Source organism: Ictidomys tridecemlineatus, chromosome 1, assembly GCF_052094955.1.
Source record: "Ictidomys tridecemlineatus isolate mIctTri1 chromosome 1, mIctTri1.hap1, whole genome shotgun sequence".
Classification (NCBI taxonomy): Eukaryota; Metazoa; Chordata; class Mammalia; order Rodentia; family Sciuridae; genus Ictidomys; species Ictidomys tridecemlineatus.
The window spans coordinates 125,589,426-125,727,861 of record NC_135477.1 but is presented as its reverse complement, the minus strand read 5'-3'; the positions used below and the strand labels follow the sequence as shown (position 1 = coordinate 125,727,861).

The following is a 138,436-nucleotide window of genomic DNA, read 5'->3' as shown; positions in this document are numbered from 1 at the left end:
AGGCTCATAGAAGGGGTAAAAGGGGTGGGTGCAAGTTCTACATTTTGGCCCAGGCATATATTTATTTTGTTTTGTTTTCATTATCTGAACTTTGTTTTTACAATAAAAATTTTTATTTTAAACATTGTCACTATTTACTCATTGTGGTGCAGGGGGGGGTTGCTCTCTTATCCTTTACATCCTTGCTTTTTGGCAACAGAAAGAGGGTGGAAAAATGTTCTGATTTTGTTTTCTGTCCTAAATCATGGAATTGGCTATTCTCCAAGGGATTCTGTTTCCTTCTAGTAAATAATAATAATAATTTTAAATCCCAGGAACGAAGCTCTGGGAATGTTCTAGAAGGTGCAGTGATCCAGAGTTCTATTGATGTTGCTGCTGGGTCACTCAGAGCTGAAAAAGTACTTTTAAAGGTCATTATTTCACACTGATATTTCCAATTTAACTTTAATATATTGCTATTCCATGCTTTTCTTATGCCATATAAGGTTTCATCAACTTAACAGAGTTTTCTCCTGAATTGATAGGCCTTTGCTATATCACCAAACTCCTTGGTGAAGCCAAGATATGCCTTCTGTTAATTTCCTCTTTGGTGAGGAATGTCCATACTTTTATCATTCACATAATTCATAATTTTTGACCGTATTTTCCAAATTCATATTATTGTTTTCTTAATATTTTGGCTTCATTGACACCAAGTTGACTTCCTTAAAATAATTAGCTTCATATTAAGCAGTAATATCTATCAAGTCATTGTGTGTGTGTGTGTGTGTGTGTGTGTGTGTGTGTGTGTGTGTGTGTGTGTTAGTGGGGATTAAACCCATGGGCAATGAGCTATGCCTCCTACCCCTTTTTATTTATTTATTTAATTTTCTTTTGGGACAGAGTTTTGCTATGTTGCCCAGGCTGGCCTCAAACTTGCCATCCTCCTGCCTCAGTCTCCCAAGTTGCTGGGATTACAAGTCTGTGCCACTATGCCTAGCAAGATAATTATGCTTAAGTAACTGGCCATGTCTTTCCAGTACACATTAAGAAGAATACATTAATGTTGGAATTTGAGGGTGCTCAAGAAATGTCACTTTGTTCATGGCTTTTTAAGTTTTAAGTTATTTGAGGGGACTCTAGAACTGTTACTTTATTTATGGTCTTTAACTATTCAAGTACATTAAGCTTGTACCATATGAAAGATAAAGAAGGATCAGGAAGATGAAGCTTAAAATATCATCTTTATTACTAATGAAAGCTACTTTGAGGGACGTAGCTTAGGTGCTGGACAATTACGGGCTTCCTAAGAGTGGACTGCAGGCTTTGGCAGACATTTTTACCTGCGGGCCATTCCTATAGTGAGGCCCCATTTGTCTCAGAGCCCAGAACACAGCAGACACCATCCTCCCTGAAAAAGATTCCAAAACCTCAGGAGGGAAAGAAACCATACCTAGTTTTCCCTTAATACTCATCAGTTAGGCAGGAGTGAGTAAGGGATCCCACAGGGGCCAGAAACATTCAGTTAAGTTACATTCCTGTAATTAAAACACAAAGCTAGGGGAATGACTACTACTAATACATGTTTTTCCATGTATCAAGTCAAAGCATCTCTTTCTCAAGGACACTTAGGGGGAAATTTTACTACAGTAAAGAGTTACAAAAACATGCCTGTGAGGTTCACCTCACCAGATCTTGCTTGGGCACCTCTTCAATTGCTATGTTTGCAAGAATAGGTTGATTGTAGAAGAGTGTCTGAATTGTAGAAGAGTGTCTGAATACAGGGCTGGGGTTGTGGCTCAGTGGTAGAATACTTGCCTACCATGTGTGAGACACTGGGTTTGATTCTCAGCACCACATAAAAATAAATAAAAATAAAGGTTCATCCACAATTAAAAACATGTAAATTGAAAAAGCAGCAGCAGCAGCAGCAGCAGCAGCAGAAGCAGCAGCTGGGCTCGGTGGCACAAGCCTGTAATCCCAGCTGCTCAGGAGGCTGAGGTAGGAGGACAGCAAGTTCAAAGCCAGCCTCAGCAATGGTGAGACACTAAGCAACTCAGTGAGATCCTGTCTCTAAATAAAATACAAAATAGGGCTAGGGATGTGGCTCAGTTGTGGAGTACCCCTGAGTTCAATCTCCAGTACTAAGGGGAAAAAAAGAGAGAGAGAGAGAGTGTCTGATGACAGCTCAGACTTCTGTCAATCAGACTATGGCAGCACATGCACCATCTTGGCCTGCTATGGCAATTGGTCTAGTGGAGGTCACGGGCTCATCCCCGGACTCCCTGAGTCATCACTGTGGCCAGAGAGGGAATCCATTCTCTAGCTTAGCCTAGGTCTCAGCTGCAGGGTGGCACATAGGTTAAGAATGTAAGTAGAGTATTTCTCCAGAAAGATTTGGGCTATACCTATGCTGGGTAGAAAAATCCAAGACACCTCTGACTCATCTCTTTCATGCCCATGTTTGATGTTACTTCTTCAGGAGAGTCTCCCTGGGCACACACAGAATTGGGTGCTCTCATCATTTCCTTTACTTTTTCTACAAGGCAAAATACATAATATGTATTTAGTTTTTTGGTGATTTGTTTAGCATCTGCTTCTGTCATAGAGAGTAAGCTCCTTGGATCTGTTTTGTCCATTATTTCTTCAGCATCTAGAAAAGCACCTTGTGTGTGTGGGAGCTTCCAAAAATTATTACTGAAAGAAGAAACAGTAATTACCACCTATTTATATATATTCACTGATTTTATTCTGTCTCTTTCTCTCTTGATTTTTACATTTTTATCTGTTTTCAGATAAAGATATGGAGCATGTCATGGCTGATTTTCTGCATCAACTGGGTAGGGGAATGTCTAGGTAACTGGTAAAAACATTTTTGGGTGTGTTCTTTAGGTTGTCTCTGGAAGCGATCAGCATTTGATTCAGGGGAATGGGTAGAGAAGACCTCTCACCAAAGCATCATCCAGTCTGTTGAGGATCAGACAAAACAAAACAGCAGAGGAATGGTGAATTTACTCTCTCTTCTGGGGCTGGACATCTATCTCCTCTGGCCTTTGCATATCAGAACTCCAGGTTCTCAGGCCTGCAGCCTCTGGGACTGACCCAGGGGCCCCCTGAACTCAGGCATTCTGCCCGACACTGGGAGATGTGCCACTATGCCTGGCTCCATTCCTTTGGATTAGGACAGAATCACACCATGAGCTCTCTTGGTTTTTCTGACTGGATGGCAGGTTATGGGATTTCTTGATCTCCATGAACACATGAGCCAACTCCCATGACAAATCCCTTCGTATGTCTGTACATATTCTATTGGTTCTTTTTTTCTGAAGAACCTTAATACAGATTCAAATATTGGAGGTTTTGGTCAAAGACATATGGCTTGTTATGTCTAGGTTAACAAGTAGATCCATTTTAGTAAAACGGTACAGGTTACAGATTGGACTAATAAAAGCATGGGTTTTTTAAACGCTTCTACAGTAAACTTTACACTGCAGCAAAATGTAAAAACAGGTTTCTAAGAATCTATAAATCAACATAATACATTAGAGTGTTACAAAAAACTAAGTAGAACTGTATTTTTCATCCTCTTATCCTGTCTGTAAGATGAAACACTCCTGTTACAAACTGGCTTAGATAAGTTCTATGGGTTGAAGCATGAGACTTAAAGATTTCATTTTTATTTGTCATTAGTTATTTGAGAATTTTCATGGTAAGCAAACTTTCTTATAAGTATCTGAGTAGCTGTGCTTTGCCTCAGCTTCTTCACCTATAAAACAGATAACAATAGCACGTGGCTACTGTGGTGAGGATTAAATTGATTACTCCATGCACATTACTCTAAGTCTTACACAAAGAACTGTGCCTGGCATGTATTAAGTGACCAATAAATGTTAGCTATTATTATTAAGAGCTAGTATTAGGGTCTTATTTTCTTTATTATTTTATTTGAATAGTGGTAGAACAGCTATTCAAATAAAATAATAAAGAAAATAAGACCCTAATACTAGCTCTTATGTGAAACACTGAAGAATTCAGCATTCAATGCTTATTGGATGCTAGAGATACAGAGAAATGTTAAGCCCTTCTTGTCTTAATTGCAATCTAGTTCCAACAGAGTATTTTATCCTCTGGCTTGATTGTAGAAAATGTCTTTCCAGGGAGCTAAGTCTAGACTGTTAGCTTTTCACTAATTAGGATTTTTTTTTTTTTTGTACTAGGGATGGAACCTAGGGGTGCTTTACCATTGAGCTAAGTCTCCAGCCTGTTTTATTTTGTATTTTGAAACAAGGTCTCTCTGAGGCTAGCCTCAAACTTATAATCCTTCTTCCTCAGCCTCTCAAGTCACTGAGATTATAGGAGTGCACCACCATGCCCAACTTACTAATTAGGATTTTTAAGGTTGCAAATAATATCCTAAATTACAAAGTGGTTTAAATTATAAAGTGGATTTATTAATATAGGGCAATAAAAATAGTGTGATATTTATCAGTGTTGAATCTGGGGCCCCTCCAGTGTTCACTGAAAGTCCCACCTTTTCCTAACTGTTGGCTCCTCTCATCACAGGGATGGTGTCTGTTATAGTTTCGATCTTAGCTGTTCTTTAGGAAGTGGGGATTAATAGAAGACAGTTAGGTCACTGGGGGGATGTTGGTACCCCACCCCTTCCTCTCTCTTTGCTCTCCTGCCATGAGGAGAGCAGCCTCCTCCACCACATATTCCTCTCCATGATGCTCTGCTTCATCACAGGTCCAAAGGCAAAGGAGCCAACCAACTATGGACTAAAATTTCTGAAATCATGAGCCAAAATAAACCTTTCTTCCTCTTAAGCTGATTATCTCAGGTATTTTGTCTTTGCAACAGAAGACCAGATAACAGGATGTTTGCTGTCCTCAGCTGGGGCGCTCCTTTTCCACATTCAGAATAGACAGAATTAGTTTCCAGAAGCCCCCTATTGCACTGCCAGTCCCTGGCAATGGAGGTCATCCCTAGACCAATCAGTTCCAACCCTGAGGTTTAGAGTGGGCCAATTCCTTCAGGTCCCTGAGCTAGTAATTATTAGGGGTGGGGTGAAAACCTGAATGAGAACAAGATTCTATTTTGAAGATGGGAAGGCAGGATGGATGCTGAGTAGACCACCACCAATTCCATCCCACCCTTTGAAGGGAGAACGTCTTTCTTTTCTTTTTATTCTAATCTGTGCCAAGTGCATGGGAAATGTTTAAAAAATGTTAGTGCAAGGGTGTGTAGAAAATAGACTAACCCAAGCATTATTTATTCACTTTACATGGGCCTTTGAATCCCAGATACGCATGTCCCAGGAACTAGTGCTAACAGTTTTTTTCTTGTTTAATCGCCCGCTCTCTTGGCAACTCCACCTAGTTCCATGATGGTTAGAGGGGAGGCCCTTTCTTGTGGAGTTCCCGAGGTCTAATCAAAAGCTGTGACATTCGTCATCCATTCCAAGGTTATGGGGCACTTTTGGTGCTTGGCATCCTACGTCATGGTAGATGAGTCAATTTTTTAAGATTTGTGCCCAGAAAATTTGCCATTTATACTTCCTCTGTATTCCAGCTCTGAGGTTAGGGAAGCAGCTGTTGATGGACTAATTAGCATCTTAGGGAGACTAAGAATTACCTCCTTATCCTTTGACAGTTGCTTAATCGGTTGTCCTAAGGAGATTGTGAGAGCATCACTACAATGTTACTTCATGTAGAAACTACAGGCTGCCTCGCCTCCTGGTCACCAGATGTAACAGGGTGGAAATAACTACAGTAAAGATTAGCAAATCTGTCCTGCCTGGTCACATGTCAGGATAATATTAGGGTGCATGTGACAGGAAAATTTGCTATGTTCCTGGAATTAGCCCTCCAACTTTCAGGCACAGCATCTGTTTTGTCTTACCTATAACCAAGGGAGGGTCCATATTAGGGATAGGTTCAGGGTAAGCAAGTTCCTACAATCAATGCATAATATCACATACAATAGTCACTCAAGCTACTGGGAAACTGAAGCAAAATCAGGAGCCGCTTTAGTCTGAGCCATCAGCACCATGTCAATTAGAAATGGACTTTGGCAGTTGGGTGTAGTGGTGCACATCTGTTATCCCAGTGACTCAGGAGGCTAAGGCAGGAGGATCACAAGTTTGAGGCCCACCTCAGAAACTTAGAGAGGCTCTAAGTAACTTAGAAAGACCCTGTCTCAAAATGAAAAGGGCTCAGGATTTAGCTCAGTGGTTAAGTGCACCTGGGTTCAAATCCCAGTTCCAAAACAAACAAGCAAACAAACTGTTCTTTTGATAAGATCATCCTGCTTGATGAACTGACCAAAATGGGAATAAGCAGTTGCCTGAAGTTAATTCCAATATGACCATTTTAGGAACAGAATTTTTATTTTCCACTGGGGAAAGAATTATTCATTCAGTCATGACATGAATCTTCTGTTTCTAGGGGTAATTTCTCCAATATCAATGTTTGTTATTTGAATTTTCTTTTCCCATGATTTCACAAGTCACCAACATTTCTTTTGAATGGCTTATCCTTTCTTTAGAAACATCAGTGCCTTTAACTTGTATGTCCTGATTTCCAATCATTCCAGTTTTCTTATATTCACTTTGCACCGATTCTATTTCATCTTTGCAGACAAAAATTTGGGGAAACAGATTCTGCTCCCTTTGCAGGAGTTCATTACCTTCTCCATACTTCAGGCCACTCATCTGTAAACTGTGGATAATAATGGTAAGAACGTGGTAGTGCTCTACCCATGTCTCCTCTTCAGGGCCTGAGATCCTCACCCACCTCAAAGCTGTGCTTCTTACTCAGACTTGTCCTCTAATGCAAAAAAAAAAAAAAAAAAATATGGGCTCGTCCACCCAGCCCCCATGCTGCAATAGTGGTCATTTAGCTCCAGAGCTTCCTATAAGATCAGCTGAGGCCTCAGATGGAACCAGATTTGGGGGCTGCCCAATTCTGCACTCTTCCTCATGAAGGAAGTGTTTTCCCAAGGCACCCCCCAGCATCCCTATATGTAAATCTTTGTCTCATAGTCTATTTCCATGTTACCCAATCTAAGATGCTCACCTCTTGAGATCATTGAGAAGATTGAACACGTGTGTAAAGCCCTTTAGAAAGCACCTAGATTTGGGAACAGATTTATTTCTCATAGTTGTCATTCTTGATTGGAACTTGATGGATGGGTAACATTTCTGTTCCAGTCAATCCCCTCCAACAGTCCTTTGGGTGGGAGTGGGGGGTGGGGAATAACTAACCAGAGTTATTGTTACAAAATACCTGAGTTTACGCTTCCTTTGCCCTGGGGTCCCTCATGGTTGCCTCCTTTGCCTCTTCTCCTCTGTCCTCTTCTCCTGCCCACCATTTCGCTTTCCAAGACCTTACTGTTCATAACTTTGATAGACCCAGCCTGATTTTCTCTTAAAATTGGGAGCCATCTCGCCCCAAAGCCATGAAAAGGTAATTTCGGCTTTACTATAAATTACTGCAAATTCTGAACCTGCTTGGAATGCCTGCCCGTGCCTTGAACTCACCCATGCCAGGCTCTCTGACCAGATAGCAGCCCTCTCTGAAACTTTAGTGAGGCCTCATAAATCTTGGCCTTCCCTGGCCAGATAACGGCCCTCTCTGAGGCTCTAATGACCTTCATAAATTCTGATGTTGGGGCCAGCAAACATGTAAACTAGCATTTGTGTTATGCTTGTCAGAGTTCTGTTATTTGTAACTCCCTTTGTGTAACCTTCTGGGCTATAAAGCTGGGCTGCAAGAAATCTGCAGGACTGTCTTGTTCCCGCAGTTTTTGGTGGGAGAGGCAGTCCAGCTGGTAGAAATAATAAGCTTGCTTTAATTTGATTTTAATTGGAGTTAGTGGTCTTTTCTTGTGCATCCTGGTCTAACACCTTCTCTCCTTAGGAAGATCTGTGGTCTGCTAGAGATATGGCTCAGGGGCAGAGCACTTGCCTAACATGTGTGAACATCCTGGGTTTGATCCCCAAGACCACAAAACAAAAAGCAAAAAAGAAGAAAGAAAGGACTTGTCAAAATTACCTTAAGAAGCCAGACCATATAAATTCACACCTCCAGTTTACAGGGAGGGCGTGAGGCAGGAGGATCATGAGTTCAAACCAGCTTCAGCAAAAATGAGCACTCAGCAACTCAGTGAGACCCTGTCTCTAAATAAAATACAAAATAGGACTGGAGATGTGGCTTATTGGTAGAGTGCCCATTCCCAATCTCCATTCCCCCCCCCACCACCAAAATAACATTAAGGGGCTGGGGATGTAGTTCATCAGCAGAGCATAGGCTTAGCATGTTCGAGGTCCTGAATTTAATCCCCAGTACAAGAAAAAGTTGTATTCATGTTAGTCTTCATATGTTGTCTCTCAGCTTTCTACGTTATACTTCCTTTGAAATTCTCTCTGTATGCTTTTGGTTTCATCATTATCATTATCTATAGTATGACCATAAGTGCTTTTCAGTCATTTCTGGTCTTGTCAGTCTGGTATGAGATCAGTCTTTTAAAATTGGTCTTCCCAGACAGGAGGCATCTTAAATAGATGCTTTTCAAAATGCATACCATTAATTGCTACTGCTATTTCAAAGAAAATTTCTCCTTTTGTACTTACAGTGTGAGGTGAATTGGCCTTAAAAAATGCAATTTTACCAAACAAACAAAAGGAATAAATTCCTCGTTGGATTTTTAAACAAGTAAGGTGAATGAAAACAAAGGAGTTGAACGTGAACATGTGAAAGGCAGCTGGATTTTCAAAGGTCTCAGGAGCTGGACTGATTTAAGAGATGGAAAAAGATTGGGCAATAAGAGGTCTTTTTCTTTTTCCATATAAATTCACAGCGTCTAAATTTTTTTCTTCTATATTTTATTAGGTAGGAGTCTCAGTTCAAAATGATAGAAAACTCATCTCAAATTAATTTAAGCACCAAAGGAGATTTCTAGGAAGGGTCTTGATGAAGCTCAGAGGATCCAAACAGGGGCAAGAAACTGGGGAAGTGAGGGAATTCATGGGATGAAACTGGAGATCCAGTGTCACCAGGGTTTCTCTTCATCTTTCACCTGTGCTTATTTAGGTCTGGTATTATGAGTTAAATTGTGTCCCCCTAAATGACGCTGGAATCCTAACGCATAGCCCATGAATGTAATCTCCTTGGAAAAGAAACTATTAGCAGATGGCTGAGTTAAGGGGATGTATTGGTTTGTTAGGGTTGTCATAACAAAGTACCATAGACTGGGCAGAGTGAACAACAGAAATTCACTTCCTCAAAGTTCCTGAGGCCCTGAGTCTAAGATATAGGTGTCAGCGGGGTTGACTTCTCTTTGGCTTGTAGATGTCTGAAGACCCTCTGTTTTCACAAAGGCCTTTCCTCTGTGCATGTCTCCATGTTCATCTCTTCTTCTAGTGGCTCCAATCCTACTGGATTAAGAACCACACTGACAACCTCATTTTACCTTAGTCACTTTTTCAAAGGTCCTGCCTCTGAATGTAGTTATGCCAGTGTGGGGGTATAGCTCAGTGGTAGGTGGTGTGTTTAGCATGTGTGTGAGTTACTAGGTTCAATCCCAGCACTAAAAGCAAATAGATAAAAAAGTTATATCCTGAGGCACTGGGGGTCCTCACCATGATTACTTTGGAGTGACACATTTAACTTATAACAGTTGAGGTCATTAGGATATCTCTTCATTTTTTCTCTTTGTAGTACTGGTGACTGAACCCAGGGTGCTCTATCATTGCGCTATACCCTCAGCCCTTTTGATTTTTAAATTTTGAGACAGGGTTTCACTAAGTTGCTGAGGCTGGCCTTGAACTTATGATGCCCCTGACTTAACCTCCTGGGTCACTGGGATTATAAGTATGCACCACCATGCTCGGTTCTTCAAGTTTTCAAACAGCAGGGGAATGTCTGTCTCAGGGCTTTTTAACTTGCCATTCTCTCTGCCCAGAGTGATCATTCTCAGGTATGAGCATGACTTGCTCTCTTTCTTCTTTCAAATTTTCAATTTCAGTGTCACCTGAGAGGGAGCTCTTTCTTGGCTCTTTTCTAAAATTTTAACACAATGCCTCTCCCCTGTCACTTATTCCTACTTTATTTTTCCTCCTCAGCACCCATACTTACTTACCATGTTTGGTATTTTACATATGTATTTTGCTAGGCATTGGACTTCAATGGACCTTCTTAGGTCTCTATGACTTGTTGGATGATCCAATAATCTGCTGGTTTCTTGTCATGAAATATTTCCTTTCTGCTCAAATGAAGCTCTTGAAATTCCTTTAAGTCTCTCTTACCAATTTCTTTGAAGATGTCATCAGAAGCCTACCAACAGGACCAGATGGATTCTCAGCCAAGTTCTATCAGAACTTCAAAGAAGAACTTACACCAACACTCCTCAAAGTATTCCATGAAATAGCAAAGGAGGGAATCCTTCCAAATGCATTTTATGAAACTAGTATCACCCTGATACCAAAACCAAAGACACATCAAGGAAAGAAACCTCAGACTAATATCCCTGATGATCATATGTGCAAAAATTCTCAATAAAATGCTGGTAAAAATGCATACAAAAACATATCAAATAGAGAGTACACCAATGGGGTTCATTCTAGAGATGCAAGTTTGGTTCAAAATATAGAAATTGATAAACGTCATTCATCACAACAATAGACTTAAAGAATCACATGATTATCTCAGTATGTTATCTCTAAAGAAAAAGCACTTGACAAAATTCAGCATCCATTCATGCTCAAAACACTAGAAAAACTAGTGATAGTAGTAACATACCTCAATACTATAAAAGCTATATACACTAAACCCAAGGCCAACACCATTCTAAATGGAGAAAAATTGAAAGAATTCCCTCTAAAAACTGAAACAAGAAAGGAATGGCCCCCTTTCACCTCTTCTAGTCAAAACAGTCCTTGAAATCGTAGCCAAAGCAATTAGACAGAAGAAAGAAATCAAAGGGATACAAATAAGAAGAGCTCAAACTATCTCTATTTGCAAACGACATGGTTCTATATTTAGAAGACTCAAAAAGTTCTACTAGAAAGGTTCTAAAGTCATAAATGAATTCAGCAAAGTAGCAAGGTATGAAATCAACACCAATAAATCAATCACATTCCTCTACACCAATAATGTATCAGGTGAAAGAGAAATCAGGAAAACTATCCTCTTTACAATAGCCTAAACAACAACAACAACAACAACAACAAAACCCTTGGGAATCAATCTAACAAAAGAGATGAAAACTATCTATAATGAAAACTTCAGAACACTGAAGAGAGAAATTGAAGAAGACCTCAGACAATGGAAAGATCTCCTATGTTCTTGGATAGGTAGAATGAATATTATCAAAATGGCCCATACTACCAAAAGCGTTGTACAGATTTAATGCAATTCTTATTAATGTTCCAATGACATTCTTCATAGAAATAGAAAGAGCAGTCATGAGATTCATTTGGAAAAACAAGAGGCCCAGGATAGCCAAAGTAATCTTCAGCAAGAAAAGAGAAGCAGGAGGCATCACCATACCAGATCTTAAATATACTGCAGAGCTACAGTAACAAAAACAGCATGATACTGGCACCCAAAACATACATGAAGACCAATGGTACAGAATAGAAGACACAGAGACAAACCCACATAAATATAGTAATCTCATATTAGACAAAGACGCCATGAAAATACATTGTAAAAAAGGTAGCCTCCTCAACAAATGGTGCTGGGCAAACTGGAATCCATATGTGAAAAAAATGAAATTAGACCACTCTCTCTCACCCTGCACAAAACTCAACTCAAAGCAGATCAAGGACCTAGGCATTAGACCAGAGACCCTGTGTCTACTAGAAGAAAAAGTAGTCCCAACGCTCCATCATGTTGGCTTAGGAACTAACTTCATCAACAAGACTCCTAAAGCACAAGAAGTAAAATCAAGAATAGATGGAATGGTATCAAACTGAGAAGCTTCTTCACAGCCAAGGAAACAATCAAGAACATGGAGAATGGGAACGTCACCTGCACCTCAGACAGAGCATTAATCTCCAGGACATTCAAAGAACTTAAAAAACTTAACACCAAAAAAACCCCAATAAACTCAATCAATAAATGAGCAAAGGAACTGAACGAGTACTTCATAGAAGAAATAGGAATGGTCAAAATATATATAAAAAAAATGTTCAACATCTAAAGCAATTAGGGAAGTGCAAATTGAAACTACACTGAGATTCCATCTCACTCCAGTCAGAATGGCAATTATAAAGAATACAAGTAATAATAAATGTTGGCGAGGAAGTGGGGAGAAAGGTACTCTCATATATTGTTGGTCGGATTCATAAATTGTTGCAACCACTATGGAAAGCAGTATGGAGATTCCTCAGAAAACTTGGAATGGAACCACCATTTGACCTAGTTATCCCACTCCTTGTTATATACCCAACAGACTTAGAAAGAGCATACTACAGTGATGCAGCCATATCCATGTTTATAGAAGCTCAACCCACAATAGCCAAGCTATGGAAACAACCTAGGTGTCTTTCAACAGATGAATGAATAAATAAAATGTGGTATATATACACAATAGAATATTACTCAACCATTAAGAAGAATGAAATAATGGCATTTGCCGGTAAGTTGATAGAACTGGAGGATATCAGGCTAAGTGAAATAAGCCAATCTGAAAAAACCAAAGGCCAAATGTTCTCTCTGATGTGGGATGCTAACCCAAAACAAGAGAGGGTAGGGAGGGGAAGAGTAGTCCACTGGATTAGACAAAGCAGGGTAGGGGGAAGGGAAGGAGGGTGGAGGGGAATAGGAAGAACAGCAGAATTAGCTGAACATAACTTTCCTACCCTTGTATTTGAATACATGACCAGAGAATCTCCACATCATGTACAACCATAAGAACAGATCCTCATTAGAATAAGTTATACTCTATATATGTATAATTTGCCAAAAATACATTCTACTATCATGTATAACTAAAAAGAACAAATTTTAAAAAATAAAAAATACAATGTTTACTTGAAGATGTAGAAAAAGCAGTCATGAAATTCATTTGGAAAAACAAGAGACCCAGGATAGCCAAAGTAATCCTCAGCAAGAAAAGAGAAGCAGGAGACATCACCATACCAGATCTTAGATATACTGCAGAGCTACAGTAACAAAAAATAAAATTTTATTATTTATGAAAAAATAATAAAATACACAAAAGTAAAAGAAAATCTAATATCAGTTTCTTCCTTTAGTGGGGGAAGAGAAGTCAGATTCAAGGACACCATGAGCCTTACTCATCTTCATTAAAATTTGCTGATTTTGCTTTGTTCTTCCTATAAATTCCTATGTTGTGCCCTGGTTCCAATAACTATATCCCTGTGACTTGCCCTGGCCTGAGTTTTAGCCAATGTCTGAGATCTCAAGTTTCTAGAAGGGAGTTTAGAGATGATCCTGGCCCAGTCAGTCATTTTGTTGATGGAGAAACTAGGGTGTGGGGGGCAGGAAGGGACTTGTTTGAGGTCATTCCCTATGTTAACTACACTCATAAGTGTATTTAGCTACATTCATAATGTGTACTATGTGCTAGGTATTATCCTAAGTACTGATTAGATTAGAGTGACTAACACCCAGGTCCTCCCAGTCTTGAGAATCTCACAGTCCAGTGGAGAGTTTATATATACCAACAGTTATAAGACTGGACAGAAAGAATCAATGATAGAGAGATGGTCAGGATGGTCAAAAGAGGGCAATCGACTCACCCAGAAAGGGAGAAAAGCACGCAGAGGAGAGAAAAAAGGACAGGGATTCATGTTCCCTGTCCACTTAAATCTCCCAGTACTTACAAGGATCAATCTTTCATTCATTGAACTAAAATGTACTGGATGTCCACTGTGTTGAAATCGTTGTACCTCACTTTGATGATACAAAAGATATTTGGTGACTTATGAAATTTCTTCCAAGATATCTCTTTCAAGATATTTTGTATCTTGAAGACCAAATACAGTCATGAGCTTCTAAAGTTGGCCAGCAAATTTCTAAATTCAAGTCTCTGACCGGTTAAACCACCCAATTGTGCGGTAAAGGCAACTGGTTCCATGGCCCTTTTTCTCTCCCTCAGGAGATATACACAGAGAGTAAGATTATCATTGTACAAACTGGCTATGATTCTGAGCCACAAGATCACTGGCCTTTGTTGTTAAGCCTGGCAAGTATTTATTTTTTCTTTAGAGTGCCTTGATGTCCTTGGAAAGGGCAGATGGCATCTGTTCTTAGACAAGTCACTCAACCAACCAGCTTCAAGTAGTGCCAACAAGTGTTGGGTCCCTTAACCTATCAGGACACAACCTTGGCCTTTTGTGGTGACTTAATCAGAAGGTGGTGAGCAGATGCCCCAAGGACACATTCTGGAAGAAATTGATGGTCAGAGTGGAGTGGAGACCCCATCCCTGGGCCTGACTTTCAGCTACTTTCTAGTAACAGGGGCAGTTGTAAGATTCTGTAGGCAAGAAAGAAAATTCCCCTCTGTCTTCTGAAGGTTTGCCAAAATGAGAGGACAATAGGAAGATTAAAGGGAGGAAAAGCATCCAGATTAATCATTGTGCAAAAGGGGAAATTGCAGGTGTGTGATTACCTGCTAGCCCAACATGTTTAAGAAACTTACATACCACTTTTCCATAGGGTACGGGGAGAATGGTAAAGCAGACAGTTTTTAGGAGAACAGTAAACGATTTTCAGGGGAATCAATGGGTTAGGAGAAACATATAGTGGCTTGAGTCAAGGTCCTGTGGGCCCACAGTACAGCTAATGGATTGTAAATAATTCTTTTGAATATTAAATGGGGCTAAAATAGAAGACATTGTGTGACAAATCTGTTCAACTCGGAACTACACAAAAGAAAAAACTGTCTACTCACGGGGGCTGACAGACTTACAGACTTCAGCCTTCCTTCTGCTATTGTGAGTGAAGATGATGAAATTTCACAGATCTTTTCTTCTTTGGTGGGCCCAAACTTGAGATAGATAAGGGAACTTTGCAGCAAACCTCTCCTTGCCCTGTGGGAAAAGAAGCAATACAAGATTGATTCTGAGCCTGCTCTTAGGCCTTTTAACTTTCTTTAGGTTAAATTGCTCAGGCCTGGTGTGGTGGCAAATGGCTGTAATCCCAGTGCCTCTGGACTGAGGCAGCAGGATTGCAAATTTGAGGCCATTCTCTGCAATTTAGTGAGACCCTAAGCAACCTAGAGAGACACTTCTCAAATAAAAAATACACAGGGCTGGGGATGTGGCTAAGTGATTAAGAATCCCTGGGTTCAATCTCTAGTACCTAAATAAATAAACCAATAAGTTGATCAGTATGGTTGGGCATGGTGGTGCACACCTATAATTCCAGTGACTTGAGAGACAGAGTCAGGAGAATCACAAGTTTGAGGTTAGCTTCAGCAAATTAATGAGATCCTGTCTCAAAAAGGACTGGGAATGTAGCTCAGTAGTGAAGTGCCTCTGGGTTAAATCCCCAGTATACACATACACACACACAAAACAAAAACAAAAACAAAAACAAAAAACCAAACCAACAACAACAACAACAACAACAAAACTAAGCAAAACAAAAACCAAAAAAACCCAGTATGTCAAAAAGGGCCATAAAGTTGAATTATTCTGAGCTCCAAGAATACTCTAAACTCCTGCAAGCAAATGATTTCTCCTTTGTGTCCTTGTGAGGTCTCCCAAGGAGACTGCTTTTTGTTTTCCTGTGAGGACGGGTTGGTGATATGGTGGAATTGCTTTATACATATATTCAGTACACACAGGAACTTTGGCACCTGACTCTCCACCACACTGTAGGTGAGGATTAAAAATTAACTATTGTATCTAGCAATTTGGTCATTGGTGACCTTGAGAACAGTAGTTTCAGTGGAGGGGGGGGGACCAAAACTGTTTGAAATGGGTTCAAGAGATGATAGGCCACTCTTGTGAGGAGCAAATGTGGAACAGAGACTTGGGATACAACTAGAGGAAGACGGGATGTTATTTTTGGGGGGGGCGGAGGATTGAACCCAGGGGTGCTTAACCACTGAGTCATGTGCCAGCCTTTTTTTATTTTTTATTTTGAGATAAGAGTCTAAGTTGTTTAGGCTTCACTAAGTTGCTGAGGATGGCTTTAAACTTGTGATTCTCCTGCCTCAGCCTCCTGAGTCACTGGGATTATAGGCATGCACCACCATGCCTAGCAATTTTTATTTTTTAAGATGGAAGAAATCACAGTTTACTTGTGTGCTGGTTGAAATGCTAGTAGCTGGAGGCAAATGCTAATGAGACAGGAAAAGGGGTATAATGCTAGGGAGATACCCATGAGCAAGAAAGGATGGGAACATTCAGTGATGTTTTAGAGCTGGTTAATCACAGCTATAATTAAACATTAAATTATATAAATTAAGAATTAATGATTGTATTTAAAAACTCATCCCTTCCTAATTATATTACTATATTTTCCCATTATCTACATTCTTGTGGTTCTTTATGTCTATCATATGTGGATGGTGGAAATACTATATAATGGAGTGCTTGTAACTGAAAGCTCAGTCCTTGTCCTTGACGTCAATCTAATAATGAAGACAAGATCTTGAGAAAAAGGAAAAAGAAAGTTTATTGCTTTGTTTTCAAAGGAGAAACACAGGGGACTCCTGTCCCAAAGTCTGTGATTCTGCCCATCCTCAGGAACAGGGGGATTTTATAGAGGTGATTCAGAGAAAATGAGATTAGGGAGGAGAGATCAGAAAGGAGAAGATCAGGGAGGAGAAGGTTAGGGAAAAGAAGATTAGGGAAAAGTTGAGGGAACAAAAGATTGGGAAAAAAGAAAAAAAATGTAAGTTTCAAAGCAACAAGGAATATAGTCAAAGCATCAAGTGAACCCTTGTTACATGCTCTGCACTTCTCTTTCCAACCCATAGTGACACTGTGTTGGTAACTTCAAACATGATAGGAGTGTTTATACCACAATAATTGGTAATCCTCAGAAATCAGCCTCCCCCACCCCCACCCCCATTACTGGGATTGAACCCAGGACCTAGTACATGCTAGGTCAGTGATCTCCCACCAAATTACCTTTATTTATTTGTTTAGACATAGGGTCCCAAGTTGTGCAGGGGCTGGCCTTGAACTTGAGATCCTCCTGCTTCAGCATCCTGAGTGGCCAGGATTCCAGGCATGTGCCACCACTCCTGGAATGGCTTGTCTTGATTTTTAAAGGAGAGCTTTTGGTGAAGCATTTGTCAGACTCCCCCTGGGTAAGGTGGACAAGTTGAGAGACTGTCCCTACTCTAAGTGCCTATAGATCACCTACAGGAATAAGAGAGAAGGCAGAGAATTTCCATGACAAGTTAGTGAGGGGGAGGTCTGAGGTGGGAGGAAGGTGGGGGAGTAAGCAGATTAGAGAAGTTTAGTATTTTAGTACAGCTTGGTTTAGTACCATTAAGAGGCCCCTTGAGGTTAGTTATTATGAATTTAACGAGGTCTGTGATTATGAATTTAAAGAGGTCTGTCCCATGGGGTGTGGGTGAGCTGCAGCTCTTTTGTTTTGCTTGGGTGAGCATTAGAAGGAAACTTACTCAAAGCTAGGGTTTCCTCAGACTAATATGAGTATCTATGGCAAGGGCAAATGTAGAAGTAAGCCTCCACCTCAGAGACTTTCCGTGTTCAACCACCACAAATCATGTCCTCTGCCCTATGACTCACCACCCTCTTTAGTTTTCTATCTCAACTGCGTGTTAAATCATCTTACATATTCCTTCTCCGCGGTAGCAGGGATTGTATTTAAGTCACTGCTGAATGTACAGTGTTGATCACAATGCCTGGTACATAGTAGGTGCTCAGAAATATGTTGAAGAACTTACTGAATTAATGGACCAACTTGCTCGTTCTAATAACAGATGTTCCTTGGAGTAAAGAATTCTCGAAATTCTTTTTATATCCCTTTATTTCTTGCTCCGGGGTATTTCACCTTTAGTGAGCAAAGGAACTTCCCTGCAGTGTTGCTTACACAAGCCAGGTTATTTCCTCGACACTCCTAGGAGATTTGGGCAATTTTATGGTACACGAAGCCAAACCTCGAGCCTTAGGCAACTGGCAGGTAGGTCGTGCGAGCAATGCAATTGCTGGTCTTGGCCCATCAGACTCAGCAACATCGAGGAAGGTTTTATGATCACCCTTAAAGTTTAAGGGAGGGTAGTTTATATATTTCTTCTTATTATTTTTTAAGTGTTGTCAACAGCAGTTTAGGTTTGTCCTGAGACTCCAGGCGGTGATAATATAAAAGCACAATCTTAAAGTCCAAGGCTTCCAGGGTGTGGTGTGGTGTGGTGGCTCGCGTGGCCCGGGTGGGGCCCGGTACTACCCTGGGCCGTAGGGGCTGAGATCATGCAGCCCTGTGTGCCTGGGCGCGCTCCCGTGGCTTTCGGTTCCTGGGCGCGCCCCCCGTCGCCAGCCACCTACTTAGGACGCTGGCGGAAGGGGACATGGGCGTGACCTACTGTCTGTTTCTCTGAATGGACAATAAAGTTTGCAAAGTTTGAAAAGGCAGAGGAAAGTCCACGCCCCTAGTCGCCTGGGCGTGGGTGCCTGTGGCCCAGGCAGAGCTCCGGCTCCTGTGCGCTGGCGGAGGTGTGGTCCGTGGCGGGGATGGGGATCACGGTGGACGTGCACCAGGTGTACAAGTACCCCTTCGAGCAGGTGGTCGCCAGCTTCCTCCGAAAGGTACCAGCCCCCTCTGTCCCGGCCCGGGGCTCGCGTTCTCCCGCCCGGTCCCTGCAGCTGGCGCTCTGGTGCGCCGCTGCCAGCTGCGCTCGCTCAGGGGTCCTCTGCCTCCGCGGGAATCCGATCCGCGACCGAACCACCTCTCCCTCCACCGCGAGTGTTGCTTGGGGGACGTGCGGGGATAGAGAGTGGGGCTGGTTTCCTCGAAGACTCCCGGGCTAGGATGAGAGCAGAGACACCGTGCAGGGCATCACGTCCACACCCCTCCCAGTTGAAGGGAGCAGCCTTGAGCAGAGCTTCACTTCATGGACTGACTTGTGGATCTTTCTAGTTCATCACTAACCCCTTAAAAGCTAACCCCTTAAAGGAGGCTGTTGAAGCCAATGTCCTTATTTACTTAGTATTCATTCTCCTACCTCAACACTTTCTCTTTTAACAGCTGTGGGACTTTGAGCTTATCCCTTACCCTCTCCCAGCCTTAGTTTTGTAATCAGTAAAATGGGGCAAATGTAAAATGGTTTTTACATTTGCACAGAGTGGTTGTGAGAATCCAGACAAGATATTTAATGTGAAATGATTATCACAGCGACTGATTATTAGTAAGGGCTCCAAAATAATACTGTTTTTTTTTTTTTTTTTGGAGGGGGTGGGAACCGGGGATTGAATTCAGGGACTCTCGACCACTGAGCCACATCCCCAGCCCTATTTTGTATTTTATTTAGAGTCAGGGTCTCACTGAGTTGCTTAGTGCTTCACTTCTGCTGAGGTTAGCTTTGAACTAGTGATCCTCCTGCCTCAGCCTCCTGAGCCGCTGGGATTACAGGTGTTGCGCCACTGCTCCTGGCCAAAATATTACTGTTGTTTATACTCTTGAAATTGAGAACCTTATCAAAATATATCAGGCCCTTTTGCATCCCAGCCTTGGAGTGGACTACAGTCTGGTTCTATCTTTAGTTAGTTTTCTGGTGACTTTGGCCAGGGGTCTTCTCCCCAGGACTTAGTATCTGCAAGATGAGGGTGTTTGTACCAGATGATCTTTTAAGTTCCCTTTCAGCTTTCAGAATCTTAAGCAAGATTTTAAAAAATTGTTGTTTGCCTTGGGCGGTAGCCCTGGATAGTGAAATCATGTACAACCTGGAAGCAAAGCTCAGGGCAATGCTGGGAGAGATGAAGGTCATTTCTTTAAGTGATAGGGCTTGGCCTCGTAACATAGTTGGGGACCCAGGTTACTGAGGGTTAGAATGCTGGTTAGCATGATGTTGCTTCTGAGGCCTTTTTTAGAGGGAATGTCTGCATGTTGGTATTGTTTATTGATTCCAGTATAGTGCCTAGCACCTATTAGGTATTCAGTAGAAATCTGATAAATGAATAAATGAATGAAAGAATAAATTATGTTCTTATGTAGACTTTGCTTTAGGCCAGGCATTTAGGCTTAAAAAAGGTGTAGCCAAAAAGCTCTCCCCTGTTTGTTAGGATGAGCACTTTAGAATATGGATTCTCTAAGGCCACTTGTGTTAGCCAGATTTTCATCAAAATAATGAAATACCTGAGAGAAATAACTTGCAATGAGAAAAGGTTTGTTGTAGCTCATGTGTTTGGAGGTTCCAGTTCATGCTCAATTAATTGATACTATTGCTTGGGCTTGTGATAAGACAGCACATCCTGGCAGGAGTACATGGTGGAGCAAAACTGTTCTGAGCCAGGGAGCAAAGAAGAGATTAAGGAGGGAACTGATGTCCCATAACCCCCTTCAAGGGCTTAGCCCCAATGACCTAAGGCACTTCCACAAGGCCTCACCTTTGAAAGCTCCACCATCTCCCAATAGCACTACCCTGGGAACCAAGTCTTTAACAAATGGGCCTCTGGGGAACATTTTGAGATCCAAACTGAAGCACCACCACTCCTTTGCAAAACTCTTCTGGGTTGTTGTCACAGAGAAGTTATCTCTGCCTCCTCAAGACTCAAGAGGTACTGACCATCTACCGGCTCGGATCCTGGTGGTGTCTTATTCTCCAATTAGACTAAGCTCTTTCTGGCCAGAACTCACTCCTGCAGAAGCGCATATTGCAGTGCCACACTCTCATTCATAGAGTACTAAGGAAAATGTTTTTCTTTCATTCAACAGGTATTTTAGATACTGTTGTGTGCCTGCTCTGCCAGGTCCTAGAACACCATAGGAGGACAACAGGCTGATGATCTGTAGTGGATGAGACCACCATTATTAAACCATGAAGTGAACTATAACTCCAGTTGATGATGACACAAGGAAAACACATGGTGTTGTGACTGAGTATGGCAGGAGGCCGGCTAAAGTCCCAGAAGGTGGTCTTTAGGGAGGCTTCTGTAGGGAAGTAGCATTTGTGAGATGATGGCTGAGGCCTAAATAGGAGTTTTCTAGGCAAGTTGTGTGTGTGTGTGTGTATACACATGTGTGTACCCTTTCCATATATTATCATCTTTACTCCTCCCACCAGCCTCAGGAAGTTGTTATAGCTGACTTCCATTTCACAGTATGGAGAAACTGTGGTTCAGAGAAGTTTAAGCAATTTTTTTCAAGTTCCTGCAGCCAGCAGGCAGGATGGCCAGGATTTCTAGCACATCTGCCTCCAAAGCCCATGCCCCTAACTGGCAGGCACTGCTGCCTTGTGCATTCTGAACACTCAGAAGAGTACTAAAGTAATAAAATATTTCTTTTCTTTTTTTAAATAGAGAGAGAGACTTTTTAATATTTATTTATTTATCTTTTTAGTTTTCGACAGACACAACATCTTTGTTTGTATGTGGTGCTGAGGATCGAACCCAGGCCGCATGCATTCCAGGCGAGCTTGCCACCGCTTGAGCCACATCCCCAGCCCTAATAAAATATTTCACAATCACCTTTGTGGTGTTCTTCATCTGATCTTGGTCTCCTTTTGTGCAGTCTGCTCAACTGGGTGGACCTGTTGTCCCTTACATAAAGGTACAGCTTTGATGTGTGTTAGGATGAGAACATGGAGTCTTCTAGTTATTCATTGCTCTGTAACAAATCACTCCAAAATTTAGTGACTTAAACCTATGATAGGTTTTTTTTTTTTTCTTTTTGATGCAAGGGATGGAACCCAGAGCCTTGCATGTGAGGTAAGCACTCTATCACTGAGCTACATCCCCAGTCTCTTTTATTTTGAGACAGGGTCTTGTTAAGTTATTGAGATTGGCCTGGAACTTGCGATCCTCCTGCCTCAACCTCCCGAGTTGCTGGGATTACAGGTGTGCACTACTATGCTTGGCTATGATAGGTTTTTAATCCTCTTGGTTCTGTGGGCTTTTTTATGTGTCACGTAGTATAGCTGATGTCACTGCTGTGATTACATTCAGTTAGAATCTGCTATGCTGCTTATATGATGCTCAGCAAAGTGGCAGCATGGTGAATAAGAACCACGGAGGACATTTGGGAAGGTACAGTCCTTCAGAGGTTGCCTGGGAGGAGCTATGTGACTTTCTATGGTGTCAGTAAATCAATTTGTGTTGAGAATGCTCACCTTATATTATTTGAAGCCATGAACTGGATGTCAGTAGACATTGTTTGTTCATTGGAGGGATGGATAGCTATGGGAAATAGTTTTCACAGTGCTTTCAAAGATTAGTGGCACTATACTATAAATTAAGAAAGGCATCATTTAGGGGTCTTCTCCATGAACTTCTAGAATAAGGGGCCAATGGAAAGTAAATAGAGCTGTTAATGCAAATTAGAAAAGCATCCTCCTTCCTCTAGGTGCTCAGTGGCTTGTGCTCAGTGACCTGCTTGACTGGAGACCTTGTTCATTAAACAACATACACACCTTGTATAAAACAGTCCTGCTTTCTCATCTGTAAAATGGTAATGCCTTCTACCCCATCTACCTCCCAGGATGGTTTTGAGGATGAAAAGTGTAACAGCTTGACACATATATGTTTTTTTTTTTTTTGACACATGAAAGTTTATTTGTCAGAGCTGACAAATAAAGGCCATCTGTGGGAGAGAGAGGCCCCACATATGCTTTTTATAAGCCCCAAATAGTAAGAATTGTCTTTCTTGAAAAATATGCTTTTTTCTTTTAGCGCGCACACACACGTGTGTGTGTGTGTGTGTGTGTGTGTGTGTGTGTGTGTGTGTATTTTTCTCCCATAGGAAACTACTTGATGGAAGCGACAGTTATATGATGTTCTCTGGGAAGCATTTAGTCTGATTTTGTACAATGGTATGTTTGAAGCCACTTTAGAACTGAGGAAGTTCTAGTTTAAATAGAATCTACTGATCTATGACTTTTGGTATGTTAGGACTTGCCTTCCAAGTTATAATACAGTACTATTTTAAGACCTGAAGAATGTTTGCTCTTCTTACACCTGCCTGTTGAATACCACAGGCAGAATTTTAGCTGCAGGATCTCAAAGATAAGAGATATTTTGAAAACAAACAATGCGATACTCTTTGTTGATGGAACATAGTGTTTCTCAATGAACTCTTCGTGGAGGAATGCTACGAAACCCACAATGGTTTATTCATCAGATGCTAAACTGTACTTTCCATGAACTGGGATGTCAGTGCTCTTGACAGTGTGTTTTGGTTTCTTTCTTTGAATGACTCCTAGACTTTCTAGCTCTCATCCCTCACAGCTGTTTCCTCCCTTTTACTTAAAATCATCTACAAATAGAACACGTTGTATAGATGGAGGTAGCAGTGTGCAAGATCTGACTGCTCTGGAAGCCCGGATAGGCCTTTTGAATGGGCTTGCCTTTTCTGAGCTGGAAGAAAGGGAACTTCTTATATTTCATTTACCTGGAATTTGAAGTCATTAAAAAGAACCTAGAAAGACGTTGTATTGACTGAATTTTCTTGTTTCTTGTTTATACCTACAGGAGGCCAGACAGGTCAACGATTTTCTTATTAGAGAGCCTTTCAGGTGGACTGTGTGCTGTAGGCAAAAGATTCATTGTAAGAGTGTAAGCTATCCTGGGCAGGGATTTTCGTCATTTGCTTTGCATATATACCAGGTACCCAAAGAAGGCTCAGAAGCATGTCTTTACCTTGAATACTGTAGTAAAACAGACAGAGGAAAATAATCTCTCTGCTTCAATACATGACCTTGGGTGTTATTAATTCCAGTTGGGAGCCTATGTGCTGAATGAAATGGCATGAGTGTTTACCCCCCTAAGCTCATAAAAGGGATTTATGATTGGCTATTTCCATTTAGAGTAGGAAGATGATTGGGTAATTAATAATGTTTCCATTTCTGATCTTATCTTTTCTCTCTTGCAAATCTGACACTTACATGTGTGGAAAATTTCTTCCTCAAGAGCGCCAGAAATATTTAGGGTGAGTGTACATTTCCAAAATAAATGATCTGATAAACCATAGGCTTAGCATAACATAATGGCTATTTATCTTTTTTTTTTTTTCACGTCTGACCTGGCCTTTCTTTACTTCTACTTCCTATTCTCAGTTCTCCTAGAAAAGAAAGCCTGACTTGAAAGAGAAGGGCACAGATGGGAGGGGAAAGGGATCTGACAGGTTGGAAAGCTGCCATGTGAGTATGGACAGGTCTGTTCATTTTTCTCTTCCTCAGTTTCCTCACCTTCAAAACAAGAGTAATGGGCTGGGTGCAATTGCATGCCCTTTTCATCCCAGCAACTGGGGAGGCTGAGGCAGGAGGATCACAAGTTTGAGGCCAACCTCAATTTTGTGCGACCCCTGTCTCAAAAAGGGCTGGGGATGTAGCTCAATGATTAAAGCACCCCTGGGCTCAATCCACAGTACTGCAAACAAGAATAAAACGAAATAGAAGTAATAGTAACTATCTTCTGGAGTTGTTGGGGAAATTAAATTGGACAATGCATATACTTACATACAATATGACTAACTTAATGTTGGCACACAGTAGGTACTTTTGTGTGTGTGGTGGGGATAAACCCAGGGCCTCGTGCACTACTAGCCCCACAGTAGTGCTTTTAATGTTCTTCATAAATGATGGGGATAATAATAATTTATTGAGCCCCTTCTACGAAGCTGAAAATGAAAAACTGAGAGAAGTAGTCTGTACAAATCTTTACTAACTTGGAGTAACAAAGGGGAGTAAGCATGAATAAAGATGCACACTTGAATGGTAAATTATTTTTTAAAATGCCATTTAAGTAATTTTTAAGTGTGCTTTGAAACTTACCTAGTAGAAACTGTGGCTTAGTGTATGAAAGGAGATTTTTAATTATCAAAGTATTAATAGTTATACATTCATTAGGCTTTTATTTGGCATTCTAAGTCTGCACTGTTTTGACCCTGGGAGACGTGAAGATAAATAAAACATGGTCTTGTCCTCAAGGAGCTCATTGTCAAAGGAGATGGAGAGGAATATACTCAGTTTTGTGATAAATGCTTTCTCAGGGACCATATTGCAGATCTGTAGTGTAGGGGCAAGATTCATATTTGAATTTAAGTCTATAAGAGTTTTTAAAGTATCTAGAAACAGTCTGTTACCTTCTTTAGGAGTAAATATTCCCTCTAGTCCTTTCTTCACCAATACAGTGCTTTCCCCAATGTGAGTGAAAGGGAAGAACCAGGGAGCTGTTTTGTATTTTCTTCAAATTCTGAATTGGTAAAGCATGTATTAGAGAAGTTGAAAGCATTATGTTCGAATAATTTTTCAATCATTTAAATGTTTTTGGATTGTGGATAGTTGCTAGAAATAAACCTAATGCTTCCCTGCAGTAGATCTTGAGGCAAAAACCAATGTCTTGATTCATTCTTTAGTTCCACAGTCAGCTGTGTTTGTTGAGTATGAGCCTGGTGCTGGTGTCAGACTTTATAGGAGCTTCTTTCCTTTAATTCCTGAAACAACTCTTTGAGATAGGTGTTTATTTTAGTTTTATGATGAAGAAACTAAGGCAGATCAAAGATGGTTTGCCCAACACTCTTACGAATGCACTTCTAACTCGGTCTCTTGGATACTAAAACTCATTCTTTTTTTCAACATTATGTGTCTAAATAATTTTAGTTTTGGGCTGGGGATATGGCTCAAGTGATAGCGCGCTTGTCTGGCATGCGTGGGGCACTGGGTTCGATCCTCAGCACCATATAAAAATAAAATAAAGATATTGTGTCCACCTAAAGCTAAAAATAAATATTTTAAAAAATTTAGTTTTATTTTTAAACCTCTTAAGTAGAAACAATTTGACAATCATTGCAAAACCAAATTATTCCCTTTCTCAGCTTCCCCAAACCAGAGCAAAATTTTTATTTTTAATTTATTGTTTTGGTGCTAGGGATTGAACCCAGGGTCTTGTGCATGCTAAGCATATGTTCTACCACCGAGCTATACTCCCAGCTCCTAATTTTAAAACCAGGATGTTATCATTGCTTAAATTTTAGTAACTAATTTAGAGACCTATTCAGATTTTACCAGTTGTCCACTAATATTCTTTTTCTAGTCTAGGATCTAGTCCAGGATCCTGCATTGCATTTAATTGAAATGTCTTAGTGTCCTTGGTGGTGGGCAGTTCCTCAGTTTTTCTTTGTCTTTCTGGATCATGGTGCTTTTGAAGAGTGCCAGTCAATTATGGTGTGACTTTGTAATTTTTATTTTTACTTTTTTGGCTTTGCTGGGAATGGAACCCAGGGTCTTGCACGTGCTACACAGGTGTTCTACCACTGAACCACATACCTAGCTTTTTGATTATAAGTTTAAAAACTTTGGGTTAGCTGGGCATGGTGTCCTCTGACTGTAATCCCAGCTTCAGAGGGGCAGAGGAAGGAAGATTGTGTTTAAGCCCAGTCTGGGCAATTTAGTGAAACCCTGTCTCAAAATTAAAAAAAAAAATAAGATCTGGGGATATAATGCAATGGTAAAGCCCCCTTTGGTTTATGCATTTGTTTAAAGTTGAGATAAGAGAATTTTCCTCTATATTTCAATTATAAACTATCCTTTCCAAAAACTTCACTATGCCATTTGCTGATTTTGGGGACATTTTTGAAAGAGAGGCTGCTGCAACGTTGGGTGGCCTTCATTGAGAACTGCAGTTAGTTTGGGGCAGGACCTTCAAGGAGCGCCTGGAGTTTACCACCCTCACTTCACCAGAGGTGGCATCTTGGTCTACATGTCTGGCCTCCTTGTCCTTTGTTCTTTCTGCTTCATCATTATGTTGGCATGAAAGACCAATGAACAGCTACTCAAAATATCTATTGACTTAAATGTTTAGTCCTTGATCATTCAAGGTTTGATTAATCAATGACTCATTTTGATCTTCATGTAAAATCAGGTTTGCTTTTCTTCCAAGATAGAGTATTTCATGGAGCTCACAAAAAGGGATTTGGCACAGCCCATGGTGGTTTCTTTCTGTGGCTAAACACCAAATCTCTTTTCAGCAGTTTTATTCCTTTGCATATACATGTTTGGAAACAGCCTGGGTAGCAGATTCCCTTAAAGCTTATAAAGCAAATGTGTATATGCTAATATGCAGACTTATTTTAGGTCCTCATGGCCTCCTTTGCAGGACTAATCAGAGATCTGTTAGCTCACCTGCTACCGTACTCTCCCATTTGAAATTTGGTACATATGACTCCTTTTGAGGTCATTGACCCTTTTGGTGTGTGTGTGTGTGTTGGGGGGCAATATTACAAAAGGAAGGCACTGACTTCTGAGCTTTTTGGAAAGTTGATACTTTAATAACTCCTTATTTTTGAGAGTAGGTTTTCTGAATTATGAATTTTACCCTCAGCAAATAAGAAAATTAAATGCCGTTTCTTCATAAAGCTTCATTCACAGTTGTATTGAATATATTTCTATAATTAGACGAACTCATTTTTTTGGTCCTCTTATTTTTCCCAAATTGTGTTGGTTTTAATGTATACTCCTCCCACTGCATCATTTAGTGTTTGGCCTCTGACCTTTTAATAGGTAATAAATAAATAAAAGCAGGAGTGTATGGCCACCAAGGAAAATCTACATTTTGCTTTTGCTAGACTGTTACATATACTATGTATGGTGATTTTTGAATAGAATTATATCTTGGGAAAGGGAAAGGAGTTATCTTATTCGTTTTGGAAAGAAAGTAAAAATTATAAGTAAAATAAAAATAAAGTCAATTGCACCTTGAAAAATCCCTCAAATCACCCATAAAACATCTTATACCTAATGATTGTGTGTAGCTTTATGGGAAATTCTTATGCACACTGCAGATTGTGATGTGCTGAACCAGGTTCAAGGAAGACAAGGGCTTTTGGCAGAAATCTAGGTTATCAGACAGACCACTTTGCTTTTAGGAGACTGCAGTGTGGAATGGGAAAGGGAGAGTCCCAGTGAGACCCTGCTTGTCTGGGGGCTTCACACCATTAGGTCTGTAACAAAAAGACTCCATGTCTTAATACTTATTAAAAGTTTTTTTTTTTTTTGGTGTTGGGGGGCAGGGGACTAAATGAGATTATGTACATGGCAGCCTCTATCTAATGCAGAGCACCCTGCATGGACAAAGTTAGATGCTCAGTGAATCTTCGATTGAATAGATTCTGATCTGGCTCAATGAATTACATATCACACTGTGCTTGAAAAGGTTTTCAGAAAAACCTGGCCACCTGTTTACTGCCTTTCCAGGTTGGTGTTCCTGCTGGTGATCTCTTGGAGCACCTTCCCTTTCTCAAATCCTTATTATTGGCCTTTAGATAAATTTTCATGAATTAAAACATGAATATTCAAGTTACCACAAGATGGCGTTAGATCCTTTCTAGCAATGCCAGGTAGGAGGAGCCTCAGTTCAATATTTCTTTAATTTAAAAAAAAAAAAGTTAAAATATGTGCCATTCATGTCTTGGTGTAATGGTATTTAGCTATTGCACATAAACCCCTCATTTCTTTTACCAATTTTGTATAGAAATTTGAGGCTCATGCCTGTAAAATGCCAAAAGTAGTTGTGTAGGAAAATGACTTAAATCTTGCAAATGATTATTTCCTACAGAGAACAGTTCATGGTGGCTATGTTCAGTTAATAAGATTTCCATTTTACTTTTGTTATTTACAAACATTGTCTAATGAATGATCCTTAAGCATTTTACAATGCACTGTTCCATGGGTTTTCATTTGCTTATTATCCTTCAGTCTGCTTTATTTTCTTCTGAGCAGAACTGACCTATTTATTTATTATTTGTTTTCCCAATTAACCTATAAATCCTGTAAGAGGCTACAGTTTTGTAGCCACATGCTATATCCTGAGTCCTGGAATAGTGTCTGGCATGGTATATTCTCAAAAAAACTCGAATGGAGAAAAACTAGAGAGTTTCCACTATTATTGAAATCAACACCTGTGTATTAGTAAGCAGATGTTAAGATTATGTAAAATCATGAAGTATTTGAGTTTACAGTCTTTAGGAATTTTATTGAAAACTCAGTGAAGTATCAGAACTTGAAAACTTTTATCACTATACTTCCATGGTGACTACATTTCTAATTTCTTCTGTGATTTTATTCAGTGTAAACAACATGTAGCATATTTATAATATGATATTCAATGAGGATTTATTTGTGGGTATGCAGTGAGCAAACCAGAATGTAGTACAGGAAACAATCTTAGTTACTTTAGTGTGCAAGTTACAATTCTCACACACGCACACATGCTTCTCAGGCCTTGGGAGTCTCAGATTCTCCCATGCTTCAAGGTTCTCGTGTAAATGAAGGTCTCTTGTGCTGAGAAGTAGAATATCTAAACCAACTCTTTTGAACATGTGTCTGTAAAGGGCTGAACTTCAGAAAACCGGTTGTTTTAATTTTGAGCACTTCCTTTCCAGGGATAAAATGAATGTTTTTAAAGCAGTTTGTAAAAACCATGTTTTTTGGTCTGGGAATATAGCTCATTGGTAAAGCATATGGAAGTCCTTGAATTCGACTCCCAGTACTGCAGAACAATCGAACGAACTAACAAACCATGTTTTTCATCAGTTAACCAAGATTGCCATTGCCAGAATGGAGATGGGAGTGACATGGCCAATGTGGAAGGTCTGGTGGTGTTGAGACAGCTGAAGAGTGAGAAGCTACCTGCTTCCCAGACTAGTTCCCGAGGTCACTCACTCACTCAGCAAATAGTTATTGGGAGCTTCCCACGTGTGCTGGTCAGTGGAGTAACTGGTCAGTGGAGTAACTGAAACAGATGACATCTCTGCCTCATAGAACCAATGTTCTAATCTAGGGTCTCTTTGTGGCCACCGATATCTTTAAGCATGTGTGAAAGTGACAAATCCTTCTTCCTGAAAATCAGCTGGTCAGACAGACTCTTATAAACAGAGAGACAGGTGTACAGGTGCAGGTACACACATACACACACACACACACACACACACACACACACACACACACACACCCCGGTGCCTGCAGCTGCTGCTGGGAAAGACCCACATGCACAATTTCCTATTCCATTTTTCAGGATTCGGGGGACTTAAAGCTCAAGTTCTTCAAGTGAATGGCCCCTCTGCTCTCACCCCTTAGCTTTACCTCTTGCTCAGCATTTTCTGTTGCCCTGAATAAGACTTTCTGCTAATTTCCTTTTCAAATTTGATCACATGAGAGGCAGGAAACCTGGGGAGGCCTAGGCCCAGGGGCTCAGGGCCACCTGATTTATGACTTTGAGGGAGTCACTTCTGATCCCTCCACCTCTCTCTCTCCACATCTGAGGAATGGAAAAGGTTGGGTTAAAGTAACTGGCGAGGTAATTTCATGGTAGGGTAGGAGGACTGGCTTTGGAGACAGGCAGAGAGTATCTGGGGTAAATTATATTATCTCAATATATTATTCATGAATTCTTTTGAGCAAATAATTTAATTTACAAACCAATCCTTACTTCTCACATATGAAATGGAAAAAAATAACACTCACTTCATGGAATGTTTTGGAGAATTAAATGAGATAACGTATGTAAATTGCCAAGGACAAAAATGGTAGCTATTATCAACCTTATTACATCCAAATTGTCTTTCAAGAGAATTCAATCAGCAAATTAAATATTTATAAAGCACCTACTATTTCCCTGGCATGGTATATGTCTACGATCATTATCCTGAGATGCTAATCCAGCTACCAGGCAATGGTTATAGGACAGTAGTGAAGGAATTCTCTCCGTATTAAACAGGCCTGGTTTAATCTGCTCACTCCAGCAGAGGCCAGCTGGGTGACTTTAACCAATCCAATCTTTATTCAGTATCCATTTCTGAAAAATGGGGATAACGACTTATAACCCATTCCTAAGAGAACAGCTGTTGGACTTACATGGGATCATGCAATTAAAGCATTTAGACAGTGCCTGGCACGAAGAACTCTCTTGATTTATGTTAGTCTGGCTCAGTATTGATAGTATTATTATTTGTTAATTAGTCTAACCTCACCTCCCCCCACCCCCCCCACACACATACCCAGGGCTATGTTAGAATTAAATCTTCCCTGGATTTCATACAAGTCCAGGCTTCTCACTTATCCAGGCCCAATAATGAAATTAAGATCCTTGATTTAAAACTGGCCTTTACTGAGAGGTTGGTTGGCAAATATTTATGGATCCTGCAAATAGCTGTGGTTTCTACGACCTAATTTACTTTGGTTAAAGATGAATTGTAATTCTTCTTTATGTTTTTTTCATTTAGTATCCAAACCCCATGGATAAAAATGTCATCTCTGTAAAAATCGTGGAGGAAAAAATAGGTAAGTCCTCTGAGTGTACCCACTCATAAGTGATGATTGTCAGGTGACACCAACTTTTGTAAAGATGTATGTGTGCATATGTGTGCATCCTGTTTTGTCTTAAGCAATTCTCTTGTCACTTTTCAATGGTAAGACTGAGCTGCAAGCTGGCTGCGGTGGCACATGCCTGTAATAACAGTTGCTTGGAAGGCTGAGGCAAGAGGATCATGAGTTCAAAGCCAGCCTCAGCAACTGAGCGAGGAGCTAACAACTCAGCAAGATTCTATCCCTAAATAAAATACAAAAAAAAAAAAAAAAAAAAAACACAAAAACGGCTGGGGATGTGGCTCAGTGGTTAAGTGCCCTCGAGTTCAATCACTGGTTCAAAAACAAAACAACAGTGAGTTACATCATTGTAATAGGTAACATTTTGAGTTACTTAATATGTGCTAGGCACTCTTACTTCGATTATTTAATGAATGAAGACATTGATATATAGAGAGGTTAAATAATATACCCTAAATCTAATGCTATATCTTTATCCTATGGTTATGTATTATTTTGTAGATAGAAAAACAGGTATGATTAACAGCATATTATGAGATGTGACCAGAGAATGGTTAGATTATGGACTCATAAATGTACTTGACAATGTGTTTCAGTGTTGGTTAGACCAATGATGGCTCATGATGCCTGTTTTGGGGAGTTCTATTGGAATATATTCACACTAATTTATTTACCTATTACTGCTTCCTTTCTGTAATGGCAGAGCTGAGTTATTTTCAGCAGAGACCTTAATGCCAAATTACTTATGGCTCTTTTCAGAAAATTTCTGACCCCGGCACTAGAGCTTAGGCATCTCTCCTGTTCTTTGTCATCTTTATCCTCAGTGGAAAGGTTGTCCCTGCCGTTTGAACTCGAGGAATGGGCAGCATGGGAAGCTATGACAATATACGTCTTCAGTGCACAAATGTTTGGAGACACCGAGACTGCTGTCTAACATGCCCTGCAGCCTTCTTAGAAATCATGAGATGCTGCTGCTCTGAGGCCCCCTCTGTGCTTGATAGATGTAAAGCTATCTTTTGTTTGTCAGGATATTTTCTGTACTTCTATAGTTAGATAAATATATTTAAAAATGTTTTCTCATGTACCTGCATTCAACATAGGATTAAGTTTTTATCTGGCATCAGACACACCTGACTCCCAGTCCTGATTTGTACTACCTCCATAGCTTAACTTTTGGCAGGCTCAGTTTGTTCATCTGAGCTCCGAAGTAGTAAAATAATCTGGTTTTTAGGTTGTTGTGAAGATCAACATTGAGAAAACAACATGCACATTCTAAAGTGCTCTAGGAGTATTAATTATAATGTCTGTCATTGTCAAGGGCATCTTTGCCTCTGAGAGTAGCTCATCCATTTTAAGAGTGGGGATGACATGGCCAAAGGGAGTGCCAACAGGCAGATGGTTTTACAGTAATTCTGGGCAGTCAGGATGTTTGCAACCAGGGTCAGGACTGTGACCTGCAGTGTAGTTGAGTTCCAGTAATTCTCAGAGCAAAAAATAGCACTTCAAAGTTTGTCATTTTCTTTGCCTCTGTCTCCCTTTTCCTTAACTCCCATTTATTGTGTTTTTTATATACCTGGCACTATTCTGGAAACTTTCTACATAACAGAATCATTCTGTTCCTAGGGCATCAGTTCCTCTCTGAGCAAAGAGTATGGCTTATATAATTAGTTAGTTGTAGGCTTAAACTCTGGTTAGAAATCTGTGCTTCAAAGTGTGGTATAGATGCTGACAGAACCAGATTCTACATCTTTTTTTTTTTTTTTGGTACCCAGGGGCTCTTAACCACTGAGTTATATCCCCAGCCCTTTTTGAGATAGGCTCTCACTAAGTGGCTGAGGCTGTCTTTGACCTGGCAATCCTTCTGCCTTAGCCTCCCAAGTTGCTGTTATTACAGGTGTGCACTACCATGAACAGCTTAGATTCTCCATCTTAATGTAAAACATTCTCTTTATTGGAATTGAGCAGGAGGCTCATGGGCCGTCGTCACCGGAGCATTGACATTGATAATCCAGAGTAGCACACAGTTTGTGATTCTTTATCCTTGACTTTAGCATGTGCATTGTGAGTTGTTCTAAGTTTCACCCTCAATGCTTGATCATAGATCAGGAATACCTGTGACTTGGCGAAGAAGAGGGGTGAAGGAAACTGAGTTTTGAGTTAAACATTTTCTCTAGGAATTATACATATAGAAAATTGAGGTTGACTTTAAAAGATTTACGTCAAGAATATCTTTTCTTACTTAATTTCTTTTTGAGTGTGAAATTTTCTTTTCTAGATGAATCAACAGGAATCATCTATAGAAAGAGGATTGCAATCTGCCAGAATGTGATTCCAGAAATTTTAAGAAAGGTAAATTCTTTACAAAATTTAGTCACAGTAAATGTAACACTGAGTAGCTTTTAACAGTTTGGAGAGAGATATGAGGCAGAGCCCGGGACTGTCCTACTCCTCCCACCTCATTGCTGCTCTTTGGAGGAGGAAAGCCTTTTCTTATCCACCCTGCTTTTGGCAGATGCTGCTGGAGACTCTTCGTCCCTGTCTCTGTCTGTTTCTTCTGTGAAGGAATCTTAATGGATATAGAGATGTTCTACGAGTATTAAAGATACTTTTGGCATTTTGCATGAAGTGATATTGTTTTCAGTCTTTATATGGCTAAAAATGACTCAGGTAAACATGATTAGAAGGGGGAAGTTTGTAAATATTTAGTCTGATAGTAAAGAAGTTAAAAGCTTCAGTTTCCTAATTCACTGTCAGAGATGAGTAATTTCCAAGAGTATAATGTTCCTAGTGCCCTATGTAAATCTTTTTGTGTATTTCTCTGCAATAATCTTGTTGATCGTGAAATCTTCATGAGAGCAAATTGTTTTCTCTCTTTGAAATCCTTTAAGCACTCTGGTGATTCTTTGTTGGAAAAAGGTGAGTGGAAAATTTTAATCGCTTGGCTTGAACCATAGAGAGGCTTGTGACAAGAGTCTTTTTGCAATTATTAGGAAGTAAGAGGAAAGCATTATGATACACACGTCTAAAAATGCCTCGGATGGTTGTTTCCACCTGCAAGAGATTCTATGTGTGATTTAGAACTCAGCTCGGCTCCTGCTGATTAGCTTGCAAATTAAATTGCTGCGCCATACGTAGGGAAAATGGCAGCTTCCATCACTTCCCTATTGTGGATTAAAAGACTCTGTCACATTCTTAGTAGAAAGAAAGCTAATATGTCAGTGAAAATGAACTTTCTTTTATTTTTCCAGATGGTAAAATGTGTTACACTGTAGCAGCAAATTATTACTGGCTTTTTCCACCGAGTGCATACCCTGCCTTTGCCTTATACTCTCACTTTGAATCTATTATTTAGAAAGGCATTCAACTTTGTCTTGTATCTCAATTCTTAAATAATTTAAGGATACCTCTGACTTGTACAATTCTGCCTTTGTAGTTTTCCATGTCTTCTCCACCTAGGAAAGCATACAGTTCTAGGTATTGGACAGAGTTTAAAATGAAGAAAATATTTTACCAGATAGCACCCTGCATGTGAGCCTGTAAGTGGGCCCGATTAGAATCCATCAATTTAAGAAGGCTATAACCAGCCCTAGAGAAGACACAAAGGAGGCTGATAATTTGCTTAGTGTTTAGCAGTTAGGGAAATTAGGCCAGGCACCGTACAGCTGACATAAATCCTGGGGCCATTTGCACGTCTCTGCCGGCTCTTGGTAAGGTCGTAGTGTGTTTGATTGCCAGGGGCTCAGCATTGGTGGGCCGTCATCTGTATGTCAGGGGAACTTGTCCTCTTTATTCCCCAAGAATGAAAGCAGCTCTCAATTCCCTGCATAACTGCACTTCTTAAATTGAGAAAGGCATCCTTCCTCTGTTGGCAGGTGAGCATTTTAAAGGTCCCTAGTATCCAGTTAGAAGAGGAATCGTGGCTCAACCCTCAGGGAAGAAACATGGCTATTCAGAGTCACTGCCTTACGTGGACACAGTATGCATCCATGAAGGAGGAGTCTGTCTTCCGGGAAAGTGTGGAAAATCCAAATTGGTAAGGTCACCTCTGTGTGTGTGTGTGTGTGTGTATCTGTGTGTGTATTTTGGGTGCAGGGGTGCACAAATGAGCATGTATATTAAAAAGCTATTATTCTGTACTTTTGACCTCTGCTTACAACTCCATAAATGTCACATAATTAGTTTCTTGATCATATAAGTAATAAATGAGTAAATATTTCTTTGGAGGAAAAATGGTGGAGCTCAACTCCTCCGACCATCTCTTTCAATTTTGGTGTCTTGTCAACCTCTCCAGAGGCAGTAGAATATTTTAATTTGTATAATATTCTTCTAGACCTTTAGCACTTAAGTACCTTTCATAATGTAATCATAAAGGCTGAATATATAGTTTTTTGTATTGTTTTTACATACATGATTTTATACTGTGTAAATTATTTTACAACTTTTTTTTTTGGGAATGTTTCTGAGCTTTATCCATTTGAGACGTATATGTATGTATGTATCTGACATATTCTTTTGCATAGGATTCAAGCCTATGACTACTCTACATTTTATTTAGTTACTTCCTTTGTGATAGACGTTCAGATGGTGTCTAGTTTCTCTCTTTTACAAACAAGAACACAATATCTGTGAAGCATATGTCTCTTATAGGTGATCCCTTATACTATATTTGAGCATTGCTGTAAGTAGAATTTTTAAATGTTGCCAGGTTTGTTGAGAAATTGTTTACATGCAATAAAATTTACTCATAATTTACAGTTCTGTAAGTTTTGACAAACATGTATAGTTGTGTTGCTAATCCTACAATTAAGCTATTGCACATTTAAGATATATATATTAATTATATATTACAAGACAATTCAATAGGAGAAAGAATATTCTCTTTGACATATGGTTCTGATACAACTGAATATCTACATATGAAAGAATGAAGTTGGATTCCTACCTCATGTCAAATATAAAATTAACTCAAAATGGATCAAACAACCTAAATAATGAAAAAGTTAAAGCTATAATATACTTAGAAGAAAACAGATATAAATTTTTGTGATCTTAGATTAGCCAATTTTTTTTCAGATATGGTAATAGAAAACTAAGCATCAAAAGAAAAAACCATAAAATTGACTTTGTCAAAATTAAAAACTTTTGAGTTTCAAATGGACACTGTTAAGAAAGTAAAAAGATAATCAAGAGCATGGGAAAAGAAATTGCAAAACATATATCTGATAAGAGTCTAGAATCCAGAATATGTAGAGGACTATTACAACTCGATAATAAAAGGACAGTCCAATTAAAAAAATTGACAAGATATTTGTATAGACAGTTCTTAAAGAAGATACACAATAGCCAATAACCCCCACAAAATTTGTGGGGATTATTTGGGAAATGCAAATAATAAACCACAGTGAGATACATTTCAGATTTTCTAGAGTAGCAATAATTAAAAAGACACATAATAGCTGGACTGTAATCCCAGCTGAGGGATTAATCTCCTGTAATCAAGAGGCTGAGGCATGAGGATTGTGAGTTTAAAGCTAGCCTCAGCAATTTATCAAGGCCCTAAGCAACTCAGCAAGACCTTGTCTCAAAATAAAAAACAAAAACAAAACCAGAAAAACAAAAAGGGCTGGGAGAGCTGCGTGTGGTGGTGTATGCCTATAATCCCAGTGGCTCAGGAGGCCCAGAAGGCAGGAGGATTGCAAGTTCAAAGCCAGCCTCAGCAAAAGTGAGGCACTAAGCAACTCAGTGAGACCTCATCTCTAAATAAAATATAAAATAGGGCTGGGGCTGTATCTCAGTGGCAGAGACTTGTCTAGCATGCATGAGGCACCGGGTTTGATCCTGAGCACCACAAAAAAAAATGAACAAATAAAATAAAGGCATTCTGTCCATCTACAACTACAAAAAAAAAAAAAAAATTAAAAAAAATACAAAATAGGGCTGGGAATGTGGCTCAGTGGTCGAGTGCCCCTGAGTTCAATCCCCAGTACAAAAAAAAACCCCACAAAAAAACAAAAACAAAGACAAAAACAAAAAAACAAAACAATAACAAGCATTGGGTTGGATATGGGGAAACTGAAACTTTATACATTACTGGCACGATGTAGAATTGTGCAACCACTATGGAAAACAGGGTTTTAATGCCTCAAAAAGTTAAATATAGAGTTACCATTTGGCCCAGAAATTTTACTCCTATATGTATATTCTAGAGAAATGTAAACAAATGTCCACACAAAAACTTAACAAACATTCATAGCAGCATTATTCATTATCCAGAATATGGAAACAGGCCAAATGTCTAGCAGCTGATGGATAATTAACCAAATATAATATACTCATAAAATGGAATAAAAAGGAAGCTTATTTATATTACAATGTGGAAAACCTTTAAGGGTATTATGCTAAGTGAAAGAAGCCAGTTAAAAAGGCCACATATCATGTGGATCATCCATGTATTTGAAACCAGAAAAGGTAAATCCATAGAGTTAGAAAGTAGGTTAGTGATTGCCACTGGCTAGTGAGAGAAGAGAATAGGGAGGAACTGCTAATGAGTATGGAGTTTTTTTGAGGGGAATACAAAAAATGTTCTGGAATTAGTGTTGATGACTTCCCAACTTTGTTAATATATTAAATTTCACTAAATTGTACACTTTTTTTTTTTACAATGTTTAGATTCCTGTAGTTTTGTGCTATATTTGAATTGTAGTTCATCCAGCTTCATTCTTTTTTTTTTATTGGTTGTTCAAAACATTACAAAGCTCTTGACATGTAATATTTCATACATTAGATTCAAGTGGGTTATGAACTCCCATTTTTACCCCAAATACAGATTGTAGAATCACATCGGTTACACATCCACATTTTTACATAATGCCATATTAGTAACTGTTGTATTCTGCTACCTTTCCTATCCTCTACTATCCCCCCTCCCCTCCCCTCCCATCTTCTCTCTCTACCCCATCTACTGTAATTCATTTCTCTACTTGTTTTTTTTCCCATTCCCCTCACAACCTCTTATATGTAATTTTGTATAACAATGAGGGTCTCCCTCCATTTCCATGCAATTTCCCTTTTCTCTCCCTTTCCCTCCCACCTCATGTCTCTGTTTAATGTTAATCTTTTCCTCCTGCTCTTCCTCCCTGCTCTGTTCTTAGTTGCTCTCATTATATCAAAGAAGACCTTTGGTATTTGTTTTTTAGGGATTGGCTAGCTTCACTTAGCATAATCTGCTCTAGTGCCATCCATTTCCCTGCAAATTCCATGATTTTGTCATTTTTTAGTGCTGCACAATACTCCATTGTGTATAAATGCCACATTTTTTTTTATCCATTTATCTATTGAAGGGCATCTGGGTTGGTTCCACAGTCTAGCTATTGTGAATTGTGCTGCTATGAACATCGATGTGGCAGTATCCCTGTAGTACGCTCTTTTGAGGTCTTCATGGAATAGTCCGAGAAGGGCAATAGCTGGGTCAAATGGTGGTTCCATTCCCAGCTTTCCCAGGAATCTCCATACTGCTTTCCAAATTGGCCACACCAATTTGCAGTCCCACCAGCAATGTACAAGAGTACCCTTTTCCCCACATCCTTGCCAGCACTTGTTGTTGTTTGACTTCATAATGGCTGCCAATCTTACTGGAGTGAGATGGTATCTTAGGGTGGTTTTGATTTGCATTTCTCTGACTGCTAGAGACGGTGAGCATTTTTTCAGGTACTTGTTGATTGATTGTATGTCCTCCTCTGAGAAGTGTCTGTTCAGGTCCTTGGCCCATTTGTTGATTGGGTTATTTGTTATCTTATTGTCTAATTTTCTGAGTTCTTTGTATACTCTGGATATTAGGGCTCTATCTGAAGTGTGAGGAGTAAAATGTTCCCATGATGTAGGCTCTGTGTTTACCTCTCTTATTGTTTCTCTTGCTGAGAAAAAGCTTTTTAGTTTAAGTAAGTCCCATTTGTTTATTCTTGTTATTAACTATTGGGCTATGGGCGTCCTATTGAGGAATTTGGAGCTCGACCCCACAGTATGTAGATCGGAGCCCACTTTTTCTTCTATCAGACGCAGAGTCTCTGATTTGATATCAAGTTCCTTGATCCATTTTGAGTTAACTTTTGTGCATGGCGAGAGGAGAGGATTCAGTTTCATTTTGTTGCATATGGATTTCCAGTTTTCCCAGCACCTTTTGTTGAAGATGCTATCCTTCCTCCATTGCATGCTTTTAGCCCCTTTATCAAATATAAGATAGTTGTAACTTTGTGGATTAGTCTCTGTGTCCTCTATTCTGTACCATTGGTCCACCCGCCTGTTTTGGTACCAGTACCATGCTGTTTTTGTTACTATTGCTCTGTAATATAGTTTGAAATCTGGTATCGCTATACCTCCTGATTCACACTTCTTGCTTAGAATTGCTTTTGCTATTCTGGGTCTTTTGTTTTTCCATATGAATTTCATGATTGCTTTATCTATTTCTACAAGAAATGCCGTTGGGATTTTGATTGGCATTGCATTAAACCTATAGAGAACTTTTGGTAATATTGCCAATTTGATGATGTTAGCTCTGCCTATCCATGAACAGAGTATATTTTTCCATCTTCTAAGATCTTCTACTTCTCTCTTTAGGGTTCTGTAGTTTTCATTGTATAAATCTTTCACCTCTTTTGATAGGTTGATTCCCAAGTATTTTATTGTTTTTGAGGATATTGTGAAAGGAGTGTTTTTCCTCATTTCCATTTCAGAGGATTTGTCACTGATATACAGGAATGCCTTTGATTTATGTGTGTTGATTTTATATCCTGCCACTTTGCTGAATTCATGTATTAGTTCTAGTAGTTTTTTTTGTAGACCCTTTTGGGTCTTCTAGGTATAGAATTATGTCATCCACAAATAGTGATAATTTAAGTTCTTCTTTTCCTATTTTTATGCCTTTAATTTCTTTCGTCTGTCTAATTGCTCTGGCCAGTGTTTCGAGAACTATTTTGAATAGAAGTGGTGATAGAGGGCATCCCTGTCTTGTTCCAGATTTTAGAGGGAATACCTTCAATTTTTCTCCATTCAGAATGATGCTAGCCTGAGGCTTAGCATAGATAGCTTTTACAATGTTGAGGTAAGTTCCTGTTATCCCTCGTTTTTCTAATGTTTTGAACATAAAGGGATGCTGTACTTTGTCGAATGCTTTTTCTGCATCTATCGAGGTGATCATATGGTTCTTATCTTTAAGTCTATTGATGTGGTGAATAACATTTATTGATTTCCGTATATTGAACCAGCCTTGCATACCAGGGATGAAACCTACTTGATTATGGTGCACAATTTTTTTGATGTGTTTTTGTATCCGAGTCGTCAGAATTTTATTGAGGATTTTTGCATCTAGGTTCATCAGAGATATTGTTCTGTAGTTTTCTTTCTTTGAGGTGTCTTTGTCTGGTTTCGGAATCAGGGTGATGTTGGCCTCATAGAATGAATTTGGAAGAGCTCCCTCTTTTTCTATTTCCAGAAATAACTTGAAAAGTATTGGTATTAATTCTTCTTTAAAGGTTTTGTAAAACTCTGCTGTATACCCATCTGGTCCTGGGCTTTTCTTGGTTGGTAGTCTTTTGATTGCTTCTTCTATTTCATCCATTGATATTGGTCTGTTCAAATTGTGTGTATCCTCCTGACTCAGTCTGGGCAAATCATATGACTTAAGAAATTTATTGATGTCTTCACTATCTTCTATTTTATTGGAATATAAGTTTTCAAAATAATTCCTAATTATCTTCTGTATTTCTGTAGTATCTGTTGTGATATTGCCTTTTTCCTCCCATATGTTAGTAATTTGAGTTCTCTCTCTTCTCTTCGTTAGCATGGCTAAGGGTCTGTCGATCTTATTTATTTTTTTCAAAGAACCAACTTTTAGTTTTGTCAATTTTTTCAATAGTTTCTTTTGTTTCCATTTCATTGATTTCTGCTCTGATTTTAATTATTTCTTGCCTTCTGCTACATTTGCTGTTGTTTTGCTCTTCCTTTTCTAGGGCTTTGAGATGGAGTGTGAGCTCATTTATTTGTTGGTTTTTTCTTTTTTTGAGGAATGACCTCCAGGCGATGAATTTCCCTTTTAAAACTGCTTTCATTGTGTCCCATAGATTCCGATATGTTGTGTCTGTATTTTCATTTATGTCTAAGAATTTTTTGATTTCCTCCTTTATGTCTTCTGTAACCCATTGATCATTCAGTAACATATTGGTCATTTTCCATATGATGTAGGATTTTTCCTTCCTTCTTTTATCATTGATTTCCAGTTTCATTCCATTATGATCAGATAAAATGCATGGTATTATCTCCACCCCTTTATATTTACTGAGGGTTGCCCTATGGCATAATATATGGTCTATTTTTGAGAAGGATCCATGTGCTGCTGAGAAAAAAGTATATCCACTTGATGATGGTTGATATATTCTATATATGTCAGTTAAGTCTAGGTTATTGATTGCGATATTGAGTTCTATAGTTTCTTTATTCAACTTTTGTTTGGAGGATCTGTCCAATGGTGAGAGAGGTGTGTTGAAGTCACCCATGATTATTGTGTTGTGGTCTATTTGATTCTTGAACTCTTTTTTTTAAATTTAGTTTGTTTCTCCATGATTAGCTTTCCCCCCGCCCTCTGTCTTTACTGAGGCACTTCCCACTGTTGGTTTTTGTTATTGTTTTTCATTTCTTCCTCGTGTAGTGTTTTGCTCAAGATGCAAACAGCTGTATCTTAGCCAGTTGTGGTGGTGCATGCCTGTAATCCTAGTGTCTGGGGAGGCTGAGACAGGAGGATTGTGAATTCAAAGCCAGCCTCAGCAACTTAGGTAGGCCATAAGCAATTTAGTGAGACCCTCCCTATCTCTAAATAAAATATTAAAAGGGCTGGAGATGTGGCTCAGAGGTTGAGCACCCCTGGGTTCAATCCCTCAAACCAAACCAAAAACAAAACAAAACAAAACAAAAAACTGTGAATCTTATGGTCTATAAATTATATCTCAATATGAGAAAAATTTATAGGGCTTGTTCTCAGGACATGAGTGTTTATGTTTCTATGATAAGAATTCCGTAGACTGGGTGATGTGAACAACACACACCAATTTCTCACTGTTCTGGAGCTTAGGAAGTCTAAGATGTAGGCACCTACAGATCCAGTGTCTGGTAAGAGCCCTTCCTGGTTTGCAGATAACTGTCTTCTGTCATTTCCACAAATGGTAGAGAAAACAAGCTCTTTCTCTTTTTATAAGGACACTAATCCCATGATTGGGACTTCTTCTTTATCACTTCCTATAGATTTAATTATCTCCCAAAGGCTCTATCTATCTCCTAATACCATCACATTGTGGGTTAAGGTTTCCCAAAAAGAATTCTTGACAGGTGTGTGTGTGTGTGACATATAGTTCATAACATACAGATTGTGTCACATTGTCTTCCAGTATATTAATAAGACACTAATTTGCACTTATTAACAGCACATAAGAATTTTCATTTTGCTATAAAATACCCAGCACCTAAATTTTTTGCCAATATAAATGGTAAGAAATAATTAATTCCTTGGAATTGAGTTTAAAAACAAAAGTAAAATGTCACAAGCAATAAATTTTAATAATTATTGCTGTGAATTATGATTTCAGGAGATAACTTATTGTGTTTTTGTTATTTTGTGTGGCTTGATTTTTTTTTTGTTATGTACCTTTTATTTTTTTTTTGTTATGTACTCTTTTCATGGAAAGAGTATAGCCCTCAAGCCCAAATTTATAACTAAAATGCCCAAATCTAAAATCCATTCTTACAAGTCCAGCACTTTTCCAAATCATTACTGCTCCCATAGCTTTTAGACATAGAATGATAATTCTAGGATGTTCCAGCAGCCCACTGGATGAATGAGAATGTCAGGTCTTATTAGCGTCACAGGTGGATCTTCTCTGAAACACCCACTGGTTTTTATTTCTTAGTTTCCCTCATGGCAAGAGCTCACATAGGACATAGGTGGTTGGGATTTAGTGTAAAGGCTATAACAGAGAATAGAACTCTTTTCTCTGTTGGTAGAAATTGTAAAAGAATGGAGTTGTTTGATTTTATGCAAAAAAGTCTTCCATTTCATCCATTCTATTTTAGCCTTGATTTTTGCAGGCATTTGGGCTATTGGCTAGTCTTAACAGCTGAACTGAACCTTTATTCACTAGAGTAAAATGGTAATTATTCCTGAGAATCCATTAAAGCATCTTTTAGGAACTTTTTCCTCTGTGGGTGTGTATATATCTTTGTGTGCACGCACTTACGTTTAATTTTATTTGAGACAGAGTTTCACTAAGTTGCCCTGGCTGGCTTTGAACTTGTTTCCTTTCTAAACCTTCCCAGTAACTAGGATTACAGGCATGTACCACTGTGCCAGGCTCTCTGTGTGTGTATGATTAAATATTTAAAATAGTCATTCTAATTTTGGAAAAAATGATAGAAAAGATCGACCAATTCTGAGAACAAAAAGAAAAAAAATGCTCTTTACCTAGAGTTAGTTATCTGTTTATATAATTTTCTTGGTCCATTCCTAATTGACACTTAAGCTTTTTGTAAATGAATTTTTTAGACATCACAAACAGTGCTGTAATGAAAATCTCCAGAGTCTGTAGTTTTTACACTTAATTACCTTTTAAGGTAGATTGAGCAAAGTGGGGTTTCCAGGTCAAGATTATGTGCATTTTTTATTTTGGTACTTATGGTCTGACTTATAAAAAGTTTTGACCAGTTAATACCTTTTTTGCTTTTGTCTATTATGACCTGATCCACTCCAAAACACTATATTTTATACCATCCACATAGAAGACTCCTACTTATTGACACCTAGTATGACATCAAGGTCAAAGCGAGATCCTTCATGTGTAGCTTTTGAGGCTTAGTTTAAATAACTTGGTCAAGGTGATGCAGTCAGTAAACCTGAGGCGAGATGTGAATCCAGGTACAGAGTTCACCTCGAGTGCAGGGTCGAAGAAGGAATATGGGAATTTACAAAAGGTGGGTTTATCTGAGACTGCAGAGGTCTTTGGATCCCAGGTCTAGAGAATAGGTTTTGTCCTTCATCAACAAGTGGCCACATGAAGGCTTCTGAGTAAGGGCAGCTATGCAGAAAGCTCTGAACCAGACTCTAGAGCGTATGTTTTCTTAGCTCTTGATGTGGATTTAGAGGCATTGAGGCAGGCATTCTAAATGAGTGGGTAGTCTGGGAGTGGGGAGGAAGTCAAAGGAAGAAAGACTTGTTATTATTTTCGCTTCCCTCCTTTGCCAGAGGACATGAGAGTCATGACCAGCCAGTGTACCCTGAAAATGAAATATGGACAGTTTTTTTCAAAGGGGCAAGAAAAATACCCAAATCTGTCATGGCTGCTGAACCTAAAATTAGACTTTCAAGCTGTCTGCTGGTTAGCAGGTGTGGGTGGGTGGCAAGAAACCAGATGTTACCGTCCCTGTTCATGGCCTACTGGCTCAATTTAGAGATGGGCTTGAAATTGGTTTCCTGTAGATCTGACTAGGCTTGCTCTTTGTCTTTTCACAGAGATCTTATTTTGCCTTCCCACTGAAGTCTCCACAGTTGTGACATTTGTTTTGGACAAGAGCTACATTGGTCATTTTCCCATCTGTTTTCTCAGACAACTAGATAGTGCTCCCCCTCTTACTTTTTTGTGGACCTGGGGATTGATACAGGGCCTCGTGCATTGCTAGACAAGTACTCTACCACTGAGATACTTCCCAGCCCATTTTTTTTTTCCTAAAATTTTATTTTGAGACAGGGTTTCATTAAGTTGCCCAGGCTGGCCTTGAACTTGAGATCCTCCTGCTTTAGCTTCTAGGATTACCCATGTGTGCCACCAAGCCTGGCACAATAGGATATTTCTAATGTGCTTTCTTCCTCTGCTAACTTTATTTGACATTTTTCCCACTGTAGTTTTTATGGAATGGAATTTCCATCTTTTTTGGAAGGTAGAGTGATGTGCTTCCAGAGCCCAGGTTGTCACTGTGCCTCAGAGAGCTCCTCTGGTACTTCCTCTATCCCTTTTCTTGGACCAAGTAGGTTGCCTTTTGCTGCAGATAACAGAAGCCGCGACTCAAGACAGTAGCAGCCTTCCATTACTTATGTTTTACTATATGCCTGGTACTGTTCTCAGAGGTGTGTGTGTGTGTGTGTGTGTGTGTGTGTGTGTGTGTGTGTGTGTGTAAAGTAGGTTTAAATATATCAATGTATTTAAAATTCATAATGACTCCCAGGTTTGAACTCTTATTGTCCCTATTTTATATACTCTGGCTTAGAGAAGTTAGTAACTTATACAGGGTAAGATGGCTAGTAAGTGTCAGAATCAAACCTGGGCACTTTGGCTTCAGAATCTGTTGTTGACAACTATCTTGCCTTTCCTCTCAGCCAGGAACCGTTTTAGTTCAGAATGAAGTGGGCTGTATTTGCATACTTTTATTCTTTTGGCTCTACCTTTCCCTATACTACCCCTGGTGTGTGTGTATGCTTAAAAATTTAAAATAGTCATTCTAATTTTGGAAAAAATGATACATATCCCCCCCTTGCCCCCGCCATTTGGATTCCTGTTGAAACTGCAGTCTGCATGCTTCTTTGTCCACCTTAGAGGAACAGAACTGTGAGAGGGAGAGAACCTGTCTCCCAACACATGGGAAAAGACCTTTCCCTCAAGACCAACTGAGTCCATTTAGATCCCCCGCCCCCACCACCAATAAGAGTGATCAGAGGATTGCTGTGGCCAGAGAGGCCCTGGCCAGTCAGGATCTGCCCTCAGGGCTGGGGTGAGCTCAGTGCCCTCTGCAGGACATGGACTTTGTGGAAGAGTAACTGGAGTGAGGAGGAAGGGGCACTGCATGCCTTTCTTTCTATCCCTCTTTTCTCTTCAGTGGTACCCATTGTCTTTGTTTTGCTTTGGAAGTAACAGAAACTCATTAGTACAAATGACAGGGACATCTCTGTATCAGTGATCAGGCTACTCAAACTGGAGAGCCAGAAAGAAGTAGGCAGTTTTCACGGTCCCTTGTTTTTCCTGTGTCCGGCTCATTGATTGCAGTGTTTACTCATCTGCTTTATTCACACAGTGAGCCTGGCTCACCTAGGCCTGTGCAAGGTCTCATGTGTCCCAGTAACTGACTAGATCCTTGAGTTAGAATCCCACCTCTGAAAATAATTATACGGCCTTGCAGAGTTTACTTTGCTTCTTTATGCGTCAGTTTCCTCAGCTGTATGATGGGCATAATATCCCTACCTCGGAGTATGGTTGTGAGGATTAAAGTAGTACATGAGAGAGCTTGCAGAAGCACTAGTCCATTGTGATCAGTAAATATTAGTGTCTGATATTATTACTTTTGTTGTTGTTATCATCAGAATCTTAAAAATTCCTGTGGCTTTGATTCTAATCCCCATTATTCATTTGTTAACTAGAAGCGGTGCTTATAATTATTTACCATTATACCACAAGAACATGCTTTATGTTGAGAATTTTGCATTTCCTCAATATACAGTCTCCACAAGTATTGTGAACTTCCAATTCAAGACTCATGGGAGTAGGAACCTTCTATTTTAGTTCCAGAGTGGAATTTAAGCTCTGGAGAGAATTGTATTCAGGGGCTAATGCAAGCATTTGGCAGAAATCCTTTGTATTTCTGGTTCTTTTTTTGGTTCCTACAGTGACTGGTGGTTACAGCTCCCGGGTTGCCACACAGGTTGCTTTGATGAATGACTTGAGGGTCTCCAGGCTGAAACTCTGCTTTGCCTTAGGACACTGGGACCAAATCAGAAAATAGAAAAGTGAATCTTAATCTGAAGTCTAAGGATAAAATTTAAAGTCAACTTTTCTGAGAATGTGCTTTATTTGTTAGGTAGAGTAAGATCCAGGCTTTTACCTCGGAAAATGGAGAATGGAATGTATTTTTTTTTTTTTAGGAGAAAATTATAGTTTCTTCCCACTGAAACCTTACATTTTGAGATAAGCCTTTTTTATTTTTATTTTTTCCCAGTACCAGAGATTGAACCTACCAGGATTCAGCCACAGAGCCACATTCCAGCCCATTTTAAAATTTATTTTCATTTATTTATTTTTATTAAAGATGGGGTCTTATTAAGTTGCTCAGGGGCCTCACTAAGTTGCTGAGACTGGCTTTGAACTCATGATTCTCTGGGATTACAGGCATGTGGCACCAAGCCAGGCTTGAGATAGGCTTTTAAATTTCATAATATTTTCTCTTTGCATCTGTTCTTTAACATGTATTTGTTTGTCTGTTTGGGTTCTTATTCTTCTCTTTCTGGTAATAGATTTTTTTTATTATACTATGTGGAATATTATTATTGTGCTTTTGATTTGATCTTGGTAATTGACACTTTGCCCAAGTAATGTAATTCTAAAAGTTAATCATCTTTGTGTAAAGGTGTTTCCCTGGTCTTTGCCCTCTCACCGTAGCTGTATTTTTTTTTTTTTTTTTAACCATGTAGGGGCTTTTCTTGTCTCTTCTAGTTATCACCATGAGTGGAGTCTTCCTCTCTGTTCATGATGTTGCAAAGCTGTTGTTTTTGTGTGTCTTTTTGCTTTTGTGTAATAAGATCATCCTTCCATACTCAGTATTGCTTCCCTATGGCCACGTCTTCACCTGTCCATGTCTGAGAACACCTGCTTTTCCTTTCGTGGTCACAAACCTCACTTCTGAGGTTGAAAGAAGAGTGTGTGTTAATAACATGGAGTAGATCCCTCTGATATGTTGGTTCCACATTTACAAACTTACCAATGAAATTCCTCCTGGAATATAGTAAAATAAACATAAAACCCCAAATCACATTTTACAAACAGATTAAGCTAATCGGATGAACAGCTGTTTTTAGTTCAATAAATTTTCATTATTAGGGAAGTTACTCAAATGAATATTTTTCATTCTAATAGATAGGTTTGTAACTCTTTTGGATTTTTTAATTGTGAATTGCTGGATTAAAACATCACAAGTCTCAAGTCATTTTCTTATAAATTGCAGATTGTATAGTTTACATGTTTCAAGGGCAAACTTGGGGGCATTTTTCTTTGTGTGTCTGTCTTTTTTCCTGTCTTGAGTCTTTTTCTTCTTTATTTCTTTAGGCTTTGACCTTTCTGATTGACCTCCAACTTGCTTTTGCTGAAGTATTAAAATTCTCTGGCTCTGCTGACTTTACTTAGGTATATTTGTAAGCCACCATCCTGGCACTAAAGAGTTTGAGGGTGTAGTTATCTAACAGCCCGAATAAATGCCACTGTTATTTGTCCCCAAACATGCCTCCCGGTGCACACATTGACCTTGATTTTCAGTACACCAGTGGGTGACGGAACAGTTAGCTGAACACACCACAACTGTGACTAGCAGAGCAGCAAGCCCTGTGTGCACATTGACATCTGGGCTGGAGCCTTATTTTTGGCTCCACAAGTCTGTCCTCCAAAAGATGCCCATTTGCCTTTTGATGTTTGTGTTCCCATAATCAGGGCCTTCTTTGGTTTTCTATCCTGTACTTAGCCTCTGGTGGTTGTGCCCTGAGGTCACAGTTCTCTGCTGGAGCTGAAGCCAACTCTTCCCAGGCCCAGCCTTTGGTTCACAGCCCTTTGTCAAATGAATGAGGAAAGCTCATGGGGATTCAGATGGCACTCCTTCTGGGCTGAAATGGGAATGAAAGGAGGGAAGGGAAAAGGGATGGAACTGGACCAAGGGTAAGTGCAAATTGGGAAGCTCTGACACAATTTGGTGGGCTATGCCCTGCAAAAGTAGCCCTGAGGCAGTAATACAGGGGCAGGGACCAAAAAGCTGCTCCCAGTGAACCTGCTGCATAGTGAGATTTGGAAACATCTGCTAACTAGTCAGTATCCCATGGTCCTAGTGATAAGCAAACCTACAGCTAGTATCCCTTTTGCAATCTCCTGATTTCTCCTTGGTCATCTCTGTGCTCTTTGGGCCTGGGAAGAGTTGGCTTCAGCTCCCTTCCAGAGTGATGTGAAGATTTAATAAGATAATAAACGGAATGCTCTATGCTTGGCGAGCATAAAACACAAAATAAATGTAAGTTGTTATTGGAACTAATGGTGAATAAATGTTGTTTTCAAAATGAGATGGCTTTTTAAAGGCACTACCTTTGGAAAGTAGAGTAAGCCTTTTTTTTTTTTTTTTTTGAAAAGGGAAGTGGTGACCGAGCTGAAAACAATGTTGTTTTGCCAAGAAAGCATTCTGTAGCATTTATGAGGAAGAGCTTTTGAAATATTATAGTGGATGACTATTGATTTTTTTTTTTTTTCATTTTCCTTTGTCTTTTGGTTTGGAGTTCTGTTAGTCCAAGGTTTGGGAAGATTCAAATGTAGACGCATCGTGGTGCTTCTAGTTTTGTGATCAGGGCTGGCTCCAGGTGAAGCTCTAGCTAGATTTGGAAACTTGTGATAACTAGTCAGTATCCTGAGGTCCTAGTGATAAGCAAACCTCAACTGGCATGCCTTCTAGAACTCCATTTTTTTGCAAAGTTCTTGTTAATCTTATAAAGCATGACCCACTGATAATCTGGCTCTCCAGCAAACAGCAAACACTTCTCAGCAGGAATGCTATGCTGAAAAGTTTAGCAAAATTCAGGTGAGGGTCTTGTTGAATATATATTAGAGGAACGATCAGTGGAAGTAAGAGATGAGGGAGGAGACTTAAGGGGGTCTGAGTAATGTCAAAATTGTGTGACATTCTTTGCTCTTACAGAGCAGACATGCTAGCTAATTTTTTTCCCTTTATTGTTGTTGTTTTGTTTTGGTACCAGAGATTGAACCCAGGAGCTCTTACCCACTGAGCCACATCCCTAGCTCTTTGCATTTTTTGAGACAGAGTCTCACTAAATTGCTTAGGGCCTCACTAATTTGCAGAGGCCAGCCTTGAACTTGTAGTCCTCCCCCACTGCAGTCTTCCGAGCTGCAGGGATTACAGCAGCCACCTGTGATACCTGGTCAACCTAAACATTTTGAGACAATAGAGAGAAACCTGGAGATGGCTCCACCTCCTCTGTCAGTCTGTGCATGCCCCGTGGGAGCATGACTGCCATCAGAACTGATACTGGTAGTTAAGTAAAGAGATGGAGAAAAAAACTGACAAGCCAAGTTCACATTCCAGGTTTGAACTTGTGAGTATATTTTGACGTGTCTTCTGTGCTCAGGTGGAGGCTTCTCCATTTAATGCATGCCTGACTTCGAGAGGGTGTGGCATCAAGAGGAGTTTTGTTGATAATTCCTAGCTAGTTTGATTTTCCCTTTAGCTCCGGAGGGATTCAGCAGCCTCTTGTGTGAAGAGAGGGAAAACCTTCCAGCCTCACTCAGGTCTAGTTGGGATGGTGCTACTCCAAAAATTCTCCATTAAATATTTTAAATAACCTTTCATATTTTTCACATGTTTTGATTGCATGTTCATTGCAGAATAGTTACAAAATACTTGTAAGAAAAAACCGGGACATGCTCATGCCCTCTTTGGCTCTGTTTCCTTCCTAGCCTGTTACCCCAGAGGAAACCGATATTTCGACCTCCATCCTTGTAGGTTAGCTCTGCTTGTTGTTGCTCTTCATCTCCAGTAGAATCCTACATTTTGTTCAGCCTGTTTTGTTCACTTAGTGTTGTGTCTGGGAGCAGCACCTTGGGTGTGTCAGTAATTTGCTCTTTTTCTGTTGCTGCGTGGCGTTCCTTTGTGGAGCAGTCTGAAGTTGCTGCAGCTTATTTACTCATTCTGCGGAAAAATCATCCAAACCTACAAACGTGGAGTTGTACTGTCCACAGTATTGCAGCTTTTACATTAACTTCACACTACTTTTGGGACTAACTATATTTATTTATATTTTTGTGGTACTGGGGATTGAACTTGGGTACTGTACCACTGAGCTACACTCCCAGCACTTTGTAATTTTTATTTATTTATTTTATTTTAATTTTTTTGGCACCAGGGATTGAAACCCGGAGCGTTTAACTACTGAGCTACTTCCCAGCTCTATTTTTAATTTTGAGACAGGGCCTCACTAACTTGCTGAGGCTGGTCTCAACTTGCAATCTTACTGCCTTAGTCTCCCAAATTCCTGGGATTATAAGGATTATTCCTCTATGCCTATAGTTTATTTATTTATCAAATATATTCATTGAATAAAATTATCAAGTATTCTAGTTATTGGGCATTTGCTCCTATATAAAATGATGTGATGAATCTCTTTATAGATTGATGTAAGCCATCATCTAAGATTATTTTCTTAGGACATACCATATATATATTTTATATTAATATTTAAAAATTTATTTTCTAATTAGTTATACATGACAGCAGAATGCATATCATTTCATTGTACACAATGGAGCACAAATTTTCATTTCTCTGGTTGTACATGATGTAGAGTCGCACCATTTGTGCAATTATACATGTACCTAGGGTATTAATGTTCATCTCATTCCACCATTTTACCTACATCCAAGCCCTCTCTCTTCCCCTCCCACCTTTTTGCCCTATCCAAAGTTCCTCCATTCTTCCCATGCTCTCCCCTTATGGGTCAACATCCACTTATCAGAGAGAACATTTGGCCTTTGTTTTTTTTGGGATTGGCATACTTCGTTTAGCATTATATTCTCCAACTCCATCCATTTACCTGCAAATGCCATAATTTTATTCTCTTTTAATGCTGAGTAATATTCCATTGCGTGTATATATATATATATCTCACAGCTTCTTTATCCATTCATCTCTGTTGAAGGGCATATAGGTTGCTTCTACAGTTTAGCTATTGTGAATTGAGCTGCTATAAACATTGATGTGGCTGTGTCACTATAGTGTGCTGTTTTTAAGTCCTTTGGGTATAGACCAATGAATGGGATAGCTGGGTCAAATAGTGGTTCCATTCCAAGTTTTCTAAGGAATCTCCGTACTGCTTTCCAGATTAGTTGCACCAATTTGCAATCCCACCAGCAATGTATGAGTACCTTTTCCCCTGCATCCTCGCCAACAATTATTGTTGCTTGTATTCTTGATAGCTGCCATTGTGACTGGAGTGAGATGAAATCTTAGAGTAGTTTTGATTTGCATTTCTCTAATTGCTAGAGATATTGACTATTTTTTTCATATATTTGTTGATTGATTGTATATCTTCTTCTGAGAAGTTTCTGTTCAGTTCCTTAAGTACATACCATATTTTACCACATAATCATGGCAGTTAGTTTTTGCCAATTTTTTTTCTTTTGCAAAAGAGTGGGGTGAGACCATTATGTAAAGTTATTTTTATTGTACTGATATTACTTAAAAATTATGTATTAGTAAACTATCCTTGGTGAAGATTAGAATGCTTGGAATACTCAGGAATACATGTTAATGTGGTGGTAATGATTATGTGGTGAAATGTAGTATTATTAGAAGTAGATCCTAAGGGTTCAGGGATTTTGTTTGAGACTTTCATTAGATGTTGCCAAACTGAAGCACATGCTCCTAAGCATCCCAGAAAACTCCCCAGGGGCATGGCCCTTCTCAATGTTGTATAGATCTGTACTTGGAATAGTATCAAGAGCATGATATGTAATTGTGGGGCGCAGTGCAAGATGACAATGCAGAGCCCCTACATTTCAAGACAGTGACATCAGAGTATTCAACCAAGTGTATGGCCATTCTAAATGCTGAGCCCTCTGTGACCACACAGACACCTTCTCACAAATATCACCCTGAGTGGGATGCCTTCACAGCCTGATATCTAGGGATAAGCTTCCAGTTGGGCCAGTTCACAAACTGTATGTTTTGAATCTTTGCCCATCAGCTAAGGATGCCAGTAAATTTTCTTTGAATAGACATTTTTATAGGTACTAGAATTATGGGAAAGGACATAGGTTCTGGTTAACTGGGGATTCAAATAGTGGCCTTGCCACTTACTTTTGTGTGACCTTAAGCAAGTTTGCTTCCTTGAACCTCTGTTTTTTCACTTGCAAAATGAGCTTAATATTATCTATCTCACAAAATTGTGAGAATTAACTAAAATGCATATATATATATATATATATATAAACTTGATACAGTGCTTTACAATGATAGGCTATTAAAAAGAGTTAACGGTTATTATTATCAATTCTTAAATACGACATTTTAAGAGATGGAACAAGACAATCTAAAATATATACCTGTCCTAAATTGCTGGGCTTCTGAGATTCCATCATTTGGTTTATTCCTTAGTGTTATGGTAACACTAAGGAATAAACCAAATGTTCACTCTTAACAATTAGATGGATACCTATGAATCTTCCATGGGTTAAAAGATCAACTCAAGGCTGGTTTTGCGGCTCAGTGGTAGATCACTTGCCTAGCATGTGTAAGGCCCTGGGTTCCGTCCTTAGCACTGGAAAAAGAAAATCAGCCCAGTGGGAACAGACTCCAGGAGAGCAGGTTAGAGTGAGGGCAGATGTGTGGTCTCACAATCTCTCAGTGTTTGAGCATGATGTGGTGGCATTGTGGGGCGGGGGGAGGCTGGGACGATGGGAGGGTTCCCAGAATTGCAGGGCCTGTCATTGCCTTTGTTGGTAAGTGGTTCTTGGTGATTGAGGGCCACTGAAAAGTTACTGAAGTATAAGTGGATTGGAGTTCTCTGGAACTGGATTTGAACTGTAGGCATTTAACTTCTCAGCCTCTGTGTTTCTCTTACTATAAATGGGAACAATAAGAGGGATGATGATAGAATAGGATTATTACCAAGATTAGTAGTGTTAGTATTGTTTACTAACATTTGGTGAGTGCTTACGCATATACCTTGAGTGCTTTACACAGATTACCTTTTTCAACCTTGGGACAAATCATGAAATAGATATTAACCCATTTTAAAAAGGAGAGCAAGCTTCACAGAGCTTCAGGAACTTACCTGTGTGGGTAAGAAAGATAAGACATCCAAGTGGTCTAATTCCAGAAACCACACCCTTAATCATTGTTCTGTAGTTCATTCTACTATATTTATCTATGAATCTGTGCATACAGAGCATGTATTATATAGGGAATATTTGTTTATATTTTATTTATAAATATAGTATTAACTTACATGGTCAGGACTAAAAATTGCACAGCATTTCTTGAGCGCTCTGTAAATTTCATTGGTTCTCTGAGGAAGCAGCTTTAGAACTGGGTTTAGCCTGACAGCGTGGGGGGTGCAGATAGGAGCCAGGCAGGCTCCACAGCAGTGTCAGCCCCAGGGAACTGTGCAGGGGGAGTGACCTAAAGACATTGCTGTTTCCTTTGGGGCACCCTGTCACTGTGGTTACAGGAGAAGGCCCCGAACACCATGATTAGAGCTGAGATGTCATCACAGAAAGAATATCTGTGGAACATTTTCCCTCCCCTCAAAGACACTTTAATTAAATTCCCATCATGAAAACAATTAGGCGAGATTTGCCATACCTACCCGGTCAATAATTCAGAGACAGGATCTCATTAAGAGTTGTTGCTTTTTCAGAAACTGCCGTTTTGAGCACTCAGAGCTGGTAGCTGCATGCTCTAGGGATTGATTCCTGATCCATATTTTCCCTGAACTTTTTTATTTTATCAAATTCAGAAGGAAAAAAAATATTTAAATGACCTCAGTGGACACTGATTGTATGAATTGCTGTCTATTTTCACAAAGCTGTTTCCAGATTGGAGTGGTGCTTTCCCTGTCACGATTCCAGTGTGTTCTGTGTTGAGTTATGTGTGTTGAGTGGGCAAAGCACTAGGTGCGACTCTCATACAGGCCCTGCTTGTGAGAGTGAGCGAGCCTCACATGCAGGTGTGTGGCTTATCCCTCAGCCTGGTGCAGGCTGCCCCCTGCTGACCTAGGAGGTGGAACTCCTGAGACATTTGGTGTGTTTACTTCCCTGACGGAAGCATTAAGATGTACCATGAATGTCTTCTCTTTTTTTGCTTCTTCTCTTCCTCTTCCCTACCCTGCCTCCTCATCTCCAGCCTTTCCTTCCTACAGGCATTGATTTCTACCCTGTGCTAGTCATTGCAATTAGATTGAGGATGTAATGAAGAAAAAATTAGATTCAGCAATTTTGAAAAACATTTGGCTGTTGAAAAGTTGAAATTGTTCATATCCTATGGCCCAGATATTTGCTGGATACTCTACAGTCACTTGGGTATATATACCTGGATACACTGTATTTTCATAATAGCACTGTTGATAACAGCCCTAAATGGTTACATCTAAATGACATTTTCATTAGAGTGACTAAATAATTTGGAGTGTTTTCAGACAAATGAATACTATGCAACAATGAAAATGAAAAAACAACAGCTACATGCAGCAATCTGGATGAGTTCCATGAACTAAGTCTGAGTGTGCAGGCTGTTTGCTGTGTCTATCTAGCAAACAGGCAGTGACATGACCACTATGTGCTTACAAAGCTGACTTTGGACACTGTGGAGCATAGGGTCTCCATGCTGGAGAAAAGGATCCCAGTGGGAGAAGAATGTGCTGTGCTAGACTAGGAAGGAGCTGCAGTAAGGGGAAGAGTACATGGATTAGTGAGGGTCATTAGGAGTAACATAAACACAATCTGATGACTGATTGGATATTTGGATTGATTATAGAGAGAGAACCATAAGACATATTGAGGTTTCTAATCTCATAGACCAGGAGGATGGATGTATCATTAGCAGAGATCAGAGGAGCAGTCAGCTTTTGAGGTGATCAATAATGAATCTGCACATCATGAAGCTATGTGATTCTGGATGAGTTATTTAACTTCTCTTTCCCAAAGGTTTTTTTTTTTAAATGTATAAAGAAAGAAAATAATTTTCATAGCATAACAATCTCTGAAGATAACACTTTATCTAGTACATAATATACACAGTTACTATTATGGTTCAGATATGACATGTCCCCCAAAAGCTCATGTGTGAGACAATGCAAGAAGGTTTGGAGGAGAAATGATCGGGCTATAGGCTTAACGTAATCAGTGAATCAATCCCTGATGGGTGGTAACTGGAGGCTGGTGGGGTGTGGCTGGAGGACGAGGCTCCTGGAGGGCATGGCTCTGGGGTTTATATTTGTATCTGGAGAGTGAAGTCTTTCCGCTTTCTGATCACCATATGAGCCGCTTCCCTTTGCTGTACTCTCCTGCCATGATGTTCAGCCTCACCTCGAGCCCCAAGGAATAGAGCTGGCCTTCTGGGGACCAAGCCTGAAACTGTGAACCCTCAAACTTTTTCCCCTCTGCAATGGTTCTGGTTGAGTCCTCTCGCCACAGCAGTGAAAAAAGCTGACTAAGTAAGGAGTCTCCCTGTGTATGTAACAGCATAAATGCAGTGCCATTCTCCCTTCAGGATTAACAGAGATGAAAGAGAGGCCCAGGGAAGCCCGACTGATCCTCCTGTCTCTTGAGTGAAGTACGATATACTTCAAGTGTGGGTGGGAAGAACAAGTCTTAGGACAAAAGGCACAAAGACCTGAGATTACATAGTGTGGGGACATGAAAGCCAAGAGGTGATTTAAGGAGGTTTTTAAATGAAAGGCAAGCTGAAACTTAGTGTGCAGTTTTGCTGAAAATGGTAGCTTGGTAGCACAGACCCTTTTAAAAAGCCATGTTTTATTTATAAAAATGATGTGCAAGACCTTAACTGTTTATTTTTTAATTTCCAGAGTAATACATATTTATTATAGAAAACTTGTAAACAACTGAAAGGAACTGAACACCTATAAATAAATTGCACCTATCTTTCTAGTGCCTACAGGTTCTGTTCACTGGCACTTCAGCTCTGTCCACTCATCTATCTATCCCTGCATCCCTCCATCATTCATTTCTCTCTCTCTTTCTTTTGCAGAGATAAAATTAAACTGTACGTCATGTGAACTGCTGTGTTTTGCATAGAAACTTTCATGGAGGCTAATGCTACCGAGAGAGATTTGGGATAGATTTGAGATAGCTCTATGTAGTAAGAAGAAAATGTCCAATGTGCTTTGTCAATGAGTTATTGAGGGAGAAAGCCACATTTTCTTCTTTGACAGTCTTAAAATGTAATAGGATAAACTCTCTTCTCATTGATGGCAAGGGTATGACCCCGCTTTACTGCCCTGTTATTCTCTGATATGTGGACAAACCCTGAGAGTGCTTTTCTAAGGACTTACTTCTCCCAAAAGTGGCAGGAAGAAATATTGGTTAGAATATGATGTAAGAGAGACTTTTTATTAATCCCTCACCTACTCTTGCCTTGAGGACTGAAGAGTTCATCTTTCCCGAGAGTGTGAGTCTGCTCAACTTTTCATTTTTAAATATTAGAATCACTGTAAAATTCTACTCTGACTAATCCAGAATAAAGAAGGGGAAGATTAGTGTCACGAGGATATACTTTTACATGAGCAAATCATTTTAAATAAGTTTTAATCTAAGAAGCTGCTTAGAGTGAAGGCATTTATGTCAGATTGGATGGGATAACTCTGTGTGTGTGTGTGTGTGTGTGTGTGTTTGTGTGTGTGTGTGAGTGCTTGTGTGCATGTAAGAGTAAATGGGGAGGGAAGGATAAAGTGAGAGAGAAATTCAAAGACTTTACATTTGCACGATTTCAGTATACAGACTATTGATATTAGAAGGTCTGGTTTAAGGGGTTATAATAGCTCTTTTGCTAAATTCACAACTTGTTGGATTCATTATCTTCTCATATGTATTTTTTTTTTGGTGTATCAGAACCTGTGCTTATGTAAACATGCATCCCTAAATGAGTAGAAATATGTAGACCCACCTACTGGAGACCTGGCTCTCATTTTTTATAGGGATGTAAGAAGGTAGGGAGAATACTTTCTCTGTTGAGTATTTTTGATTAAAAAGATATTAATTAATGAATTTAACAAATGTTCATTGAACTTGAGTATAAGCACTGTGTTGAAGATGGGGAATAGGAGATTGAAAGTATTAAGGAGTGACAACTAGCTTTTTAGTCGTTGGTGCACATGTAACTGTTCATCTGTGTCTATTACTTGGTGAACAAAGAAGAAAAGTCCCTGTTACCTTCAGGATAACTCCTCAGCCAAACACCATTTCAATATGATTTCCACTCATCCTTTCGGCTTCATCTGTTAACATTTCCCATATTTACCTTTTGCTCTAGTCCTTTTGGGGAAGATTATGGGAAGGATTTATGAAGTCCTCAAACATCTGTGGTTCTTCAAACTTCATGACTCCTTGCCTGGGTCCTTGTGGTTTTCCTCTGATGGAATGCTTTGCTTGTTTGCTGACACTTGCCCACAACATCTTTTCATATTTTCTGCTAAACAGTGAGATCCTGGAGAACAGCTGCCATTTCCTTCAATATGGCCTCTAGAACTTAGTATAATGCTTAGCATATAAAAGCCACACAGTCAGTGTGTTGAACAAATGAATGAATGAGGTGAAAGTAAGTGTAATCCAAATCTCTAGTGGTGATGAATACATAGAGCTTTTGTGTATTTGGGGAAGTGTTAATTTCTCTTTCATTTTTGAAGGGTAGTTTTGCTGAATTCTTGGTTTGTGGTTTTTTTCTTTCAGCATTCTGACTATATTATCCTTTTCTCTTCTGGCTTGTAAAGAAGAGAAAAATTCATTGAAAACTCTATGAATGGGGGCTGGGGTTGTGGCTCAGTGGAGGAGTGCTCACCTAGCACATGTAGGAGCATTGGTTTCCATCCTCAGCACCACATACAAATACCACATACAAATGTGTCCATCTACAACTAAAATATATTTTTTAAAAAACCCTATGGAAGCTCTCTGTATGAGCTGATTTTTTTCTTGCTGTTTTTGATATTTGTTTCTTTGTGACCTTTGACAATTTGATTATACTATGTCTTGGTGTGCATCTCTTTGGATATAAGCTAATTGGAATTTATTAACCTTTTTGAATTTGTATGCCCATTTGCTTTTTCTAATATGGGAAGTCTTGGCCATTATTTCTTCATATAGCTTCTTTGCCTTTTTCTCATTCATGTCTGTGTCTGAGACTCCCACAATGTAAGTTGATCCACTTGATGATATTTCATATGTCTATTAGGCTGTCCTCATTTTTCTTAGTACTGTTTTCCTTTTGCTTCTGTGACTCAGTAATTTCGAATGACCTATCTTCAAGTTTGCTGATTCTTGATCAAGTTGCTATTGAATCCCTCAAATGAATTTTTCAATTTAGTTGTTATATTCTTCAACTCCTGAATTTCTGAGTTTCTCTTTGTTGATATTCTAATTTTGTTAATGCATCAGTTTTCTGATTTCATTTAGTTGTCTCTCTGTGTTCTCTTTTAGCACATTGAGCATTTTAAGATAATAATTTCAAATTCTTTTTCATGTAATTTCTGGATCTGTATTTCTTCAGGGTCAGCTGCTAGAGATTTATTTGGTTCTTATACTGGACCATGTTTCCCTGTTTCATTGTGTGCTTTTCTAATTTTGTTGATATTTGGGCATCTCATCTCTTCCAGTCTTTATGGATTCACTTTGTACTGTAGAAGACTGTACAATCAGCCAAGTTAGAGATTTTAAGAATCTTCCAAACATTCTCTGAGGATATGTCTTCCTGGCTTTTGTGTGTATTTCCTCACTTAAAAAGAGACCTCTGATATTATCCAGAGCCCATAATCCCTTGTTCCTTTTGGTGTCTGTCTGTGGTACTTCAGAGTCTCTAGTGCTGAAACGAGTTGCCATGTTTGCTTTTGTTCGCTGTGGCCACCAGGCATCCAAAGTAGACTGTTGTTCCATTCAGTAACTTAGTCATGCCTTTAGGAAGCACCCTGTAAAGACAGAAAGTAACTCTTCTTTTTCCCTCCTGAGGGAGAAATGAGGGATTAGGAGTTTACTCCTGATTGTGCTATTCTGTGCTAGGTGTGAGGGTACAGTCATGAGTAAATGCAAAAAAATTTCTTATCTGCTTTGATGTGGCTTTTCTTGGCTTTTCACTCACTTGGGATGCTGTCAACTCTTAATTGGTTTCTGGAGTTCTTACACAGTGAATTTGGTTTATATGTTGTTGTTAAAGTCTTTATGGTGGTATGAGGGCTTGGGGCTTCCTATTCAGCCAGCTTACTTATATCACTCTTAAAGGGAATCCAAATCTGTTTTGTGAGATGGAGATAATTAATATCATAGAGCTTTGATAATTAGCATTTGTAGAGATGGAAGCACATCTGTTCTCTCCCCCACCTTTCCAGTCAAGGATTAAAGAAGTCATTTCAGACTTCTGACTTTGTAATCTAGTGTCTGTCTCTCTTTAGTAATAGTGGTTAACATTTAGTAAATGCTGATTATGTGAGAGTCATTTTTCATATTCCTATTATATGTAATAACTCACTTGTTATAATAGTTTAAAAGGAAGATAGTATGATTTCTCCCATTTTACACGTAAGAAAACCGAGTGGCAGAGAATCTATATAATTTATGAAAGGTCATACAGCTGATGATTATCTTAGACTCAATTTTCAAAAGGCATTAAATGGATATTTTGCAACATTAAGTTAATATTTTTAAAATTAGAATGGTGTTGTTTATATTAGTCAACTTTAAGCAAAATCATTTGTTGCAACAGGCAATTATTCAATTATTATGGATATTATTTTGTGTTGATTGTAAGTGGTAATTACACTGCTGAAAATATCTATAATTTACATATCCAAATGTAGAATGACATCAAAGTTGTATTTTTTGCAGGACAGAATTCATTCAGAGAGGCAGGATTTCAATCACAGGGGCTGGATTTCTCAACTGTATTTTGGAAACTTTTGCTGGCACATTCTTGAGACAGGGGGCACAGAAGGTAAGCTTGTTTCCACTTTGAACCAACATTATTTTAAAAAACCACAGGGATTCCAATAGGGCATTGAAAATGATTTAACAAGAAAAATTGTCATGAACAGACATAATTAGAAAAAATACAGTTAATAAACAAATGTATCCTGAAATAATTTCTCTCAATAATCTCAATTAATTAATTAAAATAAATCTAAATCAAAGTAAAACTAAAGTACAACTATTAAACTAAAAATACGCTGAAGTCTTCTTGTGCTCTTATAGAGAATACTTTAGTCTAATTAAGAACAATATCATAATGAATAAACATATTTATAGTACTTGAAATATAACAAATACATAATAACCGCATAATAATAATTAATATTTATTAAGTGCTTACTATGTACTACTGATTACTGGATGAATTTTTATTTATTATCTCACTTAATCCATATAAATCTTTAAAGTGGCTGTTACTGTCCTTATATTATGGATGAGGAAAATAGACCTGGAACTCCCAAGTGTCCATTCTTATAGAGTTCAGGCTCTGATTTGAGGGAGCTTAGGCTTCCATGAAGGTGATTTAGAAACCCCTTTGTGGTTCTAAGGTCCCGTCTGCCCTGTTTAAAGTGGACTCATTCTGTTTTTAATCTGTCTGACATGGCAGTACACCTGACTTTTATGTATCCCATTTTCTTGCCCTTGGAGCACTGTTTAAAAAATTTCTTTAGAAGAAAGTCCATTTTTCATGTGTTCTCATATGCCTGTTGCAGTGTTGATTATAGAGAAAGTACTCAGAAGTGTTTTATTATTGTTGTTATTCATTGTGATGGTAATTATTCCCATTATTTCCAGAATTTGCTCAGAATATAATGCATGTTACCTCATTTTCTTGTTGTATGGGATAAAGTTAATGGATGGTCTAAGGAAATATTGTAATTCCTGGTTAAATGGACTCTTGCTTTTCATTTTTTTTTTTTCCCAAGAAGGAACCTAGACCGAAGGCATTATTGGGAGAGGGGGTGTTTGATAAGTGTGATGAATCAGTAGTTGGTACTGTTCCATACACCATAGTCATCATGTTGAGGTTGGTGTGTTCTTGGCTCAGTTGAGGTGGTTTCTGACACATATCCTGACTTGTCTAGATGACTTAATCCTGGGCTTAAAAGGAGTACTTAATTTCTAGAAGGTCTGATTTCACCTTTAATCACTAAGACATTATTGCTAGGTTTTCTGATGTGTCACAACGTATGCATTTGTAAAACTCCCCATGTTCTAAAAAATTGCATTCTAAGTATGATGGGGGCAATGAGAAAAATAATTTTATTATCATGTCCCTGACTAAATGGGCTTCTTATGCATCCTTTAAATCTTGTGTTATAACAACAACATAATAATAATTAAATACTTTTTTTTGTAATACAGGTTTATTAGAAGAATTTAATTTGGGGGGAGGGATAACATTTAGCTGAATTAATGTTCAAAATTAACGTTTGATGATAGTGTTCCCTGTCATCAAATTGGCTGCAGTTGTTCATTTGTAAAAACCATTTTTGTCCTGTGAGCCATGTAGAAATAAGTATTGATGGGTGGATTTGGCCTTGGGGCTGTGGTTTGCCAACCCTTGCTTTAAATAAGTGAAAATTGTTCAATTAATCCAAGTGGGTCTGTATTTGATCTGCCAATCAATCTGAACCTATTAATGACTTTTAATCATACAGAGATTGTGTACATTTTGATCCTGTGATGTGCAAAAAGTGAACATTTTGATTCTTATTTTACTAATGACAAATGACTTAAAGAGATAAACATATCCATTATATGGATAACTGCTTGCCCACCTTCGTTCTAGTAAAATATATGTTGAGTGCCTGTTTTGTGATTGGTACCATGCTCAGTATAGGCTAAATGGATTCATTCAATGTCACAGAACTAGTACAGTATAGGATCTGGATTCAAATTCCTGTCTTTTTGTCAACAAAACTTGCCTCTTGCTACTACTGAGCATTTCTCAGATGAATGAAACAGAGTCCTTACTTCTGAGCAGCATGAACGTCACAAATGCTACTGTGCACCAGGTGAATTTGAATTGTGGTCTCCTTCCCTTTTGTTTCTTAGGATTCTTTTGTTGAAGTAACAGAAGTTACTTTAGGCTAGCTCATTGTGAGGGTACAAAGGTGGTGGGTGGTGGGGCTGGTAGGCTTCAGAAAGATCTGCACTGGGGTCTGAGAGCTGCGAAGCACCCGTGTGGTTGTCCTTCCTCAGCTGTTGTCTGTAGCTGTGTCTGCTTGACTCTTCCATGTTCTTGTCTTCTGGTTCCTGCTGCTCTCCTGGCTGCACAGTGGGATGTGGGCCTCCACAGTTCAGGTATACATGCTACATAGGGTTCTGGCCAACAAAAAGACTGTCTGCTGATGTCTTTTCTTTCTAAAATTTGTAGAAGAGACCCTTGCTGGCTTTGTTATAGGTCCAGGGCCACCAAGAGGATGAGGGACAGGTTTTGTAGATATATGTCATCCTCTACCCTGACCCTGTGGATCAGGGTTGGGGGTTTGTTTCTCAGAGAAAGGGCTGGTGGGAAGGGCAGATATTTCCAAAGTTTTCTGGCGTGTTATCACAGGAGAGTCTTTGTTCCTTGATGGTAGAGAGGGGGTTTTGTTTATTTCTTTTTTTTTTTTAAATTGAATCTTCATAAATTTAGATTATTAATTGTGGTAAAGAATACATAAAAAGTTTTATCATCTTATCCATTTTTAAGTGTATATATTCATATTGTTGTGTAACAGATCTCCATAATATTTAAACCTTGGAAACCTGAAGCTGTAAACTACTATTAACTGTAAACCAGTTAACTATTATTTTTCTTTCTGTTTCTATGATTTTGACTGCTTTAGACACCTCATATAAGTGGAATCATATAGTATTTGACTTATTTCACTTACTATCCTCAGGTTTATCTATATTGTAGCATGTGAGATTTCCTTCTCTTTTTGGACTATGCAATAGTCATATATCTATATTTATATCTATCTGTCTCTCTATATGTGTGTATATGTGTCTATTTATATACACGCACACACACCATATTGAGTTTATCCATTCATCCATCGATGGACATGTGGATTGCTTTTGCCAGCTGGATATTGTGAAAAGGGCTGCTGTGGGCATGGGTGTAGAAATATCTGAGATCTTCCTTTTTGATATATACCTATAGTGAGATTAGTGGATGGTTTTTAACTTTTTGAGGAACCTCCACACTGTTCTTCTTATGGTTTTATTTAATCTTAATACTGATTCCTCTCCAACCTGTAGTACCTTGGACAGTGTTCAGTGTATTCATGTGAAAATAAATAGAAAGGAAATAGAATGCATAGTGATGTCAGTTGCTGATGCAGTTTCTGCTAAATTAATAATTCAGTTAATACTGGAAAAAAACAAGGTATTTAATTTTTAAAAGTGATGAACCCAAGTGATTCCTCTTTATTTGCACTTTTTAATTATGCTTAGAAGTAAGAATACATTTTTTTCTTCCTTCTAGTTTTACCCTTTCTGACTTTACTTTTTCTTTCTGAAGAGGCCAAGTTTAATTAGCTTTGCAGTTTTAGGAGCCACTCATGCTTAAGTGTCTTTTGCCTTTTATCCAAGTGATGTTTTCCAGCGTCATCCTGACTTCCTGATAAACCTTCATGGCTGATCCTGCATAAATGGCTTCTGCAGAAGTCCCTGTGAGAGCGTTTTATTTTCACTTTTAGGCTCTATCCCTGAGGCTGTTCAGTAGTGGTAAAGGTGGGATCTGATATCTGTTTTTTTTTTATTCCAACAAAAAACTAGATACTCACAAACTTTATATTTCTGTGTTTGTAAATTAGACTCTGGCTCCTGATGTGGCTCCCCAGTCTGAGGTCACTGTGTTTCTGTGCCTCTGGGTACTTGTGCAGTTGCTTTTTTCTTTCTCTTCACTACTGAGACAGCTTGTAATTTGGGGGCCTTTCTGATACATGGTGACTTTTTTTTTTTTCGGTACAAAATGTGTTCTTTTTATTAAGAATTAAAAAAAACATAATCACATTCTTCTTTGTCATAATTTCTTTTTAAACTTGGGCAAATGTGTATGATGGATACAACTAGATTTTAAATCTGGAAAGCACCTTTTGGGTGTCAGTTGTGTGACAGGCATTGGGTGGAATACTGGAGACACACGTAGGAATAAGATATATTCACAAGATAGAGACTGCCGTCTGCAGCTTTGATTCTGGGCCATCCAGCTCAGGGTGGAAAGAGTGACAGGTAATGAATCAACATCTACCGATGCTGAGAAGTTACTGAGCCCTATGTGGTGTTCAGGGTTCAGAACTATGATCAGTGCTGAGGACAATATCAAAGTGACAGCTAGTTTTTGTGAAGGCTTATTAGATGCCATCATTGTGCTTTGCATACTTAGCCTTTTCTGAACAACTCAATGAGATAAAAATGTTATTCTCATTTTATGTATAGGAAAACTGAGGTCCCAGGTGGCAAAGCAGTTTTCTCAAGTTTTTAGAACTAGAAACTGGTGAACCTGGACTTTGAGCCAAAGTCTGTCTGACTCCAGAGTGTGCTCTTGATCACTGTAACCTGCTGTCCCCTCCATCTTCTCTCCACTTAAACCATGTAGGGCAGGGTGTGTGTGATTGATGTACCCAGAGTGAGGTGACAAGGTGTGTATGGTAAGGATGAAAGAATGCAAGAATAAGGAACTCCGTAACAAGGAAGAACTCAGAACAGGCCAGAGGAGTGGGGCCCATGATACTAGAAAGGGCCTTTGAGTAGTCAGTGAATATCTTCCCTTCTGTTCAGAGATCTCAGCCTCATTGTCCACACTGTAGCTGTCCTAAATTCCAGAGTGCCATGGAGGTTGAGGGTTTGCTTTGTGGCATTTCTATCATTTTTATGTAACAGCACATCTTTTTTATTTTCTTTTTTTGTACTGGGGATTGAACTCAGGGGCACTCAACCATTGAGCCACATCCCCAGCCCTATTTTGTATTTTATGTAGAGACAGGGTCTTACTAAGTTACTGAGCACCTCACTTTTGCTGAGGCTGGCTTTGAACTCATGATCCTCCTGCCTCAGCCTCCTGAGCTGCTGGGATTATAGGTGTGCGTGGCCACCAAACTTGACTATTTATTTATTTATTTTTTTGCTTTCCCGTGTACCACAGATTTGTTGTGCTGTTTGCTTTGAAAATATCTTTACATTAAAAAAGGATACTCAAACTTTGTTTTTGATTGTGGTAAATATAAATATGATATAAAATTTACCATTTAATTATTTCTTTTTTTGTGTGTTGTCATCTTTTTTTCCATTTAATCATTTCTAAGTGTATAGTTAAGTAGCAGTGAGTGTTACATATATACCATGTTTTGTTTGTCTAGTTATATCCATTGATGGATGCTTAGGTTGCCTCTGCATTTTGGCTATTGCATATAATACTGTTGCTAGTTACGTTTTCTATGTTGGTTCATGGTTTTAGAGATTTTGACCATAGTGGGCTATGTTTACTGCTTTCGTTCCAAGGGGAGGTAGAACATCATACCTGAAGGGTGTGGTGGAGGAAAATTACTCAGCTCATGGTGACTGGGAAGCAGAGGAAACAGAAGGGGTCTCAGGGAAGATGCGTCCTTTTAGAGCATGCCCAGAGTGATCTATCTCCTTTAGCCATGTCCCACCTGCCTACAGCTACTACCTAGTTAATCCATTCAAACTAGGACGGGCTGATCAGGTTACAGCTCTCATAATCTAATCTTTCACCTCTGAATATGCCTATTTTCTTCTAGTAGATTTACAGTTTCAGGTAGTATGTTTAAATCTTTAATAAATTTTGATATGATTTTTTAATACAGAGTGAGATAAGGGTACAATTTCGTTCTTAAGTATGTAGCTATCCAGTTGTCCCAACACCTTAACACTGTGTATTGTAGAGAATGTTCTTTTCCTGATGTGTATTCTTAGTAATGCTGTTAAAAATCAATTGATATAAATTGACATAAAATGCATGGGTTTATTTCTGATCTCTATTTTCTTCCATTTGTTCATGTGCTTGTTTTTATGCCATTACTATGCTACATATATATGTGTATATATATATATATATATATATATATATATATATATATATATTTCAAATGAATCAAATTTTGTGGTGCTTCCAGATTTTTTTGTTGTTGTTGTTTATGTTGCTTTGACTATTCAAGGTATTTTGTTGTTCCCCATAAAATTTAGAATTTCTTTTTTTTTCTATTTTTGTGAAAAATGGCATTAGTATTTTGACACGGATGACATTGAATCTGTGGACAGCTTTGGGTAGTATACACATTTCAATAATATTATTTCTTCCAATCTCTGAACATGGTTTGTTATTTCCATTTATTTACACCTTTAATTTCTTTTCATCAGTTTTTTATAATCTTAAATGAAGGGTTCTATGGCTTTCTTGGTTAAATTTATTCCTGAGTAGCTTTTTCTTTTTTTGTTGCTATTGTAAATGATTTTTACAGATTTTATTTTTGGGCAATTGGTTATTAGTGTATAGTAATATTACTGATATTTGTATGTATTTTATACCCTGAAACTTTATTGAATTTGTTTATTAGTGTTAACAGTTTTTGATAGAGTCTTTAAGAATTTTGTATATAAGATAATGTCATCAGCAAAAAGACAGTTTCACTCCTCATTCTATTTGAAGGCCTTTGATATCTTTTTATTGTTTAATTTCCCTGACTCAGCCTTCCAAAATTATGCTGGATGGAAGTGGTGAGAGTGGATTGCCTTTTATTTTTGATGTAACTATTGGTGTGCATGTCAGCAATGGTTGTACCTTTACTGAGTATATTTCTGAAGTCTATACAAAAGAGTGGGTATTTAACCTCTTAGCCATGAGCAGAAGTGTGTGAGCCATGCAATGGGTTCCTCAGTTTAAGAGGCATTCACCCATCCCTCAACTCTGCCATAGTATCTGTTTCTCAGCTTTGATTTCATGTTATGCTGGACAATTCTGACCCATGTAGCCAACAGAAGGAGGGTTTATACTGCTGAAAACTTACCAAGGACAAGTATCACGTTGGAAGCCGAGTGCATATTTTGGCATGCTTTGAGGTCAATAGTACGTTCGAAAAACGGATAAAGAAAACAAAGATCTGAAGGAAAATAGGAATTGGTAGAAGTCTGGGATACATAAAAGGCTTCACATTTATTTTTGCAGCGGAGGAGAATTGGCAGAGCTTTTCTGTGTGAACTGTGGTGAAGCAGAGCTTGAAGGAACCTAGGCCAAGTCACAACCTCAAGCCTCAGGCATCCAAAAAGAAGGAAGAGAGAGTTCCCCTATGCTCTCTGGACAGCCATGATTTCTCAACCTTGTTTTTTTTTTTTTTTCTTTCATTATCACTCTTTAAAAAAGCCTTTTAATATATTTTTCCTTCTAATTTCTCCTTTCATTATGAAATTTTAGTACCATAGGCATACTGATTATATATTTACTTACTGTATTATATCTTTGATTTATGCACAAAATAATGTTTTTCTCATAAGAATGAATTTTTGCTTCTTTGTGATGTTGCCCCTGTTCCAAAAGCATGCTTTATACCAAAAGAACAGAGCTATCTTTGGGGATTTTGCCACCAACCCTCCAAGTTAAAGCAAAATAATCACCAGATCTCCCCTCCAAAAACAAAATAAAATTCCAAATAAAAATCAAAAGAACATTTTGGTGAATTCCCACATGGCTAGTTATAAGTTTCACATTTTCTGTTTCAGAGGAGGCTCAGGAGTAATATGGGTGATAACAGTCTTGTCATGCAAGTATTCTTTTTTTAGCCTCGTTTGTCTCCATGCCTAGGGACTACTACAGATGCAGTGGAAATCAGAGCTCTCATTACACAATCACATAAACGTGCCTTTTTTTTTTTAAAGTACGTTTCAATGTGTGATAAAATAATTTGTTATTTCAGCCGGTTTCCTAGCAAGGCCCCATTATTAGTTCCATCATTATTCTTGTTGTGTTTAACAGAGAGCTGAGAGAGATTAAATTCAACAGCATATGAAATATTTGTTACTGAAACAATTTGGGCAAGTCAAAAAAATTGAACAGTACTTTGAAGAAAGGTTGACCTAGACATGCTGCAGCTAGAGCCCAAGCATATCTGCTACTTCCTTGGGCTTGACAATAATCTATTTTTATAGTAGAACATAATTCCCTGGAATTGAATAGAAATGTGGAATACTATATATGTAGTCCAAACGAGATTTTTAAAAAACATGGTTACTACTTACTTGCATGATTTTTGCAATCTAACTGTATTAGTTATTTATTTTGATATAACACATTAACTCCAACCTTGAAGCTTAGAACAACACCCATTTATTATCTCTCTGCTTCTGGGAGTCAGGAGTCTGGGCACAGCATAGTTGTGTCTATTTCAGGCTCTCACAATCAAGGTCATGGAAGAGGCTGCAAACTTATCCGAAGGCTCGGTGGGGAAAATTCAATTTCAGACTCATCTGGCTGCTGGTAGGATTCAGCTGGCCTGTAGAGCATCACACATCTTGGAAGGGAGTGAGTGAGAGGGCAAAAGAGTGTTGGCAAGGTAATATAATTATGGAAGAGATAGCTCTTTAATTTTTCTGTATTCTGTTCATTAGAAGAAAGTCACAAATGCAGCCCTCCCTAAAGGGAAGAGTACAGGAGGACATAAATACCAGGAGGAGTGGGTACTGGGAACCATGTTGGAAGCTGAACTGAGCCAATGTGTATCCCAAGGTGTATGCACAACTATTGAATTCTGAGAAGTGGGATAATTAGAGATTGGTGATGGCCAATTGCATACCCCAGACCTCGCTACCAGTTTATGAAACATTTATGCAATATATCCAGGCATGTATTAATAATTCATTTATAAGAAGGCATAAACTCATTGACTTGTTCTATAAATTGAATTAAGTCTCCATCCTCTTGGGTTCTCTCACCATGAATTGCATGAATAGTTCACTAAAGGTGAAGCAGACAGTATTCCAAAGCCAGGATACAGCTGGGTTAGATAGTGTCAGCCAGTCAGCATCTGCTGAACCAGGCTGGCCAGGGGACTGTTCAGGCCTGAACTTGGGGTGCTTTCCCTCCAGTTGGAGGGTGAAGGGCTTGCTTGGTAGACACACCTTGATCGTGCAAAGGATGGGCACATTTCTAGAATTTTGAGATTATCCTCATGTCTTAAGTCTCATTCAATGTATTAATGAGAATCCATTTTTTTTTAAATATAATTCTTTTTTAGTTGTAATTGGCTGCAATACCTTTATTTAATTTATTTTTATGTGATGCTGAGGATCGAACCCAGCGCCTGGCACATGCTGGGCAAGTGCTCTACCACTGAGCCACAACCCCAGCCCCAACGAGAATCCATTTTTAATATCCATTATGCTGGTTAATAAGCTACTAATTTCACCAGTGAAAATTTACAATTTTTAGCATTCCTTCTGTTAATTATCACAGGCTCTAATGTCTTTCAAGGATAAATATAACTGAAATATCTGGTGAATGAGGTCATTGATGAGAACATCAAGGCAACTCCTGGAGTGGGAAGCCCACTTTCCAATAGCTGACTGCAACTGGTGTATTATATTTCTTGAACTAACATACATACCCCATAGAGCTATTTGGTATGTGCTGAAATATTTTAAAGCAAATTATAGATATACCAACAACCACACACCAAATATCAATTCCTAAACTAAAAGCAAAGTATATTGTGCCTTGCAAAAGATGATTCAGTGTGAAACTGGATTTGGTCTTGTGTTTAACATAGAGATTGTTGTTTTGTTTTTGTGTACTGGGTTGAATCCAGGGCCTCATACTTTCTGGTCAAGTTGCTCTACCACTGAGCTACGCCCTAGTGCTTAAGATAGAGATAGAATGTAGAGCTTTAGAGAAGGGCTTCTTCATACCTGGTCTGGTTTTTCTCACTATCCCAATGTCACACTTCACCTCTCATATCCTCAGCTTTTCTCTCTGTAAACCATGGCTCTATATCATGGGGTTTTAAAAATATTAAGTAAGATTACATTTTTGGTGTCATTCCTTGAAAAAAAGTCATTCCATGACTTTTCATAGCTGTGTAGTATTCCATGGGCATAATAACTCTTAGTTTTGTTTTCTGTTTTCACTATTATAAATAATATTGGGTGAGATCCTATTTGAAGGCCTTTGATGTACTTGCATACATTTCTCATTGCTTCTTGGATTAAGGCCTTTAATGCATTTCGCCAAATTTCCTTCCAAAAGAAGTCTACCAGTGTAATCTACACCTGGTTGGCACTGTGGGCCATCATTTTCTTGCTATACGACATGAATGAATGACTTAACCTCCTAGAACTTGCATATGTGAATAGGAAAGTAGGGTACCTTATTTTCGCCTCATAGAATTATGAAGAAGCAGCAAAACTGTTAGCTCCTGTCTTCTGAGTATCCACTCTGGAGATGATTGAAAGTGGATGATTCTGCCATTCACTTGTGGTTGGACCTCAGTTCCACTCCTACCTTTTTCTGTTGTGTGACCTGGGCCTGCCTGCTCAGGGGCGCTCACTCCGTTCCTAAATGGTGCGTTGAAGTACCACATGCACGAGTAGTCAAAACCCTAAAGAAGAGTGGACGTTTCAAAACTCCGTAATTCTAAGATCTAGGAAGAGAGAAAATAAGACTGTCATTCCACAGAACAAACGGACTTCGCATGTGTGACACGAGGACCGCAGTGTGACCGGGTGCTGCCCACTTGTTGGTGACTTCCACTTCCTGCCTGTTCATGTGCATTCTTTAAGATTCTTTACATTCCTCGAGCCACTTGAGAGAACTGATGAAATATGTTCTCTCTCTCGTTTCCAGAGGGTTTATTTCCCAGCTCTGAATTCACCTCTGCCGATAATACTTTTTAATCCCACTCTTGAGTGCTCAAATAGATTGATTTACTTGATATTTATTCATTAGATGCCATGAGAATATTACCAAGAATTCTTATTTCTAACAACTTATTTCTGGATCAGTTAAATCTTAGTAGCTGCTATTTTCTTACGTATCCCACCTCCCCATCCGTTCTGCTCACACTGTGGCCTCTGGAGTTTTAGTCCCTTGAAACATAGCTTTGGCAGGGAAAGCATCTTGGAGAAAATGAGTATTCTGTGAGTGATAACGGTTTTTTTTTTTTTGTTCCTTCCACCGAGTTTAAATCAATGCTTTTACCTTGACTGTGAGGCCTAGGAATCCGAAATCCCTGGATGGCTCATTTGAATTCATCCGGGTTGTAATAGACTTTGCTCAGTGGTAAAGCTTTCGGGAATCCCTTAAATCAGCCGGCTGAAATGCTGGGACGTGTCTTTGTGAAACTAGTCAAAAGTCTGGGAAGTGAAGCTCTTGCCTAAAATGACAGAAGGTGGTTTTCTGAGCTCCAAGCCCATTGGTGTGATTACTTGTGTGGGTATGGGAGGAAGCGTGTCTCACCCTCGTGTGGTGGGGAGTGCGACAACCCAGCCGGGAGTCAGGCACCTGGGCTCCTGCCCTGTCTTGGCCACTCTCTAATGGCCAGGTTGCTCATTCTAGTTGTGCTAAGGGCGTCACTGCCATTTCCCCAAAGTCAGATTGGATTAGATAAGTCATTTTTGATTCTGAAGTTGTATGATTTCTTTTATCCTCCCCCCCCTTTCCCCTAATCTGTATATACTAAGATTTTTTTTTTCGGTCTCTTATTCTTTAAGTTGAATAAAAATTCAGTAGTTTAAGCTAAGTAGAAATCCCAAGCACCAGAACTAATTCATCTAACAGATAGATGGTTAAAGGTTGAAGAAGCAATAAAATATTAAATAATAAAAATCACATTTTTTATAAAATACTGGTTAGCAAAAGGAGTGCTAAGCTTTTGGTAGAGATGTTACAATTTTATGTTGTAATTCTATTCATGTGAGTGTCACTTTGAGATAGCAAAGACTTGTAGGTCTTTGAGACATTGGTGCCCAGTAATAGATATTGGCTTATTTTTAATCCATGCCATCTACAAGCACACTGTTCTAGAAACTTTGGGGAAGTCCAGATGGAATAACGATAGTTATTTATTGAGTGTTCACCGGGAGCCAGGCACTGCATGGTTTTATAAATATTAGTCCTCCAAATAGCCCTCTGAAAGAGAGACTGCTCTTAATTCCACTTTTCCAATTTGCAGAATAGGAAATGGAGGAATGCAAATGTTAAATTACTTGCACAAAGTCTTCAGCCAGCAAGACAGTGGCTCTGGGTGGTCTGATCTCTGAGCTCACTCTCTTTCATGCCCAACATGAAGGATAGAATCCTTTCCTCAGAGAGCTTAAGTATGGAGACTGACCAATGCATGACCCATCTCCACCAGCAGTAGGTGTACTCTGACCTTGAAGGAGACACTTGGACCGAGGAGCGTCCTGTCTTCAGTATACTTACTGTGACCCTTGCTGTCCCGTGCTCCTCTGCTCTTATACCCAACCAGGTAATTGGAGGTTTAGGAGCTGTGTTCTCTCTCTGCTGTTCAGGATGCATTTCCAGCCTGTATATTAGTTTTCTGAGCCTGTTCTCTCATTGTTGTGCTAAATTCAAAGACAGACAAAGACAATGAAAAAAATAGGAATTTGTGGCCACCATAAATCTTCGCCTACCTCGTGTAAACCTGAGGCGGCACCAAATTGAAAGCTGGAACACTTCTGGCCAGGCTGCATTGAAATTCTGAAACAGAAAAGAAAAGAAAAAAAAAAGATAGGGCTATGTCTGAGCATTGTGTGGTCTAAGTGCATTTGAGATACAAATCTGTCGTGGATCAAAAATATTACTTGTAGGATTGGGCTTGCATTCAGCCAGGCTCTTTGTGCTAAATTAAGGCTCTTAGTCTGATCAAAAAGACTGGGAAAGTGTCATTCAGTCATCTCAGCGCAGGGTAAATACAGAACTCTGGGTAGAGCTACATTGAATTGGAAAGGTAATTTCATTTCTTAATGGCATGTCCAGTGGTTAAACTGCAGTGTGTCCTTGAGCCATGCAGCATGCCAATTAAAAGCTCCTTGGATTATCTGAGGCATCCAGCCGTTCTTCTTGGTCACCTTGCCTCTCTTTATTTATGGTGATTTCTTTTTTAAAAAAATTTGTTCTTTTTAGCCATATATGACAATAGAGTGTATTGTGACCTGTTATATATACATGGAGTATAACTTATTATAACTAGGATTCCATTCTTGTGGTTGTACATGATGTGTGAAGTTACACTGATTGTGTATTCATCATTCTACTGTCTTTCTTATTCTCATCCCTCCTCCCTTCCCGTCATTCCCCTTTGTCTAATCCAATGAAGTTCTATTCTCCTCCCACCCCCTTATTGTGTGTTAGCATCCACATATCAGAGAGAACATTTGGGCTTTGGTTTTTTGGGTATTGGTTTATTTCATTTGGCATGATATTCTCCAGTTCCGTCCATTTACTTGCAAATGCCATAATTTCATTCTTCTTTTTGTGGTTGAGTAATATTACATTGTGTATGTATATATCACATTTACTTTATCCATTTATCTGTTGAAGGGCATGCAGGCTGGTTCCGTAGCTTTGTTATTGTGAATTGAGCTGTTATAAACATAGATGTGGCTGTGTCACTGTAGTATGCTGATTTTAAGTCCTTTGGGTCTATGCCTAGGAGTGGGATAGTGATTCCATTCCAGGTTTTCTGAGGAATCTCCATACTGCTTTCCAGAGTGGTTGCACCAATTTGCAGTCTCATTAGCAATCCAAGAGTGTGCCTTTTCCCCACATCCCCACCAACATTTACTGTTGCTTGTATTCTTGATAATTGTCTAGGGTGGTTTCTTATGCTGGCTGCCCACTCTGGTAGGATTTCATCTTTTGCTGCTGGAGCTCTTTGGTTGTGACTACCCTTTGTGAGACTTGGATCATGGGCAGAGCCCAGGAAGGTGGTAGGGCAGAGGCGGCAGTACATGCCTGTTAGGGAGAAAAGAATTGCGGCTAGTGGTCCCAGGTTTGTTGGAGTGATATGTCTTTGACATTTCTAGATTTTTCTGGAATACCATAGGTGGTCTGGGATTTGATCCCCCATTTCCTGGCTCGATATCTCCCTTGCTACTTCTAACTAATCTGTATTCCTATTTTTCTCTGAATTTCCTTAGTGAAGAAAAATGATGGCTTTTGCAGTTAATGAACTCCTTTCATATTGATTCTCAGTATTAGTAGAATTTAAAGGCTATAATTAAATACTTTCTTGATCAGTGGCCTTTCGTGAGGTATAGCTTTTGTTATTTTTAAAGATATTAACATTTGTTAAAACCTACTGGTTTTTCTATTATTCTCTAATCTTGATATGTTCGAAATGGTTCAGATTTAAAGAAGTTATTACCCTCCTCTAAAAACTCTTAAGTCTTTCAATTCTTGTTTAAAGTGTTTTTTTTTTCAGATACTACCTGCATATGCATTTTAAAATTGCATTTCTAGTAGAGCCACTTGTGTTCTCTTGCCTCAGCTCCCTCTGACACCTGTAGAATACCCTGTCCCGACCAGCTGTGAGACCTTGGATAAGCCATTTAATTTTCTGTGGCACATTTTATTCATCTATGAAATGAGGACAGTAATGGAGCCTACCTCATAGAGTACTCTGAGGAATAAATGAGCCACGGTATATAAAATGCCCAAGATGGTGCTTGGCACATTGCAAAACTATCAACTATTGTTGTGTTATTCTTATTTAAAAAGCAAAATGCAAGGAAGTTAAAAACACAAGTGTGCTTTCCCCACTATGACGTCATAGAGAGACATTCAGTGGCTATGATGAGCTTGTGTTTGGAGTCAACCTGACCTGGATTTAAATTGCAGTACCTTCTCTCATAGGTCTGTACAAATGCAGCCTCTGGGAGAAATGTGAACTGTATCATCTACCTTAGGAGTATGAATTAAAGGATCTGTTTTAAGAAGTGCTTAAAATGCCTTGGCACGGGCTGGGGTTGTAGCTCAGTGGTAGAGTGCTTGCCTAGCATGTGTGAGGCACTGGGTTAAATCCCTGGCACCACATTAAAAAAATGCCTTGGCACACAATAAATACTCTATAAATGATTATTGTCATCTTCCATGTAAGTCCAAAACAGCTGAGTAATATTCCACTGTGTGTATATGTCCCACAGTTTCTTTATCCATTCATCTGCCGAAGGGCACCTAAGTTGGTTCCATAGCTTAGCTATTGTCAATGGAGCTGCTTTGAACAAAGAATGACTTTGTAACATTTTCCAGAAAATGGATGGATCTGGAGACTATCATGCCAAGTGAAATAAGCCAGTCCCCCAAAACCAAAGGTTGAATGTTTTATCTGATATGTGGAAGCTAACCCACAACACAAGGGGATAGGGAGAGAGAAGAATAGAAGTGCAGTGGATTAGACAGCAGGGAGTGGAGGGAAGGGAGGGTGATAGGAAAAGGAAAGACAGTGGAATGAATCTGACAAAACTTCTCTCTCTCTCTCTCTCTCTCTCTCTCTATATATATATATATATATATATATATATATACACATATACATACATACACACACACAACCAGTGGATCTCACCATCATGAACATCCATAAAAATAATATTCTAATTAAAATAAGATATATCATTCTTGTGTATTATCAAAATGGATTGTGCTGTCATGTATAACTAAAAGAAACCAATAAATTAAAAAAAACCTCCAAATTGACATATTTCCTTTTTGTCTTTTATATATAGATTTTAAAAATCACTAGAATGTTTGTACAATTTCATGTCTTTTAATTTTTTTCAATTTAAATATATATTTTTTAAATTAATTAATTAAGTTCTAATTTGTTGTAGGTGACAGCAGAATGCATTTTGATACATAGTACACAAATGGAGCACTGTTTTTCATTTCCCTGGTTGTTCGCAAATATGGAAAGAGTCACTCCATTCATATCTTCATACATATACCTAGGGTAATGATGTCCATCTGATTCCACCATCTTTTCTACCCCCATGTCTCCTCCCTTACCCTCCTACCTATTTGCCCTATCCAAAGTTCCTCCATTCCTCCCATGCTACACCCCTGTCCCACCTAATGGATCAGCATCCACTTATCAGAGAGAACATTTTCCTTGGTTTTATGGGATTGGCTTTATTTCATTTAGCATAATATTCTTCAGCTCCATCCATTTACCTGCAAAATCTATGATTTTATTCTCTTTTAATGCTGAGTAATATTCCATTGTGTGTGTGTGTGTGTATGTGTGTGTGTGTATATATATATATATATATATATATATCTCACAACTTCTTTATCCATTCATCTATTGATGAATGGATGAAGGGGATCTAGGTTGGTTCCACAATTTAGCTATTGTGAATGAGCTGCTATGAACATTGATGTGGCTGTGTCACTGTAATATGCTATTTTAAAATCCTTTGGGTATAGACCAAGGAGAGGGATAGCTGGGTCAAATGGTGGTTCCATTCCCAATTTTCCAAGAAATCTCCATACTGCTTTCCATATTGGCTGCACCAATTTGCAGTCGCACCAGCAGTGTATGAGTGTGCCTTTCCCCACATTCTCACCAACACTTATTATTGTTTGTCTTCATTGCTGCCATTCTGATTGGAGTGAGGTATCTTAGAGTGGTTTTGATTTGCATTTCTCTATAATTTCTAGTGATGATGAACATTTTTCACATATTTGTTGATTGATTGTATATCACCTTCTGAGAAGTGTCTGTTCAAGTCCTTGGCCCATTTATTGATTGGATTATTTCTTTTTTGTGTCTATTTTTTTGAGTTCTTTATATACCCTAGAGATTAGTGCTCTATCTGATGTGTGAGGTATAAAGATTTGCTCCCAAGATATAGGCTCTCTATTTACCTCACAGATTGTTTCTTTTGCTGAAAAGAAACTTTTTAGTTTGAGTCCATCCCATTTATGATTCTTGATTTTAATTCTTGCGCCACAGGAATCTTATTAAGGAAGTTGGGGCCTAATCCCATATGATGGAGATTAGGGCCTACTTTTTCTTCTATTAGATGCAGGGTCTCTCCTAAGTCCGTTGCTCATTTTGAGTTGGATTTTGTGCATGGTGAGAGATAGGGGTTTAATTTCATTTTTTTGCATATGGATGAGCAGAACTTGTTTGATGAATGTAGCTACTCCATTGCTTGGGGCATATATATTTATAATTGTTATATCTTTTTGGTGTATGGTTCCCTTAAGCAGTATGACATGACTTTCTTTATCCCTTTTGACTAACTCTGGTTTGAAGTCTACTTTATCTGATATGAGGATGGAAACCCCTGCTTGTTTATGCAGCCCATGTGAGTGGTATTTTTTTTCCCAACCTTTTACCTTCAGTCTGTAGATGTCTTTTCCTTTGAGATGAGTCTCTTGGAGATAGAATATTGTTGGGTCTTTTTTTAAAAAAAAAAATCCGATCTGCCCATCTAAGTCTTTTGATTGATGAGTTTAGGCCATTAACCAGGGTTATTATTGAGATGTGGTTTATATTTCTGGTCATTTTTATTCATTTTTAGTTTTTAACTTGACTTGGTTTCTCCTTTGATTAGGTTTTCCTTTAGTGTTATACTTCCCTTTGCTGATTTTGATTTGTCCTCCTCATAGAATATTTTTCCAAGGATATTCTGTAGTGCAGGTTTCCTTGTTGTAAATTCTTTTAAGTTTTTTTTTTTTTTTTTATCATGGAAGGTTTTTATTTTGTACTCAAATCTGAAGCTTAATTTTGCTGGATATAAGATTTTTGGTTGGCATCCATTTTCTTTTAGAGCTTGGTATATGTTGTTCCAGGATCTTCTAGTTTTGAGGGTCTGGGTTGAGAAATCTGAAGGGATTCTAATTGGTTTCCCATATGTGTAATCTGATTCCTTTCTCTCGTGGCTTTTAAAATTCTCTCCTTATTCTGTATGCGAGGCATTTTCTTTATAATGTACTTTCATGTAGATCTGTTGTGATTTTGTACATTTTGTGTCCTATAAACCTCTTGTACTTGATTTTTTTCCAATTCATTCTTTTTTTTTCTTTTCATTTATTTATTTTCGCATTACAATTCTTAGTACACCATTATACAATAATTTATCATACCTCTGATTATATATAAGGTATGTTGACACCAAATTCACATCTTCATGCATGTATTTTGTATAATCATGAGGGTCTCCTTTCACCATCCATGCTATTCCCCTTCTCCTGCCCTTTCCCTCCCACCCTATTCCCTATCTAGAGGTTCCAATTCATTCTTCAGGTTTGGAAAATCTTCTGATATTATTTCATTGAATAGATTGTTCGTACCTTTGGTATGGAACTCTATGCTTTCCTTTATCCCAATAATTTTTAAATTTGTTCTTTTGATGTTATTTCATAATTCTTGGATATTGTGCTCATGGTGTCTTACCATCTTCACTGTGTGGTCAACTTTATTTTCATGAGTATATATTTTGTCTTCATTGTCTAAGGTTCTGTCTTCTAAGTGTTCTAATCTGTTGGTGATGCTTTCTATTGAGTTTTTAATTTGCTTTGTTGTTTCCTTCATTTCAAGGATTTCTGGTTTTTTCCCCCCTAAATCTCTATCTCCTTATTGAAGTAATCTTTTGCTTACTGTATTTGCTTATGTATTTCTTTATCAAAATGATCTTTTGTTGTCCATGTTTGCTGTCTTATGTCATCCTTTAATTCTCAGAACATTTTAATTATATACATCCTGAACTCCTTTTCTGACATTTTTTCTGCTATGCTGACCATGGATTCTAATAATGTAGTATCTTGGTTTGTTTGGGGCATTTTCTTCCCTTGTTTTTTCATGTTGTTTGTGCATCTTCCCTTGTAGCAGTGCAGATCTGAGGTGTTTCAGTTTTTACCCTATAAACTTATAGTGTCTCTGCAAGGTTCAGAGGGAGATCAATATTAACAGATCCCAATTAGCCTTAAACCAAATTAAGACATTTACGGTTTTGTCACAATAGACAGAAATGATGAGTTTATTTATTATCTACAATATATACAATATAGGTTTGCAAAAGGGTTTACAGTTTCTAATAGTGGAGAAGGAGAGAACGGGTGGGGTGTGGGATGAGATGTTAAGTAGGTAGGAGGTGAGGATATAGAGTTATTAGATCTTAGGAAGCATGAAAGAGGAATCAAAAGAAGTTGGCTACTGGCAGGAGAAAAGAAAGAAATGGCGAGGCAAGTAAGTGGGAAGACAATAGAGAAAGTACAAAAGACAAACATAAAACGTAAGAAAAAGGAAAATGGAAAAATAAAAAAATATACAAACTGTAATGTACTATTCATATATTCCAATCCTCAGTAGCCTAATGCATGAAAAATACTTGGTTTCACAAATCTTGGGAATTTAAGGGTGGGAAAGGGAGAGAGGGAAAAGGAAAAAAAGAGAGAGAGAAAAAAAAAAGGAAAGAAAAGAAAAAGTAATCTTGAAGGAAAATTAAGGGATTGTTTCTGTTGGAGTTCAGTTTCCTTCCTGCTTCCCTTCCCATCCAGTAGGTGAGGTTTTCTGTTGTTGGCTGTTTTCTCCACCCTTAGGATGGTAAAGGTATTAGGGTGGGAGGGTTGGTCTTAGGGTCATAGCCCTTGCCTGTCCCAGTTGGAAGACCGTCCCCCAAGGATCTCCTTTGGGACTTGCTCGTGTGTTGGGGTGCCTAGGCTTATCTCCTTATATGGCCTGTAAACCTCACAGTTCCTGGTCTTCAATTTAGTCTCTGAACTGTATCTCACTCACCTCCTCCCTTTCTACTTCCTAATCAGGAACCTCTTTCTCTGGAGTTCTTGAGGGCTGTGCTGTTTTGTATCAGGCAGATCAGGGCCAGGCTTTGTGAGCTAGGACTGGCCACATAGCTACGAGCACTGTGCTGGGTTAGTGACTGTGGGGAAGTAGTGGGTTGGGGGACCATAAGTACCTTGATATTGCTTCTAGGCCCCAGGTGGTGTCCCAAGCTGGGGGTTGTCCTAACTGATGATGGCAGTAGCAAGGATAACCCAAGATGGTGACAAAGGTGTCCCAAGATGGAGGTTGCTGCTTTTAGAGATGGGGCGTTAGGGTGGCCCTGGCGGGGGCATTTGGTGGCATGTTTGGAGATGCAGCTCAGTGTCGTGCTTTGCTATGGTGGGTGGTTGTCTCCAGACCCTATTCAGTGTCTCTAGGTGCAGGTTACCACGTGGAGGGGATTATGGCAGCAGTTGCAGTGTCTCAAGATGGAGGCAACCAGGGGAGCCAAAGTTAGTAGATGGGGATCCACACAGGAACCCGTGGCTGGGGGGTCCTGCTTAATTTTTAAAGATACCATTATATCACAATTTCCTTTCATGGTAACTACAGAAACTTCAAACTCATCATTTTAACGACTGCTTAATATTCATTAAGTAGTTATATAATAATTTATTTCACCCTCTTTCTTATTGAGTGTTGAAGTTATTTCCAGCCTACACCATATATAAATGATACAATGTGAAACGTCTTTAGATGTAGAAACTTTACATTTTGTACCAGTACCTTAGGAAAGATTTCCCAAAGTACCCTTATCCAAATATGACTGTTTTTATGATTCATTTTATTATTCTTGGTCTCCCTTACTGGGACTCACCACTTTATCCTCAGTACCTAGTACATTGTCAGTTTCAATAGATATTTATTGACTTAATGAAAAAAATGAACATATTATTGTATTATTTTTTCCCTAAATGATGAACCCTTTATTTTTTTTCACAATGGCCATACTACCAAAAGTATAATGACAGATTTATTAAAATTCGAATGTCATTCTTCATAAAAATATAAAAAGCTGTCATGAAATTCATTTGGAAAAATAAGAGGCTCAGAATAGCCAAAGCAATCCTTAGTGAGACAAGTGATACAGGAGGCATCACAATACCAGACCTTATGCTACTGATCTATATAGTAACAAAAACAGCAAGGTACAGCATGGTGTTGACACCATGAAGACCAATGGAATAGAAGTCACAGAGATAAACCCCCATAAATACAGTTACCTCATACTGGATAAAGGCGCCAAAAACATTCATTGCAGAAAAAAACAGTCTCTTCAAGAAATTGTGCTGGAAGAACTGGAAATCCATATGTAGTAGAGTGAAATTTAACCTCTGTCTCTCACCCGGCACAAAACTCAACTCTAAGTGGATCATAGGCCTAGGCCTTAGACTTGCTAGAAGAAAATGTAGGCCCAAAATTTGAACATGTTGGTTCATGAACTGACTTCCTCAACAGGACTCCTATAAAGTGCAAGAAATAAAATAAAAAATCAATAAATGGGATGGCATCAAACTAAAAAGCTTCCTCATAGCAGAGGAAACAATCAAGTGCATAAAGAGAGAGCCTATCGAATGGGAGAAAAGTCTTTGCTACCTGCACCTCATAGGATGTTAATTTCCGGGAAATGCAAAGAACTCAAAAAAATCTAACATAAAACAAAACAAAAATCAAACCTAATCAATAAAAGGGCAAAGGAACTTGATGGATACTTCTCAATAAATATGAATAAATATGAATTGTCAATAAATATGTGAAAAATGTTCGTGATCTCTAGCAATTAAAGAAATGCAAATTAAAACTATACTGAAATTCTATTTTATTCCAATGAGAATGACAGTTGTCAAGAATACAAGTAACAATAAATGTTGGCTGGGATGTAAGGGAAAAGGTACACTCCTACATTGCTGGTGGGACTGCAAATTGGTGTAACTACTCTGGAAAGTAGTATGAATATTCTTCAAAAAACTAGGAATGGAACCATCATATGACCCAGTTATCCCACTCCTGGGTATATATCCAAAGGATTTAAAATCAGCATACAACCATGATGCAGGTATATCAATGTTTAGAGCAGCAAAATTCATAATAGCTAAGCTATGTAGTCCTTTATTTTAAGTTGTTTAGTTGACATTATTTTCTACAAGTGGTTAAGACTTCCTTATGTTTCCATTCTATTTTAATAAGTCTTAAAAGTAAAGGAACTTCTTGTCAATCATAGAACTACTAGGGAAGGTAAGGATGCTTACTGAGCACAGGTAATAGTTATTGTCCACTATATACATCTCAGGCATCATCCTGAGTACTTGCCCAGGATCACAAGGGTGGTGAGTTGGTAGTACCCAGATCCAAACTTGGCAGTTGGACTCTTAATCTGGGCACTGGTAGATTAGGTGGCATTGCTTTAAGATGCTGAAAATTCTCCCTCATTTTACTTTTCCTACAGCCCACCCCTTTACTTCAGCCAGTGTAACAAGTTAACAAATTATTTTCCAGAGAACCTGGACTAGTTGACCAAATTACAAACAAGGTGTTGATCAGAGTTACTGAGAATTTTGCATTCATTTCCAAACAAGAGCTTGAATTGCTTGCAGGGCTTGGTTTAAAAAAAAAAAAACCATTTCACCAAGTGAAGCATGTTGGAATATATATTTTTATAAGCCTTAGATTTTTTTGACTGAAGGAAAGAATCCCTTATGTTAACACGAAAGACAGCTGGTGGCTTTAGAACTTCATCCATGTGGGAGTTATTAATCCATGAAGGACTGTATCTGAGACTGAACATTACAAGTGATATGATCCTAGGGATTAACCAATAATGTTTCCTATTTAGTTGGTAATTGACCTGGTAAAGTGACTTCTAAAAAGTCTAATGTCGTCATTATGTCCATTTCTTCAGTCTCTCCTTTCTATTATAGGGTTTGGGAGTTGCAATTAGCACTAGAAGACTTTTTTTTTTTTTTTTGCAGGAAGTTGATTTAAAAATTGCAGCAGGCTTTATTCTATTACATATCTCTATATGATTTTTTTTAGTTACTTAGTAGCTTTCCTATATGTAGTTTCTATTCTAATTATGCTAGTTAATTTATAATGTTAAATACTTCAAATTTTTAAAAAAGCATTCCTTCTTGGACTTGGCCACAAACTTACTGTTCTGCCACCCCACAGATGATGAGAAGGATGCAGAACAAAGGCCAGCCCTTGTGTTTGTGGTGCTGTGGTTAGTGACAGCACTCTAGCTCTAAGTTGTAACCTGAGACTTGGCTTACCAACTGTGAGTTTTGTCCCTAAGAAATGATGATCATGTTTAGCATCAGTGGGAAGTCAAGGGACTTCCTGGTTGGGGTTAGGCGTGGACCAAGAAGTTCTAATTGGCAGGTACAGTGTTGGAACGGAAAAGCTTCTGTGGATGCTTTGTGCTTGTCCTTTGGCTTCTCCAGAGTGCAGGAGCGAGCTTCACCTAGTAGAAACAGGAGACAAGGTACAGTTGGAGATGTGGCGGGGGTCCTTGTTCTTAGGGTGATTTCAAGAACTACTTATGATTTGTTCTCACCCTGCCTCCCGTAAATTAATGAAACCACCTAGATTTATATGGAAATAATTTTAAGATGGCAGGGAGGACTGTGCGAAGTGACATGCCCTTTTTTTGAAATTTGAGAAGAGAACCCTGTAAACACACTTTTTAAAGGAGGTCGTGTCCTGAGGGCTCAGAGTAACAGAAATCTGGGTGCAAGCCTGTGTTCTCTGCTTGCTAGTTAGGCCATTGGTTTCTTGACCTTTGTGAGTTTCGTTTTCCTCATGTGATTTGACTCATTGTTTGGGCGTGGGGGTGAGACAAGACCCAGCGTGTAATGTGTTCAGCACAGCCGAGGGTCGCCTTAGCCTGCCAACTGAGCACTTCTTTCAGTGACCTGGATTCTAGTTCTGTCTTTCTGTTGCAGAGGACCACTGTGCCCTCAGGAAAGCTGGTTTACCTCACTGGTATTTCAGCATTGTAAAAGCATCAGCGTCTCTTACAGGTGAGGTGAAGAGCAAGTGAAATATTTGTGAAATACAAATAAGCCTTTGGTGACATTTCTTGTATGCCACAGACCACCAACTAAATCAGGGGGTGCCTTGCAGTGAAAGCCGAGTTGTGAGGGGCTCCCTACTCAGATCTAGTCCATAAAGAAATCAGTGGCTACTTTTTAAGCCACAGGGAGAATGGAAGGTCATGGTTAATACAAGTCTGTTGTGTGCAGTGGCTTTATATGTTGTCTCCTTTAATGCTTAAAAGTAATCCTGCAAGGAAGTATGTTTCTTTGCTTCTTCCCACCCATTTTACAGGCATAGAAATAAATTCAAGTGTGGTAAATACTCATGGCAGAAAGAAGCTGGAGAAACCCAGTTTAAATCTTAGGCCTGATGCCTGGTAACGGCTTTGTGACCTTCAGCAAGTTGTTTTCCTTTCTGAGGCTGTTTCCTTACCTGGAAATGGTGAGAGTAAAAGTTCAGAGGATTAAATGAGATCATAAATTCCTGGCATGTCGAGAACCCATAATAAATTGTCATTAACCTCAGTATTGTTCAGATTTGGTGAGATTTTTGATTGAAGAATGGCTTCAAAAATTATGTTTTGTTCAAAGGGAACATCTGATTGGAAGATACAGGAGTCTGGTCCAGCATATAAAGATCACTGACTTATAGAAATGCATGAATCTGGGGGGAAGGAGAAGGGTAGAAATAAAACATAAAAGGAGAATTATCTGGGCATCTGTTAGATTTATTTATTATCTGGGCATCAATGGGATTTATTTATTCTGTTAGACAATTCACTGGCAAAATATATAAGCATGCTGTTCACCATTTCATCTTTCAGAATAGGGAAGAAAAAAGGAGAAATTATGTGTGAGTTTAACTCTGATGAATAGTGAAGAAATGGCTGATAAAAGAGAATTGATAGGAACCTTGTTCTTTTTTTTTTAGTGTGTCACAGCCAAGAGTTGATATTGGGGCCCACTGATGCCAGGCACCAGGATGGTTCTGTTTGTGCACGAGGGAGAGGTGTCTTATAAGTAGGACTGACACGGGTTGAATGAGGAGAGTAAACTTCTCCTGAATGGGGGCTACTAAGCAGATAAAGGTGGTCAGTTGCCAGAAGTGTCGTGGATGGTGTGTGGCCTGGGGTGAGAAATTGGCTTTTAATTACTGGTGAGAACAAGCCATATTTTATATGAAGTCTGAGTCAGGAAAGGTCCAACTGTGCACAGGTTACATGTTTTAAAGTTCAAAATGAAAGTGGACAGAGTCACATCAGAGGGTGGGGGAAGTAACTGTATGAACTAGAGAACACCATGTGCCTTCAATGTTCACATCTGGACAGGGTTGATTTGGAAACTGGCAATGTGGAAATGACTTTGTTCCTTCATTCTAATATTTGATCACAGGGTACCTCTCTAAATCAGATGGGTACTTTCATTCCTTGGGTGGGAGTTTCCTATCTGGACTAGATAATACAAGGTCCTTTCTAACTTTTAGTTCTTTTTTTTTTCTTTGAACATATTCTTTACAAGTTGTGAAAAATATTCTTCTTAAAGAGAAAGAAAAGATTCATAATGTGAAGTAGAGATAGCTGAAGGATTGTATGAGTTTAATGTTCTGCAGTTACACCTAAAGATTGGGGGTTACTTGATGAAAATAAAAATGAATCTTACTCAAGAGCCCATTCATTACTATGGGAAAATGTATTGAAGCTGTATATTCTGTCAGGCTATTCTTATTTGAAAAGCATTGTATTTAACATAATCTGTGGATGTGATTAGATATTGATTCATATATTAAGATTTGTGGTGTTCTGTTTGGGAGCAGGACTGAAATATCTGATTTCTTTAACCAGGATTTTTGAGTGTTGGCACTAGAGAAGGAAGAAGACTCTTGCTGTGAACCTGGCATTATAAACAGTGTTTGCACATTCATATTCTCACTTGAACTTTCCAGTCCTCTCATGTTGTCAGATCTGGATTCTGAGTCCTCCTTCCTTGTTGCTTTGAGTGGAATCAAGGCCATGTAGTTACTGTGTGAGTTTTGGACAGGACCTTTAGTTGTTTAATTTCTCTGAGCTTTGATCTCTGGGGCCTGGGATGGGGGGATGGGAAAGGAATCCCCTAAGGCAGATGAAAGGGTCCAGTATGCTAATGTGGGATAGAAGTCCACCCAGTGCTTGGCACATGCCATGTGCCAATACATTTTAACTGTATTATTATTATTATTATTATTATTATTATTTAGTGTTATTTTAGTTTTATAGATGAGAAAACATTAAAAGAAAAGAATTTAAAAGAATGGGATAGCCTCAGATTAAAAGATGCTCTGTTTGGTGAAAGACCTCTTCCTGGAGAGCTTTGAGTCATGTTTCTCTTACCTTTTAATGAGAAAATTGGATGCATGTTCTTCCCTCCCTCTGTCCCTAGCTCCTGATGTCTCCTCCTTTCTTCCTTCTCAAATGCTGCCTGCCTGTGCTGTATTCCACGGGGGCGCTAAGGATTCAGCAGTGAACACTGGCCAGATCTCTCCTCCTTCTCCCAGAGCTTACCTTCTAGTGTGGTGAAAGACAGTGTGAAATATTTTACAAGCATAAGATTTTCTCACAGGTATGAATGCTGTAAAGAGGCAGGATAGGCAGATGTGATCTGGGTTGTGTCCGGGCAGTTTGAGCCAGGGGAATAAGGGAGCAGGTGTCTTCTGAGGAGGTGCTGGATGAGTAGTTGGGATCTGAGTTCTGCAAGGAGCTAGTTGGCCACTAACTGGCCACTTCAGATCTGGGGCTGTTCCTCAGAACGGAGAATAAGAAAGAAGGAACTGAGCATGTTCCCTGAATAGGAAGCAGGCCTGGGTGCTGGAAGGTGGTGAGGGGAGAATGGAGGGAGCTATGGTTGGAGAAGGGGCTGAACACCCGTTGCTAACGCAGCTTCCTCAGGACCCACACGAGTCCTGCCATTCTTTCTGCATCATTGCCTCCTTCCTTCTTTCTTTCACCCTTCGTTCTTTCCTATTTTGACCTTTGATCTCCCATGGAGGTCCTCGTTAGTTATTCTTATCCTTCCAACCACACTTCAAGGGCACTGAATACTAGGCAGATGGCACTGAAATTCCAGACTCATCAGCCTGGCGCTCAGGAGTAAGCAGTCGGTTAGGTTTATAGTGCACTGACTTGGAGTGCCTACTGGTGTGTCAAATTCTGCACTAGATAATAAGATGCAAAGGACGTGAATTCTGTCCCTGACTCTGAATGCCTTTCTGTCTAATGTGGTAAACATGTAAACTGGAGACTGATTGGCTGGATGATAGATTCATTCATTCTCTAAGTAGACATTTACTGCAGGCCTTCTCTGTCCCACAGCCTTGTTCTATAGGGTACATCTTGAACAAGACAGAGAAAGCTTGCAGCTTCATGAGGTTTACGTTTTAGTGGGATTAGATGATTACTGAAGAGATTTAGCTATTTATTGACTAAGTATTTACCAGAAACTAGTATTATAACATTAAATACAGGGATTATTAGGCATTATTTTAACTGATTCTTAGGACAAGCTGTGTTTCTATCTATATTCAATAAAGATGAGGCAGTCGAAAATTACAGAATTTAAGATCTTGCACAAGATCTTATAGCTAGTTTAGATGTGACTCTAAATCTCTCTAATAGAGTCATTGCACAATTACAGTGCTACTCGTGGTTAAATGCAGAGGTTTTATGTGCTATTGTGTTTTCCAGGGAAGTGTAGAGCTAAGGTGGGAAGGAACTGTGTTACGAGGATTGGAAGGGTGGGATGTGTAATAGTCTTGTCACCTGCTACATTCAGTCCCATTACTCACCCTTCAGTGTGGCTTAACTGTGAGAGTGCTCTCTGCAGTTCCCACCCCCATGCCTTTTCTTTCTTTCTCTTCCTCCTCCTCCTCCTCCTCCTCCTCCTTTTTTTTCCCCCAGTTCTGGGATTGAAACAGGGCGTGCACTACCACTGAGCTTTGCCCCCAGAGTTTTTTTATTTTTAAATAATTTAGTGTTGCTAAATTATCCAGGCTGGCCTCGAACTTGCAATTTTCCTGCCTTAGCCTCCCAAGTCTCTGGGATTACAGGAAGGAGCCGTGGTGACAGGCCCTCATGCCTTTTCTTTGTCTCCCTCTGCTTTGTCTTCCCCTTCATCTCAGATTGTCGCACTCCAGACCATACTTTGTGTCTTACATCTCTCCTCTTTCCATGGCTTCTGCAAGTCCTGCCTTCCTCCAAGAATAGTGTCTGCTTACTTTTTTCTATCACATTTTTTTCTAAGTTGTAGTACTTCTCTCAGAGACTCTGTTGCCTTTCAGGTAGTTTTCATTCCTCCATTTCCGCTCCAGAGATCAGTGAACCCTTGAATCGAGGCTTTATGTCCCCTGCGTATCTCTGTGCCACAGGGTGGGTGCTCAGTTCATAGTGCTTGCTCCAAAGCCGTGACCTGCAGCATCATTTCCAGTGGGGTCTTTGATACCCGTCTTGTTTCACTGGGATCATTAAGTGAGCTTTTCTTTTCTTAAGAGCCCCGCATGGATGTGCCTTTTGAGAATGGCTTTAAAAGTTTGTGATTTTTGTCAGGTCTAATGTGAGTCTCCTTGGAGCTTCCTGGGTAAATCAGAACCTCTTCAGGAAGCCTCAGTTTGATCAAATAAACATACCATCTGGATTTAGCCATCTGTGGTTCCATCTTATTCTTGTTTTTCTTAAGCTCCTCCCTACCTCCCGAGTAATAGCCAGCTATTTCTCAGAAGCAGAGTGGGGAATTTGTGAAGTTTTCTGAATCCAAAAGGCTCAGTGACTCCTTTGGGCAGCATAGCTCTGGTATTAGGGAAATGAGACAGAGACAAATTCCTCATCTGTACATTGACAAATGGAGAAAGGCAGCCTCGCAATAGAGAAAAAAATATTCTCTAAGGGGAAAGAAATAATAAAATCAAGCTGGTTTATGGTTTGTCAGTCCAAAAAGCTTTTAAGCTGTATCTATAAAGGTGTTTTTTACTTAATGTTTGTTCTGCATTTCAGGCATCATTGTGTGATAAGTGGTATAAATTTAGCTCCTTTAAGTCTGATCTCCTAGGGGTTGAGATTTAAGTGTTGGAACGAACTGTATTTGAAAGGACTCTATTGATTGGGCTTTGATTTGGTCCTTCCTTACCAAAGAGAGATACTAAATAATGGCTGGCTTCCCTGTTTTTATTTTTTTATTGTTTAAGGTTCACTTTATAGGCTTCTCCTCCCCACCCCAGCCCATTCTCTGCCTCCTAACTGTTCTTCTTAAAAAGACTAACATGGTATTAGAGAGAGGAAAAGAGAGAAAGAAAAATCAACTGTCACATTGTGAACATAATTGATTCAATAAATAACGTCTTTCAATTCCCAGGGCAAACCTCAGAGTCCTCGCTGATGTCAATTAGTGCTCAGCTCAATAAGTGGTGGCGGTCTTCATTTAGACAGACGAGCGTTCACAGACTCCCACCTCTCAAGGAAGGAATGTGCTTTTCTTCTTTTAAAGACATACTAGCTGGATTTATGCACCTGCTCTGCAAAACAGAAGTTTGAAAAGGAATTTATGTGGGAGTTTTTAGTATTCCTAAAAGTAGAGTGAGGACATTTAATTACTGTCCAGGGGTTTGTTAAAGCAAAACAAAACAACAACAAAAACAAAAAAAAAAATAAGAACAGGAAAATAAAAATTGCCTAGAATTCACAGGTCTGTAAGCTCTATGATGGTGGGGCCTGTCTTGTTTTTTTGCCATTTAATCTCTAATGCACACGGTAGGTGCATAATAAATATATTAATTGAATTGGGTTTTGAATGCATGAGGACAGAAATGAGTACAATCCAGGTCTTATGTTAAGAATTTGACATACTTATATATATTATGTCAGAATGGATTCTATGCTCATGTATAACTAAAAAGAACCAATAAAAAACTAAAAAAAAAGTAAGGCCATCAATCGATGAATGGCTAAAGAAAATGTGGCATATTACATGATGGAATTTTATTGTCATAAAAAAATCAAATTATGTTATTTGCAGGAAAATGGATGGAACTAGCGACCATTATGTTAAGCAAAATAAGCCAAACTTAGGTCAAGTGTTGCATGTTTTCTTCTCACATGTGGAAGCTAGAAAGGAAAAAGGAAAATAAAGGTGGGGGACGATGTGTCTCATGAAAATCAAAAGGAGATGGATAGAGTAAAGGGATGGGGAGGGAGGAGGAGAGGGAAAGGGGAAATAGTGGGGAATGATATTGGCCAGATTATATTGTTATATTTTGTGTGCATGTACAAATATGTAACAACAAATTCCACAATTATGTACAAATATAATGCACCAATAAAATATGGAAAAATATTAATAAAGGAGAAAAGAAAGAAAAACAGATATGCATTAAAAAAAAGAGTTCAGTTAATTTTTGTTCCTCTGATTGTTTCATCCCCTGCCTCTGCTTCTTTCTCCCAATTATTTAAAGGAGAATAACTCCAAAGAGTACAGTACATATTGCATCTTCAGAAGTGATTAAGGAGACCCTACTTCATCAGTTCCCAGACTGGTAGAGTTGGAAAGGGATCTCAGAGGTGGTATGAAGCTGCTACTTACAAATTCCAGTATGTGAACTTGTGTTTCAGAGTCACATGGAGCATGTTATAAATGCACAGATACCAGGCCTCAGTCCTGGGATTTCTGATGGAGTCACTGGTAGGGAGTCTATTTGAAAGTTTATTTGCTTTTGTGGATTGTTGTAGAAATTCTGGTGTGCAGAGGGTGTAGAAGACACTAATCCAGTTTGCCTTGCAGACCCCCGACCTCTGTGGTCTGAGGCACTCCTTAGTAAAGTGAGCAGCCTTAGGTACCCAGCAGAATGGCTGGTGGAGCAGTGACTAGGACTCAGGTCTCCTGGCTCGGATGACAGCATCTTGGGTAGTTTGCTGCTGTGCTTTGGCTGATGCTCCATGGCACTGGATATGTCTCAATTTTTTTTCCAAGACAATGGCTGTGTTTGGGGTGATGGCCCTGGCAGAATCTGAAGAACCTTCTGGATCAGAACTCATTCATTCTACTTTGGTGTTAATATATTCTGTTGTTTTCTCTAGTGATGCCTTTGATTACCCCCATCTCCATCCTTTGGCTCAGAAGGAGTAGGAAGTCCTTGCCTTTCTTCTGTAAGCCATTCAGTGTTTTCCAGCCCTGCTTGATCATAAGAGAATCATATGAGTGCTCATTCTGGGTGTAGGGACCCAGGGCCTGCTTGAGTCCTGTTACAGCAGAATCTTCCTGGGAGGGATTTGGGAACTGTATTATTATTATTATTATTATTATTATTATTATTATTATTATTATGGTGCTGGGGATTGAAACCAGGGACATTTTGCTACCAAGCTATGTCCCTAGTCCTTTTTTATTTTTATTTAATTTTAATTTAGTTTTATTTTGAGACAGGCTCTCACTAAATTACTGAGACTGGCTTCAAACTTGTGATCCTCCTGCTTCAGTCTCCTGAGTCACTGGGATTATAGGTGTGTGCCACCATGCCCAGCAGGGGACTGTATTTTACATTCCATTCCTAATTTTTTTTGGAGTAAGTATTTAATAAGCACATTTTATTTAAATAAATCCTCCAGTAAAGAAATGGAGAATTTTACTGCCTTTACTGTGTACATAGATATGTCAAATTTACATGTGCAGCTCTCCAACATTCCCCTTATTGGAAACATCCATATTTCCACATCACAGTTCCCAGAAAGACTTAAATGTCTCAAAATTCTGTATCTCCTTTGGCTTGTTTTTCTCTTGATACCACCCAGGCTTTATTAATGGTTCACTTCATATCATCATCTCCATCTTCATAAATTTTCTTTAGAACATTCATTAATCCCTCACTAGGATCTGTTTTGGTGTTATATGAAGGCTTTTCTTTCTCTTTGCATTCTTTTTCCCACCTGAGTCAAGTACTCTCACCGTTGTGTTTTCTGCTTTCTTTCTACATAAGATGAGAACTGTGTCAGTCTTAACTGTTTTTGAACTGCCTTCCTCAGAGATGGGTTTCAAGAGATTGTTCAGAATCATGGAGTAACTCTTCCCATTTAGAGTCTTTACCAAAAATCAAACGAACCTCACTGTGAAATGAACCTGCACATTCTCAGCGGGAATCTGATGAACTCCCATTAAAGTGATATCATTTTCACAAACTTATTGGATTGATCCCATCCATAATTACTGATTTTCACGGTATATCTGTTGTAATGGGAGCAACCACAGCAGCTGGCTTTTCCTCCTCAAGAAGTTCTGGTTTCTTCTGTCATTTCTGTTGCATCTTGTCCTTTATTTCTGTATCGTTTTTTTTCCCCTGCTGTAAGAGCATCACGTACTCTTTTTCTAGTAGTTTTTTTCCAGCAACACCTTTACCTCTTCTAGATCTTTCTGTAGCTCGCCCAGAGCTGAAGCCATGGTCTGGCTGGGTCAGGCCGCAGGCCCGTGCTGCAGCCATCCACCCGAGTCAGGAAACACTGCAACAAGCAGGTAGACCCGCATAGAACTGGCAGCGCAGCCCACGTGCACACAGACCCTGAGCCAGATCTTGGCTCCCCCACGTATGTCGGAGCCTCTGGAGCCTTTGCGAGGCCGCAGCCCCATTGGCCCTACCCCACTGAGCCCCCTCCGGTCATAATTTTTATTCTCTTCAAATGCTTTTCCAGCCTCTGTCTCTGAGAATAGTGAATCCCCAGACTCAGCTTTGAGGCCCTTAAGACCCTCTTTCAAATTTATAATTCCAACTTGCCTGCCGAAGAACTTGCCCTTGAAGGAGGAAAAGATAGATCTATCTGCTTTCCTCCAAGGTAGAATTTTACTGCACCGGGTAGGGGTGTAGGAGGTTGGCTGGACAGTTGTGGATGGAGTGGTGCTGGAAGGTGAAGAGGTATCTCTAGAACCGGAGCAGAGGGCCTGTGTGCCTTCCCTGGCCTGTCTCTTGAAAGCTGTATGACTTTGGGCAAATTGCTGAAAACCTTTTGAGTTTGTTTCCTCGTTAGTAAACTGTGAGTAAGAATACTACTTGCTGGAGGGTTTTGTGTGTATCAGACAAGGGGTTGGAGATGGGCTCTGGGTATACAGGCTCAGAGATGGAGGTTTGCAGACAGAGTGTATTGGAGATAACTTACAGGAGGAACTCCATGATAGAATGAGGGAAGCAGGATCAGGAGAAGGTGACATTGACCAGGGTGAAGTTGCAGCAAAAGTCTCAGCTCCTGCTGTGGAGCGCAACAGGGGTGAGGTGCCCTTCAAAATTGTCCTGAATTTTTATCCTAATATCCAGCAGCTGTTGGATATGGCTGTACCTGGAGGCAGGCATGGCCTCAGCTCCCTTTGGTTGAAGGTGGCTGTGTGCCCACGGCAGCTTACAGTCCTGGTCATTGGGGACAGGAGTGCTTGTGACCTGGAGGGTAATTCACTGGGCACTCCCGCACTCACTGCACTGGTAGCACACAGGATGTCTTGGTAGTGAAGTGAGCACACTTGTCAATGTTAACAAATATTAGCTCATTGCCATTCCGGCTCTGGCAATGGTGATCAGTAACTGGGCACTTTCAAGAAGTTGCCCGACTTCTCTTGGGCTATCCTTGTATTTACCATGGAGATCCCAAACTCTGCTTTGCTGGTCTCCCTAAAAGGGTCTGAGCACATGTGGAAATATAGTGTAGGTGAAATTTGTGAGTAAAATATTATGAAAATGCATGAGATGACTCTGAGCCTACTTTATCGAAATGAATATCTAGCTGTGATCTGGATTCCTTGAAGGCACAAGGATGTGATAAATGTAAAACTGCTTGTCTGTGAAATATGGCATTTTGATTTTTCTTTCTCTCTCTTTATAGGGAATTAGAATAATGGAGATGCTGCTAAAGGAACAGTGTGGTGCCCCCTTAGCTGAATAAGGAATCATCAGTGAGTACCAAAAGCAAAATCAGAATCATTTACTCAAGCCATGTGTTCATGCTTATGAGCCTGGCATTATGTATCAGCCTCCCTGGGCTTTTCATGCTGTATATTTCCCAGCTATGTCTGTAGAATGCTATCTCACAGGTGTTTTGTTATCTATTCAGTACCTTTATTTGCTTGGTTCTTTGATTTTCAGAGCAGTTTTGTACTACGTGCTGGGTCACAACTGCATTCAAATTGTTAAAACTGTTCAGTATAATCTACCCTGATTGAGTCCCTCAAGGTGGCATAGATTTGTAAAGACGGCAGCTCAGGATTAACTGAAGCTTAATATTATTGTTCAGAGAACAACAAAAGCAGATTTAAAACTGTTATTGGAGCAGGAAGGATAACAAGAAGGGAAAATGTTGATTGGCCAGTGAAACAAATGTTATCTTATTAGTCATTCAGGTTGAGCATTCCTAATCTGGAAACCCAAAATAAGAAATTCTCCAAAGTCTGAAACTTTTTGAGTGCTGACATGATGTCACAAGCGGAAGATTTTATACCTGACCTATGTGATGATGGCAGTCAAAACCCAGGTGTACTAAAAATATTTCCTAAATTTACCCTTAGGCTACGAGTATGAGGATTATATGAAACAAAAATGAATTTCATGTTTGGGTCCTATTTCCAGGATATTTCATTACATAGATGCAGATATTCCCGAATCTGAAAATATGTATGTTCCCAATCCAACATACTTCTGGTCCTAAGCATTGTATAAAGGATACTCAACCCACTGATTGAAGGTGTCTGCCTGAAATGCTCTTCTGAAAGATTCTAAAGCTTGGAAATAGTGCTAAGGCTATGGGTAAGGGTACCTTGAATGATTTTTTGGTAATGTATGCTATGGTCACAGGCAGCAAACAAGACAGCTCTTGTGTATGGCAAATGGTGAAGGATTGACAACAGATACTGGGGAATCACAGAACTATTCATTTTCCCTCCCCTGGTAATTTCTATTGTCTACATCAAGGAGAAAGTTTTTCATCGTGGAAAGGATGGGACAAAGCTATTTAATAGAGAATAAAACCCAAAATAAATGAATAACATCTTGCTGAATTTAAAGGTAGATTTTTAACATTACAGAGAAGGTAAACCTCCGAGTAAAGCAAACAGTGCTTTGGGTATTTCAGAATTACCTTATGTTGGCTTAAAAACACAGTATATGGTTTTGTATAAGTGACCTGGTGTTCTAATTGTAATGCACAATGAACTCTGAGAGCAATTTATGAAAGAATAAGCAAAAGGAATCCTTGTATACAAATGCCTTGGTATTCAAAGCATGCTGGCCAGGCTTGTGAATGAACATCAGTTGGAAACTGTAAAGTGTTTCTGTTTTTTGCAGATTGGACTCCATTCTGATTAAGCTTCCATACTTGACACATATTAATAGATTTCATTATTCCTGGAAAGGCTAAACAAGATTGTTTTTACATAGTACACACGGCAGGTGCTCATAAAATGTCAGAACTTAATCTTAAATGTTTTACTCCCCATTCCTTAAGACATTGTAGAGAAGAATGTGGCCTCGTCACCCGAGGCTCACTGAGCATTGCTTGTATTTGGGCACACATTTTACCCTGGCTGGTGGGATCTAAAGTCAGGTTCTGGTTCTATGAAGGCATGAGGGGCCTCCGATTACATATACCTATCGGTTTTCAAACTTCAAATTAGTGTCAAACTTTAGCAGACATCAGAATCATCTGGAAGACTTGTTAAGCACAGAATGGTGATTCAGTAAGTTGGGTGGTCTCCTGAGCGTTTGTGTTTCTAGAACACGTTCCAGGTGATGGTGATGGTGGACCCAGGACCACATTTTGAGAGTGACTGCTTTAAATGAGTTCCCATTTTTGGATGGAGTCAGATTCAGTGCTTTGGCACTAGGGAGGCTTACAGCTGGGGTTTTGAAATTGTTGCCCACATTTGGTCAACTTTAGATTAATTGGAAGAATGGTTTTCTTTGTATGCCTTTTCTCTGATTTTAGCATCTCAGTCTTGCTTGCCTTTTTTGGTGATTTGAATGTTGACAAGCTCTAGGCTGAAGTGGACACAATTGGTAAAAGAGCTGAGACTCAGGTCATCTTGTGCTTTGAAGCAGCTTGGATTTAAAGTGTTATTAGTAAAGATTAACAAATTAAATAATTTAGTAGCATTTCCTTTTGATTACCTATTATCTTTTGTGTGTGTGTGTGTGTGTGTGTGTGTGTGTGTGTGTGTGTGTGTGTGTATGTTTACTGTGGTTGAGGCCTAAGCCATGAATTCAGGGCTTTGCATTGTTTGCAAAAAAAAGAAAACCAATTCATTCTCCTCTCTTTCAAGTGGAGTGGTGGTTTAGGTCTGGATACAACCAGGAGATTAGTATAGGATAGTTGCGTTTTTTCGAAGTCAATACAATAGAATTCATGAAGGATTTATATAATTCAAACTCAAAATTCATAACCAGTTTTCTCAGAGGAGAAAATGTAAAGTGAGCACATACCCATTAACTCTCACTAAAAAATCTACAATTACTGTAAACTTAAGGCTGTTGTTAAGGCTTTAAGATTTTCTCAAAATTAGCTTCAGTGAGATATCACTTATATACAATTAAATTATATATATAATTTGTGTGTTTGTGTGTATGTGGTGCTGGGGATTGAACCCAGGGCTTTGTGCATGAGAGGCACGCTCTCTACCATAAATGAACTAATTTTAAGAGTACAGTTTGTTGAGTTTTGAAAAATGAGTCATATAAGCATTGCCACAAATATGGTACAGAAAATTTTGAGGCTTTGATGTTACCAGCTTATCCCCTCCCACACAAATTTCTTGATTATTTTTACAAAGCTTTTCCATTTTGAGATGTTTCTGTTTTAATGAAACTTTTTATTTTCTTTAAAATAGCTCTAAGGAAAATGTGGGGATGGTTTTAGGTTGTCAAAGGATTACTTGTTTTTGAGCAGTATAAAGCTATGTTAAAAGAAATGGGACACCATACTTAGACAGTAGGGATGAGAATATGATAGTCCATAAGCTAAATTGAGTCTGCTGTCTGCTTTTATAAATAAAGTTTTATTGGGACACAGCTATGTACTTGACTATGTTCAGACTTAAAACAGCAGAGCTGAATACTTGTGATAGTAGAGACCTTAAAGTCTGCAAAGCTTAACATATTTCTTATCTGGCCTTTTAAGGAAAGATTTATTGCTTCCTGAGTTAGCATCCTAAATTAGTCCAAATTAATGTCAAGGAGTGTTGCATTGCCTTTTTGTGTGTGTGTGTGTGATGCTGGGAATCAAACCCAGGACCCTTTGCATGCTACATAAGCACTCTGTCATTGACCTACATTCACAGCCTTTTTTATTTTTCATTTCAGTTCATTTATGTATTTTTTATTGGTGTTGACCTTTTTTTTAAAAAAAAATTCAGTATTTAGCCAGGCACGTTGAAGAATTAAGACTCTCAAAATCAGCCAAACACAGTGGGGCACACCTGTAATCTGAGCAGCTTTGGAGGCTAAGGCAGGAGGATCGCAAATTCAAAGCCAGCCTCAGCAACTTAGTGAGACTCTGAGCAACTTAGCATGAGACTCTGAGCAACTTAGTGAGACCTTGTCTCAAAATAAAAAGTTAAGAAAAGGCTGGGGATGTTGCTCAGTGGTTAAGTACCCCTGGGTTCAATCCTCATTATAGATGATAGATAGATAGATAGATAGATAGATAAACAGACAAACAAACAAACAGTATTCATGATATCTTACCTGTGTTCTAAAGTTTATAGTTTGGCAGTTTATTTCCCCTGCATTGAGTCTAGGATTATCACTTTTGTGATTTGGATGATGGTATTTTCAGGATACATAAAAAGTACTAAAATGATAACAGTGAACTTAAAATACCAGCCACAGTGGTCACTAAAATTGCTCATAAAGTTCCAACACACATACCCAGCGGAGTAGAAATACAGGCATTTTGTTAGCAAATAAAGTGGCACTGTGATGTGACGGTAGTAGAGGTGCTGTTTATAATTTACACAATATTCTAGACTGTGGAATTTTGCTGCTCTCAATTTTTAAAAGATATTTTGCTGGATTTGTAAAAATGTGCATAAGGAGAGATTACTTAATATCTTATATCACGCTGTATTTCACGTTTGCGTAACTTAAATACACACAGAATGTGACTACATTTTATATGGTTCCTACAATTTAAAGATAACTTCCTCAAATTCTCTGACCTGTATATCCAAACGTATGTTTGAAAATTAGAAAACCTAGAAGGTGATTTTGTCATGAGCCAAAACGGAGGCACATAAATCTCAGTCGCCAGTATGCTTGTGGCGTTGCTGCTGACACATCATTTGATAGATTTTTGATTTCCTGTCATTTTTGAATAAAACAAATAGCCCTGACAACTGTTTGTTCTTGCCGCTGGCAGTTGGGAGACTGGACTTGTGAGATTTGATAACACAGCAGCATTCTGTCACATTGTGATGATTAAGACCTCAATTTTAGCTATATCTTAAACTCCTCTCTGAACCAGCTCCTCTAGCTGGTTGGACTTAATAAAATGAGGTGCTGGCTTTGTTCGAAGATCATTAGGAGGTAGGAATGCGATTTCTTCAAGAATTATCCGTAATGATAGAATTCAAGTGACTCTGGGGAGTTGCTTCAGAAAAGAGGGCAAATAAGTATCGATCGGTAGACATGTTTATTAGGTGATAAAGCCTGTTTGTTTTCTCTTGCAGGGGAGCCGTGTCCAAGTGGGCTTCTTTCCAATAATAACTTCTTGGCCACAACACATCGTAGGCACAGTTCCTGGAATACAGGTTTGAGGATACAGTATTGGCAGAATAAAGAAGAGGAGACATCCTTGCCAGGACACAAAACGATACCCTCCCCTTGGAGCCTGCTTCAAATAGTGGGACTCATGGAGAGGAGACCATCTAGCTGGATTTTTATGAACACTCTCTTTATGATTTTATAAATAAAAGAAAAAGATCCATGTGAGATGACATCCACTCTTCCTCAGGATGTCCTGCTACTTGTTTGTGATGGCACCAGGGCAGTCAAAGGCCTGGGGTGGTGGTGCTTGTACCCATATTTTAACAGCATGATTGTTCATGGGATTCATGAGTGGATTCTGGAACATATAAAGTTGTTGACTCGATTACCTGTTCTAGGGGGCTTGAAACAGGCACGTGCCAGACCTGTGTTGAAGCTAAGCCATATGTATACCAATGTTTAAGATTTTTCAGAAATCAAAGACTTTTGATGCATAAGCACTGTTAGCATAGCTTTCATAATGTAGCATGAACTGACTGTGCTTGGTGCTCTGCAACAACATGGAATGGATGGTGGAAGGCAGGTTCTGGTCATGACTCCCAGTAACTCATCCTGTGATATGGAGCAAGCCATTCAGCTCTGCTTTTTTTTTTTTTTTTTTTTTTTACTGGGAGAGTGGGGATAATCAGGCACAGGTCTTTTGCCTTTGGGTTGTTATGACTAACAAGATAGTTTAGTTTGAAGAACACAAATTTGGGAGTCAGATAGATAGACATGGATTTGAATACAAACCCGTCTCCTAGTTCATTGATCACATCCATAAAAATCTTCCTGAAGCTCATTTTTTTTCACGATTTATAAAACGAGGTGATGAGATGAACTCTGTGAGGTTGTTGAACTGCTTTGAGATCACTAATATAAAGTGCTCATCATGTGGCTTGATGCCCAGAAACCCAGTAAATAGAAGCCATTATTATGTAAAACCATTTGAACATATAGTTTTCAACTATAATGTCAGGGAGTATTTGTTTGAAAATTAGATGACAGTAGTTTGCCTTTCTCATGATGAGAAGCCGAAATATGAAAGCATGCTACCTAACAGAGACATTGAAGAGAGGCAATGATTTGGAATTCATCTTAAGATAAAAATTGGGCCATTACTGAAATTCTTGGGGAGATTGTTCTTCTTTTAATATTTGAAACATTTCCACTTAGTGCCTTGATGAATTTCAGAGCAATTGTACTTTCTCATACAAGCCTGCCACTGTGAGCCTCCTCTCCTGTACTTGAGCTATTTGTGCTGCTTGAGTCTTGTCTCCTGGGATAATTTCTCTTCCATCTCCTCAGTGTTTTATTCAGTTCTGTTGGAGGGAAAATGAATGGTAGAAACCAGAACACATTTTGACCTTCTCTTCCATTTAGTAAGGTTTTTCCAAAACCTTAATAGCCCCTTTCCAAAAGTAGGAGGTGATATAAATTGTTGAAGGTGAAAGGCAAAAATTTTTATTTGGAGATGGATGTTGGGTATAAGCTTAACCTTTCCTACTGAACAATGTGCATCCTCTGCAGGCCAGAGTTCTCAGCCTTGGCTGTCCATTAGGGTCACTTGGGGAACACAATGCCGTCCTGATGACCTGGGCTGCACCTAGATCAAGAAATCAAGACCTCTGGAGGTGGAACCCAGGCATCAGTGTTTTCAGAAGTTCCCCATGTGATCCCAAAGGGCTTCTAATTTGTAGACATTTATCTGATTTCTTTCATAATGTGTCAGAGGTAGGAAAGGATCTCTGTAACAGGGATTTTTACTAGAAGCAGAGTGTAGCAGAAGCAGAGAGAGGCTGAATTGGTGCCTTGGTTCCCTGTAGCTGGGGTGGCCAGTGCCAATGTGAGCAGCGACCTGGCAGCTGAAAAGTGAAGCAGGTAGCTGCTGTTGAGGTCCAGGGAGTGCAGGTCTGATTGAGGGTAAGCAGCTGCTGTCCAGCACCAGCACAGTGTAGCAGTGTGGCTGGTTTTTCTATTTTATTTTCAATTTTCCAGGAAAAGGAAAAAAAAATTAAAAAGAGATCTCTTAATTTTCATGTTGCAAAAATTTCAGAATTGCTTAAAGCCTCCTTTAGCCAAATAGGTTTACCAGCCAGTACTTTTCAGCCTGTGTTTGTAGGGTGTTAAGGATTGGCCTGCACATCCCAGCCAATTTTTAATAGATTTGCATGTTGGTATTCTGGACATAAAATGCATCCTGCCTTTCCTCCAAGATTGCTTTTGGATGCATTTTTCTTCCTCGTTCCACAGTAATCCTCTGGACCTGCATCAAACACTTTTCCTCACTCAGTATTTTTCCCCTACAGGCATCTTTTACTTCAAGCTTCATATACATGGTTTTCAAAAACTTATGGAGTTTTCAGAATTAATTAAGGTTTTTTAGATTCATTTAACTTATATGCATATTATGGAATCCCATCTTTTACTTTGTCATCTGATATGTAGTGTAAGAAATGTCAAAGCCAGGATTGCCGCTTTGATGGACACACTAGGAACAAGAGTGGGAAGGGTGAATTCACAGACCTGGCTGATCTCCTCCTGACGGGGCCAATGTGCCTGCCCTTCAAAGAGAGGATGTACCAGACACCCCTGGAGGAGGGGTATGTTGACCTGCAGGTCCGCTGGTCCTTCCCCCAGAGATTCTGACTCATGCACTTTCAATTGGAACTCAGGATCTGCATTTTGACACAAGTTCTCCAGGAGATTTGGTTGTGCTGTTCCACAGACCACATTCTGAAAAGTACTCATTTGGGAGAGGTATTTTTGGCCTCAGTGTCTCCCTCATTTGGGAAAGTTTTACAGTCAGTTTGGCCCCCTGATCAATGTAGTTGATCACTCAGAACTCAATATGAAGTTCCTGTGCAGAGAGAGGCTGACTCAAGCTATCCCTACAGTGATTGAGGTACTTTTCCCAGGAAGGCTGTTAGGATTTAAATTATATATAAATGAAAAAGGTGCTGCATTATTTTTATATGAATTACTTTATGGCTTTTTTTTTCTTTTTTATGGTACTGGGGATGGAACTCAGGGCCCTGTGCATGCTAGCACATTCTCTACCACCGAGTTGCACCCCCAGCTCTACTCTGTGTATTTTATAAGCATCGTATATGTATTGACAATCCCATTTATCAGATTTTGTAGGGCACACAGTATAGACAACTCAAGGTTATTATTTTAAGTTGGACTCTTTTTTTGTTGTTTCGACCATTTCCATGGAATTGTTTCTTAATCTAGTATATGTTTCCCTGCTTTGAAAAACAGAAGCATTGAAGGGAATGAAATGTTTTCAGGTCCTCATTTGTGTTTTTAATTATGACATGCTCTGTCTAGGTTTATTAGAGTTCTTCACTGAATAGCCCCAGATGTATTTGCTCTTTGAGTTCCATGGTGGTTTTAAGAGTTTTTCTTTTCCCTCACTGTTCGCTGTCATTTCTCTCAGCTATTTTGGTGTCTGCCTCTGGAAGCTTCCACTAGTTTGCTGTGGGGTGGGAAAATCACGTAATTGCATCCTCTACCTCTTGACGTGAACAGCAGCTGAATGAGGCATTTTGAACATTAAAATGGGTGAACTTTGCTACATTGACATTATTTGTGGCTCGGCTCCCTCCTTCCAACTTATTTTTTGATCTTCAACTGCGGTTGTCAGATCTGCGACCTCAAGATAAGCAAGATGTTGGTAGAAATCATTTCTCCTGATGGATGAACCATTGCTTTTCTCAATTGTGTTGATTTTTTTTTATATACCGTCCTATCATGTGAAATATAGTGGATTAAAATCCAAATGAAAATTTCTCAGGCCCGGTTTTTATATAGGATAAAATATTTTATATTCAGTATTACTGTGATTTAGATCTATAAATCAGTTGCGTGCCTAAGAAATTCCATCCTGCAGTCTTTCTGAAATAAAGGTGTTAACAACCAATATTTATGTGTGAATTCTAATTTCTTGGGGGCATCACATCTTTTGGCGTAGTTTGTGTTGATTCTTTCTAGTAAGGATCCCTGCCCAGCTGCCCTGATGAGGGTGATGTAGCTACTGCATGGTGTTAGTTACCTGAAGGTGAGTCAGTAGTCCCAGAGATAAGCAGAGGCCACCATTATTCGGTGATCTGGGAGGCTCATGTGCTAATGAAACGAAGGACCTGAGTCCACGGAGGGAGAAGAGAGGAAGCACATTGGGAATGAGCAGCAGCACAAAGCTAAGTAGTCCTAGAGAGGAAGGGACAGAGTAGCTTCTCGTTGACCCGTGTGGCTCAGCTATACTTTTTGTACTTGGTTTTTGTGAGATGCACTTTTGTCCTTTTATTTGACCCCTTTAGACTTGGGTTATTTGGTTGGGTTTTTATACCTTGTTACTAAAATGCCTCATCCCAGCCCTATTAATGCTCTTCCTTTCCTCCAGTTAGAGTGTGGTGATGACCTTACTTTTAGGAGTACAGTCCTTGTTTGATCAGCATTTATTGAGAACCAGCTGTATACAGCAGAAAGACAGGGTTTGTCTTCTCTTTTGACTTTATCCAGTGGATAACTAGAAAGCTTGTGCTTCATTGCTGATGGCTGGTCAGACCAGATACAGCCACCCTTGTGGAGAGTAAAGCAAATGGTCATGATTTACTTAAAGGATGTAGGAGAGAAAGTCAGTATAGGATGCACAGTGGAGAGATCCACATGAAAATGTGAATTGGCCGGGCAGGTGGTGCACGCCTGTAATTCCAGTGGCGTGGGAGGCTGAGGCAGGAGGACCCGAGTTCAAAGCCATCCTTAGCAAAAGTGAGGTGCTAAGCAACTCAGTGAGATCCTGTTTTAAATAGGGCTGGGGATGTGGCTCAGTGGTTGAGTGCCCCTGAGTTCAATCCGTGATACCTCCTCATTCCCCAAATCAACAGCAGGTGCACACTTGTAGATAGAACATCTGAGTTAGTGTGGGGTATGCCACAACACTTTGGAAGTTGTCAGCTTTTTTTTTTTTTTTTTTCTAGACCCAGCCCCATAGAAGGGTGGAGCAGGCCCACATGAGATCAGACCAGCTAAGTCAGGAAGGAACTTCAGAGTGTGCAGTGACTACAGGGGATAAGACACCAGGCACAGCCTCCTTGACTTTCAGACTCTGGTCTAAGGACATGCCTGAATTCAGGGATGTAGAATCAGCACAGTACTTCCCTGGTATCTCTGAGGGAGGCAGGATGGCATGCTAACTATTGCAGGCTAATCCTACAACCCAGAGCTTTAACACAAACTTTGGAGAGAATGAGGCAGATGGAGAGAGGGAATCCTAAGAAAGGCAGGCACACCCAGCATGTTGGGGATCCAGAATAGAAGTTAACAGGGAAACTTACCAAATAGAAATCTAAAATGCAGTATTACTTGCAAACCGAGACTGACCTTCAGAACCCACTGAAAAGGTTTTTAAAAATTACTAATGCCTGGGTGCCACCCCCAGAGATTCCTTCTGGTTTACTGGTGTGGCTTGCAGCCCTTTTTAATCAGGATTGCAAAAAGCTTCCTCCATGCTTTTTAAAGCATGAAGAGTAATTCCCATCAACTTCAGAAGTAAGTTTCTTCCATTAGTGGTAACCCCTAAGAAACTAGCCAGGGGAAGCAGTTGGAGATAGGAGATTTCTCCTTTATTGTGTTCTGCATCTACTCATCAGAAAAATATAATTCACCATTTCAGGAGGGAAAAAAAAAAGCACCTCTAATGGAAGAAAAAAGATTCTAAAAATACTCCACCATGGGCAATCCATCGTTAGGATTAAAAATTTGAGTTGCAAAATTTGTTGGAAGAATATCCCATGTAGAAAAAAGGGTCACATAATAACTCTAGATCTGTGATCATCTCAAAGGGTTAATCTGAGTAACTGTATGGCTGGACCTTAAGATGTAGTTCTTTGAGCTATGGACAGGCGTGCTGTGTAAGAGGCAGCAGAGAGAAAATAGCAGCCACCATCCTGTTAAATTAAACTCCACAGAGCTATTCTCCAGCATTCTCAGAGAAGGTTAGAGCCATTTCGTGCCTGCCATCTGTTAGGCGGCTGATGGAATCATCCCTCCTTCGTGTCAGTGCCAGGATGAACTTTTAGATCTGACAACAAAGGAGAATATGCTAACTCTTCGACTGTTTTTGTTTTCCCATTTGGAATTTAGGTGTCTCCCTAAATTCAAAAATTCAGAGATTACTCCATCTTTGAAATTGCCACATTGCCAGTTTCTTTAGAGGTTTAGGGAAATCATTTTCTGGACTGAAGTCCCCTCTGTCATTTGTGTTTGTTTAAGAACATGGTCATTAGTTGATCTTGTCAATCAGGCAAAAAAACCAAACCCTCCTTGTCACTAGGATAGGAGCCTTACCAAAAAAAAGAAAAAAAAAGTAGTTAGAAACATAAAATATGAAATTATTACACTCACCATTTAGGGTCATTTGCAAAGTTATAAATTGAACTAAGTCTCCTTTGCTTCCCAACAAATGCTTCTGAATTGCTATTTTCCTACCAAGATTAAAAGCCCATACAATGAAACGGAGAGAAAAAGAATGTAATGAATGGGTGATACCAGAGTATAGTTTTTGTAATAAAAATACGATATGGGGGCAGAGGAGAAAAAGAATAGGAAAAACCTATCACAGCCGTACCTGTTACTGATTAAATTAGGGCAACTGGGAGGAAAACTTCCTGTCTGAGGTTTTCTTTTACAAATGACATTCAAATAGTTTGAGACTGGGGACTGGGGTTGTGGCTCACAGGTACAGCGCCAGCCTAGCACATGCGAGGAACTAGGTTCGATCCTCAGCACCATATAAAAATAAACAAATAAAGGTATTGTGCCCAACTATAACTAAAAAAATATTTTAAAAAATAGTTTGAGACTGGAGCATGTAGGTTTAGAGTGCCCAATTTTTATCTTTCTTCCTTGGTCTTCTTTTTCCCTAAACGTATCCATAGACTTAGCAGAAAAAAAATTGAGTGCAGTTTTCTTGCTGGTTTCCTGGTGAATGGACGTAAAGTCTTTGGACAACTCAAAATCACATGGGAGGCACTAGATGGCTGCAATTTTTAATTACAGTTTAAATTGGATTAAACACTATGCATCCGATTGCAATTGGAGCCATTCCAGCAGGGAAGGTGGTCTTTTTGTATGTGTGAAGTCAGAAGCCAGCATTGTAACTTTTTTCCTTAGGTGTTAATTGTTCTGTCAAGTGCCATGAGAACCATTTCTTCCTGGAGGAAATAAATGCTGGCAATGTTTTTGGGTCTATTAAAGGGAAGAGTTTTGTAGAGATGAATTAGGGAAGAGCAAAGAGTCAGATAGACTTTTATTTTTCCCTGAAACCTCTTCCTGAGAGGCATTGCCTGTGATTTGCAGAGCAGGGTGCTTTTTGCCCTGGGATCTGTAGTCAATTGTGTGAAGGTGTGAAAAGCTTCTTGGAGCATTTGTTTTTCTCAAAGCTTTGTGGGGAAAACATTTTTTTTTTTTAATATTAAAACAAGGAAAAAACTGCGGAATGTAAAGTTGGAATATATTCTTTTAAAAAATATATATGTTTTTTAGTGGTAGGTGGACATAATACTTTTATTTATTTTCATGTGGTGCTGAAGATTGAACCCAGGGCCTCACACATGCTTGGTAAGTGCTCTACCACGGAGCCACAGCTCTAGTCCCACGATGTGTTCTTGATTAAAAAGAAAATTTTAAAAAACAGTTTTAAATTTTTCACACGTGGGGAAAATTTGGAAATGCTTGTAATGCTTCCTAGCACATAGCAAGTGTCACAGTAGGTCAAACTTAGGGGACATGCTTAATGAACTTAATGGGACAAATATCTAGTAAACACAGGCCAATCTTGTCAGCAGATGCAGCACAGATTATGTTGAATACTGAGTTAACATAGAGTCTTTAGATGTAGAAGCTCCTTGGAGAAGGACAAATGTAAGTATGAAAAACATTTAGTGAACATTAAATTATAAGTTATTTTTTTCTTGTGCACGTGTGTGTGTGAGTGTGTGTGTGTGCGTGTGTGTGTGCGCGCGCGTGCATGCGTGCATATGTGTTGCCAGTTTTGTTTTCCTTCTCAGGGAGATATTATTTGTCCATATAACACTGGTAATGCCCTGCTGCTTCCAAATGGGAAGCAGTTCAGGTATACCTGTATGCCACGATTTTCTCTAACCCGTCAGTCTGCAGTGTTTAACTCAGGGTACTTGCTAAAATCATGGGAAGAAGTATAATTAGTGTTAAGGGGTAAAATGACAAACACAAGGGAAAAATTAATGAAGTAGTGTTTTGATTCTTGATTCTAGTAATTACAGAGGTGAGGCTTGCTCAGCTTTACTGAAGCTTACCCTTCCCAATAACAAACCACTTTCTGGTTTATTCTCTCAGACCTATTTTAACTGTCATTGGGACGGAAATTACCTGGCAGTTACCAGCAGGAATAATCATGCTTTTTGTTTTAAAATGGCATACATTTCAAATAAGGATGGCAAGGATGGTAGTTCGTACTTTCTTTGTTCAGATAGTTTGTCCCAGTCAGATCTAAATTTCCTTTCACAAAGTGAAGTTGAAAGTAAATTTTAGCCGGGCACTGTAGCGCATACCTGTAATCCCAGCAACTGGGGAGGCTGAGGGGGCAGGACGATCCAGAGTTCAAAGTCAGCCTCAGCAAAAGCGAGGCACTAAGCAACTCAGTGAGACCCTGTCTGTAAATAAAATAGAAAATAGGGTTGGGGATGTGGCTCAGTAGTTGAGTGCCCCTGAGTTCAATCCCTGGTTCACCCCGTTCCCCCCAAAAGAAAGTAAATTTTATAACAGACAAGAAATCTCAAAATCTGATTTGATTCAAGTATCCATTGAGCAAGGGCTATGGACCCAATTCTAAAAGTTTCCTAGGTGAGAGTCAGAACCTACATGAAGATCAGAACCCACATGAAGTCCTGGCAGAGCGGAGACCAGCTGTGCTGATGCTGCCCTCTGAGTTTCATTTCCTCTGTGAGAGGGAATAATAATAGTGCTGCCTTTACTGGGTTATTGAAGGATTTAATGGGTTAAGACATGAAGAAAGAGCTGGAGCAATGTGTGTTTGGCACTCTGCCATCTCCAGAAGCTGTTGTATATAGAGTTGGTATAAAGTCCTTAAACACTGAGGATGGTTCTCCAGGGAAAACATGTAGACTTTGAAATTTCTTTTTTGGAGGCATTTTAAATTCATAAAATTAAATTTCCCTAATACTCTTAGGGCTCTTCAAAAGTTCTGTCATATTGAGTGAATTGTGGTAATTTGTGTTTTTTGAGATAAATTGGTCCCTATCATCTAAATTGTCAATTTTTGCTCATAGTTTTTCCTTTATTTTTCGTTTCCTGTCTGTCTGGTCTTTAGTGATATCCCATTTCATTCCTGATCTTGCTAATTTGTGTCTTCCTTCTCTCTTTTCCTTTTGTCAGTCTTGTGAGGTGTTTGTCAATTTTATCGATCTTTTCAAAGAGCCAGCTCGGTTTCCTTTTAGCTATTCACTTTTCATAGTCTTCTTCATACAGTGCTCATGGGTTTTAGTTGTACTGCCACTGATGTTTTCAAGTCCTAAATAACTGGCCCCTTCTTTACGCAAGCCCCACTTTTCTTCATTTCCCAGACTCAGCTTTGCTTCTTCTGGAAGCTCTCTCTGAGCCTGCACAACAGGCTGAGTCCCCTGCGGCCCCCTCCCGTAGAGCCCTGCACATCTCCTGTGTAATGTTGCTCAGACACTGATCCCGTCTTGAGTGGGTGACTGTGTGTAAAATGAAAGAATTGGAGTTGATGAATTCAAAGACTCTCCCCGCTCCTTTTTTTTGGCTTTTTCTCTCTTTACCCCCACCCCCCCGTTTTTCTCTTTGTTCTCTTTTCTCTCTCTCTACTCACTCAAATAATTCCCCAAATACCTGAAATTTTCTATTTCCTTTAAACATTAGGTTTTATCTTGAAAAACAGAATTGTTATCTGTAAGAGTAAAAATGACATCTAATTACCATTATGTGTGTGTGTATACATACATATATTCATTTATTTATTTTTTATTATTTTTATTATTTTGTACCAGGGATTGAATCCAGGGGCAATCAACCACAGAGCTACATCCATAACCCTTTTTCATATTTCATTTAGAGACAAGGTCTCAATAAGTTGCTTAGAGCCTCACTAAGTTGCTGAGGCTGGCTTTGAACCTGTGAGTCTCTTACCTCAGCCTCCCAAGCCTCTGGGTGCCATTATATCTTTCTCTACTTGTATTATTTGAATACAAAGAAAATTCATTCATCAAATGCATAACTGTTGAGTATCTTTTATGTCCCAAGCTTTATAGGAGGCTATAGGATAAGAACAGTTGGTTCACAGAACAAAGTCCTTTTTTTCTCATGTAGCTTATAAAGTTGTTTTTGGATTTATTGATCATTTCCATATCTTTTATGAATTACCTCTCCACATGGTTGCTCATCTGCCAGCTACCTCCCTCCCCCTTATAGTGTTTCTTTAACCAATATTTTGTTCAAGAACATGGGAGATATAACATGAAAACACTCCTCCTTGCATTTCACTGTGCATGCATTCTGCTTTACAGGTTCATCTCTCCAGAAGAAAAGGTCTTCCTTGAAGAACCGGTCTGGGGAGCCTACTTATCCTCACTAATTGTTTATCATCTTAAGTAATTAACATCTGAATTTAAACTGATTCTGATAGGGCTGTGCTCTTTAGTGACTTCCACTCTGGGAGTCACTTCCACTCTGGGAGTCAAGATGATGGTGAGGAAAAAACAAAACAAGATGACAAATTAAACTTAAAGAATATGGGTAAATTTAAAAGAAAATATAGGCCAAAGTGCTCGTGACTTTTGGCACTTTATTTTTTTATATCAAATGTGTGGAACCAACTATAAAATACTCTGTATTGCAAAGGGGAATCAAACAGTTGAATTTAATGAAAATATTTTGATAAGAGCCAGTTGTAGTGTTAGGTTGTAACTGCAGAGGAACCTGTCTGGGCTTTAACTTGTCATCTTGTTTTATTTTAAAATGATATTCAATTTGTGCTTCCCAGAAGCAGCGATGAGAGGTCCTGGGTAACAGGCCTGTGATATCAGCAAGGTTTTAAACAAGACCCAGCATTTCTCAGAAGAGATGAACTTCTTACTGCTGAGGGAGCCTGAGTAAGACTGTTTTAGTCTCATGATGCCATTGGTCATGCTGATCATCCATTTCACTTATTTCACACACACTTGGTAATTCCCCAGGATAATGTGTAAGCTTATTAAACACTTTATAGCCACCATCTCATTTAATCTCTGAAAGTAGCCTTGTGAAATGTAACAGGTGGTTTAAAGATGAGAAATCAAAGACTCACCAAGGGGAAAAGACTTGTCCAGGAGCACATAGCCAGTAAGTGGCTGAATGGAGTCATCGCATGGCTATATCTTTATTATACTGTAAATATAATTGCATAGTAATGTTGAGTAATGATAGACACATCAAAGTCAGATATCTATGGGTCTCTATTTATTGTTTCTCATCTGCCCCTGAGGTGAAAAAAAGCTCCATTTTGACTTCCTAGGTGTATTTCAGAATATGTATGGAAATACATCTTTGTGGAAGTTATTAAATTCCCTTTAAATTATCCATTGAAATTAGACTTTAAAAAATTTGTTTTGGTATTGGGGATCAAACCCACGAGTGCTTAACCACTAAGCCACATCCCCAGCCCTTCTTTTTTTTTTTTTTTTTTTTAGGTTTATTGATTTTGTTTTTTTTAAATACACGACAGCAGAATGTATTACAGATCTTATTACACATATAGAGTACAATTTCTCATATCTGTATATAGAGTATGTTCACGCCAATTCATGCCTTTATACATGTACTTTTTAATTTTTGCATTATAATTCTTATTACACATATATACCACAATTTTTCATTTCTCTGTTTATATATAAAGTATGTTGACACTCAATTTGAGTCTTCATACATGCACTTTGGATAATGATGTCCATTACATTCCACCATCCTTACTAATCCCCTTCCCCCTTCCTTTCCCTCCCCCACCTTCTGCCCTATCTAGAATTCATTTAATCCTCCCATGCTCCCCCTCCTTACCCCACTATGAGTCAGCCTCCTTATATCAGAGAAAACTTTCGGCATTTGTTTTTTTGGGATTGGCTAACTTCATTTAGCATTATCTTCTCCATCCATTTACCTGCAAATGCCATGATTTTATTCTCTTTGAATGCTGAGCAAAATTCCATTGTGTATATATGCTACATTTTTTTAAATCCATTCATCCACTGAAGGGCATCTAGGTTGGCTCCCCAGTTTAGCTATTGTGAATTGTGCTGCTATAAACATTGATGTGGCTGTGTTCCTCAGTTTGGCATTTTCAGAGTGCTAGTTAGTCTTTAGTGCTGATTTTAAATGTTCCCTGCTCTCTACTTTTTGGGGAGAAGGTAGAATTGCACTTATCTTCCCTTCTTTGGAATTGGGCATGACTATGAGGATTACTTTGGTCAGTGAAATGTTCCTAGAAGGGACACAGAGTCACTTCCAGAAAGAAGCCTTAAGAGCCAGTGTACAATGTATGTGAGCATAGCAATCTCTCAAAGTTTGGGTAAAAGTTAGAGACATAGCTAAAGGAGCCAAGATTCTTTCCACGATTTCACAGAGTGACACCTGAGGAATCACAACTGACTCTTAACAGTAGATAGAAATAAGGTCAATTTTTACCAACTTGGTCTTAAACACCTGGCAGGAGAGTATACCAAAGCACAGTCATACATGGGTATTTAAAACGAAAGACAATGGTTCTTTTAATGTAACTTAAGATGTATACTAGGGTCAGTCCTGCCAAAAGTAAGTAAAGCCGGAGTCTATAAAGGAAGGGTTCTCAGACAAGAGTACCTGATAACTATAACAAAAGACTGTCCATCATAAGCTTTTTCTGAGTCAATTTGAGACCTAAATATCTTCCTTTTAAAAACGTTTTTGTTACCAATTTTTATTGATTTTTTGCATTACAATTCATATTACACATATAGAGCACATTTTTAATATCTCTGGTTGTATATAAAGTATATTCACATCAATTTATATCTTCATGTAGGTACTTTGGATAATGATGTTCATTACATCCCACTATAATTTCTAATCCCTGCTCTCTCCCTTCCTTTCCCTTCCTCTTCCAACCCTCTGCCCTATCTAGAGTTCATCTATTCCTCCCATGCTCCCTGTCCCTACACCACTATGAATAAGACTCCTTATTTCAAAGAAAACATTTGGCATTTGTTTTTTTGGGATTGGCTAACTTCACTTAGCATTATCTTCTCCAACTCCATTTACCTGAAAATGCCATGATTTTATTCTCTTTTATTGCTGAGTAATATTCCATTGTGTACAAATGCCACATTTTTTAATCCATTTATCTACTGAAGAGTATCTAGGTTGGTTCCATAGGTTAACTATTGTGAATTGTGCTGCTATAAACATTGATATGGCTGTGTCCCTGTAGTATGCTGCTTTTAAGTCCTTTGGGTATAAACTGAGGAGAGGGATAACTGGGTCAAATGGTGGTTTCATTCAAAGTTTTCCAAGGAATCTCCATACTGCTTTCCATATGGGCTGCACCAATTTGCTGTCCCTCTAGCAATGTATGAGTGTACCTTTCCCCCCACATCCTCGCCAACACTTATTATTTGTCTTCATCATAGCTGCCATTCTTACAGGAGTGAGATGAAATCTTAGAGTAGTTTTGATTTGCATTTCTCTAATTGCTAGAGATGATGAACTTTTTCCATATATTTGTTGATTGATTGAATATCCTCTTCTGAGAAGTGTCTGTTCAGGTCGTTGGCCCATTTATTGATGGGGTTGTTTGTTGGTGATGCTTTCAATTGAACTTTTAGTATTTTTTTGTTTCTTTCATTTCAAGGATTTCTGTTTGGTATTTTTAAAGAACCTCTATCTCCCTGTTGAAGTGATCTTTTGCTTTTTGTATTTGTTTATGTAACTCCTTGTAGAAATGATCTTTTGCTGCCTGTATTTGCTCTGTTATATCTTCCTTCACTTCACAGAACATTTTAATCATGTACATCCTGAACTCCTTCTCTGCAATTCTTCTGCTGTGGTTGCCATGGATTCTAATAATGTGGTATCTTGATTTGTTTGGGGGCACTTTCTTCCCTTGTCTTTTCATGTTGCTCATGTGTCTTCCCTTTTAGCACTGTGGGTCTGGGGTGTTAAGGTTTTTACCCTGTAGGGTTTGTAGTGCTCCTATTGGGTTCCAAAAACCTCTCCTTTGTGGGGAAGGACAATGTTAACAGATCCCAATATCAACCCTAAACCACCTATGAACAATTTATTGCTATTAAGACATTTACAGTTTGCTCACAATGTATAGAAATGTTGAATTTGATTATTAGCTATAATATAATCAATAGATTTGTAAAACGGTTTAACAGTTTCTGATGGTGGACAATGAACTGGAGGTGGAGTGTAGGATGATATGCTGAGGAGGTACGATGTGAGGATATAGAGTTAATATATCTTCAGAAGTGTGAAAGAAATCTTATGAAAAGGGTTAGTGGCAAGAGAATAGACGAGAAGTAGTTTTGGGTAGACAAGTACAGGGAAGATAGTAGAGTACTTAAGACAAACACATATGTATTTAGAAAAATAAATAATGTTAAAATAGTAAAGACTGGAGGGGAAAAGAAAAATAAAAGAAAAAAAGGGCATATATAACACCTCTATATTATATTTTTATTCAGATGTTCCACTCCTCAGAATCCTAATTCACGCAAAGCTCTTGTTTTCACATTTGTTGGGTATGTGAGGGTGGGAGGATAGAGGGGGAGAAGAAAAAGAAAAAAAAAATTCTTGAAGGAAGAAATCAGGGCTGTTGCTAGTTTTAGAGATCTGTATCTTTCTTGCTTTTCTTCTTGTCCAATAGGTGGGGTTGTCTCTTGTGAGCTGGTATCTCTGCCCTCAGGATGGTGGAGGTAACCAGGGTCGGAAGGCTGGTCCTGGTATAGTGTGCCTGGAAGCGGGGAGTGGCACCTGCCAGACCCTGCAGGGAGACTGCACCTCAAGGGTCTCTTTTTAGGTCCACTCATATGACTTGATTGCCTGGTCCTATCTTGCCTGAAGATTTCCCATTTCCTGGACTTTCTATTAGTCTCCAAACTTTTGCCCCATTTCCCTCTCCCTTAGCAGTTCCCAGTTGAGGGAACTCTCTCTTGGGGCTCCTGTGGGCAGTGCCCTGGTCGCACTGCGCACCTGTCCCACTGAAGTTGGGCGGCTACTGTGATGAGATACCACCATTGGAGAGAGGGGGTTGTTGGAAACCAGATACCTGGCTGGCTGAAGATCCAATCTGGGATTGGATTGCCAAATATGGCAAAGAAGGTGAGCCAAAATGGAGGCACTCTGCTTCCAGCCCTGGGGTGTCGGGTGGGGTGGAGGGAGTGAGCAATGACAGGTAGTGTTAGCTGCAAGACAGGCTGAATAAACGCAGGCTAAACTGAGTACCCATCCCCACCCCTTCTTTGCCCTTCATTTTGGGGTGGTTATTTGGCCTCATTTTCCCTTTACTTCCTCTTGTTATTTTTCGATTTGAAACCTGTGCCTAGCCCAAGCCCAATTCACTTGAAGGCAGAAGATGACACCCTTAGCAACTACTGTATGACCCAATCACTGGATGCCAGCAAGGCAGCTTGCAGACCCAGAGACCCCATTAGATTTAAGCAGCACAGCAAAGGGCTATAAAAACCTTCTCCTGCCTGACCCTCTCTCTCTCTCTCTCTCTCTCTCTCCTTTTTGTCCAGTCGATCAGACACCTCCACAATAAAGAATTCTTGGTCGCTTTCTTTTTAGGTAGCAGCTGAGTAACCTGTGTGGGAGCCAATTGACATCTGGGATTTCTGCAACAGTGCTGATAGGTGATCCTACTAAAGTGTTCATGAGCCCTGTGCTGGCTAAAACTTTGGGAGTTGGGTGTTGAGAGGTGAGATCCAGGTCACAGAGCAGCACAGAATGCTGCCTCCCTCTGGCCCGTCATCTTGGATTCTCCTAAATATCTTCTTAATGTCCTACACAGGCAAGCTTGATCTGTGTTTTTGTGTTTTGCTGCTGTGATTACTTAGCCCTGCTATTTATCCCTAAACCTTCACTGCAGCTCCAGGAGACACCTGTGACATTATAAAAACTAAATGTTATGTATCTGTTTCTAACAACTCTGCTAATGTTTGTGAAGCCTTAAATGGCCTTCATCACGAACCAATGCCCTGGTGGACTCCACTTTAAGCTTTAATGAGTTGCTATCTTCATGGCTTTCATAAACTGACCAATAATACTAATTGCTTTTGTGCTAATTGTTTGCCAGACAATGATGCTTTATTGTATTGTTTGTTATTATCCTAGCATGATCCCTGCCCTATGTATACCTCAATCAATTGCCACTGTGGATCTCTGCACTCCCTGGATGACTAATGCCCTTAACTGTCCATGCCTCACCTGATACACAATCATAAAAAAACTAAGCCATTAAAGTTATGCTGTTACTACAGCAAGCCTATGCACTGGCAGATCTACAAACCTATACCACAAATGAACCCCAACACTATGCTGTTTGATCTTCACCAGCTAGCACAAGAGTTCCATGAATCCTAAATAGGAAGGGACAACAGTCCACTGTCAGCCTTCAGGTATAAGAAGATGAGATCTCCAGCTCTCTGATCACCCAAACATAATTTTGGGATCACATCTCTCCAGGGGAAATGTTAGGTAAAAGTTTGGGGATTCCAAGATGGTAGAGGCAGGGTATAAGAAAAATGCTGCTGAAGAACAAGACAGGGAGGTGAGTCATCATGTCCCCATTTATGGTAAGTTCCATTACCATGGTAACCCCCACCACAGGCTTAATATTAAATCAATGGAGGTAAAGTGGGCAGTATTCTAATTGAGTTTTCTAAGAAAATAGGACACCATTCTGATCAGGCATTATAAGGTAACCAGTGGGAACAAATGGGGTAAAGTCTTCAATCAGGTATGTATAGGGAAGAGACGGCCTCACAACTCAGCATATAAGACCAATTTCCAGACACTGGGCCTTGAGCCTCTTTCTCCTGCTCTGTCCTCTCTGCTCTACCTCGCAGAGTGCTGCTCCCACCCTCACCTTCAATAAATCTCTACTTTGCCTGTTACTTCAGTGTGTCTTGCTCAATTCTTTCTTCAGGACATCAAGGACACAGACCCCACTGGACACCCTGCAGGTAATAATGTGACATGGACTTGAAGTGGAAAGCCAAGTATAAAAAATTTTAGCTGGGCTGGGGATGTGGCTCAAGTGGTAACGCGCTCGCCTGGCATGTGCGGGGCGCTGGGTTCAATCCTCAGCACCACATAAAATAAAAGATGTTGTGTCCACTGGAAACTTAAAAAAAATTTAAAAATTCTCTCTCTCTCTCTCTCAAAAAAAAATTATAGCTGAAGTCAAAACTGGGTGAAAGGGGACTAGGGTGAAAGGGGACTAGTGAGGACAGTTCCTGCTAAAGCTATGGTGTCTATCCACCATGATTGGCCCATCCATCCTCCCAGAGTGTGGACTCCAACTTCCAGGTTCTCAGTGGAGTCTCCTTGGACTCAGTGAAGTACTTCAGTGGACCTACTTGTACAGATTTACCTGTCTGTCTGTCTGTCTCTAACTTTCTATCATCTATCCATCCATCCATGCGTTCATCTCCAGGAGTGGAACTGCTAGTTGGTATTGACCAAGACTGATTTAATGTTCCCTTCAGCTTGACTACAGATCCCTAATCTCTCCCTTTTTTTCTTTTTAGATAATTCACTTAAAAAACATGCAAATGTAAATTATTTCCATTTAAAGTTTTTAATTGTTATTTATTTATTTTGGTGCTGGTGATGGAGCTCAGGGCCTTTTGCATGCTAGGTAAGTCTTTGACTACTGAGCTCCATCTTCATCCACTCTAATTCCAATTGTTAAATTATTTTCTTTGAGATATAAATATTCTACCATCCAGAAGCTCCTTTCTTTTAGGACATTTGAATGATCTTTTTTTTAAAAAAATTATTTTCTTTACTTATTTTAATTAGATATATATGACAGCAGAATGCATTTTGATTCATTATGCACAATGTAGCAAAACTTCTCATTTCTCTGGTTGTACATGATGTAGTGTCTCACCATATGTTTACATGTACCTAGGGTAATGATGTCTCATTCCATCATCTTTCCTGCCCCCGTGCCCTCTTCCCTTCCTCCCCTTTGCCCAAAGTTCCTACATTTTTTTTCCATGCTTCTCTTCCATTATGGATCAGCATCCACTTATCAGAGAGAACATTCAGCCTTTGTTTTTTTTTTGGGGGGGATTGGCTTACTTCACTTAGCATGATATTCTCCAACTCTATCCATTTACCTGAAAATGCCATCATTTTATTTCTTTTAATGCGGAGTAATATTCCATTGTGTATATATATTACAGTTTCTTTATCCATTCATCTATTGAATGACATCTAGGTTGGTTCCACAGTTTAGGTATTGTGAATTGAGCTGCTATAAATATTGATGTGACTGTGTCACTATAGTATGCTGATTTAAGTTCTTTGGGTATAGACCAAAGAGTGGAATAGTTGGGTCAAATGGTGGTTCCATTCCAAGTTTTCTAAGGAATCTACATACTGCTTTCTAGAGTGGTTGCACCAATTTGCAGTCTCACCAGCAATGTACTAGTGCACCTTATTCCCCACATCCACACCAACATTGTTGTTTGTATTCTTGTTTTTTGAATATTTTTTAGTTGTAAATAGACATTATTTATTTATGACACTGAGGATTGAACCCAGTGCCTCATATGTACAAGGCAAGCTATCTACCACTGAGCTAAAACCACAGCCCCTGTTATTTGTATTCTTAATAGACCTTTATTTTATTTATTTATATTCGGTGCATAGAATCGAACCAGTGCCTCACACATGCCAGGCAAATGCGCTACCACCAAGCCCCAGCCTCAGCCCCTCCCACTGTTTGTATTCTTAATAACTGCTATTCTGACTGGCCTGAGATGAAATCTTAGAGTAGTTTTGATTTTTCATTTCTCTAATTAATAGAGATGTTAAACAAAATGGGATGAATTCAAACTAAAAAGCTTCTCAGCTAAAGAAACAATGAGATGAAAAGAAAGCCTACATTTTGGGAAGAAATTTTTAGCACATACATGTCAGATACAGTGCTAATCTATAGGATATATAAAGAACTAAAAAAACTTAACATCAAAAAGACAAACAACCCAATCAATAAATGGGCTAAGGAGCTGAACAGACACTTCACAGAAGAAGATACACAATAGATCAACAAATATATGAATGATCTTTTTGAAATGCAGTTATCAGAGGAGATAATACGTTATATTGCCCAGTATCTGTGGTAGGATAAGAGTCTAACTTCAAAAATGATAATTAGGAAACAATCACATTGTCCCTTCTTGCCACTAATGTCTTCTAACACAATTCCATTGGCTCACCCCACCATTTATAAACCCTCCTGCCTTTTGATTCAGTAAAGTTCAATTTCTCTTACTTAAGTGTCCTGTGCAGTTTTTCTTCAATAGTCAGCATTTTTTGTTATTTGCTTTAATTAGTAATATGTGACAGTAGGCATTTATACTTTGATATACCATACATAAATGGGATCTAATTTCTCATTTTTCTGGCTGTACATGTTGCAGAATCATATTTATCATGTAGTCACATACATACATAAATTAATAATGTCTGTTTCATTCTACTATCTTTCCTATCCCCACATTCATTCCCTCCCCTCCTCTCCCATCACTTCCCTCTACCTAATCCAAGGTAATGCTATTCTTCCCTAGTGCTCCCACCTCATTGTGAATTAGCATCTGCATATTAGAGAAACCTTTCAGGCTTTGGTTTTGTGGGATTGGCTTATTTCACTTAGTATGATGTTCTCCAACTCCAACCATTTACTGGCAAATGCCATAATTTCATTCTTCTTTTAAATTGAGTAATATTCTATTGAGTATATATACCACTTTTTCTTTATCCATTCATCTATTGAGGGACACCTAGGTTGGTTTCATAGGCTACCTATTATGAATTGAGCAGCTGCTATAAACATTGATGTGGCTGCATTACTGTAATATGCTGATTTTTTAAGTCCTTTGGTATAAACCAAGGAGTGGGATAGCTGGGTCAAATGGTGGTTCAATTCCCAGTTTTTTGAGGAATCTCCATACTGCTTTCCATAGTGGTTGCACCAATTTGCAGTCCCACCAGCAATTCATGAGTTTACCTTTCCCCCCACATTCTTGCCAATATTTATTGTCTGTATTCTTTTTGTTGTTGTTGTTACCTGTATTCTTATGATTACCATTCTGACAGGAGTGAGATGAAATCTTAGAGTAGTTTTGATTTGCATTTCTCTAATTGGTAGAGATGTCGAACACTTCTTCATGTAATTGTTGATCAGTTGTATTTCTTCTTCTGTGAAGTGTCTGCTCAGCTCCTTAGCCCATTTATTGATTGGGTTATTTGTTTTTGTGAAGTTAAGTTTTTTGAGTTCTTTATATGTCCTAGAGACTAATGGTTCATTGAAGGTGCATGCGGTAAAGATTTTCTCCCTATATGTAGGCTCTCTCCTCATATTATTGATTGTTTCTTTTGCTGAGAAGAAGCTTTCTAATTTGAATCTATCCCATTTATTGATTCTTGATTTTACTTCTTGAGCTTTAGGAGTCTTGTTAAGGAAGTCAGATCCTAGGCCGACATGGTGAAGATTTAGGCCTATTGTTTGTTCTATTACGCACAGGGTCTCAGTTCTAGTGCCCAAATCTTTTATTCATTTTGAGTTGATTTTTGTGCAGGGTGAGAGATTGAGGTTTAATTTAATTTTTCTACATATGGGTTTCTAGTTTTGTCAGCACCAATTGTTGAATAGGCTATCTTTTCTCCAATAAATATTTTTGGGCACCCTTGTGTAGTATGAGATAACTGTATTTATGTGGCTTTGTCTCTATGTTCTCTATTATATACCTTTGGTGTACAAGTCTATTTTGGTGTTAATACCATGCCATTTTTGTCACTATAGCTCTGTAATACAGTTTAAGATCTGATATTGTGATGCCTCCTGCTTCACTTTTCTTGCTAAGAGTTGCTTTAGCTATTCTGGGTCTCTTATTTTTCCAAAGAAATTTCATGACTGTCTTTTCTATTTCCATGAAGAATGTTATTGGGATTTTTAATAGGAATTGCATTAAATTTGCATAACACTTTTGGTAGTATGGTAATTTTGACTATTAATTCTGCCTATCCAAGAGCATGGGAGATCTTTCCATCTTTTGAGGTTTTCTTCAATTTATTTTTTTAGTGTTCTGTAGTTTTCATTGTAGAGGTCTTTCACTTCTTTTATTAGATTGATTCTCAGGTATTTTATTTTATTTTTTTTGAGGCTATTGAAAATGGAGTAGTTTTCCTAATTTCTCTTTCAGTGGATTTATCGCTGATGTATTGGAACACATTTGATTTATGGGTGTTGGTTTTATATCCTGCTACTTTCCTGAATTTATTTTTTAGTTCTAGGAGTTTTCTGGTTGAATTTTTTGGATCTTCTAGATATAGAATCATGTCATCAACAAGTAGTGATATTTTGAATTCTTCTTTATGCATTTGTGTCCCTTTAATTTCTCTTTTGTTTAATTGCTCTTGCTAGAGTTTCAAAAATGATGTTGAATAGAAGTAGTGAAAGAGGACATCCTTGTCTTGTTCCAGTTTTTAGTGGGAATAGTTTCAATTTTCCTCCATTCAGAATGATGCTAGCCTTAGGTTTAGCATATATAGCTTTTATAATGTTGAGGTGTATTCCTACTATTTCTAGTTTTTATAATGTTTTGAACATGAATGTGTGCTGTATTTTGTTAAATGCTTTTTCTGCATGTATTGAGATGATCATATGATTCTTGTTTTTAAGTGTTAATATGATGAATTATGTTTATTGATTTCCATGTGTTGAATCAACCCTGCATTCCTTGGATGAACCCCCTTGATTTTGGTGCACTATCTTTTTTCCTATGTTTTTGTATGTGATTTGCCAGAATTTTAGCATCTGTGTTCATTAGGGATATTGGTCTGAATTTTTCTTTCCTCAATGTGTCTTTGTCTGGTTTTGGTATCAGGGTGATATTAGCCTCATAGAATTAGTTTAGAAGGGTTTCCTCCTTTTCTATTTCATGAAATACTTTGAAAGTCTTGTAAAACTTGACTGAGAATCCTTCTGGTCCTGGGCTTTTCTTACTTGGTAGGCTTTTGATGGTGTCTTCTATTTCATTGCTTGAAATTGATCTGTTTAACCTGTGTATATTATCCTGGTTCAGTTTGGGTAAATCATATGACTCTAGAAATTTGTTGATGTCTTTGATATTTTCTATTTTATTGGAGTACAGATTTTCAAAATAGTTTCAAATTATCTTCTGTATTTCTGTAGTGTCTCTTGTGATATTTCCTTTTTCATCATGAATTTTAGTAATTTGAGTTTTCTCTTTCCATCTCTTTATTAGCGTGGCTAAGGGCTTATCAATTTTATTTATTTTTTCAAAGAACCAACTTCTTCATTTTGTCAATTTTTCAGTTGTCTTTTTTGTTTCAATTTCATTGATTTTAGCTCTGATTTTAATTATTTCCTGACTTCTACTGCATTTGTTGTTGATTTGTTCTTCTTTTTCTAGTGCTTTGAGATGTAATGTTAGGTCATATATTTGTTGACCTTTTCTTCTTTTAAGGAATAAACTCCATGCAATGAACTTTCCTCTTAGTAATGACTATGTAGTGTCCCAAAGATTTCGATATGTTGTATCAGTGTTTTTATTTACATTCAAGAATTTTTTTAAAATTTCATCCTTTATTTCTTCTACTACCCATACATCATTCAATTGTTTATTACTTAGTCTCCATTTGTTACAGTAGCTTCTATTTTTTATTTTGTCATTGATATCTAATTTCATTCCATCGTGGTCTGATAGAATGCGGGGTATGATCTCCATTTTTTTTTTTTTGCATTTACTTAGAGTTGCTTTGTGGCATAAGATATGGTCTATTTTAGAGAAGGATCCATGTGCTGCTGAGAAGGAAGTGTATTCACTCATTGATGGATGAAATATTTTTTATATGTCTGTTAAGTCTAAATTATTGGTTGTATTATTTAGTTCTATATTTCCTTATTTAGTTTTTGTTTGGAAGATCTGTCCAGTAGTGGGAGAGGTGTATTAAAGACACCCAGTATTATTGTATTATGGTCTATTTTACTCTTGAAATTGAGAAGGGTGTGTTTGATGTACATTGATGCTCCATTATTTGGGACATAAATAATTATAATTTTTATGTACTACTTATATATACTTCCCTTAAGAAGTATGAAATGTCCTTCTTTGTGTCTTCTGATTAATAGTGGTTTGAAGTCTACTTTATATGAGATGAGAATGGAAAACTGTGCTTGTTTATGCAATCTATATGAGTAATAAGTCTTTTCCTATCCTTTCACCTTCAGTCTGTGGATATCTTTGCCCATGAAAGTGAGTCTCTTGAAGACAGCATATTGTTGGGTCTTGCTTTGTAATCCAAACTGCCAATCTTTATCTTTTGATTGATGAGTTTAGGCCATTAACATTCAAGGTTATTATTGAGATATTATTTGTATTCCCTATCATTTTGATTTATTTCTGGTTTTTGATTTGTCTTAGTTTCTCATTTGGTTAAATGAGATGCTAGGGTAGATGGGTAGGGGCTCCCTGCTGGTTTTCAGTTTTTTTTTTCACTTCATCCTCTTGGAATATTTTGTTGAGCATGCTCTGTAGTGTTGGCTTTCTAGTGCAAATTTTTTAAATTTTTGCTTATCATAGAATGTTTTAATTTCATCTTCAAATCTGAAACTTAATTTTGCTGGATAAAAAAATTTTTGCTTGGCATCCATTTTCTTTAAGATCTGGAAATATGTTATTATAGGACCTCCTAGCTTTGAGGGTCTGGGTTGAGAAATCAGTTGAGATCTGAATTGTTTTCCCTCTATATGTAATTTGGTTTTTTTTCTCTCACAGCCTTTAAATTTTTATCTTTATTCTCTGTGTTAGTCATTCCCATTTTAATAGTGTCGGTCTGCTGTAATTTTGTACTTTAGGGTTCCTGTAAGGCTCTTGTATTTGATTTTCCATTCCATTCTGAAGGTTTAGGAAATTTTCTGCTATTATATCATTGAAAAGATTGTACATTCCTTTGGTTTGTATCTCCTCTCCTTCATCTATTCCAATAATTCTTAAATTTGGTCTTTTCATGTTATCCCATAATTCTTGGATGTTCTATTCATGGTTTCTTACCATCTTCTCCATATGCACAACTCTACATTCAAGATTATATATTTTGTCTTCATTGTCTGAGGTTCTGTCTTCCAAGTGGTCTAGTTGATTGATAATGCTTTTTATTGAATTTATAATTTTGTTTACTGATTCCTTTATTTTGAGGATTTATGCCTCCCCCCACAATCTCTCTTTATTGAAGTTGTCTTTCACTTCCTGTATTTTTTCTTTGATTTTACTCCTTATACTATCCTTTACTTCACATATCAGTTTCACTATGTACAATCTGAACTCTTTCTTGGGCCTTTCTTCTACTGAATTATCAGTGGCTTCTGTTGTTGAAGCATCTTGGTTTGTTTGGGGTGCTTTATTCCCTTGTTTTTTTTTCATGTTGTTACTGTGTTTTTCAATCTAAAAATATGGATCTAAGGCAGGATAAATTCTACCCTGTAGCTCTATAGTGTCTCGTAAGTTCCTACACTTCACCTTTACTGGTAAGACCATATCAACAGCATCTAGTGTCACATTCCCAGCAAGAAAAACACTCAGGGTCACTCCGGGGGAATTGGGCTGCACAAAATAACCACACAAGAGACAGAGGTACCATTTTCTTTGGGGGTCCTGTGATGGCTCCTCTGACCTTAAGGGTCCACAGAAAGAGAGGGAGAGCAAGTGCATGCTGACCCCTTTTATTGAGGAGAAGCCATTCAAATGAGGCAAGGGGTCAGGTTTCAAGGGGGCTGAGTTCGTGTTGTCTGCTGTCAGCAGGTTGACTGATATCTAGGAAGGCCAAAGGCAGAGCAAGAGAAGGGGACACACAAAGGGCATTTCCATGGAACATTCTATTCCAAACAGGGCAAGAGGTAATATCACAAAGGAACAGGTGAGCGTAGCTCGTAGCCTGACCCATGGGGCTGCAGGAGGGCACGCCTATGCATGAAGACACATTTTGCCACATTTTGCAACTTCCAAGATCGGGGCAGCCTTCTAAGGCCACTTTGATGTGGCCAGATCACTTGGAAGTGACCAAGAGAGCCTCAATCAGTCAGGAAAGGAAAATGCTGGTCACACAGCGCAACAGCCTCCCACATCCTTGTGTACACAATATATAGCCTTAAACCTAATAGCTCCCACTAAGGCGTTTACTGATCTCTCACATCAAACCAAAATGATGAGTTCAATAACTATCCATAGTAGAAACAGAATATTTGCTAAAATGATTTATAATTTCAAATGGTAGATCAAAGAACAGAGGTAGTGTCATATGAAATATTTGCTAGGAAGGAAGAGAGAAGCTAGGAGTAAAAATTCACAAGAAGAGTGGAAGAGGAGTGGATCCAACATGGCGGCTGGCGAGGAAGCAGCGATTCTAACGTCTCCACTTTAACCGGATAAGAAAGACCCATCGGAACAGCCGCAGCCTACCTACGGAGGAACTTCTAGCATAATTCCCTGAAGAAGAGAGCTGCCGTGAACTGGTAGGTTTATTGGAAGTGACAGTTTGTCCCAGAGAAGTGGATCTTGGACAGCCACGCGGGCACAGAAATCTAGTCCCACAGACACCAGCCGCTCCTGCAAGTGGCCCCACCAGGAGGTTTAGCTCTCGCTCTGGGAGGAGCCGCATCACCCACCCGGTTCCTAACCACAGCTACCCAACTAGACAGGTGGACCCACGGCGGGTGCAGAAATCATCTTCTGTAAACAGCAGCCGTTTTTGCAAGCGGCGGTCACCCGAAGCGGCTTGGCCCGCCCCGCCCGAACCGGAATTCGGCCTCCGCCATCCGGGCTCCCCCTGGAAGGCCTAGGCCTCGCTCTGGGAGCAGCCACATCACGCACCCGGTCCCTAACTACGTGGCCACAGCTACCCGGCTAGACAGGTGGCCCCGCGGCGGGTGCAGAAATCATCTTCTGTAAACAGCAGCCGTTTTTGCAAGCGGCGGACACCCGGAGCGGCTTGGCCCGCCACGCCCGAACCGGAAATCGGCCTCCGCCATCCGGGCTCCCCCTGGGAGGCCTAGGGCTCGCTCTGGGAGCAGCCGCATCACCCACCCGGTCCCTAACTACGCGGTCACAGCCACACGGCTAGACAGGTGGCCCCGCGGCGGGTGCAGAAATCATCTTCTGTAAACAGCAGCCGTTTTTGCAAGCGGCGGACACCCGGAGCGACTTGGCCCGCCCCGCCCGAACCGGAATTCGGCCTCCGCCATCCGGGCTCCCCTGGGAGGCCTAGTGCTTGCTCTGGGAGCAGCCGCATCACCCACACGGTCCCTACCACGTGGTCGCAGCTTCCCGGCTCTACAGGTGGCCCCTCCGGCGGGCGCAGAGGTCCAATCCCGCAACCACCAGCAGCTTCTGAAAGCGGCAGCGGCCCGGAGCGGAGTGGCAGCCCAAACCGGCAGACGCCTCCGCCATATTGGCTCTCCCGGGAGGCCCTGCTCTCGCTCGGCGAACAGCCAAACCACCCGCTGGGATCTTAACCACGCAGACACAGCTACCCCGCTCTTCACGTGGCTCCCGGTGGCCCGACTCAGCTAGAAGGGTCCCCGCATGGCCCCGTACATGGCCATGCCCTCCGGGCTCTGCTAATAGCCCCGCACACCTGGCGAACAACCGGGAAACTTCAAAATCTCTCTGTGGGCGTGACCGCAAGGACTAAAGGACTCTCGACACCCAACTCCCCTTACTGCCAGAGTCAGGCAGACCTGAGACCCACCAATGGAACAGGCCTAGAGGCCTGCCAGCATGGTAGATACACCACTCCATTTGGAGTAGGGGGGCAGAGCAGAGCAGCCGCCCGCATCCGGATCAGGCCCAACGACCCGAGGGGGTGATAGTCATATCGCCACAATTGGAGGGTGGCAGAGCAGAGCCGCCACCCGCTCCCGCAGGGTGGGCAGACCTGCGAACAACCGGCAGAGCAGGCCTAGTGGAATGCCAGCGCGGTATTGAGATCACCCCAACTAGAGAAAGAGCACAGCCACTACCCGCCCTGCAAGGGAGATTTTTCAACTATACAAGAGCAATATAAATAATTAGGGGGAAAAACTCATAATCACAACAGTTTCACCAAGCAGAAAGAAACGTGAGCAGCATGAAAAGACAAGGAAAGAAAGGACCACAAGCAATGCAGGTCAACTCAACTTTCGAAGAGGTAATAGCTGCAACAGATGGAATGTCAGATAAAGAGTTCAGGATATATATGCTTCAGATGATCTGGAGTCTCAAGGAAGACATGAGACAGCAAAATCAGACAATGAAAGATCACATTGACAAACAAATCCAGGAAGTAAAAGATCAATTTCACAGGGAGATAGAGGTAATAAAAAACAAACAAATAGAAATCCTAGAAATGCAGGAAACAATAAACCAACTTAAAAACTCAATTGAGAATACTACCAGCAGAGTAGATCACTTAGAAGAGAGAACATCAGACAATGAAGACAAAGTATTTCAACTGGAAAAGAACATAGTCAGCTCAACAAGTCTGCTAAGAAACCATGAGCAGAACATCCAAGAATTATGGGACAATATCAAAAGACCAAATTTAAGAGTCATTGGGATACAAGAAGGCACAGAGCTCCATACCAAAGGAATAAACAGTCTATTCAGTGAAATAATACGAGAAAACTTCCCAGACTTGAAGAATGAGACAGAATCCCAAATTCTAGAAGCCTACAGGACACCAAATGTGCAAAATCATAAGAGATCCACACCTAGACACATTATAATGAAGATGTCCAACATACAGAATAAGGAGAGAATTTTAAAAGCTGCAAGAGAAAGAAAGCAGATTACATTTAGGGGCAAACCAATCAGGATAACAGCTGATCTCTCAACACAGACTCTGAAAGCTAGAAGATCCTGGAATAACATATTTCAAACACTGAAAGAAAATGGGTTCCAACCAAGAATCGTGTATCCGGCGAAATTAAGCTTCAGGATAGAAGATGAAAGTAAAACCTTCCACAATAAACAAAAGTTAAAAGAATTCGCAGCTAGAAAACCATCTCTTCAAAAAATCCTTTGCAAAACATTACAGGAAGAGGAAATGGACAATAACATTGAAAACCAACAATGGGAGGTAGGACAGTAAAGGGGGGAAAGTAGTCAAAGAGAATAACAATCAGGTTTAGTAACATCAATAAACAAATATGGCTAGAAGAACAAACCAGATCTCAATAATAACCCTAAATGTTAATGGCTTAAACTCACCAATTAAGAGACACAGGCTAGTAGAATGGATCACAAAACAAGACCCAACAATATGCTGCCTACAGGAGACGCATCTGATAGGAAAAGATATTCATAGACTGAAGGTGAAAGGTTGGGAAAAATCATACCACTCATATGGACTGCGGAAACAAGCAGGAGTGTCCATACTCATATCTAATAAAATAGATTTCAAGCCAAAGTTAATTAAAAGGGATAAAGAAGGACACTTCATACTGCTCAAGGGAACCATACACCAACAAGACATAACAACCATAAATATATATGCCCCAAATAATGGTGCAGCTATGTTCATCAAGAAAACTCTTCTCAAGTTCAAGAGTCTAATAGATCACCATACAATAATCATGGGAGACTTCAACACACCTCTCTCACCACTGGACAGATCTTCCAAACAAAAGTTAAATAAGGAAACTATAGAACTCAATAACACAATTAACAACCTAGACTTAATTGACATATATAGACTATACCACCCAACATCAAGTAGTTACACCTTTTTCTCAGCAGCACATGGTACCTTCTCAAAAATAGACCATATATTATGTCACAGGGCAACTCTTAGACAATATAAAGGGGTAGAGATAATACCATGCATCTTATCTGATCATAATGGAATAAAACTGAAAATCAATGATAAAAGAAGGAAGGAAACATCAAGCATCACTTGGAGAATGAACAATAGGATGCTGAATGATCAATGGGTTTTAGAAGACATCAAGGAGGAAATTAAAAACTTCCTAGAGTTAAATGAAAACACAGACACAACATATCGGAATCTATGGGACACACTGAAAGCAGTTCTAAGAGGAAAATTCATCGCTTGGAGTTCATTCCTCAAAAAAAGAAAAAACCAACAAATAAATGATCTCTTACTTCATCTCAAAATCCTAGAAAAAGAAGAGCAAAACAACAGCAAAAGAAGTAGAAGGCAAGAAATAATTAAAATCAGAGCTGAAATTAATGAAATTGAAACAAAAGAAACAATTGAAAAAATTGACAAAACCAAAAGTTGGTTCTTTGAAAAAATAAATAAAATCGACAGGCCCTTAGCCAGGCTAACGAAGAGAAGAAGAGAGAGAACTCAAATTACTAACATACGGGATGAAAAAGGCAATATCACAACAGACACTTCAGAAATACAGAAGATAATCAGAAATTATTTTGAATCCTTATACTCCAATAAAATAGAAGATAGTGAAGGCATAGATAAATTCCTTAAGTCTTATGATCTGCCCAGATTGAGTCAGGAGGATATAGACAACCTAAACAGACCAATAACAATAGAGGAAATAGAAGAAACCATCAAAAGATTACCAACTAAGAAAAGCCCAGGACCGGATGGGTATACAGCAGAGTTTTACAAAACCTTTAAAGAGGAACTAACACCAATACTTTTCAAGCTATTTCAGGAAATAGAAAAAGAGGGAGAACTTCCAAATTCATTCTACGAGGCCAACATCACCCTGATTCCGAAACCAGACAAAGACACTTCAAAGAAAGAAAACTACAGACCAATATCTCTAATGAACCTTGACGCAAAAATCCTCAATAAAATTCTGGCGAATCGGATTCAAATACATATCAAAAAAATTATACACCATGATCAAGTAGGATTCATCCCTGGGATGCAAGGCTGGTTCAATATACGGAAATCAATAAATGTTATTCACCACATCAATAGACTTAAAAATAAGAACCATATGATCATCTCGATAGATGCAGAAAAAGCATTCGACAAAGTTCAGCATACCTTTATGTTCAAAACTCTAGAAAAATTAGGGATAACCGGAACATACCTCAACATTGTAAAAGCAATCTATGATAAGCCACAGGCCAGCATCATTCTGAATGGAGAAAAATTGAAGGCATTCCCTCTAAGATCTGGTACAAGACAGGGATGCCCTCTCTCACCACTTCTGTTCAACATAGTCCTTGAAACACTGGCCAGAGCAATTAGACAGACGAAAGAAATTAAAGGCATAAAAATAGGAAAAGAAGAACTTAAATTATCACTATTTGCAGATGATATGATCCTATACCTAGCAGACCCAAATGGTCTACAAAGAAGCTATTAGAGCTAATAAATGAATTCAGCAAAGTGGCAGGATATAAGATCAACACGCATAAATCAAAGGCATTCCTGTATATCAGCGACAAATTCTCTGAAACGGAAATGAGGACAACTACTCCATTCACAATATCCCCCCCAAAAATAAAATACTTGGGAATCAACCTAACAAGAGAGGTGAAAGATTTATATAATGAAAATTACAGAACCCTAAAGAAAGACATAGAAGAAGACCTTAGAAGATGGAGAAACATACCCTGCTCATGGATAGGCAGAACTAACATCATCAAAATGGCGATATTACCAAAAGTTCTCTATAAGTTCAATGCAATACCAATCAAAATCCCAATGGCATTTCTTGTAGAAATAGATAAAAGAATCATGAAATTCATATGGAATAATAAAAGACCCAGAATAGCAAAAACAATGCTAAGCAGGAAGTGTGAATCAGGTGGTATAGCGATACCAGACTTCAAATTATACTACAGAGCAATAGTAACAAAAACAGCATGGTACTGGTATCAAAACAGGCAGGTGGACCAATGGTACAGAATAGAGGATTCAGTAACCAATCCACAAAACTACAACTACCTTATATTTGATAAAGGGGCTAAAAGCATGCAATGGAGGAAGGATAGCATCTTCAACAAATGGTGCTGGGAAAACTGGAAATCCATTTGCATCAAAATGAATCTGAATCCCTATCTCTCGCCATGCACAAAAGTTAACTCAAAATGGATTAAGGAGCTTGATATCAAAACAGAGACACGGCGTCTGATAGAAGAAAAAGTTGGCTACGATCTACATACGGTGGGATCGGGCCCCAAATTCCTCAATAGGACACCCATAGCGCAAGAGTTAACAACTAGAATCAACAAATGGCACTTACTCAAACTAAAAAGTTTTTTCTCAGCAAAAGAAACAATAAGAGAGATAAATAGGGAGCCTACATCCTGGGAACAAATCTTTAATCCACACACTTCAGATAGAGCCCTAATAACCAGAATATACAAAGAACTCAAAAAATTAGACAATAAGATAACAAATAACCCAATCAATAAATAGGCCAAGGACCTGAATAGACACTTCTCAGAGGAGGACATACAATCAATCAATAAGTACATGAAGAAATGCTCACCATCTCTAGCAGTCAGAGAAATGCAAATCAAAACTACCCTAAGATACCATCTCACTCCAGTAAGATTGGCAGCCATTAGGAAGTCAAACAACAATAAGTGCTGGAGAGGATGCGGAGAAAAGGGCACTCTTGTTCATTGCTGGTGGGAATGCAAATTGGTGCAGCCAATTTGGAAAGCAGTATGGAGATTTCTTGGAAAGCTGGGAATGGAACCACCATTTGACCCAGCTATTCCCCTTCTCAGTCTATTCCCTAAAGACTTAAAAAGAGCATGCTACAGGGACACTGCTGCATCGATGTTCATAGCAGCACAATTCACGATAGCAAGATTGTGGAACCAACCTAGATGCCCTTCAATAGATGAATGGATAAAAAAAATGTGGCATTTATACACAATGGAGTATTACTCTGCATTAAGGAATGACAAAATCATAGAATTTGGAGGGAAATGGATGGCATTAGAGCAGATTATGCTTAGTGAAGCTAGTCAATCGTTAAAAAACAAATACCAAATGACCCCTTTGATATAAGGGGAGTAAACAAGGACAGGGTAAGGACGAAGAGCTTGAGAAGAAGATTTACATTAAACAGGGATGAGAGGTGGGAGGGAAAGGGAGTGAGAATGATATATAAGAGGAAAGGAGGGGTAAGACAAGATAATACAAATGGAAGAAATATTTACGGTAGAAGGGGTAGAGAGAGAAAAAGGGAGGGGAGGGGAGGGGAGGGGGGATAGTAGAGAATAGGACTGACAGCAGAATACATCAGACACTAGAAAAGCAATATGTCAATCAATGGAAGGGTAACTGATGTGACATAGCAATTTGTATACGGCGTAAAGTTGGGAGTTCATAACCCACTTGAATCAAACTGTGAAAGATGATGTATTAAGAACTGTGTAATGTTTTGAACGACCAACAATAAAAAAAAAAAAGAGTGGAAGAGGAGCCAACAGAGATTGGCTATTGGTTGAAGAGAAGTTGGAAAAAAAATCCAAGAAAATAGAGGAGAGGAAGAATATGAACAAAGAGAAAAAATTAAAGATGTAAGAATACAACAAAAATGCAAAACACCATTCATGTAACATTGTCCTCCACACACTGATGCATAAAAAAAACATCCTGTTCCAAATATGGTAGAGAGATTAATGAATAAAAAAATAAATAAATTTTGCTGGAAAGTGGAACTGTCTCTGTCAGCTTTCAACAGTTTCTCAGCCCTGTCTCTGACATCTCTTGGGATCATCAAACCTAGATTAGCTCTCACAAACCCAGTCTCTATCCCACCGATCTGAGCTCCAGATACCTCAGGCTAGGTCACCCTGTAGTCCCAAGATCTCAATGCTACTCCTACTCGCAGAGAGACCGCCAGGAATACACTCATGCAAAGGAGCAACTCCGAGATTCAGCAGCAAGACAAGGGCCACAAGAATTCTCAATAGGAAGATCCCAGACTCCTCCAAACCCACAGGCACCCCGAAACTGGTCCTGCAGGTCCCAGCTGGAGTCCCCAGACAGAGGCTTTTGTGGTGGTAAACCTGCTGGCACCTGGTCCCCAAGCCCTGGCTGGTGCTCCAAAATGGGTGCAGCCACGTGAAAGCAAACTTGGAGTCTCCCCTGAAGCAGTCCTCTAGGCTGTGGTAGCAGCAGTAGTGACAGTGGTTGTTGGCAGCAGGCATCGAGCCGGTCAGCAGTAGTGGTGACTGCAGGGGCAGCTGCAACTGCAGCTGTGGGGGCAGTGTCACCAGGCTATCTCTGGGGTCAGCATCAATGTCAGCTTCAGCTGCACCCAGGGCAGCGGTTTCTTCGATGGCAGCAGCACTCAGAAAGAAGACCTCCAGGTGACTTCAGGCTGGCAGCAGCGGAATCAGAGGCAGCAGCCATGGTGGCAGCAGTGCAGGTGGTGGTTGATTCTCAGCATATATTTAACTTAACTAATAGTGTTATTTGTAAACCAGAGTGGTCATACCAGTCTATATCCCCATAAGCACCTATTAGGAATGCATACGGGTTTCTACACTTCAACATTTCTACCAACTCTAGAAATTATTCAGAATCCTGTTTGTACTTTTAATAGGGGTTATACAGTATTATCTCATTACTTTTTAAATTTGCATTTCTCAAATTATCCATGATTCTGAGTACTTTATTATATGTTTGAGAGCTTTTGGGGTTACCTCCTTTGAAAATTGTCTGTTCATAACCTTTGTCTTTCTTCCTATTGGAATTGCTGTTGTTCTTTTGCAAGAATCACCTTCACGTTCAGTAAAGGACTTGTGCGTTTTAGACATTTCAAATACTTTCTCTCATGCTTTCAATGACTGGTGAACTTTGTCCACATTATTTGTTGAACAGAAATTTACATTTTGAAAATGATTTGTTTTGAATTTCAAACTTGCAGAAAAATTGCAAAAATAGTACATACGAACTCTCATATATTGTGAGAGTTCCAAACTATAACAGAAGTATATTTGCATGATACATATGTCATTCATCAATATATCCAAAATTTGGTTCATTTAACATTTTGCTTCATTAACTTATCTCTCTCTCTCTTTCTAAACACACATACACATGCACACACACATACACACAAACATTTAAAATATTTCGAAGATTTGCAAATAAGTTACAGGCATTTGTTGTCATTTCAGTGTGTTCCCTAAGAACAAGTTATAACCAGAACATAGGTATGGAATTAGGAAATCTAATGTTGATTCAGTATTATTATCTGACCTCATCTTTATATTTAAAATTTTCCAGTTGTTTTGATACAGAGTTTTACAGCTGTTTTATCTTTCAATCCAGGACTGTATGTATTAAGTCTTTTCAGTTTCCTTTTTCTCTGTCGCTTAGGATTATTTATCTTTCATGCTCCTAACATCTTATTTTGCCTACTGTTGATGAGTTTGTGTTTGTCTGATTTTTTTATGATTATGAATATTTTTGCAGACATAGTAATACACAGGTGATGTTGTGTCTTCAGTTTATCATGCCAGGGACATGTGGTATCAATTTATACTGTTGCTGAAAATGTTAACTTTGACTACGTGGTTAAGGTGAATCTCCCTGAATGACCATTTTCCCTTTGTAATTAACCACCTTCATAGAGACACTTTAGAAATTTTGTTAGTCAGCTTAGCGTCTCTGTGACCTCTAGACCTGAGGTAAGGCAGAGCATCATGGTAGAAGAGTGTGGTAGAGGGAAGCAGCTTAGGACATGGTGACCAGAAAGCAGAGAAAGAGTCTTCAGGGAAGGCAAATGTCCTCAGTGGCCCACGTCCTTCAGCTCCACCTCACCTACCTACAGTTACCACCCAGTTATTCCATTCAATCCAAGATGGACAGATTAATTTACAGGTCTCATAATCCAGTCATTTCACCTCTGAATATTTCTGCATTAACACAGGAGTTTTGGGGGAACACCTCATATCCACACCATAACAAAGTATAAATACATTTGCATGTTGAATATGTCATTTATCAATAAATATCAAATTTGGTTCATATTAGTTTACAGAAATCTCCCTTATTCTTTATCACAAATATATAGTACTTCACTGCTTGGATATATCATAATTTATTCTACCAATCTCCTATGTGTAAATATTTGATTTCCAATATTTTGCATTCATAAATAATGTTGCAATGGATAACCAAATGAAAATGTTCTTAGTGTTATGTTCACCTGAACATAAATTTCTAGAAATGAGATTGTTGTGTCAAAAATATCTATATCTATCTAGCTGTATCTATATCTATATCTATCTATATGTATATATATGTAATTTTATTAATTTCCCCAATATAAGGGCTTTATCACCCACCAGTGATAAATGGGAATGCCTCAAAGCCTTGCCAAAGAGTGTGATGCCAATTTTTAAAATATTTTTTGCCAGTCTGATAGAAGAGAAGTGGTATGTCAGTGTAATTTTATTTGCATTTCTCTTATTATGAGTGACATTGAAATAGTTTCATTTGACTATTGTGTGTGGTTTTATAAATTGTTTACTTGTGCCATTGACTCATTTGTCTACTAAAGCTTCGGTCATTTACTCCCTTTATTTTAAAAGTTTTCAAATATATTAAGAATAATAGCTTGTTGTCCATGATGCATTTTATAAATAATTTTACCCAGTTTTTCATTTTGCTTTGTAATATTTTCCATAAAATTTTAACATTTTCATATAGTTAATTTTCTCTCTCCTTTTTAAAAAATGCTTTCCTGCTATTGGTGCATATTTATTTTTCAATGTGAACTTTTGTTGCAGCATATCCAACTTCATAAAACCATTTTTTAAAATTATTGTTGCCTTAAATTTATAAATGTAGGGAGAATCAATCTTTTTGTGATTTTGTATTGTCCTATACAAGAACAAGGACTAGCTGTGTCTTTCAGTACTGTTTAAGATATTATCATGCATATTTTATTGCTGCATAACCAATTACTCTAAACTTAGTGGTTTAAAACAATGAACTTTTGTTGTTGTTGTTGTTATGATTCTGGAGATTAAACTCAGGGCTATGGATGCTAGGCGTGTACTCTACCACTGAGCTGTACCCCTGACCAATAAACATTTATTATCTCACACACTTTCTATAAGTGAGGAATTCAGGAGAGGCCTACTGGGTGGGTTCTGTTTTGGGGAGTGGGGTCTCTTGTCATGATGGTAACTGGGGCTTCTGACAACTGGGGCTTAGTTGCTGTTTCCAACATGAATCATTCACATAGAGGGAAGTTAGTGCTGGCCTGTGGCAAGAGGCCCTAGTTTCCTTCCACAAGGTCCTCTCCAAAGGTTGCTGGAGTCTCCTCACAGCGTGGTAGGTGGTTTCTCCTGGACAAATGATCCAAGAGAGAGGAAGATAGAAGCTACAATTGTTTCTATAACTTAAAACTGGATGTCACATAGCAGCATTTCTGCAGTATTCTATTGGGTACACAGGTCAGGACTATTCAATGTGGGGATCTGCACAAAAGAGTGAATACATGGAGGTGGAGATCACTAGGATCATTTTGGATGTACAAGTCTTGCAAATATCAGTAGTATTTTTACATTAAGTAAGATCATGGCTTTAGGATCACAGCCTGTGTGTATGTGTTTCATACTTGTGGGTTGACTAAACTGAGTGTACCTTGTATTCTTGGAACAAACCTCTGTGGTCATTCAGTATTACTTTCACTGTGTGGTGATGAATTCTGTTTGCTAATATAATATTTTTGCATTCATTTTCATAGGCTATATTAATCTTCTAATTAAAAAGAATTTTGATTTAGATATTATCCAAAATTCAGACTATCAAATTTAGGTATTAGTATTGAACTTCTTCACAAGTTGATCCTCAAAGTTTCCTTCATTTTTGCTGAGTGTACTGACCCAAACTTGTAATCCTAGCAACTTGGGAGGCTGAGGCAGGGGGATGTCAAGTTCAAAGCCAGCCTCAGCAACTTAGTGAGGACCTAAGCAACTTAGTGAGACTCTGTCTCAAAATAGGAACTAAAAAAAAGGGCTGGGGTATGTAGCTCATCTGGGTTAAATCCCCAATACAAAAAAAAAAAGTTCATTTTCTATGCTTTGGAACAATTTTTGTATTACTAAGCTATCTGGTGCACAGTTTGGTTTTGCTGATGTTTCCTTGTGCTGAAACCTTCTAGGTTTGGTGCTTTCTGTGAGGTAAAGCTTTAATATATTTTTATAAATTTTTTTTTCTATTAAAATTGGTCAATTTTAATTTTCTAACTCTACTTCAGCCTACTTTGGTAATTTTTATTTCTTACAAATATTATTCATTTGATGGTTGTTAAGCTTATTTGCACAGAGGTATGCAATCTTATGATTTTAAAGTTTTCTTGTGTGTCATTGGTTGTTTTCTCTTTATCATTTCTTATTTTGTATATGTTTACTACTCTTTATTAATTATATGAATTAGTGATTTGCCTACTTAATATCTTTGGAAGAATCAGGGTTTTGCTTTATCAATTAGATTTCCTGTTATTTCTTTTCTCCCTCATGATTTTCACTTTTATTTATTGCTTTATTCTTTGTGAGTTTGTTTGACTAACTTTATTCTTTTTAAAAAGTATTTTTATTTTGTAATTTGATTAATTTTATTTTTACTATTTCACTTTTATGCACTAATTGTATAAGTCAATTATTTTCTTCTGAAGACTGTTTAAATGTATTCCATAGAATGTGATATGTTGTGTTTCATTATCACTATATTTTAGAAATTATGAAATTTTGGGTTGTATTTTTTTCTTTCATTCAAATTCAGGAGAAAAATATTAATTTTCAGGTCAAAGAGTTTTTATTTTAAATATTATTATCAATTCCATTTTCATTATACTATAATCAAAGAATGTTGTTTGTAATAATTATTCTCACTGTGACTTATTGATACTTTATTTATTACCTAATATTTGATAAATTTTATAAATGTTCCTTGTATGCTTGAGAAGAAAATAATTTTCTATTATCAGAGTTTAATGTTTGATTTGTTTTCATAAGAACTAGGTTATTAAGAATGTTGTTTACATCTTGTGTAGCCCTATTATTATTACTATTATTATTATTATTATTATTATCCACTTGATCTGTATTCTACTAAAAGTAGCCCACTGATGTCCATTATTATTGTGTTTCTGTATATTTCCATTTGCTTCTCCTGTGGTTTGTGCTTTATAAGATGGTTGTTATGTCATTCGGTACATAGATATTCCTAAATATTATGTCTCTA

General features: G+C 39.0%; 1 protein-coding gene and 1 pseudogene across 3 annotated transcripts; one reads left to right on the top strand and one right to left on the bottom strand.

Moving 5' to 3' along the window:
- The first annotated feature begins 18,540 nt into the window (after positions 1 to 18,540).
- Positions 18,541 to 103,805, top strand: Prelid2 (PRELI domain containing 2). Of its 3 annotated transcripts, none has more exons than XM_005324217.4 (7): positions 18,545 to 18,739; positions 31,362 to 31,419; positions 33,740 to 33,813; positions 35,337 to 35,497; positions 61,131 to 61,236; positions 94,974 to 95,043; positions 99,805 to 103,805. In XM_005324217.4, exons 1-6 carry the CDS (start codon positions 18,665 to 18,667, stop codon positions 95,031 to 95,033), a joined length of 534 nt encoding a protein of 177 aa, XP_005324274.1. In that variant the 5' UTR covers positions 18,545 to 18,664; the 3' UTR covers positions 95,034 to 95,043; positions 99,805 to 103,805. The 3 variants fall into 3 exon arrangements, with proteins under 3 accessions (XP_021581377.1, XP_005324274.1, XP_077903304.1); XM_078047178.1 differs by lacking the exon at positions 18,545 to 18,739 and adding an exon at positions 24,211 to 24,282; XM_021725702.3 differs by lacking the exons at positions 94,974 to 95,043; positions 99,805 to 103,805 and adding an exon at positions 68,452 to 69,292 and having other exon boundaries at positions 18,541 to 18,739.
- LOC101977543 (calcyclin-binding protein pseudogene) lies at positions 92,806 to 93,549 on the bottom strand (annotated as a pseudogene).
- Positions 103,806 to 138,436: the final 34,631 nt, after the last annotated feature.

Bases quoted from the DNA above. Each gene is read 5' to 3' on its own strand.
- Prelid2 (XM_005324217.4), top strand. From the start codon at position 18,665: ATGGGGATCACGGTGGACGTGCACCAGGTGTACAAGTACCCCTTCGAG. The intron at 35,498-61,130 runs GTAAGGTCACCT...TATTTTTTGCAG, and splicing joins AGTGTGGAAAATCCAAATTG to GACAGAATTCATTCAGAGAG. The intron at 61,237-94,973 runs GTAAGCTTGTTT...CTCTCTTTATAG, and splicing joins TGAGACAGGGGGCACAGAAG to GGAATTAGAATAATGGAGAT.